This window comes from Eumetopias jubatus, unplaced genomic scaffold (genome assembly GCF_037043125.1).
Source record: "Eumetopias jubatus isolate StellerSeaLion01/CBP00866 unplaced genomic scaffold, mEumJub1_p1.0 scaffold_12, whole genome shotgun sequence".
Lineage (NCBI taxonomy): Eukaryota > Metazoa > Chordata > Mammalia > Carnivora > Otariidae > Eumetopias > Eumetopias jubatus.
In genome coordinates this window covers 110,929,861-111,056,257 of record NW_028274818.1, presented here as the reverse complement: position 1 = coordinate 111,056,257, position 126,397 = coordinate 110,929,861, and the positions used below count along the sequence as shown (strand labels likewise).

Here is a 126,397-nt window from a genome sequence, read left to right as displayed (position 1 = left end):
AAAGTGGGGTCTGTGTCCCTCTGCTGTCCCCAGTCAGGCCTCCCTCTTCCTCCTGGTCATGGGCTGGAACCCGCAGGACCTGGCGGGAAATCCAGTGCATGTGCTCAGGGTGCCGTATGGAGGACCCGAAGATCGGAGGGCTCCCGGGGGGCGTCCCACAGGCCCTGGGAAGAGCCCACGGTGTTGCTGTGTGTCCTCAGACACACTCTCCCTCTCTGGTCCTACAGCTCTGGGTGGCTCACCCTAGGATTCTTGGCATATTCCTCAGCCTCCCGAAGTCTGCTCAGGTGTTTCCCTGGGAGCTTGGGGCCAGAGAAGGTGTGAGAGGGTGTGCCTTCCAAGGGCACCCCCCCGCACACACGCACACAAGCTCACTTCCCACCAGCCCCATGGAAGTTAGCTTTTGGGATTTCCTGTGTTCAGGGTCACCGAAGGTCGGTGTTTAAGGAGGTGGGGGAGGCGGGAGCAGAGCCGGGGAGGAAGGTATGCAGGGCTGAGGGGCCTCTAGCCGCCACCCAGGCAGACAGACAGTGCAGGCCTGCAGCCAAAGGCTGTTTGCCAACCCCCCCCACACCCAGCATTAGGTAAACAGAGTCCTCTGCCCACGGCCCCAGCCCCATGCCTTGCGCAGAGCCCCCCCCATATCCAGGAGCTGGGGCTGCTGCCTGAGGCTCTGTCTGGGAGGGGGCAGCTCCAGTCCCCAGGGTCTCCCCAAGGTAGCTCTAACCCCAAGAAAGGTGGCTTCCAAACAGATGAAGGGGGAGGAAGGGAAAGGGGAGGGGGTGAGGAGGGAGGGAGGGGGAGGAGGTAGATGGAAAGGGGAGGAGATGGGAGGAGGAGGGAGGAGGGAGAGGGAGGGAGGAGGGAGAGGGAGGGAGAGAGGAGGGAGATGTGAAGTCCTGAAAAAACTCTCCTTAACCTGCAAGTATTCTGCAAAACACAGCCCCTGATGATCCCCAGGACAATCCTCTCAGGACACAGAGGCTGAGGCCCAGCGAGAGGAGGCCTTTCCCGGTTACACAGCCAGGCCTGGGCACCGTACCTGTGCAGCTTCCCCGGACCTCCTTTCAGCCTGGGGCTCTGCCTCCTCATGAAGGTGACACTTTATTTATTCAAACACAGAAGGCTCTTGAGGCTGTGTGCCATCACGGCTGAGGTCGGCCAGGACTGCTCCCTGCCTCTCAAGGCCAAGCAGGAGGCCATTCTAATGGCCATGCCCCCTTGGCGCCACACTCACTTGGCATCTCACCAGTGCTAGCCACACGGCCCTGGCACTTGCTTTCTGTGCAGGAGGGCTCTGTCTCCACATGTTTGTGCAGGCCACACTGCACACTGGGGTACTGCACACGGCCAGGCCAGGGCACGGATGCCCACTACAGGGGGTGGGGCAGGATGTGACAAGGGCCTCTAACTGTGCTTCCATTTCTAGAAACACTGCATGCTGAGGAACTCAGCCAGATCCCACAGGGAACAGGAGACAAGGCGGGGGGCACCTCCATGGCCCCAGAGGGACATCATCGGGTGGTGGCTAGAGCCAGGTACGCTCCTAGGGAGCCAGAAGAAATCATGGTTTTGAAGAATATTTAATAACTGGGAAGGTACTTTTCATGAGTGGAAAGAAACACGGAAGTACAAGGAGTGCTCAAGCAAAACTGGAAATGAGAACACACACACCAAAACTCGTGGTGTGCACCTAAAGCCATGCTTGGAGGGAAATCCATAACTGCAAACTCCTGTTTTGTAACAAAAGAAAGATCTCAAGTCAGTAACTTACTCTTCTATCTTAAGAAACTGGAACAGGAACAGCAAACTCAACCCAAAGCAAGCAGAGGAATGAAATAACAAAGATCAGAGGGAAACAAATGGAGATGAGAAACAATAGAGAATATTAACAAAGCCAAAAGTCGAATCTCTGAAAAGAGCATCAACACTGTCGAACCTTTAGCTTTACTCACACAGAGATAGAACTCAAATTACTAAAATCAGGAATGAAAAAAGGAAACATTACTACTAACTTTACAGAAATAAAAAGAATTATATGGGAATACTCTCAACAATTGTACGCCAAGAAATTAGATCACCTGGATGAAATGGACAGATTCCCAGAAACCTAGAAGCTATGGAAACTGACTCAAAAAGAAAGGACTCCAAGAAAAATGAAGATCCATAATGAGCAGAGAGAATGAACTCATTAAAAAAGAAAGAAAGAAAAGAAAGAAAAGAAAGAAAGAAAGAAAGAAAGAAAGAAAGAAAGAAAGAAAGAGAAAGAAAGAGAAAGAAAGAAAGAAAGAAAGAAAGAAAGAAAGAAAGAAAGAAAGAAAGAAAAAGAAAGAGAGAGAGAGAAAGAAAGAAAGAAAGAAAGAAAGAAAGAAAGAAAGAAAGAAAGAAAGAAAAAGAAAGAGAGAGAGAGAGAGAAAGAAAGAAAGAAAGAAAGAAAGAAAGAAAGAAAGAAAGAAAGAAAGAAAGAAAGAAAGAAAGAAAGAAAAAGAAAAACTTCCTACAGAGAAAAGGCCAGCTTCTTGGGTGAATTCTACCAAAAATTTAAAAAAAGAATTAACACCAAGGCTTCACAAACTCTTCCAAAAACAGACAAGGAAGGAATTCATTCTCATGGAATCATTTTTATGTGTTGATACCAAAACCAAGTTATCAGAAGAAAAGAAGACCATGGACCACTATCCTTCACATACAGACATAAAAATCTTCCAGGAAATATTAGCAGGCCAAATCCACCAACACACACAAAAAAGTGATTATACCCCATGACCAGCTGGGATTCATCCAAGGAATGCAAGGTTGGTTTAACAAATAAGAACCATATAATATATATACTATATTAAAGGAATAAGGAAAAATAACATGATCACCTCAATTGCAGAAAAAACATTTGACCACAACCTGTTTTGTGATTAAAAAAAAAAACAAAACACTCAGCAAAATAGAAACAGAAGGGAACTCGCTCACTGGATAAAGTGCATTGACACAGCAGGCACCATATTTCACAGTGAAAGACTTAAAACTTACTCCCCAAGACCAGGAGGAAGACAACACTGTGTGCTCTCCCCACCTCTACTCAATGCTGTACTGGACGTTCCTGCCAGGGCAATTAAACACACACACACACACACACACACACACACACACACACACAGGAGAAAAAACACACTAGATTGAGAAGGAAGAAGTAAGCTACTCCTGTCTGAAGATGACACGGTCTTGTACGTAGAAAATCCTAAGGAATCCAAAGACACACACAGCAGAACTGATAAACGAGTCAGGAAGGTTGCAGAATACAGGATCAATACATAAAACCAATTGTATATTGATCAGTATGTCCTAGCAATAAACAATCCGAAAATTAAATTAAGAAAACAATTCCATTTACAACAGCATTGAAAAGACTAAAATACTTGGAAATAAATTTCACCAAAGAATTGTGAGATTTGCATGTTAAAAATTACAAAAACATTGCTGAAAGAAATTGAGGACACAATATTACAGTGGCAAACTCCCCAAACTGATCCTTAGATTCAAGCCCCATCAAACTGCCCGCTGCAGTTTCTGCAGAAATTGACAAGCTGATCCTGAAATTCAAATGGAAAGAGAGTGGACCCATAATAGCCAAAACAGTGTTGACCAAGAATAAGGTTGGCAGACTCACACTTCCCGATGTCAGCCTTACTGCAACCTACAGTGATGTTGACTGTGCGGTGCTGCCACAAGGAGGGACAAATCCTTGGCACATATCGAGAGTCCAGAAATAAGCCCTTACATTCATGGTCAACTGATTTCCAAGAAGGGTGTCAAGTCAATTCAATGGGAGGAAAATAGTCTTTCAACAAATGGACAACTGGACATCCACGTGCAAAACAATAAAGTGGACCCCTGCCTCACACCATATGCAAGAATTAATTCAGAATGGGTCAAAGACCTAAATGTAAGAGCTAAAACTATAAACTCTTAGGAGAAAACATATAAAATCTTTAGCACTGCATCTCTTAAAATCAACCTATGCACACAAATTTTGGTGTACTATGGTCTTATGTCACAGGTGAGGCGACTGAGGCCCAGAGAGGGGGCAGCCCTGTGTGCAGCCCCTGACCCCCTCTAGGAACCCCCCTGGTGTGTGCCCTCTCTGAGACAAGGATGAAGGAAGGGAGGGAGGGAGGGAGGGAAGGAAGAGCTTCTGGAAACCTGGCGACACAGCCACAGACTCTGGCTGTCTAGAATTTAGGGCTTGCTGGCCCTGGAGGACGTCTGAGTGGGTGCTGTGCTGGGGGAAGAGGCAGGGGGTGTTGGCGCTGCCAGGCTGTGCTGGAGGACAGGGTGGAGGGCCCTGGACCAGCACGGGGTGGGAAAGTGGCCCCGGGGCCGGGCAGAGCTCACAGCAGGCACTGTGGTGCTGAGCCAGGGACCCGGGGTCTTGGCACCGTGCAAGAAAGAGCCTCCCGTTGCAGGTGGCAGCGGCCTCTCTGGGAGCGCAGGTCGAGCAAGTCTGCAGAGGCCTCTTTCTTGCCAAAAATGCAGCTGTAGGGAAAGGCTCACGGTCTCTCTCTGGGGACCCAAGGAGCCCTGGGGCCCCTGACGGCGGGCACCGGGGGATGGGATGGGGACAGCTGCCTGCTCTCCATGAGGCCAGTGGGGCAGAGCAGGGACCGGGAAGGACCCCAGGGGCAGCTGGACAGAAAGGCCAGGGTCCCAGCGCCTGTCCCCAGTCAGGCCCAAAGGAGGACCCCCTTGAGGCACCTGGAGAAGGTGCTGCTGCACCCTGGCATGCCCCCCACCCCCAGGCTGACAGAGGATGATGCCCACCCAGGCCCATGCTCAGTCCGAGACACCAGCAGGCATCTCAGGAGCAGCAGGAAAAGCCAGAATGGGGCGCCCCGCCCAGGCCCTCCAATAGGCACCCTCTGCAAAGGGCACAGCCAGCCCGGAGCCCAGAGCCCAGAGTGGTGACAAGCACAGGGCTGAGCCACTGGCAGGGGTTTGGGGGAACTGTTCAAGGCTAGCCGCGCTCGGTCGTGTGCTCCGGGTGCCTTGTCCTTGACAGTTAGGATGACATGTAGTCTGGGAGGTATTCCTACGAGCCTAGAGCCCCCCAGGTAAGGTGATAGGGACTCATGGCCCGTGTTCCGTGGCCAAAGGCTGGGGCCGACCCCCCTGGGGAGGGATGTAGCCCCCAGTGGAGCTGTCTGCTGGCAGCTTACCCCCCCACACAACCCCCGCCCAAACCTGAAGCCTGCAGTGGGACCCCACCTAGGGACTGTCTAGGAGAAACTCAGAGGGGAAAGAAGGATTTCTGTCTGTCTGTCTGTCTTCCCTGCACATTGGAACCACAGAGGGCCTTCTGGGCAGTATAGCACCTGGTGGAGCCCCACTGGGAGCCAGAGGGCTGCAGGGGGGGGGTTGCTTCATCCCCCAGGGTACACCAGGCAGGGGCCTCAGGCTGCCAGCCCAGCAGGGACTGGTGTCTGGTGCATGGCGGGGCAGTCCTCCCAGGAACGCTGCCCACTGATCGGCAGGCCAGGGGCCAGATAGCGAATACTCCACATTTTTTGGCGGCTCAAGGGCCTGGTTGGAAACAGTCACCGTTTTATTCTGCAGAAACCACATGCTTTGCGTCCCAGTGCCCTGCAGGGAGTGGGGGTGGAGTCCAGCTGCCCCCGCCCCTGGGGTGACAGGCCAGGTCCTGTTCACCGCTGTCACCTCCGAGGCCAGGCTGGGTGCCAGCCTCCGCCCCAGGGTGAATGCTGCTTTGGTGCCACCAGGACAATGGGAGATGAAGGACCCCAGGGGCCCCCAGGCCTCCCTTCATGAACCCAGAAAAGACCCAGACCCCCAGCCCTGCCTCTGGGAGTCCCCAGCTGGTGAGGAGACAGACTGGGACCCAGGCAGTCGCTTCAGCTGAAGGTGTAAACAGGGCGAGATGGTCCGGACTGGCAGGGGTGGGCAGACAAGCTTCCAGGCCCTCTCACCTGGAGGCCACCTGGCCCACCCTGCACCTCCTCCGCACGTTCTGTGCTCGCAGCTTGGCGAGGAAGATGGACGGGTGTGTGAGTTCGTACACTCTGCCATCCCTGTTCGAGAAGCTGCTCAGGTGGGTGGCCAGGTGGGTTTGATAGACCGTTTTGGGGTCTGCGCACCCTCCTATTCGTGCTCCCCTGGCCTGGACGGCAGCTCCTCCCCTACGGGACTCCATCCCGAGGGCCTGCTCGGGGCCAAGCCCTTTGCATACACCAGCAAAGCTGTCCAGCAATGGCTTCCGAGAGTGGGGAGGGACCTGCCAAGGTCACACGGTGAGGACACCTACAGTCACATGGCAAGGTCATCCAAGGTCATATGAGATACCCAAGGTCCCACTACCAAGTGGTCCAGGGCACAGAAGAGCCCAAGAGAGCCACATTCTCACACCCCACCCTCGGCTGCCCCCAACAAGTGGACGCAAAGGGTCCAAGAGGAACTTCTTTATAAAGACCCCTCTTCGGCCAGGATGGGCTCAGGGCTCACGCTCTGCTTCAGTTCATGGGCCCCCAGGGATGCCTGCCCATGGAGCCCCAGCCCCAGAAACACTGGCTCCTCCTCCCAGCCCACCCACTCACGCCCATGCAGGCGTTCCCCCCGCCCCCAGCAGAGGCAGCCTGACAGCGCCCTCGGGCCCCCTGCCTGCCTCCTCTGGTACCAGCAGGGACCCTGGAGAACCGAGCACTCACATGCGCACAACCGTGCACAACCGTGGTGGACAAACGTGTCCACATTCGCCGTGGTAACAGCTCCGAGAGGCATTTTGCAAGGCCCCTCGGGGTCCCATGGGACGGAGCCCAGAGGCGGGAGCGGCTGGCACCCAGGGCTCCCTGCTCCCTGCCTCATCCTTGGATCTCCTCTCCAAGGAACTATCTGCCCAGCAGCCCTTCTCAGGCTCTGCCCTGGGGAACCCGGGCTAAAGGCGTGGCCCAGCACCCAACTTCCCAGCCCGACAGCTCTGAGGTCACATGGCCGGCCACCTACCATTACCTGGGGGTGCAACTGGCCCCAAAGCCTGGCCAAGGCCCAGGGGTCCCATCAAGGCTGCCAGCCACTCAGCCACCAGGTACTGCCCGACCCTGTTCCATCTGAATTGTTAATTGAAGTAAAGAAAAATTACCTTATGTCACTGCCAAAAATGAACGATCACAGCATCAAGGCACTGCGGCTAACTGAATTTTTAATGCAACGCTCGGTTAATGCAGACCCATCCCAGCCACAGAGGGAAACGCCAAGTCTCAGTCTGTGCCTCTATAAAATGGGTCACACGGCGGGCAGGATGCAGACCCACATGCATCACCCTGCTGCCTCCCTCCCCAGAGGGCTTTGCAGGCAGGGCCTGGGGTGCCCACCACAGCCTTGCCGGGCCCTGGTCCCCGGAGCCCCAGGACGGATGTCATGTGGGAACCACCTGGGATGCAGCTGGTGGGGGCTAGACGGGGACAACAGCAGGCTTCCCAGGGGAGCTGCGGCCAGGAGCCCAAGCGGATGTGAGCGGGGAGGGGGCCAGATAAAGTCCCACCTCCAGCTGCTGCCTCGGGGGACGCCTGAGCGTCGGAGCTTCCGTCTCCTCCATCTGCACGAGGTCACAGGCCCTGGTACAGACGGCACCGTTACTGCAGTCCCCACAACCCCGACACCCGTCAGGGGCCTGGCCCCGGGACCAGGCGTCTTGGCTCCGCTCCAGGGGAAGCGAAGCAGGTGGAGGAGAGCCTTCCACCCTGGAGCTTCAGCTCGGCTGGGAGCACCTGGCGTGAAAGGTGGGCCAGCCTGTGTTGTGTGTGACGTGGTGTTGGCAGCGATGACAGGGAGGAGATAGAACTCGGTGCTGCTGGGGGTGGGGGGTGCGGGCGAAATGGGGGAAGGGGTTACAGAACAAGGAAGTCCGGGGATGAGGAGTACACAGCACAGGGAGCTCAGTCAGTGACGCTGGAGTAACAGAGAGAACAGTCCAATCCCTGTGTGGTGCACGTGGACCCCGCAGAACACTGTGTCAGCCATGCTTCACTACCAGAACCCCAGCTCAGCTCTGCAGACAGCCGCGCACGCAGGACGTGCCCAGGAAGGATCTGCTCGGGTGACCGTTCGGAGCCCAAGGGAAGGGGGAAGCTTCTTCCTCCTCTGACCTGGAGCATGCTGCCCTCCCTGGGGGCCCAGGTGGCAGCCGTTGCTGACCCGGTTCCACAGTGGCGGCTCTGGAGGCAGACCGCGTGCTGACACGGGGCACTCGCCACACCAGCCAAGGCCCCAGCACCGCGCAGTGTCTCCGGCCTGGTTAGCCTGAAGCCAGGGAGGCAGGGCGGGCCCCTGGCCCCTGGCAGAACCCTACCTGCTGCCCCCTCCCCTGGTGAGCAAAATGTGCCCCCTCCTCTGCTTCTCTGCTCAGGATCCCCCCCGAGGGTCAAGGGCACGCCAAGGGCACAGTGCCCTGTCCGTTCCCATCCCCAGAAGGTGGGAGGTGCCCACGACAGGCCTCTCCCCAGCGGCGGCTGAGCCCGGCCCAGGCTGGAGTGCAGCACATGGGACACACCAGGGACAGCCACTCCCCAGCCAGGCACACCCACTTCGCAGACCGGGACACCCAGTCTGGGTGTGGAGTGGGAGCTGCTCTGAGCAAGGTGGAGAGGCACCTAGTCCACCAGCATCTGGCGGGACCCGGCACGGGACAAGGACGGGTGTGACCAGGCGACTGGAGGTCTCCAGGCAGGTGCACCCGTGAAAGAGCCACCACCCCAGGGCTCTGTTCCTCTGCCAACACTGGGCCCAGGCACACAAAAAGGAGGGTATGCCAAGGGCGGGTGTGACGTGCTTCGGCACAGGGAGGCTGAAGACCCCGAGGTCTGTGCTGGGGTCCCTGTGAGCATCATACAGAATCCTTGCTGTATGCAGAGCCACCGTCCCCACCGTGCGGATGCACACACGGAGGTAGAGAGGCCCGTGGCTCAAGGGCACAAGGCTTTCAAGAGTGCAAGGGACCAGCCCCCAGCCGACAGTGACTTCTCGGGCGCACCCAGGTGCAGCCCAGGGTGACAGGCCGGGAGGGGCCCAGGCAGGAGCAGAAATGCCAGGAATGCAGGGCAAAGCCACAACAGAGCCTATGCGCCGCATAGGCCTGCAATCCAGAAACAATCCAGCCACAGACTGTAGGCTCCGCCGGGCGGCAGCCCCTTCCTGGCTGGGCGTGGATGCCACCCTGCCCACCCCGGCTCCACCCAGCAGCACAGGACCTGGCCAGGGCGACAGACACACGCAAGTTCCCGCCACAGCCGCCAGCCCCCGCCCCCGGGGCTCTGGGCCCTCTTCCGGCACCGTCCCCTCCCCAGAAGCGCAGGAAGGCTTCTCTGCTCCAGCGCCCTAACAGATAAACAGGTCCTCCAACAGCCAGCTCGGGGCAAAGAAAAAAAACGGGGGGCGGGGGGTACTCTCAGCATCTCAGGGAAACATAATACATAAATCACACGTTGTCCACCTACCATGAGACACGTCTCCAGGGCCCAGTGTCGTGAGCAGTGCAGCCGCGAGACGCCCAGCCCGGGGTCGGGGGGACTGGGAGGAGCCTCCACGGGTACCACCCACGGCCGAGCACGAGCCAGGGTACGTGGCCCCCTGCGCCCGCAAGCCCCTACGCCCCGCCTCCCATCGCACGAACTGCGGACCAAAAACCACACCGTGAAGATGTGCTGCTGAAGGAATGCCTTTATAAAAACTCTCCCATGAACACGCAGACAACCAGAGACGCTCGCTTTCGCTCCGGAGACCCCACAGGCACCAAGGGGATCGTGACAGTCACACGGCCTCTCCGCTCGGAGCAGGGAGAGCGGGTCACGGGCGACACAGGGCGGCCGGCCCTCACTGGCTCGGCCCGCGGATGCCGAAGTCAACTCACTTCCGGATGAAGCCCATCGTCTGCTTGGCTGCTCAGCTGGGCGCGTGGCCGCCGTCTCCAAGAGGCCACACACCTGGGCAGGATGGCGCTGTTGGCCCATCAAGTTCCGGAATCCCAAGGGCACGCCTCGCCGCACAGGCTCTCGTGACGGGGCGGCCCGGGGCACCGCCGAGCGACGGGCCCCGTGACAGGAGACAGGGTCTAGACTCAGTTACGCAGCTAGAAAAATGTGACCACAAAGCACTTTTCACGTGTATGGGTTTTGTTGGTGGGTTTTTCTTTTTCCTTTTGGTTCAAAGAAAAAACATAGCAGGCTCTCAGGTATACAAAACTGGTAATATTAGATAAAAATACAAACTTCACCTTTACAAAACAAAAACAAAAACAACACACACACATTTCTGTTGAATACATGTAAAGCGTAACATCTTACCAAAAATAAAGAATTTAGATTCTGTCCAAACACTGGCACAGGGCCACCTCGCTGTGGCGAGGACTGGGACGGACTCGATTGGTTCACGCACAGTTCTCTCGAAATGGCTTAAATTAAGAAGTAAGATAAAATGGGGCAGGGGAGAAACACGTAAAGCCAGAAACATTTAGGAAGTGATGCATAGGTGGATATACCATGTTTATTTTAATACATCTCATTTGTTTGCATCCTGCGAGGGGAAATACGGTCCCACTGTCCTGACTTACAGCAGCCTGGTGTTACCGGTGTAAATGTCATCCAAGAGATAATTAAAAAAAAAAAAAAAAAAAAAGCTAGCCAAAGAGTAAAAAGGAAAGCTTAATAATCACTTTATGGTGTAAAAAAAAAAAAAAAAAAAAAAAAAAAAAAAAAATCCACTTAAGGCTCTCGGGAAGGTTTCTGGATAGACTTAAACACTACAGCAAGGAGATGTGTTTCTAAGTCCCGTGGTGGTTCTGAGATACCCCTGCTCCCGTGTGCCCTGCGGGGCCTTCGGCCCCCGCCCGGAGTCCTCCAGAAAGCAGGCTGTGTCCCTGGCAGAAGCACCTGTGACCCTGGACAGAGATCCGGTCCGCCGAGGCACGTCGCTTCCATCCCACGGGGGTGTCCCTCCATTCCAACAACTGTTTAGGTATTTTCGTGAGTCCGTTTTGTTTGTCATGTTTTGTGGTTCTCTTTGCTCTCTCTCTCTCCCTCTCTCTTTTTGACAAGGAAGCTTCTTACTGTTTCACCGAGTGCTACAATACTTGCTTTAATGTCACATTAAACAAATGTGTACTGTCTCTTTGTTCTCCAGAGTGTGCATGGAGACGGTTTTTCACGGAGGAGAACAAAGACCGCACGCTGTCAATGAGCACCGTACATAGTAGGTTCAGGAATGTAACACGCCATGTACATCCGTGTCCCGGAAAAGGGCTGCTGGCTTATCCTCACCTCACATCTGCAAGGAGAGGGGAGAGAAACAGACACTGACGAGGGACCGAGCGTGCGCGCTGCAGCATGAACAGGGACCACAGGGAGACGCTTCACCCAGTCAGGGGACACACTCACACACACGGGGACAAATCTCAGGATTTGAGGGGTTTGTGGCATTTTTCAAATCAAATATGCCTCAGTACCCTTTCTGTAACCTCCTGACCAGAACTGGGACTAGACTCTTGGGATCTCACAGAACATTCCTTAAAACAAGCCCCATTCTCCCATTGTACAGATGAGGGAAACTGAGGCCCAGATGGATATTTTTGTCTTTTTCCTCATGTTCCTCCTCCCGCCCCCCCCCCCCCCCCGCCAGCAGAGGGCCTGATGTGATTTCCGGAGCTCTGGCAGCCATCCTGGGCCATGAGACAACCCTGAGGATGGATACCACCAGGCAGACAGGCGAGCAGATCTACACTGAGCTCTGAGCTAAGAGCAGCTCTTCCCCACCCACATTACCTGTTCACTGCTTGTCCCAACACCTGTACTACCCACAAGCTAGCAGGGAGGCCACTTGCCTCTCACTTGGTGTCTCTGTCATCGGCTGGCCCATGGAGGCCAGAGCCCAATCAATGGTGTGCAGACTGGACACACAAGCAGGCACAAAACCACCCCCAGAGCCACACGCTTGGGGAAAGCAAAAATCACAGGCAAGAAATTGTTTTGAGGCTGCTTCAGGAACCCACCCTACTGGATCCTTTCCCCCCCCAGAGGATTCTTATGAATGGACCAGACCCACCAGCCTCAACACTGCTGACCTGGCAGCTTTCTGCAGTCACTGAACCAGCACCTGCACTCTGAGACACGATCTCTGAGAATTTTTCCTACAGCCACCCGTTTGGGATGCCATGGGTTCACACATGGCCAGAGGCATGTACTAGGCTCTCCAGAGCAGACCCAGGTCAACAACAAGGAGCAGGAAGGCTGGAAACTGCCTCCGTGATGACTGTGGTTGCCCAAATCCCATTTTCCTCTGGGAAGCAGAATGCCTCTCTACAAGACTACGCTGCCCAGGTCCTCTTGCAGCTGAAGGATGGCCAGGGTATCAGAGCAGAAGTCACTGGGTGGGACTTCTCGAAGAGGGTTCTTTTGCCCGTCTCCCAACATTACTCTTCCAGCCTGGAGTGCAGATGTGATTTCTGGAGCTTCAGCAGCCATACCGAGCCATGAAGCAACTCTGAGGATAGACAGCCCCAGTCCCACATGGGAGAGGGTCCCTGATGATACCTGGAGGATGCCACACCTGCTCCTGAACGTCTACGGCACCTCAGCCCTTGCTGGTTTCGGTGTGTTACCAGAAGCCAGTTTCCAACACAGTAGCCAACAGCCCTACACGTCTATAAAACATTTTCAGATAAGATCCACGCAGTCTTCAATTCCCTTACCTATCATCCTGTAAGCCTCAGTCTTTCATCTGTCAAATGGGACGGGTAACCTGCCCAAGGTGATCCCAGCTGATAAACATCAGAGCTACCCCACTGCTGTTCAGGAACCCAAATCACTCCAGTCCTGTGACGCCGGGGCCTCCCCAATCAACGCAAGAGACCCAAGCCAGAGCGGGGACTCCGGAGCAGCAGGGGACATGAGCGAGCAGACCCACAGCCCAGCCAGACACCGGAAGCCTGCAGGCCGATCAGGGCCGATAAATCAGAACCGCGAGCTCGCCGCCACGGGAGGGATTCGCCGTGTGATCAGCCGGTGCACCTCCCACCCACAGGACCGAGGCACATCCGCACACAGCTCCTACCTGGTTGGCTGCATTAGGTGGGTTTTAACCTTTTTCTTTTCCGTTTTTTACCTGACTCCCTACGCCTTCCTGTTAACAGAAGGGCAGGGAGGGTGAGCGGGCCTAAGGGTTAGGGCTGCGGACCTGAGGCAATAAATAGCTGAGGTGTTTGTCTTTCTGGAAGAAAACTCAATTAGCTTTGGCACAGAGACACTTCCTGGTGCCCTTGAGCCAGCCAGCCCGACACAGCGGGTCACAACGCCACACTGCCTCGGGGCGAAGTCTGCCCGGGGCCAAGGGGGAGGCCGAGAGGCCCCCAGGCGCCGCCTACTCGGGGTCGGGCCTCCCTCGGCCTCACGGCTCCCGGGCACCCGATGCCCCAACCAGGGTGGGGACGTCCAGCGTCCCCCAGCAGGCCGCCTGGGCTTGCATGCTGGGCTGGTGGCAGCACCGGACCCTACCGCCCGCCAAGCCCTGCCTCGGCATGGAAGCCAGGCCCCGAGGACTCCCTGTGAAGTGAGCTGAGGGCGAGGGCGAGGAGCGGGACAGCGGCCGAGGCGGGGCTTACCCGTCTCCTCCTCCCGGTGGTCCGGGTTCAGACCGCTGGCTGTGCATGTGCATTCCAGATGCTCCTCCAGCCGCACCTGCACTTCTTTTAACTTTGGCTTCTTCCTGATGTACTCCACCTTGGCCACCTGCCCGAGACAACAGCCCCGCCGTGAACACCTCGGCCACGCCTCGCACGCGTCAGCGGGAAAGGGGTACGTGCTCGGCCCCACCCAGGCCAGGAGGGCAACGCCAGCAGGCTGACCTCTGACCTCCGACCTCTAACCTCCTCCCCGCAGAAAGGCAGGAGTGCCAGGTGGGAAAGTAACCTTCGGCATCTGTGGCTCAGCCCATGTTAACTGGAACCCGAAGGCTCGTTCGCGTGAGTGGGCAGGAGGCCTGCATGACGCGCTCGAGGTAAGAGCTCTGAGCAGGGCGGGGGACGGAAGGTGTTCGCTCCCAGGTCTTAGGGGCAGCTGGGGCAACAAAACCTCCAAACGCACGCTTGATTAGTAAAGGGACAAAAACCCACGGCCACGGAAAGGGGCTGCTGCACGTGGCCTGTGGCCCCGGCCTCAGCCTCCCTCCCGCCCATCCTGCCGAGGCCCCAGGAGGAAGGAGCGCAGCCCCAAGGGCCCACAAGAAGGCTGTCAGGGTCTGGACCTGGATTCTGGTCTGTGGACCACAGATTAGGGCCCCACAGAGATGGAGCCACCTCACGGCCTCAGCCTCAGGCTGGAGGCCTTCCTGGGGACCCTGGCTACAGCTGACCTTGGCCTAGGGAACCCCAGCCTTCTCAGAAACATGGGCAGGGACCCCAGGGTGTCGTCCCAGGAGGCCAAGGTGGGGAGAGTGTAGAACTGAGCCAGTGGTTCCTCCAACCGGGTGTCCTCCTTTGTCAGCCCAAATTACCTGGGCACAGAACCACAGCATGGCGGACCTGCCTCTGCACCTCTCCCGGGGTCTGTCGGGAGGAAACGGCCGGATCCAGCCCGTGGGCACAAGCCCAGGCAGCCTAGAAATCAAGCTCCTACGGACCCCAGCTCAGGCCTGGGGAAACCGGCTCATTGTGTCATGGGAACGCCACTCCACACATACACATCTGTGCACACAGCAGTGCACGCACACGCCCTGCCGGGGGAACACAGCTCCGTGCACACACATATACGCACCCACCTGGCATCCACGGTGGCCTCACTTCATCCCAGCTCACGAAGGACATACAGAACACTAGAAGCATGCCTCCCAGACTCTCTCTGCAGCCCCAGTGGGCTCCCCCCACAAGTGCCCAGGCCTGAGCTCAGTCCCCAGCGGGGGCGGGACCACCCTCTTCCCACTTGCCCTGGACCCCACAGCTCTGGGCACACGGCAGATGCTCCCATCTGTGCCAACACTGGGGTGCGGTCCTGGAAACGGCCCCCAGGGATATCCATTCCACCCCATTTGCCAGGGGAAACTGAGGCAGAAAGGGAGCAGGGTCCACCCAGGTCACACCCTAAGCGTGTGGCGGCATCAGGGAGTTGGCAGGGGTGAGGGGATCCCTGGTGGAGAGCAGAAGCCCCCAGCCTGGGGACAGTGGGGAGGGGACGTGGTGAGAGGGGGGAGTTCCTATGCAGAGGCCTGGACTCCAGAAGCCAGAGGACCCCAGGCGAGTGGGACCGGCCACCCCACAGGTGAGCTGGCCCCAAGGCTTGCCCAGACCCGTCCGTAGCCACTGGGCTGCAGTAAGGGTTAACCCGCAGTGCAGAGGGTGCTGGGTGCCCAGCGGCCGTGGGAAGTGGGATGCGGCCTCAGGTGTGAATGTGGACGGCCAGGTGTGAGCTCAGAGGTGGGGTGGGAGCCAGGTCCAGTTTGGGGCCAGGCCTGGGAGGTTTTCTAGGCCGATCAGGGCAGGGTCTGCTCCACAAGGCACCTACCACTCCAGGAGGCCAGCACCACAGAGAGTGAGAGAGAAAAAGAGAGAGAGAGATTGATCCTTGGGACATGGGGGCAGAGAGCCTCCACTTTCCCCTCTATAAAATGGGAACAAAGATCGCGGCCCCCCCCAGGGTTTCACATGTATGGAAGCACTCGGAACTTTGCCACTGGGCTACCTTCCGGAGCAAGCAACCCCTGGTACCAGCATGTTGAGCTTACCAAAACCAGCCCCCAGGCCCAGAGTGAACCTCCCCTCGAGGGCACTGGGTAGGGTGCACCTCAGCAGGCCTCCCAAGAGGACCCCGGCCTGAGCCTGGCCACCGTGCCAGCCCTCCACGTCGGGAGCTCCAGGCCCGCCTCAGCCCCCTCTCCCGGCCCAGGCCCAGGGTCGAAGCAGGTAGGTCAGAGGCCACGGCCCCCAGTTCTGAGCATTCATGCGCCCCCACACACGGCTTCCCTCCGCCACTGGACGCTGCTGGGGGACACAGGGAGGCTGGGGGCAGGCAGCAAGGCTCAGGTGAGCTGGCCCCTCTGCTCAGCAAGAACCTCACCTAGTTCCTTTAGGGGAGCGGGTACTAGGACCCCAGGCTCTGGGTGCAGGGGGCCAGGCTTGTTTTCCACTGAAGACAGACCAGCCACGGTGGGGAAGGCAGACACTCCAGAAACCCACCCCCGCCACGGTCCCCTTGGCAAAGCACTCCTAACACCGGCCACTCCAGTCTGGGAACCCACTTTCTCCTCAGACAGGCTGTTTTTATCAAAGAAAAACAAACAGCGATTTATGATTGCACCTGCTTCTGGGTATGTGAGGATTCCAAGCTGTTCCACCACCTCTGTCTGGCCAGGAAATAGCTGCATTTTTCCCCCAAGAACACACTGAATATTAACTTCTCAAAGCAGCCTCCACACTAACCAAGTCCCCAGAACAAGATGTTTACATCTTTGGGACCCTCATTCCCGTCACCTCAGCCCCCAGATCCATCCTGGAGCCCACCCAGGGTCCCCACACAGGGTCCCCACACCCCTCCCTTCCTCCTCCCTTTGTGCCCGGGCGTCTGAGCTGCACCCTATAAAGAGGACCTTCACCTTCCCACCGTGAGTCTGCCTGGCAGGAACCACCCCACCTGCATGCTTCCAGGGCAAAGCCACCCGAGCGTGCGATCCAGTATTGCCGTCACCCCTTCTGAACAAGAGACACCGAGCACAGAATCCCCGAGCTCCTGCTACTCATGGTGTCCGGGGCTGGGCCGGGTAGAGCAACGCCCTGCTGGGGACCTCCACCCCTCCCCAGGTCATGGCCTGACCACTGCAGAGTCGAGGGCAGGGCACCATCCACGACAAACATCAGCATTTACTGAACCCCATGTGCTGGTCACTGCAACACTCACAGCTATCCTGTGAGGGTGCAATTATGGTTCGTTTTACGGATGGGTGAACTGAGGCAGCTCAGAGGGGAGACCCACACTGCCAGAGCCACTGATTTTCCCCAAGGTCCCTGAGCTGGATCTCATACTCCATCAGGGCGCAGAGGCCCGTCCCGGGCACCCCAGCAGACACACCCAGACCCACCTTCCAGAAGCCTGGGGTCTAGCGACACACAGCCACTACCAGCCATCACGGCTGTGGCCGAGGACCTGGGTCTCTCCCTAGAGACTAAGGGACCTAACCAAGTTAACGGACTTGGCTGTAAACCCACAGGATGCCCTGAAGAAAAGGGGAGCCCCCAACTTTCAACACCACACAGCGAGAGGCAGGAGGTTTGCCCCACAGCCGCATCCAGTGCGACCCGACCAGAGTCATGGGCTCCGCTGTCTACACCACCCCTTCTGCTAGCCCTTGACCCTTGGACCTAGGGGACAGGGTCAGATGCCTGCAGGGTATGGGGTCACCGCTCACTGGGGAGAGGAGCCCATTCATCTGGGACCCCAGTCAGGGAGCACGCTTGGCCCCCCAAATGCAGATCCCAAACGCTGAGCACAGCGAGCTGATACAGGGACGTCACCCCAGCCCGGACCACGTACCCACCCCACCCCTCCCCGAGAGCTAATGGCGGCTATCCCCTGCAACCCCAGGGGGACCACCCTGAAGGCAGGTCCCAGAAGACACATGAGGGCCCAGCCCCAGAGAGTGAAGGACCCATACCTGAGACCATCAGAGTTGGAGGCACAAGACGCCCCAGGCCACCCTCCCTGGCGGTCACGGAACAGAGCTGGCCATCCACCCCAGCAAGTCCCGACAGTCAGGGCCCGGGGGGCCTTCAGCTGAGCACACCAGAAAATCCACCGTCTGGGCCTCATGGGGTGGCCGTTCCCAGCCTTCCCTTACCTTCTCCAGTAAGCGACCTTTAACTGTGACCAAAAGGCCATAATCCAGAAGACCAAGCACGTGTCAGCCCAGGGCAAGACCTCCCGCCTGCCCAGCCACCCGGGGCCCCTGCCGGCCCCCAGCACCCCTCCCAGAGGCTGGGCCGAGGACTCGGCCCCGACGGAGCGCGGACAGCCTCCTGGGAAGGCGTGGGGGCCAGGCCGGCCTCCACAACGGACCCCCTGTTCCCGCTGATCTTTAGTCCCTTCTCGGCCAAAACCCCCAGTGTCCGGGCCGGATGTTTTCCTGCCAATGCTCCGATGAGTGGGCAGGGAGAAGGGGCTGCCTTCCCTGAGGGAGAAGGGGGAAGGAGTCTGAGAAGAGCAGGGCGCCGGACATGAAACCAGGCCGCTGGGCTCCGGCCGCAGGACTCAGGCCCTCCGTCCCCTCGGGTGGACCATGACCCCATCCGAGCGGACGAAGGCCTGTGGGGGGAGGCCTGGCCCAGCGCCACCATCTGCTGAGACCTTTGGGCCTGTGCCCAAGGCAGATATGGGCCCCTCCCCCACCCACTCACGGTGGGCCAGGAAGAGGGGATCACGGCCCATCCCAGGACCAGACACGGGGAGCCCCACTTCAGCCCGGCACTGCTTTAACTCTGAGCGCCTAACTGGACACCCGCAGGACAGGCCCTATGCCCAGCGTCCACGTGTGGGACCGTCTCACCTAGAACACCACCACCCCCACGCCCAGGAAGAAAAGATCTCAGGTGTCTGGATTCTCGGGGCTCATGAGACTCTCTCACAACACACTGTAAGTGAGGACACGGGGACCTGAGGGAAGCAGGCCAGGGTCCCGCAGCAGGCTGCAGGGGAGAAGTCGCAGTGCGAGAAGGCACAGCCCCGTCCCTTCGGGCCTCTGTTTCCCCCTTTAACGAAAGGTGCAGAGCTGGGCTCCGTGCCCAGCCGGGGCCCCCGGCAGCATGGAGTCGGGAGGCCTCAGTCAGGCCCGAAGGCCCGGCCAAGACAAGAGCCAGCGCCCCAGGGAAGTGCACCAGGGCGCTGGGAGCCTGGGCGTCAGGGGAGTGTCCGCCGTGGAGAGCACAGAGCAGCAAGCCATGGAATTTGCTTACTCAATGCCCCAAGTGCTCGAGGACCAAGTCCCCGGAGGTCAGGGGGAGCCCCAGGTACAGGCCTAACATGCCTTCTCACGTGACAAGCAAGTGTCCCAGCCAGCTACACGGCCTGTAAGTGAGAAAGTCTCCCCTGCACTTCACTCTGGGGCCAGGGGCCAACATCCAGGGGCCCTGAAGAAGGGCACACGGGATCTGAAAGAATCTCCAGTCGAGGAATGGCTTCTGACACACCCCCAGAATCTTCATTCCAGGAAAAACGGACGCACTTGCTGCTAGAGGCTCAGCTGAGGGGGCAGCCCATCTCCACTCGAGAGGTGTCCCGCTGCCCAAATCCACAGTCCAGGGTTACGTGGGACCATAACCCGCCCAGAGGCAGCTTCCAGGGAGGGCAGCCCCCTGCCCTAGACCGGGAGCACCCAGGACGCTCCAGCCTAGCCACACTTCAGAGAAGCCAAGACACTCTGGATGCCTCCCCTCCCACTCTATCCTTTTGGAAGCAGGAAGACGGCACCCAGACAGGGGCTGAGCGCAGAGAAGCAGAACAGCTCCCCTCCACAAAGGGGCCCGGCTGCCCTGGGACCCACTTGGGACCTGCACAGCCCTAGACACCAAGTCACTGTGTTTCAGACCCATTTCACAGATGGGACACATGAGGCCAGAGGACAGCAGACCCGTGCCCTAGGAACTCCTCCAGCCGCTGGGCCAAAACACCAACATTTGGCCAAGACCCCAGTGTGGCAGCCCAGAATGACCCAAAGCAGCAGATTTTCCCCAAGGACTAAGGTGGGAAGAACAAGGAGCCCCCACACGTGTAATCTGAACACGACCTTCCTATGCCCCCAGCACTGCCCTGGAAGTCACCAGGGCCAGCGCCCTGCCCCGGAGAGGGCTTTGGGGCAAGCGCTGGCTCCCAGGGAATGCAGGAGCACGGCAAAGACAGCCAAGCCGGCACCGATCCTGAGGGTCTCCAAGCGGAGCGTGGCTTCCCAGGACCAAGGCACCGCCAGGAGGGCCCTCCGGAGGGGAGTCCCTGGACACACAGCCCACAGCAGAACGGGGTGCCCTCCCTGACTTATAGACAAGGGACGGAGGCCCAACATGGCAGGCCCTGCGCCCACACCAGCTCTCCTGGCCTGTTTCCCATGTGCTTCTGGGGAGAGGCTCTGAGAGGGACCCCTGACCCCTCTTGCCATGCACCACAGCTCCGCTCAAGTGCCTGCAAAAACTCTCTGGGGCTTGGGGGAGACAGCGGGCAGCACGCACACAACCCGTGAGAGCCTTCTGCGTTGTCGCTTCGTGGGGGAGGCTGCTTGCAGTGGCGGCGGGGGGACCAGAAGCCCACCCCCCAGCAGCCGGTCCAGCCCCACGTCCCAGCTCTACCACCAGCCTGCTCTGCACCCGGGGCCTCGTGTGTTGTCGGCCACATCAGCCTCGGGGCACCCCAGGGTGGGGCCCAGGGCTCACCTTGACGCTGCGGTGATGAACGCGGGAAGGCTGACACTTGACGCTGCTGGTGTTGCAACAGCCCGCACAGCGCTTCACCTCCACGCACGGGGGCCAAATCAGGAAGTTGGCAGACGTGGGGTCGACCTGGCTCCGAGGTATCTCGTAAATGACCGTCCTGGTCTTGCAGACTGCAGGGATGGCTTCCTCTGCAGAGCAAGAGCCAAGGTGAACGCACGGGCCGTCCCGGCAGCACCCAGGCCCACCCTGTGGCCTCAAGCCCTAAAGGGGGCGTGTCCCCCCACGGCTGCCGCTTCGTCCCTGTGGCACATCACACCACCCCAGCGCCCAGCAGAGATGGAGAGACACCCAGGGCCCCGACTCGGTGCATTTGGCCTGGCCCAAGGAGGAGCAGAAGTGAGGGCCAGGCAGGGAGGCCCCAAGGCAGGAGGGCAACAGGCCCCACAGCCAGTGGACACATCAGGGCCCAGCGCCACCAACTGCCACAGCTCCCAGGCCAGGCCCAGGAAGGGAAGACACCCGAGACGGGCAGCGGATGCAGGATGCGGGACGCAGGACTCAGGCCTGCCTCCCCAGCCCACCGGCCGCAGACCTGCTCACTAAAGGCCACCAAGAGAGCACCCCGCCAGCTGGGAGGCCGACCTCCCAGGAGGGACTGGCTCTACCTTCCAGTCTGTGCTCCTCAGCACAGGCCGATCCATCCGACCCGAAGCCCCGAAATGCAGTGGATGCCAGGGCACCACTGCCCGATGAGAAATCCACCTGGGGACCCCAGCACACGCACCTTCCTCCCCACATGCTGCCTTACTAATCCACGCCGGCCCCTAGGCCCACTGGGCCTTGAGTAATGCGGGGCCGGGCAGGCAGGCCCCCAGAGCCCAGAACTGGAGGGAGCCACTCCTGGCCGCAGAGGGGCTGGCACGACCCCCGTGGCCAGCACCAGGCAGGGCCCCGTCCTCTGCAGACAAGCAGAAGAGCCTGAAATGCAATCAAAGGACAACAGAGGCCTTGCCCCAGCACCAGGGAGGGGTGCCAACCTCTCTCTTGTCCGTCCCCCCACAGGGGCCAGAAGACCTGACTGAGAGCCCTGGGAGACTGGGGGTACTTGCATCCTCCCCGGTGGCCTGGGAGCACCTGGAGAGGGGGCGCACGGGGTCTCCCAGAGCAGGCCTGCCAACAAGGAAGGCCAGGTGCTGGAGATCTGGCCACTCCAGTGCAGGAAAGGGCTCTGCTCACGGCAAGCAGCCCAGGGCCCACTGGCTGTGAGGGGCCTGGGGACCCTGGCCAGGCGGGGCCGAGGGTGGAGCCAGAGAGACAGTCCAGGGCTCCCCATCTGGAACAGGACAGGCCTGCTGAAGCGCCCTCACCTCTGACACTGGGCTGGAGAACAGGAAATCTACAGTTCTACAATAAACGTCGTCTGGGTGGGCCCACCTGCCTTCAGGAGGACTCCTCACCCACACACCATGCTGAGGCAAGAAGCTACGAAATCTACCTTCTGGGAGGAATTTAAAGCTCAGAGGGGGTAGTCACTGCCCAAGGGCACGCAGCAGGGAAGAGCAGTGTGGGGGGCGCACACCCAGGCAGTTAGGAAAAGCAGGAGGAACCTCCAGGGTGGCACAGGACTCGGGGGATCATACCCCCAGAGCCCCGCTCCCAGGGCAGGAAAGTGCAGGCCAAGATCTCTCTCAGAGCTGAGCCAGAGCCCCGGAAACCCCTTGCAGCCTCAAGGGGCCAGACAGATATGGGGGTACTCTGCTAGAGAACAGGATGCAAACACCCCGCAAACCCACGCCCGGTGAGTGGGGTGGGGGCCATGGGCAGGGGCGTCTGCTGGAGGCCCATTCCGTGGCTGCCAGCCAGGCCACCACACTACAGACTGGAAAGGAAACACGACCACGTTTGCAGCGAGGCCTCCTCCAGAACAGGCCCCAACAAGACCGGGCACTTAAGGAATTTATGATGGCTCTCCTCTCCTGGAAACTCTTGGCCCAGGCCAGGCTGCAGCAAGCAGCAGACGGGCCGGGGCAGGGAGGCGCCCCCGGCAGAGGAGGGAGGCCTCCGGAGAGACGGCGGGCGGCTGGGGCTGAAGCCGCTGGGGCCCCTGGGCCTTTGTTTTACGGAGGGGCGAAGGGATGACTCCCCTGAAGGCCCAGTGGGCGAGAGCCCCCCAGCGCCCCCTCCCCACCCGGCAGACCCAGGGCTCACCAATGCTTCTTTTCCTCCGGATGGGCACGGGCGGCTCCTCAGGTGCATGCTTGGTGGCATGGCCCCCGTGGGCTCTCAGACTCGCTTCCAAAGCATCCTCGGCCCCTACAGATAGAAAGAGGAAATGGTGACCAGCCGGTCCACATCTGTGGGGCACCCCGGGGCCTGTCCAGCGGCGCTTCCTACCTGCCTCCCCCAGACAGACAGGGTCCCCGGGGGGACACGCCACTCCCACGTATGCAGAGGATGAAAGACTCGCAACTGCCAAAAATCACCCGCCGACCTCTGGGAAGCCTACACGGAGGTCCCCCAAATGTGGCACCCCTGCTGCGCTCTGCAGCAGAGCTACGGACCTGTGCAATCGGTGCGGAAGGGGCGGGTGATCTCCCCAGGTGAGGGCTGGCCTTCCTCCGCCGTAATACCCAGAACTACCAGGCCGGCTGCTCCCAGGCAGGCCCATCTCCTCGGAAGGGCCCCGGGGACAGGGCCCCTCCGACGGCACTGAAGGAGAAGCGCATGCGCTGCCATGACCTCCCTGCTGAGCGCGCGTGTCTTTCTCTCCCTCTTCTTACTAAACCAGCTCTGGGCCGACAGCTGAATTCCGCTTGCTCCTGAAGTTAGTCCGCTCGGAGGCCACAGGAAATGCAAGTGGGGAAAGTAAAGGGGCAGGAACCCTGGTGCCCGGCAGAGGGGGCGGGCTGGCAGAAGCAAAGCGTGCTGCCCCTCAGACGCGGACCCACCGTCCCAGGGTTAAAATCAGAACTGGACCCTAATCCCCCAGGCCTGCAACGGCACCTGGTACACACACCATCACCCTCGCCCGCCCCAGTGCCCCTGGGCAGCCTAGGGGAGTCCCAGGTCTCTCAGATTCCTAGAAGGGAAATGTGGGGTGGGAGGGACACAGAGTCCTGCCACCTGCCACTGGACCCGGCCTGCCCCGGTGACACTGCCTGCACCTGGATGAGGTGGGTCACCCCTGGCCTGCCCGCCTTGGCCCGCAGACCCAGCTGGGGGAGGTCTCTTTCTACTTCCCCCTCCGTCCCTGGCTCCCCAGTGGATGAGCAAGGGCACCAGGTCCTGAGAAGCATGCCCCCACAGCTGTGCAGACCTCCCCCGTGTGCTGCTGTCCCTTCCCTGACAAGCTCAAGCGGCGTCCTGGCCAGCAGCCCGGACCACAGGCCCCCTCCTGCGTGCCTGGCCCACCGGGGCCTCAGCGACTGTCCACAAACCAACAAATCCAAAACCACTGCTCACTTAAAATGAAAACCGACAACCAGGCAAAAGGTACAAACAGCAAAAGATGCGCCCTTTCCGAAAACTAGAGTCTGGGAAGAACCCAGCTTCTCACTTAAAATGACTCAATGTTCCACTGCCACTAATTTTTTTGAGACCCAAAATAAGATCAGAACACGACTATTCATGCAATAAGAATTTCCCATCAACCAACTGTTACAAGAAGCATTTTTTCACGAAAAAGTGACATCTATGAGTCACGTCCTGGTGGAAGCCATCTTGCCACCCTCAAACCAAAGACCTGCTGGCCCATCCTCGGCCTCCAGGAGAAAACGCCCCATCGGCCACCATCTTCCCAGCCTCCCGAAAGCCAGGCACGAACCGCTCCGCGGATGCCTCAATCCCAACGCGTCTGCAGGACCTGACGCGGATGACGAGCAAGGATGTGCCTGCAGGAGCTGCCGGGAGCCCCGTCCTGGCCGCTCGCCTGGATGGACAGAGAAGACCACAGCCCGGCCAGCTGATGGCCAGCGCTGAAATCTGAACCGGCGGGCGGACTGCTTTCAAGATGAGAGCCCTCCTCTGCCCCCTGATCAAGATGGGTGGTCGCCGTTCCACGCTGATGGGGGGCGGCCTGCAGCCTGACACTGCTTGAGAAATGACCCAGCAGTGACTTAGGAGAGAAGGCCCCGCCTGAATGAGGTCCTAAAGCTGCTCTCAGGACAGCTCATCAAGGGGGTTTCCCTTTTGTCTTGCATGCACAAATGCCCAAGTGACAGCTCAGGATGGGGACAAGTCCTCCGGCCTTCAGTCCTGGTGGAGCATTAATGGCCCAAGCAAGATGGGGACATTCATGCATCTGTTACTGAGTGACCCCACCGCCCGGGCACCAGACCAGGCTGCTTGGAGAACAAAGCTCCCCCCTGGCCGCCTCACCGCTGAATGGCTGGTTTCTCATCACACTCGACGCACAGGTCCCAAACTCCAGCCACTGGTCATTCAAAGACCACACGCTGGTCTCTGCACCCGAAAGCCCCACGTGGAAAGTCAGCTACCCCTGAGCTCCACGCACACCCTGGGGATTCTCAGACTCAGTGCCGTCCTCACTGCTGCTGTCCTCACCACCTCCGGCTTCATCTGTAAAATGGGGACGCAGCCGCCCACTGTCCCAACCAGGGTCCCATCCAGAGTCCATCACAAAGCCCTGCCAGGGAGGAGAGGGCCTGTAAGAAAAAGCCTTTTCTGCTTCCCGGGCCTGATTAGCTCTACACCCAAAACACCAACCTGAAGGGGCCGGTTCACCCTTGGAGTTACAAAGAGGGATTTAGGACTACCAAATGGGTTTCTCCACACCCCAGCTCCTTCCTCAGGGATCCCAGGCAGGCCTCCAACTGGACCTCACGGGGGTCCAGGGCCTGGAGAGCAGCTTAGTCCTCAGATAATTGGCCCCTCAGCTGTTTACGACCTTCCACAGTTGCAAGATCTGTTTCAACTCTTCACTTTGGGCGGGAACAGGTGTTGGGGGAAAGAGGGCAACGTGAGCTCTAGGAGCCTCCAGTGGCAGCTTCTGTGCTCAAGAGACCAGCACTGCCCTGGCTCGCAACTTCCCCCTGTGAGAGGGCACCAGGCCGGGACGGAGACCCCACTTTGGGATCGGTGTCACACAGGGCCTCCTAGGGGGAGAGCTAGTGAGCAAAGAAGATCCTAGAAAACCCCTCTTCTCACTCCAGTTTCCCAGGCAGGAATTCTACCCCAGAATCCTAGTCAGACCCCAAACCATGTGGCAGAAGGTGGAAGGCAGGGGCGGGGAGGTGGGGTGGGGGGGTGGGCAGGAGGTGTACGAGCACCCAGGGCTTTTTATAAGGGAGCAATTTGAAACCAGCCAGGGAACTAGCGGGTGCATCCTTTTTCGGTTTGGACCCTCCCAGAGAGGCTCTGGGCCCAAAAGTCCCCAGGGTCAGGAATGCCATCAGCATAACCCACCACGCTGCAATGCAAAAAGTGTTAATGGGTGGGGGGCGGGGGGCGGGGGGGGCGGGGCTGCAGAGACCAGAATAAGAATGGTCCCAACAGAAAGTGAATGGCCCATTTCCCGGTGGCATCCCAAAGCTGTCCCACAGGGAGGCCCAGCCCTGCACCAAACCTAGCTCCACCAAGCCAAAAAAAAAAAAAAAAAAAAAGGCCCTGAATCTTCTCAGGGAGGCGGCCTCCCCACTTTCACAGATCTGCCAGGGACCAGCAGAATGTAGGCGAGTGTTTTCCTCAGCTAACCAAAGCCAAACCCTTCTCCCCAGGGTTACACATCAAGGAACCAGACCAAAATCCCCCCTGGCCCAACTCTGATCTCCAAGTGAAATTCTACCCCCTTCCTGATAAGGATCAGCCAAAGGATTTCCTGGGTCACGAAACTACAGAAACCATCGGCCTTGCTAGCAAATGGTCTTGGCATGAAATGAAAATAGTTCAGGCCTCTCCACCACCATAATTAGGTACAAATTTCCAAATGACTAGACCATGTGATTTTACTTAATTCTCCCCCCGCCCCCCCCCTTTGAGGGTAGTCTGCAGCGAGAGTGAAATCTTCACTGAAAATTGTTCCAACCAACCTCTTCCACCTTCAGCCTTCTGTCTGACAAGCCCCTTTTGGGCCTCTTTTTTAACCAGACGTTAATAAGACGTATTTCTGTAACTAACCCTCGCATGGGTGTTCCCCCACCGAGTATTAATTTGGAGCAGGATACCACGAAGATGTGGGCCAGAATCCCTGCCCTCTAGGAAAAGGCTCCCTCCGGTCACACCGCAGCCACCAAAACCACCAGCTCCCACCCCACCAGGGACAACCTGGGTCCCTGGCAACCTTTCCCCACCAGTCCCCTCCAACTCCAAAACCCACACCAACCAGCTTCAAAACTCGGCATTTACAAATAAACTATTTTCTAAAGTGCCTAGGCTCCACAGCCCGAGGGTGAGCCCCCAAACAGTCCCCAGACACCAGATGTGTCCAAGATGTGCCTTTTTATTGGCCTGTGAAAAGAGAAAGGCACGGGTCTCCAGCAACCACAAAGGCTGGGCCGCCGCAGGAGCGGGGCACCGGCTCGCGGCGATGACAAAGCGGCCCGGCCCGGGGGGCGGCTCCTCCCTCGCGCCTGCCCGCGGGGCGTGAGGCCAGGGCTCTGCGCCCAGGCCCCGGCCCGCTCCGCTCCGCCGCTCCTCCCGGCCCCACAGGGCAGGCCCGGGGCCCGCACACCTGGCCCCAGCGCCGGCGCCCTCTACGCCGCTGAACTTTGTGTGACACGCGCGCGGCATTTTCCTTAAATGCAAAAACAATCCCCGGGCGAGCGAGCAGCTCGCGGCCGCCGCCGAGAGAGAAAGTGGGGATTGGAAGAGAAACTCCTGACTCATCCGCCTGGGCTTTTATGGCCCGGGATTGGATTCTGACCTTTCGGTGCGCTCCTGCGCGGCGCCCGGCCCGGCCCGAGCGCGGGAGGCGGCGCGGGGCGCACACCCCGCACACCCGCCCCGCGCGCCGAGGGAAGGGGCGCGATTTACCTACGGAGTCTATCTCCAGGAGTCGCTGGAGGTCCCGGATGCTGTGGATCTGACTGTGTGCCAGCCTCTCAATCACCTCGCGGGGGATCTCGGCTTCCTGCAAACAGAGCCACACGGTCAGCGCCCGCCGCCCGGCCAGCTCGCGTCCCGCGTCCCGCGCCCCCCGCCCCCGAGAGCGGCCCGGTCCCCCAGCCGAGGTTGCCCGGCCCCGAGTCCCAGGCCCTCGCAGCTCGCGGGCCGCCCGGCCCCCGCCCGGGACCCTGGAGTCAGACGCCGAAGGGGGGGGGAGGGGGACTGGGTGCGACCCCAAATTCTCGGCCCCCATCCAGGTCCGCCTTTGCAGAAGGCAACCCCTCCCACCTTTAAATTTTCAAACAAAAGCCCGGCACCGCGGCCCCTCCGCCCCGGGTGTCAGTTACAGGAGGTCTAGGGGCAGCGAGGGGCCCGAGGAGTTTGATTTAATAGTGAAATCGACATGCAGAAAGATCAAGTTGAAATGCGTCACGGATCGGCGACGAAAGTCACGGCAGCCTTAACACTTTAATCTATAGCCAGGGGCTTAAATTTCACACCCCGGAATCCCGGGCCGAACCTGCGGGGTCAAGGGTCTCCGTCGCAAAAACACGCGCGCGCGCGCATTCACTCGTTCACACGCGCGCCCCACCCGCTCCGGCCCGGCCGCGGCCCTAGCACCGCCCAAGACGCTCCAAATCCAGCGGGCGGCTGGGAGAGGCTGCCCGGCAATGGGAGGGTTAAATCTCCACCTCTCGCAGCTCTCGATCCCTGCCCAGACCACCCCCACCTCGCGGGCTCCCCCCCACTCCCTCCAGATTTTTAAAGGGAGTCGGGGGTCGCTGGGTGGGTGTGGGTGTGGGAGGGAGGGGTCTCAAGCACTAAGTTCCCACGACGGGGGCTGCAGAAAAGTCATTCATCACAGCAGAGCTCCCGGGGATTCGGGATTCGACATGGGGGGCGGGGGGGGGGGACGCCGGCGGTGGGAGGACGCGGGCGCCTGGCCCGGCCCCGGCTCGTCTCGCTCAGCCACCTGTAAGCAGGCCCTGGGCGGGCGGGACTGCGCCGGCCGAGCCGCCCGGCCAGGCTCAGAGACAGGGACCGGGGGGGAGGGGGGGGCTGCGGCCCCGCACCGCCCACCCTGCCTGCCGGGGGCTTCCGCCGCAGCCGCCCCTGTTTATCCGCCGCTCTTCTCCCCTCCCTGGTTCCGCCAGGTCACACACACCCCCTTCCGCGCTCCCCCCACCCCGATACTGCATTGTCCGCCGCGCCCCTGGCTCCCCTCCCTGGAGAGGAGCCCGCGCCCCCCGAAGTTTCTCCCCACTCGTCCACCCCGCGCCACTCCGTCCCTCCAAGGCAGAGCGACGCAACACGCTGGAAACTCACCAGACACACTTCAGTATGGCAGAAAATAAAACCCAGTTGGAAAAATCAAAAAATCGACCACCCTAGCAGAAATCTGCAGATCCCCAGAGCCCGAGGCGCCCCGGCCCGCGGGTGGTTGCAGGAGGCGTGCGCCGGGGGAGTCGGAGAGGGGACGGGGCGCGGGGGTGGCACCCACCTCGGCCAGGGCATGGGCGAGGTATCCGCAGCCGAGGAGTAGCAGGCAAGCCCAGGTCCTCATCGCGTCCCGAGGCGCTGGCGGCTCGGCGGGGAGGCGAGGCCGCGGGGCGGGCGCTCCAGCCGGGCTCCTGTGGCGGCGAAATTCAGTACCATCCCTCAGGGAGCGCGGCCCGGAGGAGGGTGGCGCGGAGAGCAGGGAGCCGGCGGAGCGCGCCCGGCGCGAGCAGCGAGTGCGGAGAGGCAGGCAGCGCCAGCGAGGAGGAGGAGCAGGGAGTGCGCGCTCGCCGCGCCCGCCGCGCCGGGAGCCTCCTGGGCCGCCGGGTAGGGGGTGGGGACGGAAGGGGCGGAGGGCGGGGGCTGGGCCTCTTCCTTGGTGCGTTCCCGGTGCTGGCCGCCGCCGTGCTCGCTCCCCGGCGCTGGCTTTAGGAGCGACCCGGCCGGTAATTCTGCATATTTGCGGGCGTCAGCCCCGAGAGGGACCCCGGAGCGAGGCTGGAGCCGCCGCCGCCGCACCACCCATCACCTGTCTGGACGCCCGGCCGGGCCCCGCCGCGGGCTCGCGCTCTCCCTGCGGGCTGCGGGCGACCCTGCGCGCCCACCGCCGGCCCCGCGCTCGCCTCCGGCCTCCTCTCGCAGCCGCCGCCCGGCCGGGCACGGCGCGGCCCAGCACGGCGCGGCCCGGCGGCCTGCGTGCGCCCCTCCGCGGCGTGCCCTCGGCTCTGGCGCCGCGCTCCGCCCTCCGCCGGCCCGAGCCGGGCAGCGCCCGGGGCCGCGCCGCCTGGCAGCCTCCGCCCGCCCGGGGCCTCGCCGCTCCGGCCTGAGGGCGGGCGCAGGGCCGACCCGGAGCCGCCGCCGCCGCCGCCGCCGCCGCCGGGGAGAGGAGGAGGAGGCGCGGACAGGCCCGGCTCGCCGGAGTTGTGCGGGCTCCGCAGGGCGCGCGTGTGGAGCCGGCCGGCGGCGAGGAGGGGGTTATAGCGCCGCCGCCGCCGCGCCCCTCCCCCGCCCCCTCCCCCTCGCCTCCCCCGGATTCCGGGCCCCGGACCCGCACCTCGGAAGCGCGCGGGGGCCGCACGGGCCGGGCAGGGCCCGGCCGCCGCCGCCGCCGCCGCAGTGAGCACACACTGGCGTTCACGCAGGCAGTAAAATCCATCAAAGCCCCGCGCCTGGCTCCGAGCAACAGCCGCCGGGCTCCGCTCGCCCGGCGGGGCTCCCCGCGCGCCCCTCCCTCGAGCTTGCCCACCCTCCAGTGCCAGCTGCAATCCTGCGGCACCGGACGGGGAGGGGAGGAGGCCGCCACAGAAGAGCCGCCGTCGCCGCCTCGCCTCCCTCGGGCCCCAGCGGCGGCCGAGGGCAGCGCCCGGAGCTGCTACGCCAAAAAGGGCAAAAGCGAACCGGCTCCCGCCTCCGGCCCCCCGCCCCGGCGCTCGGGCCTCTTTCCACCGTTAGGATCCAGGGCTCCTGCCTCCCCGTCTCCATAAAAGGAGGGGGAGTGAGTTTCTGGTGAGAGGTGGGGCGGGTTTAGGGGCGCGTCTGGGGCACTCACCTGGCGGCTGCCACGCGCCGCCGCCCAGAATCCGATGCCTGGGGCGTCTGAATGAGGAACCTCCACCCGCATTCCGAGATGGGAGAGCGCCCAGGTCGGAGGAGGGGGTTGCAGTGTGTCTGGTCCCCACCCTGGGACCCCGCGTCCCCACTCCCTCGTGGAAGCCTAGGCTGCGGCCTGAGCCGGGGACTCGAGGGGGCGGAAGGGAAGGAAGAGAAAGGAGCCGCTCGCGAGGAACCCCCGGAGTCTGAGCCTCCCACGCCGGGATCCGCTGGGCGCACAGAGCGCCACCTCCGGCCGAGGCGCGGCACAGAGCGCGATGCGGGGGAGCAGCGCGCTCGAGGCCGAGGCCTGAGCCGGCTGCACCGCTCCCCTGCCACGCAAGGGCAGGTGCACCCGAGCTGGGCAGATTACGCCCGCCTAGAGCAGGTGGGATCGGACCCCGGCGGGTCCCTCGAGGGGACAGCCGAGCCTGGAACCAGGGTTAGGAGGAAAGACGGGCCTTGCGACCCCAAAGCTAGACGGCAAGGCCCCAGAAGGCTAGGAGACTCCCTGACCAGTGGGAGGGTGGGCGGCCGGCCGGGAATTCCGCCCGCCCCAGGCCTCCGCCCCCTTCGGCCCCATCCTGTGGATTAGGCCCGTGCCCCGCCACGGCCGCCCTCCCGCCAGACAAAGGCAGTAAAGGCGTAGCCCCGCGGGCGGTCTTTCATCCTCGGCTGGGCGGGCTCCGGCATTTCAAAGGCCAAGTCGGGAGGGCGATTTGGGGGCGCTCGCCTTCCCCCTAATACCTGGGGAGGGGGGAGGCGGGACTTCTCCTGCCCTTTCCAGAGGGCCCTGGTCTACTAGCGCCCTTCCACATGCTTTCACACCCCTGCAGCCTCCCAATGCCCCTGCCCTCTCCAGGCGGCAGCCCCCCCCACCACCCACCGCCAAGCCCGCTGTCCAGGTGTTGCGGGTGAGGAGGGTCAAGGAGGACCGAGGCAGAACCAGGGAAAGCTTGGAAACATTTAGAAGCACAGGAGGGCCAGTCCTTGTCCGTCCAGGTCAGAGGGGCACCACTGGCCGGTTTGGGGAAGGCAGCCCAACATGCACCACCAGGACTCAGGCTGGACCCCGTCTGAGCCATGCCTCTGCATCCTGACTGGGCTGCATCACCTCCGTTTGAGCCCCGGATTCCTCTCGGGCAGAGGGACCGGAGGACACGCCTTCGGGGTTAAAGGCCTGGGTTCAACAGTGGGTACAGGAATGAAGGAGGGGAGGCCGCCTTGTATTTCGGCGCGGGGCTCTTCCAGCTCCAACCCCGCCACACCTGAGCCCCTTCTCCATGCGGCACTTCAGGGGTGCCCAGCTGGAGTTTGCGGCCAGCAGGGGAGTTAAGGGGGTGTCTTCAATGGCAGTCAAGCCAGGTCCAGGGCGGAAAGTAAGGGCGAGGCCTGAGTGCATCCCAGCCCAGACTGGAGAGTGGGGGGGGGGGGTAGGGAGAGGAGCAGCGCCGGCGTCCCTCTAATCGCCGGCGGCTATTAAAACCTCCACGAGTCGTCATAGCGACCAGACAACAGCGACTCTGGGAGGGTGGTAAACGCACCACAGGCACCTCTGGGGGCGGAGAGGACTTAGGACACGGTGCGGGCTCCAGCTGGGGTTGGGCAAGGACCCCCAGCCCCACGCGCCCCACCCTCCCCGGATCCCCAGAAGAAACCGGCAGAATTAGGCCCAGGAGCCCAGTTTCCAAGAATTGGACATGGAGACAGGAGAACTGACTTGACCAAGAGGTCACCAACTTAGATGAGAACCCACACGGATAGGCTCCGTCCCCCGGCCCTGGTTCCTCCTGACACCCTGCCCAGCCCATTCAGGTTCCGAGCACCCTTTTAGCCCTTGGAAAAGAGGGGCTGGGTGAGGAGGTGGGCCGCGGATGCCCACGCCAGAGAGGGGACCGTAAGTCCGGAGGCCAGGCGCATGGGGGCTACTGCACCTGCCCAGCGCTCCTGTCCTGACCCTTGCTGGTCAGGCGTGGTCACGTGCTCTTTCTGCCTGGGATCAAGTTTCACTTCCAGCCGCTATTAGGCGGTTCACACGGTTCATTGCAAATATTTGATAATGAGGCTAAATATACATCGGAATTGGAGGAGGCGTGGGCGGCCGTGCCCAACGCGTGGGAGCAGCGTTACCGGCTCTGCGGGCATCCCCGACTGGCACCCAGCTGTGTGCGGGAGGCAGACCCGCCCTGCGCGCACTGCCCCTGGGCCATTCTGACCCCAAGCCCGGGCACAGTCCCTGGAGGCCACCCAGAGGGCCCCTTGCGGAAGGAGGGGCTGCCACGGGGGTCTCCAGAGTGTGGGAAGGTGCTGGTGGGAGGTGAAGGTGCACCTGGCTGATGGTCGGGATGTCCGGTCGCCCCCAGAGCCGGTGCTTCCGGGCTATCTCGGGCGTCTCCGGCGCGCCCCGACATGCCTGAAGGCCCATAATTAAAGTGAGTCAGGTGCTCCAAATAGGCGGAGAGAGGGGCCGCCATGCAGCTGGGGTGACTGGTTGGGCGTCCGCCCCTCCCTGGTTGCCTGCCGGCACTGCCCATGACCCAGAAGCCAGGGAGCAGTGGGAAGGGCCTTGGCTATTCCTCAGAGCAAAGTAGGGGGCCTGTGGGAGGGGCATCTGCCTTTATTAAGCACCTTCTGTGGTGTGCAACCTGCATGTCCCCCTAAACCCACCTCACTGCCTATGTGCCAGTGCCTACCTGGGGCCTGGCTCCAGGTGATGCTCCCTTATTGCTACGATGTTATTTCCCCGTGGGAGTCATGACTGACACCCACTGAGCACCTCAGGCCCTGCATGATTTCATTTCACTCACATAGACACCGAGGAGCAGTGATCTAACCCACCTCTCCCCATTTTACAGATGGGAACACTTAGAGGCCAGGAAGCCGGGCCATTTGCCCACAGGACCAGGGCCAAGACGTGGCCCGGCCCCCGGGGAGCAACTCTGATGGCACGGACTCCTCTGCACAGACCCTGTTAATTCACCGAAGCAGAATTCCTCAGGTGGCGTTTGTCCCAAGGCTCACAGACAGGAGTGTGAAGGATGCTGGGTCCCCCAGCAGCATAAGCTCTGGGACTGGAGCCCATCCCACTTGGTCCCCAGTCCCAACGTGCACAGGGCAAGAGGGGCACACCCAAGTCCTGGCTGCCCTCTGTCCCTTGGCCTTGGCCTTGTTGTGTGTTTGTCCTTAGACTGCCTTATCTCAGGTCTCTCTGGAAAACGGGGGTCAACCACCCTTACCACGGCCAGTGAACCTCCCTCCCACCCAGGAAAAGCAGCCTGTGCGCGTGTGCACGCACGTGCGCACCCACACGTGCGCACACACACATACACGCGCGTGCATGCGAGGCTGCGGGGCCGTGGCGCCCAGGGTGGGTCACAGGGGAGGGGGCCAGCCAGGCATCCAGACACAGGCCACTGCCCAGAGCCAGAGTGGATTTCAGAACAATTTGTAATGATGAAACACCACATTTCCCTTTATCTCTGGGCAAGGCTTTCTTGGTTCAGGGCAGTTAATCCAGGAGCAGCCTCAGCCGAGTGGGCATGGCTCCTTGAAGATCAAGAGTGCCCGTGAGGGCGTTAATTAGGGTATTACCGCAGGCCGCCCCAGGCCCCAGTGGCTACGGATCGGGCCTTTCCAGTTCAGGCTCCCCAGAAGGGGTGAGAAACCTGGCAACAGGCTGGGAACACATTCTCAGTGTTGTTTTTTACTCCCTATTAAATATTTTTATTTTCCTTTTTAAATACACAAACAGAAACAGAGTGTAAGACAGCTGTGTGCCCACAATCATCTTGTGACTATTTTGTGCGGGAAGACCTAGGCTAAGGGACACTTGGTGGCTTGAAGGCTGAGGCCGTGGGGCATGGGAAACGTGTGAACAAGCACGGTGACTGCCGTAGGCATAAGGCACACGCAGCCGAGAGGGCTTCGTGTGAAAGTAGAGTGCGAAATTTCTCATTACTAATTTTTATGTTAATTACATGTTGAAATGATAGCATTTTTGAGGTACTGAGTTAAACAAACTACAATACTATGATTAATTTCACCTGTTTTCCCTTTGTTTAACATGGGTCCTAGAACATTTGAAATGTCCTGTGTGGCTAAAAGGGTATTTCTATTGCGTGAAGCCAGTGTAGACACACACAGTTCATACCTGCCCTGTAGAGCCAACCAGGTGCGTGGGGGCGGGCCTCCCCCAGCCTAGAAGCCAGCAGAGCTCTGGAATCTCAGCGACCCTGAGACCAGGGGTGGAGCCAGGGCTCAGTTACACCCCACCAGCCTCACCGGCTCTGTGACCTTGAGCAAACTGTGTGGCATCTTGGAGGCTCAACCTCCTCCTCCGGCCAGCTCAGAGGGTTGCTTTAAAGAATGCTCGCTCACATATTCAACAAGATACTCGTGTGCCAGGCACTACATGGGGCACTAGGGATACAAAGCTGAAACAAAGCTCCCCTGGAGCTCAGTGTCTCCCAATAAGCAAGTAACAGATATGCATATGCTATTTCAAGGAACATATTTTGGGGGTGGTCAGTAAGGCCTATTTGAGAGGGAGCCAGCTAGCCAGCTAGAAAGTCTAGATCCAGCATTCTAGGCAAAGACAGACACGGCATGTACAAAGGCCCTGAGGCAGGAACTGGCTTGGGTGGTTCAAGGAACAACAAGGGGCAGGGGGTGGTGGGTGAAGGTGAGCTGGGAGAGGTCGGCAGTGGGGCAGGTCACACACACTGTGAGACCAAAGTAAGGCATCTGGATTTTATTCGAGGGGCATGGAAGGCATTGAAGGGCTGGGGCAGAGAACCCAAACTGTGGCAGCACAGATGGGAAGCTTAGCTGCAGTCCCCTCTTCCCCTCCCCTGCCTCCTGGGGTCTTCGGGACTCATGGCCAAGTTCCTGTGTGGTGGGTGTGAATTCCAAGGCTGGGACTGGTCACCCAGTTTGAACCCAGAGCCACCCCCACACCTCTTACCCCGGATTCCTCTCAAGTCCATGACCGCGGATGGGGTGGGAAGGGCCTGCAGTGCTCCTTGGCCATCAGACAACGACGGGACTCAGCCCGGCCCAGACAGAGGTCGGAGTGTGGGGCTGGGCCCTGTGCCTGTGGGGACATGCGGGCAGGCCTACCACTCCTCCCTCAGACAAGACAGTGAGGTCATGCCCTCCAGAGACATAGGGCTGGCAGATGGAAGAGCCTCCCTATGTCCGAGGGGCTCGCACCTCCCTCCATGGAAGCACAAATCAGACCAAAGCCGTGGGGTCAACTCAGGGGTGGGGGCCTCACTCACCAGGGGAGAGGGGAAATACAAGGTGGCCTGTAGCGGCCAGGGCCGAGGGGCTGAAGGTGTGCGCAGGAAGCACAGAGACTTATAGAAGGAAGAAGAGCGTGGGTGCGTATGAGGAAGAAGGCGTCCTAGAGCCACAATAATCAGAACAGCGTGGCTCTCGTGTAACAAACGGATCGGAACCTCGAGCCTGTTTATTCAGTAAGACAGTTTAGAAAAACGACCTGATTTAAACCCTCACTTTACCCCCAATACTAAATCCACTTCAGGTCAAGAAATGGTTAAACGTTCAGGAACGAGCATGGAGCGTGTGGGTCTTGGTACAGGGAGAAGCTCCCACTGCCACCTGTCACGCTCTTGCCACTGTGTCTTGTCTCGATCAGCCTCGAGGAAGCAAGGGGACATATCGGCACAGAGAGGCATTCCACAGACACCCACTCCGACCTTCCGAACATCACTGTCACAGAGAAGCGTCAGAATCAGAGGGGGGCTGTTCCGGGGACAGTGGACGGACGAAAGCATCTCCACCCAAACCACCATGATGTCCAGGGCGGATCCTGGTGACGCTGCTGTGGGGGTGCAGGCGGACTCCCGGCTCCTCCGGAGATGCCCGGGTACCTGCGTGAAATGGCGTGAGGTCTGCGGCTTATTTTCAATGGTTGGGGTGGGGGTTGGGGACTGTGGATGACGGAGAGACAGATGACAAGTAGATGGGCTGATCGAGAGACTGATGATGGACAGAAGGCGGAGGACCACAGATGGGGGAGTGTGCGCAGAAGGGACGCGGGAGCCTGGGCAACCGAGGGGAAGGGCTCACAGCTCTTCACTGTACCACTCTTACGACTTCTCTGTAAGGCTGAAAGTTTTCAAAATATAAAATCATGAAAAAAAAAAGCCAATTCCCAGTCCCTAATTTTCCCATAGTTTACCAAACTTCTAGAAGGCGGAGAACTTTCACAGCTCCAGAAGACAAACCAAATCACTAATCAAAGACGAGCAGAAGTGTTACATCTCACACTTTTTAAGTTAAAAAAAAAAAAAATCCAATTTGACAGGATAGAAATTTAAAACATAGAGTAAAAATCTAAAGACCTGAACCAACGGAATCCTTCCATTGTGGGTTCGGATGGTGTTCCTGGCTCCCCTGTGTACTTTCTATCTGCGTAGAACAAGTGTATTAGCCAAAATTTAAAAGACATTTATCTGCCGGGTCTCTGCCCCCGGTTCTCTCCTCGGAAAACCACGGACTGACGCAGACAGGAGGGATGACAACGCGGATGAGCCCACGCTCGAGGGCACTTGGCTGCACGGCCAGGGGACGTGTCCAGTGGGGGTGGGGCAGTGCCGGGCAGGAGGGGGGCTGCTGCCATGCTGACAGCCACTTGGCACCCGGAGCCGTGGACGTGGCTGTGACCCGACCCTGCAGTCCCTTGTCTGGGCACCTGGCCTAAGAAAATGGCCTGACGACAGAGCGGCCTCGTGCAGGCTCTAGGAGGCACGACTGATACCACAAACATTGGAAACACCCTAAAATCCCAGGTGTGAGCCGGCCTTGTTTTCCTGGCCCTCTGGTTGGAAACGGTGTCCATTCCCGGGGGGGCGGCGGCGGCGGCGGCGAAGACAGTTTCCCGTGGTGTGCAAACGGACAGAGACGGGACACTGTCCACGGCGGGGTCAGAGTGTGGGGCTGCCGGTCTGGCTACCTTCCACCCAACATCCAGGTGGTCTGACTTGTCTGAGCAATTCGTCTACACCTCTGTGGTAGAGGAGACACCCGGGCATCCGAAGCGGGCAGTGCTGCCCCTGCCCCGGGCTCCCCTCGTGCACACTCCAGGGGAGGGCAGCTCTCAGAGCTGCCGGGCTGCATCTCACCGGCCAGTCGGGGACACAATGCTCCAATGGGCCTTGCTGTGCCCAAGGTCCCAGCGTCCCCCCTCACCCTGCCCCAGGCCTGCCTGCGACGGCTGCTCTGGCCTGGCCTGGCAACCTGACCCCTGCCAGGTGGGGCATCCGGGAGGGGGCCCTGGAGCTCCGGGCGCACACCTCTGCTCTGAGTGACCCTGGCAGTGTCCTTCCTCCCTGTGGGGACGAGGGCTGTGGGCCCAGCAGAGGGGGGCCTGACAGCCCCTCCCTGTCTGTGACTGCTGGAGAAGCTATTTTCATCTGTGGCTGTTTTTCTCAACAGGAGAGAGCAAAGTACGTCAGATAATCTTAACCTTGTCCTGCTGTGACCCTCATGAGATGGGGGGGCTGGCAGCCTCTGTAGCCCAAGCTTCCCCCTGGTGAGCAGCATACGGGTCCTCCGGCTTCCCGAGTTCCTACTACGTGCCTGCCCACGGGGGTGTCAGAGGGGCAGGAAAGAGCCCAGGCCCAAGGCCCAGGGGGGGAGGTAGCCCGCATCTGAGGATGGCTCCACCACTGGCTGGCTGTGCAACCTGTGGCGAGTGGCTTCACCTCTCTGAGCCCCTGTGGCCTCACACATGCCTGGGAAGTGCTCAGCACGGCGCCAGAGTGCAGCTGAAATGCTGCCCTGATTCATTACCAGGTCTGGAGAGCGCTGCATGCGGTGATGTGTGCATAGACACTGCCCGGCATGCAGCAGGCACTCAATACAGAGTGACTGCACCTGCAGCCCAGAGCCCCCCCCGCCTGGGCCACAGGAGTCCTGGGTGAGGCCAGGCTGCCCAAGGCTCATCATGGGGCCACCCCTCAGGGTCCCTCTGGGCCACACGCCACCAGCCCTCATTTACCTGGGACAGTGTTGAGCTCAGCCCTTCAAACCTCCGTGTCCAGCTACGACATGACGAAGCCCTGCATCCAGAGAATCCAAAATAAAGCCACCAGCCCCTGAAACCCAAACTTGGGTATACACGAGGGATTATTTCTGGGTCCCGCTTTGACAACACGCTAAGACACATTCATTCAACAACAGACATTTATCATGACCTCATAGGAGCAACATCTCTCTCTCGAGACCTCGCCATGGGTAACACCACCCCTGCCCTCGTGGAGCCGACCTACCAGAAGGTGGAGTTGGATGGCAAACATAGAAACAAGGGGCTTACCTGCCTGGTGATGGTCCTTGGCTGGATGCTTTCAGCTCCAGGGAAGGAAACTCAACACAACCTGGCTTATACAGTGAGAGATCTTACTGGGAAGCGCAGAGGTCATGCTTCAGCAGAGGTCTGATCAAGGATCCAGCTCTGTGTGTTAATGGTCCTCTCCCCTTGACATCTTCCTTCAGCAGATCTCTTCATGGTGACAAGACGGCTGCCAGAAGCAGCCTGGGCTTCCTCGTTCACACTGAGCAAGAAAGAGCAAGAATGTTGTGCCGCTGGTTTCTCTCAAGACTGAGGTAGCTCCTTCTCAGAACGCTCTCCTTGGCCAGAAATGGTGGGATGCCATTCCTGTGTCCCTTTCTCCCCTCCCCTCATCGTCAAGATCTCAAACCCAGAACTCCCTCTTGAGCCCCAGACTCCACTCAGCACCTCTGCCTGGGTGTCCCACAGACAAGCCAACTTTAACACGACCAAGACAGACCCCCCGACCTACTGCAAGCTCTGACCCTGGGGACCCCGTCCTCCTGGCTGCTCAGACCATAGCCTGGGAGTCAACCCTGAAGCCCTCTGAGCAGATGTCCCATGTGCCAGGAAACACTGGTGACTCAGCCCTCAAAGTGTCTCGGAAAACTGACCAGTGCCCACCCAATGTCGCCTCCTGGCCCTAGCCCCCACCTTCCCCCAGGAAAACTGTCCCATCGTCCTGGGCACCACACCCCCACCTGCCAGTCCATCTCAACTCTGCAGCTAGACTGAGCCCCTCAGATGGATCAGCCCGTCCTTCTCTGCTCCAGGGACAGGAAAAGCCACCGGATCTCGGGGGAAATTAAGTGTGCAGTCGGACTCTGGTGTGAACGCACTCAATGGCCCCCGATGCTGGCGTCCATGGCTCCTGCCAGCACCCCCATCGGCAAGTCTTGGGCCCTCCCTTGAACTACAGAGCATTGTCCTGGCAGATAACAGGTTATAAATAATCCTTTCCTCCCTGTCCAGGCTCCCGCCCGCAAAGCTGAGGTGGGCAGGAAGCAGCTACTCGGGGGTCTCACCCAGGCCGGGACCCAGGGCCTGCCCAGCACTTTCCCGTGAGATCTGGGAGTTGAGACCACCACCTGGCTCTTGCCTGTCTAAGCGGCTGGTGTGGCCAGGGTGAGAGGCCCTCCAGGTGTCCCTCAGTGTCTATCAAGGACCCCAGAACTCAAGTAGCTGTGGGGTCCGGGTGAGGAGAGCTCAGTACCCAGGAAACCCAGGTCCAAATCTGTGCTGTCTCCTTCTAGCATGTTCCACGGGGAAGTCATGGAGCCACCTGGGCCTCGGCTTCTGAGGAATCATAACAAACCACTCCCAAACTGGGAGGTTAATCCACCACAAAGAGCGTTTACCTCACCGTGTCCGAAGGTCGGCTGGGCGGTCCTAGGCACCGTTTCTCTGCTCAGGCTGCTTGTGCGTCCTCACGACCTGGTGCCTGGCTTCCCCAGAGCAGGTGACCCCCAGACTAAGGCATCCTCAAGGCCCTGTCCTCCAGCACTTCCATAGTATCCTCCTGGTAACAGACCTCCAACTCCACCTGAGTGGGGAGCACCCAAGGGCGTGAAGCCCAGCAGCGGCTACCCCTGACTTAAGGGGGGTTTCAAGGATTAAGTGACCTCACACGGGGAAGCACCGGCACGTGGTGGAGACTTGGCACTGGGCACCTCCAAGAATGGGCCCCTGCCTCTCCAGACTCAGCAGGAAGCGGTGACCCAGGCCCAGCCAGGCAGGCCGGCGCAGGGCCTTGTCTAGCAAAAGGGCTGCACCCCTTCTGGCGGTGCACATGCCTGGTGGCACGGCTTATCATTTTCCCGAAGGGTCCCCCAAAACCCCGTCCAGCTCCCACCATCTCCCTGGCCCTCCTGAACCCTGCCCCAGAGTTCCTGGACTAGCCCCCGTCTGACGGGAGGCTGAACGAAGCCAGGCTCCCCAAGGGCGCCCCTTGGTCCAGAGGGCAGAAAAGGAATCTGAGAAGGCTTCAAGGAGGTGGTAGCACCTGAGTCAAGTCTGGAAGGATGGCAGCCAGCAGCTGGGCTCCCCCAGGCCAGGAATTTTCCTTCCAGCCGGGCCCGCCCATCTTATCTCCCTCCCCAGGGAGCGGATCCCAGGGACCTTCCCGAGAGGGCGGGCGGCCCAGCCAGCTCCCCTCCCGCCGGCGGCAGCGCTGACTCATCAGTCTGGAATGCACGTTCAATTCCTCCGCCACCCCTCCCCCTCCCCTGCTGTCCCCCCAGGGCCCACCCACCCCTTCCTGACCCAGGCGCGAGGTTCCGGCCGCCCGACGATGGAGGATGGGTCAGGGACTCCCCAGGACTCCCCGCCACCCAGGAGGCCAGGGCAGGAAGGAGGAGGTGCCTTCCCAGCCAGGGGAGGGCTTTCCTCAGGGACCCGCCCCCAAGCTGGCTGGCCAGATGGGGAAGTGCAGGCTCTCGGCATCCCTCTCAGCCGGCCCCAACGGAGGTCGGGCCGAACCCAGAACCTCCTGCCCCATCTCCTCTGCACCTCAAGTGCTCACTCTTCACAGGGCTCTGGCTTCTGGAAGCAGCTGAACAGGGGCCTCATGCTTTCCTGGTGGCCTCCCTGGAGGAGGGGGCACCTGGAGGACCACAAGCTCCCTGCCTCTCTCTGTGCTGCCAGTTTGCGGACTCTGCCAGGGCAGCGTCCGGTGGTTCTGCGCGTCCTTACACCGTCTCGGCCCCTCTGAGCCTGTGGCTTGACCCATCTTCCTTGGGCTCACTTTCCCGGGCCGTGGCCCCACAGGCATTGAGAGGACAGAATCCCTGCCCTGCCCGCCGCCAGCCTCCTGAGGCAACCCCCCTCCTTTGCCACGTCCTTACCTGCTTCAGTTCACCTGCCGACCCAGGGAGCTGCACAGGAAGGCTTCAACACCCACAGGCAGGCGGCATTCCATTCCGGAAGGTTCCCACACTCCCCCTGGGTCCCCACGAAGCCCAGCGGGGAGGGCGAGGCTGGGTGCCTCCAGGCCCCCACAGAAGCTGAAACCCCTCACCCCGGCCGGTTGGTGGTCTGGACTTGGGCCGCGCCCCGAAGCCTGAGACTCCCCCCCGCCTCAGATATCTAGGGACCGGCCACTGGGTGCCAGGCCTGGGCAGAGTGGGCAGTAGGGCAGACAGGGCCTCCGAGATCGGAGGTGGGGTGCAGGGGAAGTTCGGGGACAAGCACTGAGAAGGGGGCGTGGATGCAGGGATGGTGAGGATCGGGGCTGCCCGGATCTGGGGATGGGAATATACCAGGAAAGGAAGGGGTACAGTGGGAAGGGCTGGTCTGTGCTCGTCTCTGCCCGCAGGCTCCCCGGGGCCCATCTGGGACTGGACTGTAAGAAGGTAAGCGGGGAGCTGCAGGAGGCTGGTGACGGATGACCAGGGGCCCGGACCGGGGGTGGCCGTAGAGGTGGAGAGGGAGCCCAGAGGCAGCCAGCCCTGGCCTAGAATGTGTGGGGGTCCCGGGCATGGAGGGCTGGGGGGCAGCCTGGATTGGGCGAGGCTCCACTGCCCCCCAGCCCCACCTCTCAACTGGCCGTCAGGCCAGTGTTCTGGCCCCTGGGACCAAGGCCTCATGGTCCTAAAGCACCCAAAACCCAGTCCCCAGAGTGTGGCCCCATTCTCAGGCCGGGAGCACCCTGGAGTCCACCCCTGCCCCCTCCCCCAGGCCAGGGATCGCTGAGATTGTCCCTGGCCACCCTCACCCCCCGACACCACAGACACTGTCTAATTTGGAGAGTTCACACTGGAACTGTCTAAATTTGTAAAGTTTTTCCAGGCAACCTATTTAGTCTGTAGAAAAACGAAGTGTGGGGGTTCCTAGGAGTCTCCAGGTATGACCAGGTCACTTTTCTCTGGAAGCACATACAATTTGCTGGAGTGCGTTTGGAAACAGTGATGATCCAACCAAAAGCAAAGTAACACACGTTTTCTTCTGACTCGGTAGCTTAGAGGAGTTATGTGGGGGCCTGGAGCCCAGAGGTAGGGGGGTTCCAGCCCTGGCTCCAGCATCTAGTGGGACCTGGCAAAGTCCCCTCTGTCTTTGGCTCAGCCTCCCTGCCCCATCTAAGGTTCCTGAGGGTCCTTGATTCAGCGGTTCAATTCATTCTGATCCAAGCACTCCCTACAAGGCCTTTTGTGTAGGTTTAGTCAATCATGCATTCATTCAACAAACTTGTGTGTGGGGCTGGAGGAGTGGGCAGACAGCTGTGGACCAGACCAAGAGGGCCCTTGTGTGGGGAGACACACAGCCTGGTGCAGACTGATGAGCTGTCCACCCAAGCCTGCAGGAGGGCCCCCTCCCAAGGACCTGGAGAGACACAAGGCCTGAGTCCTAAGGAAACCTCTGGCCAGGCGGCTTACCCTGGGTGGCCAGCAGAGTCGCTCCCGGGGCCTCCAGTGCCCACGCAGGGAGGCTGGCTGCTGAGGCTGCCTGGCTGTGCAGAGGCCCACACCATCGGAGGGGCGTCCGGGCCCAGCAGAGCATCCAGGACAAGGCAGGAGGAACACCCCCACTGCTATCCCCCCAGGTCCTTAGTTCCCAAGACCCCCACATCGGGGAGCAGAGACAAGCCACACATGCAGGGCCCCGTCCCACGTTTGAACCTCAGAATCGTGGTGGCTGTTTATGTCGCAAGGCTTCAGAGGGACGCTACACGGTGACCGCAAACCACACCCAGGGGATGTGGTGGGTACCGGGGACACGTCTGTCACCTCCACAAAGCCGGGTTCCCGAGCAGCAGCTGGGCGTGCTCGGGAGCCAGCCCCTGGGCGACGGGGGCTCCGCATGCGGGGGGAGCTGTGCAGCTGCCCAGCATTCCAGGCCCAGTGCCGCTACGGGGTCACCCTGCAGCCCGGAGGCCGGCCCCGTCTGAGCCCGTGGGTCTGAACACACAGGATCTGGGATCCACATGTTTTGCCTCAGATGTGGGCGCTCTGGTTAGACAGCTTCTGTTCCAGTAGCTCCGAATCTGCACGTCCACTCTGCAGCAGCCCCTGCGTCACGGGCACATCGAGCCGCACTCACTTGGTAGACGAGACAGTCAAGGCCCTTAGAAGAGGGTCCTGGCCGCAAACAGCAGCGGGACTCGGGGCAGATTAGATGGCACCCTAAGGGTTCTGTGCGTTGGCAAGCGCAACGTATGCCGACCTGGAACCGTCACGGTGTGGTAGGTCAGGGACTGCCGGGTTCATTGCCCAGCACATTCCTGAAACACACCAGCCTGATTTCTCCAGCTGTGAAAGTAAAAGGAACGGTGGACTGGGGAGGCTAAAAGGGAGGTCTCCAGGGGAATGACCCGGGGCTCTGTGCAAGCTAGAGCAGACCCCCCACCACTGGGGGCAGCGGAAAACCCAATGACCTTCCACGTGGCTGAGTAAAAGTTCTGCACGTGGATTTTAAAATCGATGCGGGATCAGCCTTTGTGAAGCAACTCCCACAGAAAGGTCCTGAGGGCCTTGGGGGCCCCCGAGCATGCCACGGTCTTAGGTTTCTAGGCCTAGATTGAGAGACTAATTGAAGGTTTCCCCGCCCTTGGAGCTTAAGTTAGAAGCAGACTAGCTGACCCCCACAAGAGAAGGGATGCTCTGCCCAACTGGAGGTGAGGCTGGGGCAGAGAAGTGAGTCACCAGCTTCCTAATTTGGTCACATCCCAGAAGGCAAGAGCGGTCCGAGAGGGGAGAGCGAGGTCGGCGCGGTCCACGGCTTCCTGGAAGGGGATGGGGTTGAGCCGCATTCTGGCGAGGCCAGGGCAGACCCCAGGGACACCGTCTGGATCTGAGTCTCAGGAACCGGAGCCCCCACGGCCTGCAGCCGCCACAGGAGCCTTTGAACTGCAGGGCCCAGGACCCCCAAGTCAGCCCAGACGGACAGGCCGCCGCTGAGGGCGAGGACCTCCCAGACAAGGAGTCAGCCTCCTCTGGGCGCAGCCTGGCAACTGTGGGCCTGGGAGGGAAGTGCCAGACCTCAAAGTGAGTCACTGCCCGTCTGATTCAGCCACTGAACCAGGCGAGGGGAGGCTGGGGCGGTTGGTAGCCATGGGTGTCTCTCCCTAGCAGGGTGCGTGGGGAGGCCAGGGTCTGCGAGCTTCTTCCTGCCAGTTAGGGTCTCATTCCATGCAGGGCTGCGGGGGTCACTACCCAAAATTTACAGACGGGAAAGCTGAGGCTCAGAGGCTCACGCTCACAAGACCCATGGCAGGCAGCGAGGGACGGAGAACCCAGGGCACCACGCAGAAAAGCCGCCGCACGGGGACTCGTATGCAGCAAGAGGGGCTGCTGGGCCCAGCGCTGGTCTGTCCTCTGAATGCCCAGGCTGGCCGGCCAAAAAGGATCTCTCTGGGGGAGCCAAACCACCTCCATGGCCAGGAACAGTGTCAAAGGGGCACGGTGACCGGACAAGGGCTGACGAAATGAATGAACTAATGAATAAGGCCGGGTGTCCACGGCAGGGCAGGCCTCTAACTCTGGGGCCCCAGCGCCCAGCACCCACCCATGAGCCCCCCGCAGGTCAGGGAAGGGATTCTGGACCACTGTGTTCCCTTCCAGGTACAGTGGGGGCGGTGATCCTGGGCTGTTTTAGAGTGGGGAGGGTAATTCCCAGAGATGTCCAGGGACTTGCTCAAGGCCACACAGCAAAGCGGCAGAATGGCTCCGGGGGCCTCTGGGTATGTGGGGAAAGGGGCCAGGGCCAGGCCGGGCGGTGCCGCCTACGTGTGAGGTGTGAAGACTCGGCTTGTTGACCCCACCTGCAGCACCTCCTCTGCTCCTGCCCTGGCCGAGGCCTCCCCCGCCATGCTGTCCTCCCTGCTCTCCTCCGCAGTCAGGCCCAAGGACCTTCTCTGACGTACACCAGACTCCTGGCTCCTGGGCTCCCCACTCCGCAGGGTGTGGAGGGATGTCCGCTCCCATCCCCGGTGCCACCTGCCTCACCTGCCTCCGGCCTTCTGCACACTGCCCCTGAAACACCCAGCCTCTCTCTTCCCCTTGGAATCAGAACGCAGGGACCCGGGCTGCCCATCACCCGGTGTCCTCCAGCGCCCACATCTTGCAAAGCTCGCGTGCGGCACCACAAGCAGGATCTCCGTGTGGATCCAGCCAACGTGTGGGTTACCCCACCGGTGCGAGGGGTGCTGTGTGCGCGCCGCTCCCTCCCCGCACCCCACCGAAGTCCGGCTGCCCTTCCACATGTCGTCATTTCAAGGAGGGCGGGCATGTGGCACGTGGAACCACAGAGCCCATGACCCTTGTGCCGGCTCTTCTGCTCAGAGCGACTCTCTGGAGATGGACCGGGGCTGCTGCCGTATTGCTGGATGGGTCCTCTCCGTGGCCAAGCCACATCCCGTGGCAGCTCGGGGACAGCCCGCTGAAGGACGTCTCGGTTGCTTCCAGCCTGGGGCCGTGTGAATAAGGCTGCCGCAAGCCTTCCCGTGCGGTGCTGCGTTTTTCTGGGGCAAGTGCCCAAGAGCGCAGTAGCTGGGTCATATGGTAGTTTCATGTTGGGTTTGGGTTTTTATCAGTGTTTCTTAAAGGTTTATTTATTAGAGAGAGCGCAAGTGCGTGAGCACACGTGAGTGGGTGATGCCGCGGCCCTGGGGTTGTCACTACTTTTCCCTGCAGCCGCCCGGACGGGCGTGGGGTGTGGTCCCTGCGGTCTCCTCGGCCCTTCGCAGCCCTCATCCATCTGAACGTCTGTGCCCGTATTTGCCACCTGCATGGGGTGTGACGCCTGCTCACGCCCTAGCTGAGTGTCCAGAGCTCTTCCCTTCGTGGGACATATGGTTTGAAAACCTCTTCTCATCTGTGGCTTGACTTTTCAGAGGCTGTTGCAGGACAAATGGTTTTAATTTTCAGGAATTCCAAGTAATCCAATTTCCCTTTTACGGACTGTGCGTTGGGCGTCTAGTCTCAGAGCAGTTTCCTAGCCGGCTCGAGATCGAGGATCTCCTGTTTGTGCTAAGTTTTATACTTCTGTGTTTACGTGTAAGCTGTGAGCTGTTCTGAGCTCGTTTTTGTAGGTGTGAGACCTTGGTCAGAGTTTCCCTTTTTTTGGACCTGTGGAAGCCAGAGGCTGAATTTCCCAACATTTCCCTCCTTCAACCAGAAGTTTGCTTTTATGTATTTATTCAAATGTTTATCGGGGCCAACTGAGTGCCCAGCCCTGTGAGGCCCCGGGCACCTGCGCTCATGGGGTTCACCCTGCAGGCCTGCCCGATCACGCCCTGACCGCTTCTGGAAGCCGCCTCAGGACTGTGGTGTCCACGTCAGCCCCCAGGGCAGCCGAGAGGCACGGGGCCACCAGGGACAGAGGCAGGCATGGCCCCGGCGGCTGGGGGTCCGGGGGTGCATGGCTCAGTCTACGTGGCCACAATCCGCAGGCCCCTCCAGCGCGGACCCCTTCCCGGCAGTTATTCCATACTGCGCCCCTGGCACCGCCCTGGGGGCCGCGATGGGGCAGGAACAATCACCCGGCTTGTTGTCTCAGGCACACAAAAGTACGCTTTCACAAGCCCTACAAGACCGGGTCTGTGCCCGCCTGGCGCCAGAGGGAACAGGCCCAGGGCCCAGCTGGGGAAGATGCTACTCTGGCCCATGGCCCCACAGTGGGCAGCAGGGACCAGAGCCCACCCTCTGAGGCCCGGGACTTCCTGGGAGAGGGCCTGAGTTCGAAGCAGCACGGCTGGTGGTGGACCCCAGCCTCCAAGACGGGCACAGAGCTCGGCTCCAATCCCAGCTAGGCCTCTGTATGAGCGGCCTCCAGCCGCTGTAACAAAATGCCAGACCTGGGGCTCAACGCATCTGCCTTCCTTCTGTGGCTCCATGTGGCCCCACACCCACGCCGGGACCCAGTCTCTGAGGACGGTGGGAGGATGCTGGGCGGCACTGCCGGCCAGGCCCAGCCTTGCAGACCAGGGTAGGGGAGGGCTGGTGGGCAGAGGGGCCACCGTCTTCAGCCTCCAGCTTCTCATCTGTAAAACGGGACCTCAGAGTGCAACGTGGCCTCTCTGCCTGTGGTGGTCTGGACACCGACCGTGCCATGGCGTCAGAGGTGCCCAGGGCTCACTTCTCATGTGGCATCTGGCCACCAACAGCCCTGGCGGTGGCCAGGGTGACCCATCGGTGAGAGCCCTGACCTCGGGGCCACCCACAGGTCCTGTGACATCCTGCTTCCCTGCAGGTGTGACCGTTTCTAGTGAACAGCTGTGGTTCAAAGTGACTTCCAGGATGAGGTCCTAAGAGGCACTGCCCCCTCGGGCCACTTGCTGGGGGAAGCCAGACGCCATGTCACCACACGGTGGGGAAGCCGAGGCGGCACCAGGAGCTGTCCCGTGTCAGAACCGAGGCCTCCTGCCCACGGCGGGACTGCCCTGGAAGGCGGCCCCAGGGGACGCAGACCCAGCCCCCTGGCCTCTACCCTGCAAAGGGACCCAGGCCAGAACCGCCCCGCTAAGCTGATCCCCACGCCTGCCCCACACGCAGACATGGCCACACGGTAGGCGCGTGATGGTTGGGGTTGCCAAATTTGAGGAATTTGTTATGTGGCGAGAGGTAACAGAGAGGCTCCAGGCCCCAATCCCAGTTCTGACTCCCTAAAGTGGGTCCCTCGACACCCACCTCCGCTCTGCCCAGAGTCTTCCCCCTAGTCTTTCTCCCTGTGCTTCCCAAGCCCAGCCCAACAGGCCAGGTTCCCACCGGTGTCGGGCACCTGGGCCCCCTTTCCTCCGGGGCGCTCAGGCCTCAAACCAGGACCTTCACGTGCTAAGGCCTCAAACCAGGACCTTCACCTGCTAAGCCACAGGATGCTGAAGTGAAGAATGTTGGCATATCTCTAATGGATTCAGAAGGATAACTGTTATTTACACGTACGTCCCCTACGGGCTCAAGTGTAACTTTAACAGAAGCAATTGAGGAGGATGCTGAGGCCTCTCTGACAAAGACAGAGCATGTCCAGGGCTGCAGATGAAGGCCGCACACAAGCAGCTGATTCCCACACTTGCTTTGTTCTCACCAGCTCAGGGGAATCCATGCTCACACAGATCGGATCCGAGGGCCCAGGAGGAGGCTGCCCCCAGGTCTGCAAAAACCCGTGGTCCAAGAGCGCAGCAGCACGTCATGCGGAGCTGCGCTGTCCAGAGGGGCAGCCGCCAGCAACATGTAGCCATCGTTGGGCGCAGGAAAACTGCCCGCGGACAAGTGCTACATGAGTGTGTGCGCCAACGCCAAAGACGCAGTTTCCAGAAAACAGGGTCTCTTATCTGCTGTTTTCTATACCGGTAATATGCTCAAAGGGCAAATGACAGTGTTTTCGATATACTGAGTCAAACAAAATATATTATTGATACTATTATTTTTAAGTAGGCTCCAAGCCCAGCGTGGAGCCCGGGGGGCGGGGGACTGGAACCCACGACCCTGAGACGAAGACCTGAGCTGAAATCTAGAGCTGGATGCTTAAGCGACTGAGCCCCCAGGTGCCCCTAAATAAACTATATCATTAAAATAAACTTCTCTACAGAGACAGAAAGCAGATGCGGGGCTAGGGGAGCAGGTGGGTGTCAGTGTGCCACGGGGACACTGAGGGGGGGATGGAACGTTCTGGAGACGGACAGTGATGGTGGTTACAATTGCGCTTAATACCACTGGACCGTACATTCAAAAATGGTTAAAATGCTAGACTCTATGTTATGTCTATTTTAGCACAAAAACCTGAATCTCACCTGCTTCTTTCACTCCTATTTTTGAAGTGGTACTAGAATGCTTAAAATGACGTACTTGGCTCACGTTACATTTCCATCATGCAGTGCTTTGAACTGTGAGGGTTTTTTACTGTTCAAATACATATTTTAATAAGAAATTTGAGCAAAGACTACTGGGTATTTACCCCAAAGATACAAATGTAGGGACCCGAAGGGGTACGTGCACCCCAATGTTTATAACAGCAATGTCCACAATAGCCAAACTGTGGAAAGAGCCAAGTTGTCCATCGACAGATGAATGGATAAAGAAGAAGTGGTATATATACACAATGGAATATTATGCAGCCATCAAAAGGAATGAGATCTTGCCATTTGCAACGACGTGGATGGAACTGGAGGGTGTTATGCTGAGTGAAATAAGTCAATCGGAGAAAGACATGTATCATATGACCTCACTGATATGAGGAATTCGTAATCTCAGGAAACAAACTGAGGGTTGCTGGAGTGGTCGGGGGTTGGAGGGATGGGGTGGCTGGGTGATGGACATTGGGGAGGGTATGTGCTACGGTGAGCGCTGTGAATTGTGTAAGACTGTTGAATCACAGATCTGTACTTCTGAAACAAGTAACGCAACATATTTTAAGAAAAAAGAAAAAGAAGAAGATAGCAGGAGAGGAAGAATGAAGGGGAGTAAGTCAGAGGGGGAGACGAACCAGGAGAGATGATGGACTCTGAGAAACAAACTGAGGTTTCTAGAGGGGAGGGGGTGGGGGGATGGGTTAGCCTGGTGATGGGTATGAAAGAGGGCACATTCTGCATGGAGCACTGGGTGTTATGAACAAACAATGAATCATGGAACACTACACCAAAACAAATTATGTAATATATGGTGATTAACATAACAATAAAAAATTTAAAAAAAAGAAATTTGAGCAAAGTATGTGTTGAATTCCTAACACGTGGCAGAGAAACAGTTTGAAGACTGCTGCCAGTCCCAGGCCCCCACCCCTCCCAGCGATGCCACGCGGCTTCCTGCATCCCGTTCTGGGCATCCAGGACCACACGACCTAGGCAGCTGGTAGCCAGGTGGCCTCGTGGCCCCGGGTCCATGGGAGGAGCCCAGAAACCTCCGGTGGCCAGCACTTATGGTCCTTCAGAAAGCTCCTGGGGGTGGTGGGACTCGAGAGCAGGCCAACCAGCCCAGCACGGGGGTCCAAGGGAGCCTCCCAGGAAAGACCACGTGCTCTAGCGTGGCGAACCACCACCCGGTGAGCCCTCCTGGGTACGCTCCTCAGAACCTCACCTCCAGCCCGACCTCGGGCAGACAGGGGTCTCACTACAACGCACCCCCAGAGGGATCTCGGCTCAGGGCTGAGAGCTGCACCCCTCACCCACATCCTCTGTGCATGGAGACCCTTCCCCACCCACCACCTCTTACCAGCCCAAGGGACAACTTCAGGGAAGGTTCAGGCAAGGTTCTCCCCATCCCGGACCCACCAACTGCTGCCCAGCTCAGCAGCAATGACCTTCCTTGGGTCATTCCTTGGTCTGGAATTCCCACATGGCCAGAGCAGGGCAGACTGACCTGCACGGGGGCTGGCGTCCCTGTTCCTCGCTTGGTGGTGGCTTTCCCAAGGAGCGTGGCCCCTGTCCAGCCATGAGAAAAGGAGCTTGGCTGGCGGTCCCCCCACCCCTGCTCCCATGGGCCCTTCCCAGCCCCACAGCAAGGCTGGAGCCCGGACCCACCGCCGGCAGTCCCGAACAACAGGGCTGCATGTGCGCCCCCGTTTTGCTGTGGGGCTGAAGCCTGCCTGTTGGCCTGGGAGAGGCCAGGGGAGGCCTGCAGCAGGGGGTTAGGCTCTGCCCAGAATCGCGGCTTCCAAAGTCTGGACATGAGGACTGAGTCCTCTGGGCTCCCTGTCATCACCCCTGTCCCATTGGCTTAGAAACTCAGGCCCATCCAAAGCACCTGAGGTGGGCAAGGGGCCCGTTTCCTTCCCCACAGCACCCAGCGCTGCTGCATCCCCACGACACCATAATGAGTTCTTGATAACGGGACAGAGGACGGAAACGCCCAAGCTGATGGAAGGGAGAGTCCCCCGTCTGCGGTTGGGTGGGCAAATAAACACGACCTGGTCCATACAGTGGACATCACTCAGCTGTTAAAAGGAATGGAGCCCTGCCCCCTGCCCCCACGGGGACGAGCCCCGAAGACACCAGCCAGACACGGAAGGACACGCAAAGGGACCCCACTCCCACGAGGTCCCGGAGTCGTCACACTCACGGTCACAGAGGGCAGACGGCGGGGCCGGGGCTGGGGGGCACGGGTCGGGCTCCGTGCATCACGAGGACAGGGTCCCCGAGTGCGGGATGGAACATTCTGGAACCAGACGGGGGGACGGCTGCCCAGCAGCATGGACGTGCTCGGTGCCCCTCAACTGCACCCTGAGAAATGGTTAAAGTGGTCAATTTTACGTTACGTGTATTTCACCACAGTAAAAACAAGAGAAAAACCCTCCTCTGTGAAGGATTTCAGACTAAAAGCGCAAGTCGGGAGGAGATACTTCATTGCACATTTAATACTACATGCAGCATTCAGAACGTCGCGATAAATAGGGCAGGCTTACACATCACAGAAAATCCACGGGCAAAGGCAGGGCTGGCCGGGGGCCACCTGGGACCGGCAGCCGCCCGGACGTGCACAGGAAGAGCAAAATTGGGGTAACTGCACCATCTCATTTGTGACACCAGGAGCCACCACGAGGCTCTGCATGGCCCACAGGCCTCTTCGCTCGCGGGGTGCTTGGACGGAAAATACATCTACAGGGGCACTCAATGGATCATGGACTTGAGAGTGTGGGGCCTGGAGCTGTTTGCTACTTTTCCTGCTTCAGGAGGGTGGGGTCTTGGTCCACACTTATCTCCCAGGGCAAGGGCACATGTCCAGTGGGCATCGCTGGACAACTCAGAAGACGACCCTGGTTCTCACAACTTTATCCAGAATGTGTCTAGAAAACCCCTCCCCTCCCTCCGAAAGTCTCCAAGAAGCTGCTTTGCAAACAAGTTGAAGAGCAGACATCATCCAGGCCCCACCCCACTCCGGGAGAACAATGCTCCCCAGATGGTGGTGCATCCCCAGCTCCAGGGAAGGCAAGGGCAGGCCACTCGACCCCGTCCCTCCTCTAAGGGTACCTGGGAGCTTGGGTCCAGGGGCAGGGGAAGGTCACCAGAAGCTCTCATGCCTGGCATCTCTGGCAGGACCCTCAGGAGCTGGGGCCTTCTCTTCCTTACACTGACTTCCCCTGGAAGCTGCGGTCCCTCTGGGACACCCCCCCTGGAGGTCAGCAAGCCACAGTGGGGACTGCAGCCCTCATCACATGACATTCAAGGCCCCAGGGCACGGTGGCACCTGCATGGCCTGACCCAGCCGACCCAGCCCACCTGGGCCAGCCTGGACTCATGGCTGGCCCCTCGGCCACTGGGGGCAGGCTGGCTCGTGTGCCCCCAGAAGCTCAGGTCCGAGAAGATGAGCCCACCAGCTGCAGAGGGGGAGGGATGTGGGGAGGGGCCGCCAGCATCTCCTCGGCCTGGGGGTCTTGGGGGACCTTTGTTTTTGCAATGCACAGGGTGACTGTTTTATTCCAAACGTGAGTCCAGGGGGAGGGGCAGCCCCGTGTGGCCGGGGCGCCCACCCCCAACGGCCGCAGATACAGACGAGCACGCCACCACACGGAAGCGGGGCCGCGGGGCTGTAGGGCTCAGACAGTGAGGGAGATGAAGCTGTTGTAACGCTGGATGTTCCTCTTGAGGATCTCGGAGCAGGGGCCCAGCACACGCTCAAAGCGGGGCCGGTCCAGCTTGACGCACTTGAGGGGCCCCCGGGCCACTACGGTGGCTGCCCGGGGCCGGTTCAGCAGCAGCGCGATCTCCCCTGGGGGGCGAGAGGGTGGTCAGGGGCCCGGCCCCCAGGGCTGCCCACACCGCTCAGTTCCACTGGATTCCAACAAATACGCGTTTAGTGTAAGCATGTCCCATGGAGTGTTGGGGTACCAACACATGGCTCCCCATCAATCTGCCACAACCCCACGTGGTCTGCAGCCCGGGCCCCTGCCGGAACTTGCGTGGCTAGGGGCTCAAGGTTATGACCTCCCGGGGGACGGCCATGTCCGGGACACATCCGTCGATGGTGCCCAGGCCTGCACCCCGCACGACCCCTGCAGCTCTCCACCTCAGGGCCCTTCCAGGGACCCCCCAATGAGACACGCACCCTGTGAGGGCGGGGACTCCAGACTCACCGAAGTAGTCAGAGGGCCCCAGGCGCCCCACCTCCACGTACTCCTCGTTGGGGGACCGGCGCTGGAGGACGGAGGCCGTGCCCTGCAGACGCCAAGGGGACACGTGAGGGTCAGCGGCTGGATAGGGCATAGGCAGGGGAGGGGGGCATGGCCTGAGGTCACCCAGCAGGGGAGTCACAGGTGAGGGGGTCACACCCAGCAGGGGGTTCACAGAAATCAGAGGTGAGGAGTCAACAGTGAGGAGGTCACAAGGAGAGGCCACAGGTGAGAGATCACCCAGCAAGGGGGCACGCCCAAATCCCCTTCCTGCCAGCTTCCATTCATGCGCCCCCCCCTTCTAAGCTGAATTCAGGGTTCTCCTCAGGGACAGAAGGGTGTGGAGTCAGAACCTCGCTGGGGTCTGGCCAAGGGCGTGAGGCTGCCATAGGCCATACAGTGGGGAGAATCTTGGAGCTGACCTTGGGCTAGCTCTCAAGGACACGGCGCTCCAGCGGGATGGGTGTGGCCTCAGGTCATTCACCCAGTGAGCAGTGTGGCTCCCTCCCGACCCCCAAACGGGGGTGTCTCCAGACGCTGCCGGCTCAATGATTAACGCAGGCCTTAGAGACGAGCACAGGGCACACTGAGCACATTTCAGCCGAAGTCTCCCGCTCCAGGGGGACCTGCAGCCTCACACCCGGGCAGGAACGGGCTGAAGCTCTGGCACTGAGTGGGTTCTGACCCTCGGGTCCCCTTGCCTGCCAAGCCACTTGGGCTGGTCCCTCGTTTGGGGGAACCAGACACCAGCTGCGTCCATACCTTCCTATTCTACACCTGTCGGCGGGCTGGTGCCGCTATGCAGACTAAAAGGGAGGCTTTATAAACTGCCGGGAGCACCCAGGTGGTGCTCAACACTGACCCTGCAAAGCGGGTGTCGATGAACGGCGTCCCTCCCGCAACCAAGCCCCATGTGGCTGGGCTCAACGGCCTCCCAAATAACGGAGCCACTGGGAGGGGCCACCAGCTTCTTCGTGGCTGCCAAGCGGACTGAGGCCCGGGAGGACGCGGGCCCCTGCACCCCCCACTGCCCTCAGCCGTTAGGGCGCGCCCGCAGCTCTGCAGCCCAGCACCCCGATGCCCTTGCAGCACGAACAAACGTGCTCTTGTTCCAAGGTGGGCTCAGTTCACCGGCTCACCATCTCTGGCTGGGCCACGTGCGGGTTACTGAGTAACTCCCACCTCACCTGTCATAAGACCCTGCTGGTGCTGCAGTGCCTGGAATCTCTGGGCACCAACTGGCAGCCCCTCCGGCTGGATTCCCCCCGCTCGCCCCTGATCCGGCCGTGGGGCCACTCGGCTCATGGGCCTCTGGGGTGTTTATGAAGCTGGCTGATGGATGGCGCCAGACGTCTAAACAGCCAAGCGACGCCACCACCACCCAAGAGTTGCGGCTGGTGGGGGGCCTGGAGAACACGTGTTCCCTCCCCGAGCCCCTGGGAGGAATGGAGTCCTGGCCCCCACGGCCCGCACTGGGTCTTCCCCGCAGCGAGACGTGGGGCAGGTCACCCAAACGCCACATGCGGTTGCTGCCGCCATGAGAGCCTGGGTCCCCTGTGCCCAGGGCCGCCATGACAGGCATTATTTTTCTTGACACCCCGTTGTGCCGACCTAATTCTCTTTCACATCTATGTCTTTTACCTTGTGATGCACGTAATCTACATGCCTTTCATTCCCATTTTAGACAATTTTCCACTTTACAATGGGATCATTTTCTCCTTCCAAAACCCCAGGCATGGAACTGGAGGCCTTTGGTTTGCAGAATTACTCGGCGACACTCCAGGCCTACAGTGTCCCTTCAGATGCTTTGAACCCCCAACATCGGCAAACCCAAGCGGAGTGGGCTGAGGGTTACTGGGATTCCGCTGCGCAGATGTGGGTCAGCGACCTGGGCTCATTCCCACCTCCTGCTCTGGCGACCTCAGTCCCTCCTGGTGGCTCAGTGGCTGCCGTGGTTCTGGGAGTCACCAAATGTCTCCCCACGCCATCAGCAGGAAGAGAACCCACTTCTTCCTCCTGCAGCTCTATTAGCAGGAAAACCTTCTAGAAGCTTCTGGCAACCTTTCCTCTGCTGCATTGACCCAAGCAGGTCAGACGTTCATGGAGCCACTGCTGAGAGGGTGGGCACTAACGGGGAGGGGCTGGGGATCCGGGTTGTGTTCACAAGAAGGAGCAGGGTTGGGCTCGGGGGTGGGGGGGCCAGCACGGGTCGGCCACATGGACAGTCACCTGAGACCACCATCCCCCGTGCGACTGGTACCATATCCTTTCTGGTGGCACACAGAGCAACGGCCACATGAGACGAGACCACTGACACGGGGGAGCACACATGCCCTGCCCACACACCCTCAGAGGATGTGTGCACTCCGGCACGTGGGTGCATCACCATCCCAGCCAGACGGCAGCGAGGTAGGTGCCTACAAGGAGAGCCCTCAGCAAACGCAGGGTAGGGAACAGCGCCGTCTGTCGTGGGCCGCAGCCCCAGGCCTCCTTCGTGGGTAGATGTGACCACGTGGCCACGTTCTCACAGACAGACTCCCTTTGCGTGACTGTGACGCTGACCGCGGGCAGCAAGGCGCAGTGGGGGCACCAGGTGGAAGGGCCACGTGGGACAGCCTCCCAGCCCAGGACACATGCTCACAAGAAGACACTTCGTTCTTCCAGGTGCGCTGTTTCAGGGCCTCTGTGCCAGCAGCGCCGACTCCCCCACCCACACACCATCCCCCAGCGCCCAGCGCGGGACCGTCAAGGACCGCTCTGTCTGCCCAGTGCCGGCCCGAGCCTGGAGGGCGCAGACCTCCAACCAGCAGAGCGTGGTTCCCACGACACGACACGCCCCGGTCCTGGAAATAATCCTCCCATCCAAGCCCTGCTTCCCAGACCGCCGTAAGGGCAGCACAGACACCCTCGCGGGACTGAGAGTTGGAATGTTCTGGGCTGGAAAAACACACTTGCCAAAACTCCAGATCATATTCCCCAAATTTCTCACTTAGTGATTCTAACCCTGGTCTGAAAATAAATCAGGTCACACGGAGCACGGCTGCGAGAACGCAGGAGAAAAGCCTTAGCACAGGCGTCAGGGGGTGGGGATTAAAAATGATCCCTTTCCTTCAGCATTTTATTTATTTTTCAAAAGTTTCCTATGAAATCGAAAACCAAAATAAACGTTCTGGTTTCCGACAACGGGCAGGTACAACTTCCATGAGAAAGACCCAGTGAGGTGGCGGCAGAGAACAGCCGGGTGGGGCGGGCACTCGGGGAGCACGCCTGGCCCCAAGCCTGTGCTCCAGACCCGCACTGCGTGTGCAGCAGGTACCCTCATTCCAGCCATTCTCTCGGGCGTGCCTTCCCACACCCAGTGCACAGAGCAACCCCTGCACCCGCCCGCCGTCTTGGAGCCCCACCCTGATGGGATGGCAGGCGTGATCGAGTCGGTTGGAGCTGTGAGCTGGTGGCGGTCACCCCAGTGCCCGCTGGACCCTGATGGCACCCAGTGAAGGGGGAGGGACGAGGCTCAGGAGGGGTGGGTGTCCATCAGACGCTGACATGCCGGTGAACAACTGAGCACCAGCTCTGTGGCTCCTTCTGCCTAGACCAGTGCTGTACGGACAGTATTGGGGTTTCTGAAAGAGCCATCATTGCGGCAGACAATAGCCTGTCCCAGCGTCAGACCCATCGAGCCCCTCCTCTGTCCATTCTAAAGTTCTGGAGCCTTGTCTCTGCCCAAGTGCGGGTCCACCTCCCTGTGGCGTGGCGGAAAGACTCGGTGCAAGGGTGTCACACGCTTGGGGGCAAACTGCTGAGGCACACACACTGGCCTGTGTTCGTGCTGGCGTTCAGTGGATGCTCCATGAGGCCGGGGTGAAGGGAGAACAGCAGAGCCACGTGGGCCCCAGAGCTCCAAGAAGGGGGCAGGGAGCACCAGAGTGTGGGGCGCCACAGGCCCTGCTTGGGGAGGGCTCCTTCTCCAAACCCAGTGATTGTCTCATTCCCCCTGAAGCCAGCTGGCGCCCATGAGGAGCTCAGGAAAGTGGCTGGCGACCCATGCTCCAGCGGGCAGCGTCTGGGAGACATGCAGGCGGCCGCACCATGTGTCCTTGAGTGGAACGACAGAGGGGCATGCAGGTCACAGGCCACGGCTCTGTTCCTCTGGGCTCTGCTCCCAATGCTCGGTTCTTCCCTGCCACCTGAGCACCCATGGCTTCCGCAGGCTCAGGGCACCCAGGGCTCACAAGCCCGAGGTGTCGTAGGCACACACACCCTGCCATGAGCCAAGGTAGGAGAGAGATGCCAGCACCCAGGGCTCCTTCCAGGTGGGGGTGGCTGGCAGCCTGCTGTCGGCTACTCTGGGGTCGAAGTGGTTCTGGAGCTGCCCCCCAGCACCCCACCGAGGACCCCAGGGGCTTCCAGCTCAGCAGAGCCCGAGCCCAGCAGCCACCTGCCCTATCCCCAGGCACCAGGGTCTGCAATCTCCCTGCGCAGGCTGACAGCCTGCACTGCGGGTACCAGAGCCACTGGGTGGGTTCTGGCCTCAACACCTCCCCAGGGGGCGGGTCAGCAAGACCAGACCACCCATCTGTCCATCCTCCATACCACGGCTTCTGTTCCTCCCTCCACGTCACAGCCAAAGCCTCAGGCCCCAGGCTCCCCCCTACGTGCTCCATCACTGTCGCCGTGTGTGCGCCGTCCCTCTACAAGGCTCTCCACCCATTCTAGTGGCACCCCATGGCACACCAGTCTCTTTGAAGATGGGGCCTGGCCCCTGGCCTGCACATACACAGGCCTTCCCAGGTGATGCCACCTTGTGCAATGTCACCTCCTGCTGCGTCTCCCTCATTCTGTGTGGAGCTCCTTCCCCGCACGCTAATCCCTGGGGGAGATGCCACTGGCCCTCTGCCTGGACTTGGGCTCTCCCATCCCTGCACGGTCGGGGTCACACTCCGGGCCCCCCACATGGCCCCCCGTCCAACTCCACACTCCCCCACCCTCTGTCTCAAGCGGCTCGCGGGCCAGGGGGCCTTGTGCTCATCACAAGCATGACGCACCCTGGGAAGCTGCCCCACGGCTATGGACCAGCACACAGCCGCCACATCAGAGGGACACGCTGGGGACACTCGTCTTGCGGCCCACTGCTGGCATCCAGACTTCCGGGGGTCGGGGTCTGCAAGTCCTGAGTCCCCGGGGGGCCCTGGCTCCAAGATGGGGGTCTCGACACCCCCAAAACCTGACTCGTCCAGAATGGCGCATCTGTTAGGATTTATCCGTCTTCGGGGCAGTGATGCGCGTGCTGCTCAGCCCTCCTCCCGTGGGGCCAGGAACCGGGCGGGATCATGCAGGACCTCACGGCCAGCACACACACTGCACGCTGCCTCATCTGGGAGCACCTGCAGGCCTGTGGGCACACGCGTGAGCAACAGACAAGGTCTGGCAACGCAGGCCGCCGGGGCACCTCTGGCCTTGGGGGGGTGCGTTCTCCATCTGGGTAAACAGCCCCCAGACTCCCGGAATTTCTTATGCTGAGAGCAAACCCAGGAAGAACCGGTCAAGGAGAAGGCGCTTGTCAGGAATGCTCACAAGCTGCCATGGGGATGGATGGAGGTGGGGGGGGCGGGGTGGACGATGCTTTCCTGACTCTTCCGTGTCACTTCCAGCAAGTAACACTGTCATTGCACAATTTTTAAATTTTTGTGGGGTTTTTTGTTTGTTTTTTTCAGAAAAGGCTCTCATCTGAGCTCCAGCCTTGACGACCAGCAAGCCGACTTGTACGGCCTGTGATTCTTCGTCCACAGAATGGTCTGGGGGCAGCCGGTGCCAAGGCCCCGGGTCACACGGACATGCACTTAATCCGTCCTCAAGCCCGTGTGCCAACGTCATTCCAGAGCCCAGAGCACCTGGCCTGCCCGGGTCCCGCCCGAGGGGTCGGAGGGGTGTGCAGGCATGCCTAGTGGGGAGGCCATTGGGTGACAAGGTAGAGACACGTCAGAGCCCAGGAGGGGCCGTCGGAGCTACTCCAGACGGAGCCCCTGCTGGGGTCACAGCAGCACAAATGGTCACCCCAGGGGACATCCAGGCACCAAGTCGGCGCTGGTGTGGGTAGAAGCAGATCTCTCAGATGTAGCCATCACACTCCCTGGTATTTACCCGAAGGGCCAGGATGAATACTTAACATCTGCACGAAACCCGCGCAGGCATGTTTACGCACTTTATCCGCGACAAGCGAGATGCCCCTGAGCAGGTGAGTGGCTTCCCCGTGTTCCATGCAGACAGCGGGCTGTGATTCCGCACACTAACAGAGAGACCCACCTGAACGTCCCACCATGGGACCCCGACGCCCGGACGCCCTGGCGAAGCAGAGCTGTGCACACAGCACAGGGGGGCCGGCTGCCAGGGGTTCAGGGCAGAGGGATGAACAGGTGGGACGCAGGGGACCTTCAGGGCCAGGAACACTGTGGGACACGTGGCGGTGGATACCAGCTGTCACCGTCCAGACCCACAGAATGTGCGCCCACCCAGAGGGACCCTCGCACCGACTGTGGTCTCTGGGTGACGACATGTCCGCGTGGGATCACCGATCGTGACAAACGCCCCGTCTGGGGGACACTGATCATGGGGCAGCCTGTCCTGGTGGGGGGGAAGCAGGGGGCTATGGGAAATCTCGGCTCCTTCCACTCAATTCTGCCGTGAACCTCAAACTGCCCCAAAAAATGAAGTCTTAAAAGTCAGGGAGCAAGAACTTCTCTGAAAACCCTGTTGGCTCTCATTCTGGGGACCTGGGCCAACAGGCCAGTAAACACCTGTGACCTCGGGTCGCCCCCACCAGGCAGCAGGACAAAGGTCTGGGCGCTAAGGAGGGCGCCAACCCAGGACCCGGGCACTCTGGAAACGGGCTTCTTCCAGTTCGGCCCAAAAGGGAAGTTGCTAGAGAAGTCTGGGACAGTCGGCCATCCTTCATCACCGACCTGCAGACTCTGCCTGGACACACACCTTTTGTCCATCTCCTCCGTCTGGACCCCAAAGCCCAGCCCCAACCTGCCCACCACACCTTTCCTGTCGGTGGGCGAGTCCCTGCTACCCTCAGGCCCACCCACTACCACCGCGGGTCACCGCGCCACCGCCAGGGACCCCTGCATTGGCCTGGGACCCAAGGTGAGTCTGTGCCAGGTCAGTGGGGCTACTCCCCTCCTCCCCAAATAAATATCTAATGACCAGCTGCTGCTGCCCACCCCCCAGCTGTGCACACAGTGAAGGCGCTGCACGGGCCGAGTCACGAATGACCCCAGGGAAAGAAGAACACCCCCAGCGGGGCGTGTGACGACCCCCTTCCTGCTCCCCGAGACCCTGGTGAATTTGCACCCACCGACGGGGTCCACGCGTCTGAGCGGCAAGCAGGGCGAGTCCCTGGCCAGAAGGCGACCTGGGAAGAAGTGCGGTGCCATTGCTTCAGCACCGTGGACGTCCACAAAATTAATTTGCTAAGAGAGCAGATAAACCACATCTGGAGTTTCCATGGCAATGCCTCCCTGGCTGCCACCTGGTGCAGGACAGCGCGGGAAGCTCTGCGTTGGAATTTTATGGGAACCAGCTGCCCTCAACACCCACCCCAGCCCCGGCCTCAGCAGGGTCCTCGTGGGCGTGCAAAGTGGGGCCATGTGGCCAAGCATCGAGACCCGCCCACAGCCTTGTCCATTTTCCTGGAGCGCGGGAACCAGGAGGTAGACCCTGACTCTCTCTGTCCCGATGCCCTCTGCCTGGGGAGGCCACGGCCGGTCCCACCCCATAGGCTGCGGCAGGTCCGGCCCTGGGAAGACCCGAGTACTTTCTCCGTGTCTGTCGGTGGGGTTTATGTGGCAAGGATCCCACTCAACGGCTGAGAACGTTTTCCGAGAGCTCTGGGGATCCAGAGTCGGGGGGATTCAGACACAGCTGATGTCTGCAGAGCTGGGAGACAGGGAGACCACCTTACCCGGGAGGGGCCCTGCTCCGGCAGAGACCCCCCCAGGCTCAGCTGAGGCCGGGGATCCTGCAGTCCCACTCGGCCATCCAGGCTGGGCTCCCACCAGCCGGCAGGTGTTCATGACTCACGGAGTGTCTGTGGGGGCCGCTGCCCACACCCGTGCAGGGCAAGGGGTCTCTGCCAGGCTCAGCCACACCTGGGGGACCCGCGGGGAGGACATGCACGAGGAAGCAAATTCGATGACCATCTGCCAAAACAGAGCAGAGACATTCAGCCAGACAGCGGCATGAGGAGACAGGGGTCCGGTCCCACTTGTTGCTCTGAGGAAAATAGGAAGCCCAGCACCAAGCCAGCCAGCCACGCAGAAACCTCAGCCAGTGCTCCTCACAGGAGGCACATCAGCAGGCGCCTGGCACCCAGACCTGGGCCTCAGGGCCCTAGGCACCCACCTGCACGGGAGGCCGGACTGTTCTGGAAAAGCCAAGAAGCAGGTGCATCAGTCAGGGTTCTGAGGAGAAACCATCAATGGGATGTGTGTGGACAGAGAGGTTCACGTCTCTGAATTTGCTTGCACAACAATGGGGACTGCAAATCTAAAATCCACAGGGCCAGCAGCTGGCAGGGGGTGTCTCTTCTCGGAGACCGCTGTCTTTTTTCTCTTAAGAAAGCCTTCAACTGATCAGATGAGGCCCACCCACACCACAGAAGATCCTCCCCTTCACGCAACATCAGCTGATGTCAATGTTAATCCCATCAGAAAAATACCTCCTTGGAAACATCTGGTGTTGAGCAAACATCTGACATCTGGGGACCATGGCTTGGTCAAGTTGACCCATAAAATTAACCCTCACAGAAGGGACCCGCAGGGCCTGGCCCCTTTCCCGCCGTCTCCACAGGGCAGGGGGTCACCCTGCACAGTGGAATCCACAGGCGTCCCAAGAACTGGGGGTTAATGCGTTACAACGTGTGCATGTGCCATCAGCTGACTGAGGAGAGGACAATTCAAACCAGAGAGGTCACGCGCCTGGACACCTCCTGCAAAGTCTTCTAGAAGAACACAGGCCATTCTCACTTCACTTCCCCCATGTGAGGCGTGGGGGGGGGTCTCTGCTCCTACAGAAACATCAGCCACCGAATAGTCACCGAGTCTCCAGGACTATCTAACCCAGGGGACAACATCCATGGGGAAAGTGCTCACTTTACAAAACCCAAAACAGCACTAACTTCTGCTTTGTTCTATGACATTCTGGGTCGACTCCCGGGCGCCTGATGTGCCACCCAAACCAGGGACCACCCAGGTGGCCTCCTGAGCCACCGGCAACACCCCGAAGGGACAGGTGTCCTCCAGCCCCACCTGCGGCGCCCCCAGGCAGCTCACTGGGTGCCAAGGGGAAGCAGGGCTGGCAGGCAAGACCCGTGTGTCTGGCAGGTGTGGCCAGGGGGCCTCTTCTGGTCACGCAGCAAACAACAGGGAGCCTCTGATGCCTGCAAACCCTGGGGTCCCGTGTGACCCGCCCGACCTGGCTGATCACAGAAGAAAAGGGGAAAAAATCCAAGTTGCCAAGGAGACCACTTCAAATACATTTCCGGGAGTGTAGGGTTACATTCCAGAGCCTGCACACCCGCCCTGATGTGTGTGAGCCCCCACCCCCATCAACGGGGAGGCCCCAGCCCCTAGACAGAGCCGTGGCAGTCACCGTCACCCCACCGCCCTCCCCCCTGCACCATCCCCTGGCTTGCCCCCGGCACACCCTCAGAGCCTGTCCCAAGAAAAGACACCGACAGCCGCTAAGGGATGAGCAGCAGGGACGCCCCCCAGAGCCAGCACGACACCGGGAAGGCCCCTCCCCGGCGTCACCTGAAGGCAGCAGAGAAGAAATAAACGTGTAAGACGAAGGGAGCAGCACTCACTCCATTTCTCGGGCCCCAGACGAGAACGCGGTGTGCTTGGAGCCTCTGCTGCACCCATGCACACACGAGCGTGCGCACACGCACACGTGCACACGCGCGCACACACGCACACACGTGCACACGCGCACGAAGCAAATGCCTGCCCGGCACTCGGGAGCAAGGAGCAGGACCCCGGCCAGTGGGGTGCGAGGCGGACACTGGTGGGCTGTGCGGCCTTGGCTGGCTGTGTCCCCCCCCACCCCCACTAGGAAGGGATGCTGAGCACTGACCAGACGTCCCTGGCGGGGGCCTGGGAACTCACACAACACATCCTGGGCTTGGAAAGCGCCCGCTCACGTCATCAGGATGAACACACTCGGTAGCGGCTCCCTTCCCTGGCGTCCTGTGAGGGCCCCTTGCCAATCTGCACCTCTCACACGCATTTTACGCTCTTTCTGCCTGTGGCCTTGGACCTGGCTGGGAGGCAGCCTTGGTCACAGCGAATAATGGACAATTGTTTGGGCTGGCCAGAGTTACTCCCTTGGCTTTGAGACCACAAGCACTGAGGCCACCAACCCCAAAGCCTGCAAGGGCCTGCCAAGCAGGCTCTAGGGCTGGATGGGGACTGAGGCTAAAAGGGCCCTTTCCCACCCCAAGGGGCCGCCCCTCAGGTCTGCTGGTTGTGGCCAGATAGGATGCAGGTCCAAGGTGGTCAGATAGCAGATTTTTAAAGGGAAGAGATCCGGACTGTTATGGGAAATATCTTGATTTTTAAATACTGACAATTCAAATATTTTTTTAAAAATACCACACAGGCCAATACAAACGTGTCTCTGGGCCAAATTGGCCCTGTGAACACCAGCTTCTTGTTCATGAATTTAAACCTAGAGCAGGAAAAGATCTGTGCTTTTAAGCTGGCATCACGCCCTCCCCTTGGTCCCCGGTCATCAGAGCCACCCGAGGGTGGCTCCACACAGGCATCACTCGTGGTGACAACTGAGGAGGACAGACAGGCAGCTCCAGGGCTCAGTGATTCCTCTCATGGGGCCTGGCCAGCCTGGCCGGGTGCTCTCACTTGGGGGTCTCTGCGGACACAGGCGGGTGGCCGATCTTGTGGAGATGCAGCGGGCTGAACATCCAAGGGGGGGCGTCAACTGGCCACTGAACTCGGAGCTCCAGGCCCCACTGATAAGCCGAGCCCTCTGGGCATCTCGGCATGGCCGCTGGCGCCAGGATGAAGGGCCCCAAGGGTTAGAGGGTCTGAGAGCCCCCCACGACCAGCCTGAGTGCCCCATGCCAGGGCTGCCACATCCCAGGGGTCTGGCGAGTCGCCTAGGCCCTCCCACGAATCAGACTCCACCTGCCCAGGAGTGCAGCGAGGACTCGGTCTCATCTAATGCAGATTAGGGGAATGGGGTGGCTGAAGGAACCTCCTCCACCTCCAAATGAGTCTCATATTCTTAACCACGAAATGCTAGGCCCACACAAACCCAGACAGGGTGTCATATCCAAGGCCACAAGAGAGAAGTCAGACAGTCTGGGGCGCGGGGGCACAGGGGTCGGCCACATGCCACCGAAGAGGGGACGGCACCCCACCTGCCCCTTCGTCCGATGGTTATGGTTGCTTTGGAGACAGGACGAGCTTTCTGCAGAGGCCCTGGCTTTCCTCCTAGACGCACAGGAGGACCACACAGGATAAAAACGGGGCCTCCCCACCAAACTCCGCAGCAGAAGTCTCAGGAACATGGCCTCCGGGAGCGAAGATGAGCCTGGCCAGCCTTCCGCCCTGACGACTGGCTCCGTCCGCATCACGGTGGGATGCAGATTCAGCATGTGTCCTGCCTGGGATTTATTCATTCCTCCTTCCTTCCTTTTCCCTTTTCAAGGAAATGTGTTGAGTGGGCCTCCTGCCCTAATGACCTCGAGCCACACCACTGTGAGCGCTTCCCCGCGCTGGGGACGCCTTCAGAAATATTTACGCGGCTTTCAAGGAGCTCAGGCTGGAGGCAGCCTCCTTTGCCCACACACATGCATGGGCTGCCTGCCTGCCACCTGCAAGCAGGGTTTGTCCCGGGCATGGTGCTGGGACGGGGCGGAAAAGTGACCAGGTCCCCATGAGCATGCTCGCGGTATGACCCAGAACCTCCCGGTGCCTCGGATGCCCCCGCAGACCCGCGTCTCCCCTCCTGCTGAACTCCACGGCCTCTGACGATTTCCTGCTGGAAGGGGTGGAAGGGGCAGGCTGGCGGCAGAGAGGAGGGGCCCCAACATGGTGTCTCAGGAAGGGCTCTGCAGGAGCCCAAAGCCGCGAACCAATTTGTGTTTCTGTCCGCGGGACCTTATCTGTGCTGCTTGTGCTTTATGGGCTGCACATCACTGAGGTGGGCGAGCGCCGGCAGAGGGGCTCCAAACCTCACCACCCGCATCGACAACCCGGCAAGTTCTCCTTCTCTCAATTTAACCCAAGAAAGTGGCTCACAAGTGCCGAGCTCTGTGTCCGAGACCCAGCAGGGATGGCCGACTGCCACGCCAGGCCCCCACGCTGCCACGCGAAGGGCTCCCTTTGTCCGGTGGCAAAATGCACAGCTGAAGAATGTGCTCTAATGAGCATGAACGTGAAATCTTTCCGCCCCTGAGCGCCGGAGGAGGAGGAAGCGAGCCCAACAGACGGCAGCATACCTCTGGCCCTGCGTCATCAGGGCTGCCCACACCGCGAGGCGGGCCCCCCATTCATTCCGGGCAGCGCCTGGGCGGGGGCTCACTCTGGGGGTCTCAGCCCAGCCCAGCCCCAGGACAGGCGGCCACAGCAGCTGCTTGCCCCTGTCAGTGACAGGCTTGAGCGTGGCCGCCACGGATTACAGCCCCAGACCAGCTGTCGCGGGGCCTCGTCAAAGGGACTCATGCATGTCCAGGCTGAGAACGTGGAACCATTTTTAAAAACTAAACTTTTAGTTTGAGATCATTGTAGATTTGCACGTAGTTTTAAGAAACAGTGTGGAAAGATCCCACGTGCCCTAAGTTTACGCATTTCCCCCAACGATAACACACCACAAAACTCTAGGTTCCGGCGTGGATTCATATTCCCCACCTTCACTGAGCCCACACGTGTTCAGTCCTATGTAGTCACCACACATGTGGGCCTGGGCACACGGCGCCATTTTCTAAGAAGAGACCCTTCTGATTCTCAAGGGCAAGAAGACGGGTCAGTGCGGGCCAGAGACTGCTATCGAGACAGAAGGCAGGAGGGTGGAGGGCTGGGGTGGTGCATGCAGGAGTAGCAAGGGCGGGACGCCTCATCCCCTGCACCCCAACCGGGCAGCACTCACCTCCGTGATGATGAAGAAGTCATCCCCAGGCTCCCCCTGGACCACGATCTTCTCTCCGTCCTCAAACTGCACGGGCTCCAGGGCATCCGCCACGGTCAGGCGCTCCCATTTCTCCAGGGACTCTAGAGCAGGTGACAAGGAGACCGTTACCACGGCGTGCACCCCTGCTCTGCACCCCAACGCTTTGTCAGGAAGCGCCGTGGGTCAGCCTTTGCTAAGACAGCAGTGAGTGAGACGGGGAGCGCGTTTCCATGCTGGGAAGGCCTGGGCGTTCCACCAGTGAGTTGGGTGGGATGTACTGGGCTAGCGCTCCATCCCCGGCAGGGGGACAGGGTCTTGGATAGGGCACTGTGCTCACACGCATCGCGGTTTAGCTTAGGCGATGGGTGCTGGAAGTGAGGCCTGTGAACCCAGCATGAAAATAGACATCTTCAGACGTAGGCTGCCCGTGTTCCTGCAAAAACACAATCACGGCTAAGCACTGGGGCTACTACGCGGTTTAAAATATTTCAGCGGTTGAAGCAATTACCCATCCAGAAAAAACACCATTCATCACGGTTCAACTGCAAATGCACTTACGTTGCAGGGCTGGGCAGAGCACACCTTCCATTATTTTAGGTCAAAACACTGAATTCCAATGCCACGCTCTAAACCTTTACAGCTCACGAATTCTAGATACCTTTCTGCCTCTCCCTGCACCTTCCCTTCCCCGTCATTGTCCATCCCTAGCCCTCAGGAAGGAAAAGGAAAAAAACCCAATACGCTCCTTTGGAAGAAAATAACTTTTGCCTGATTAACTATTTCTTTTTTGGCAGAAAAACCTTCCCTGGCCTATACTTATCAGATGCTACTTAAGTAGGTCAGCGGCTAAAAATACAAAGCAAAGCATTTATTTTAGAACTAGGTTAGGAGCGAGATTTCTCTGCTTTAAGACGCCTGCCAATGCTGTGCATTGGAAAGGACGAGCTTCTGCGGAGCCGCCGGCACACGCGCCCCGCCGGCCCATCCGGAAAGGTCTGCACAGCCGGGGCTGCTCAGGAACCCAAGGCCGGTGGCGTTCCCACACGGAATGAGTCCGTGCTCGGGGGGAATTCAGCATGCAGGCCGGCCCGAGGGCCACGCGGCACGTAACTCTGCGAGTCACATAACCAGGGGGAAGCCGTTCCCACTGTCCCATCGGCAAGTTTCTCTGTTCCATCTGAAACGTGCCATATTCTGGGGTCCGAAAGTCAAGACACGCAAAGCTGTGTCCCCCAGCAGCAGGAATCTCAGGAGACACTGGGGGGATGGCAGTTTGTTGCCCTGGGTTTTGAACCGTACCCAGTCTTTGAGGTGACACAGGACACACAAGCCCTGGGTGCGTTTTCATGGCGTTCGGGGTCCTGAGTCTCAGGGTTCTGGGGGCTGACCGTCACAGGCCCTTTTCCTGAGTGGGATTTCAACTCTGCACCTGGACTGCGAATACAGACAGGCAGGCGTCCCGCCGGCAGCCACAGCCCAAGACCATGTGAGGCACCAGACGTGGAGACCCAGGGTGGCTTCCCCCAAGCCTGTCTGGTTCTGTGCCCGTCACAGACCGACCCCAGTGTCCATGCACAGGACCCTCCAGGCCCTGAGTGCACTCTGCCACCTCCATGTTCCTTCCTGCCAATGGAGGAATGGAGCTGAGGGCAGGCCGGTAGAGGGCAAGGCCTCCCAACGCCAGCCGCAGACATCTCTCCTGAGGATTCTCTGCAGCCAGGGTGACTGAGGGCGAAGATTAGTCTCAGGGTTGCTCTGCCCAATGGCCATGAAGAAGCACTGGCTGGTACCAAGCTTGTGGACGGGGACTGACCCGAGCGTGTAAGAGCGCCTGGCGCCAATAAAGGGAGATGGAAGGTGACCGTGGGCCCCAGGGTCCTGGGTTCGGGGATTTCTCATGGGGCTAAAATACCCCTCATGCAGCCCCTATGAAACCGTGGGAACCAGCTCATGAGGCGGCCAATTTTCGCTTCTCTGAGTACAACACTGGCCACACAGACCAGCATCCCTTCCTAGGACATGTCCAGACCAGACGCACCTGCAGAGACATGGGAGTGCCTCACATCACCTCCACTGGGGGTGACCAGAAAGTTCTGGAACCAAGGAGTGGTGACGGGGGCAGACGCCCTCAAGAAATGGCTGACACGGTGCATGCTGTGTGATGTGCTTTCACCACCAGAGGAAGAGAGGAACCAGAACCTTGCCTCAACATCTCACAGGGTCTCTGCGAGGACGTGGGGTCAGAGGACCCGCGGTGCCCTCCCTGCTGGACCTACTTTACTGTTTTGTGTTAAATTACTCACATTCACTACAAAGAACTCAAGAGATACAGCAAACTGTAAAGAATGTGAAAAACTGCCAAGTGCCGCCCAGAAATAGCTACGGCGACATCACAACCTGGCCGTGTCTCCAGTCACAAACCCAGACAGAAGGACGGACAGACAGACAAGCAGAAATACTCTTATAGACGTGACCCACCAGCTGTGTCACCTTTTTCAACGTAAACTCTTAACTCTATTTTGCTTGAATTTAACACAAGAAAAAGAAGCCAAAAGTAACCAGGTATTTTTTTCAATGTAAGATATATTCTTTTCTAAAAGATTCCCCTAATAAAGATCATTAAAAAAAAAAAAAAAACGGTCCTCAGATTGAACCATAAGGAATGCCCACCTTTTAGGTCAAAAGGGGTAGAAAACGGGCCATTTCAGGTGGCTAGACTCGGCAGTGGCGCTGGCTCCACGTTAGGACAAGCTGGCCTCTCCTGGCCTCCCTATGGGTTTGGGGTTCTGCTCCCTGGTATGGCCTGTGAAGGAGCAAATGCACCGCAGGCCACCCACCCTGACCGGGGTCTTCTGAAACCCGCCTTGGGGGCACTGGCCCTCCGCGGGCACTGCGGGCACCTCGGGCCTGGCCAGGGGCGCCCTGTGCACTGTCTCTGGGTGGCTCGTCCTTCCACATCCCCTGGCGCCCTCCCTGGGTCCGGTGGCGAGTCCTCCACGGGGGTCCTGCCCCACCACTGCTCCATAGCTGCCTCATGCCGTTCCAGCGCATCACCGACTGACCCCATGCTCAATCTCGTCCACTTTTCTTCATTTGGAGAAAAAAATCAATCAAAAAAGTAGCGTGAACAACATAACTGTCTGTCCTGAATAAAATCATATGACTATTTTGTCGTAATAGCTTCAGATCTATTTGTTCGGGTTTTTTAAATTTTTTAATCTTTTATTATCGAAGCACAGTTGACCTTCAGGTCTGTTTTTTAGAGATGCCCTGACATCACGCTCGAGCTGACTTCTCTCCCTTCCCCGAGGCCGTGGCCTCGTGCTTTCCTGTAAGACAGCCTCACAGATGCTACGGAGGGCTGCTTGCACCACCCACGCATGCTGCGTTCTGCTTCTGAGATCTGCGTTGACCCCGGAGCTCTGGTGCACTCGTGTGACTGCAGTCCATCCACACGACGTGGCTGACTTCACCTTGTTTCCCCTTCCTAGTCCTCGTGGAAGCTGCTGCAGTGAATGTCCGCGGCCGTGTCTCTGTGGCCTTGCGAGAAACACCCAACGGCAAAGCTGTAGGGCTGGGGGCACGCGGCACCGGCTCCACTCCAGGACCCCAGTCGACCTCCGAGGCTCTGGCCAGGATGCGTCTCCCACCTCTTCCCTCCACTGCTTGCTCACTGGATTTGTGTTCTTGAGAAAGGCTACTACCCTGGATCTGTCTGCTCTTTCTGTGGAATGCTTTCTTCCTAAGTGGGTTCTTGTCTGTGTGTCGCTTGCTCTGAGCTTTTCTCTGTAGTTCCGGCTCCTGCGGCTGGTCTGTGCGGCTGCTGTGGCTTTTCCCTCCACTTGTCCAAGCTTGCTATGAGCTGGTGCGGCGTCCTCCACTAGAAGGGCAGGCAGCGAGCCCTCTCCTCGTCTCTGTGGTCCGGACAGCAGGGACCGGGCAGGGGGAGAGCCCAGCTGGGAGCCAGGGCTGCTCCAGGGCTTAGGGCAAGCCCAGTGTCCCCACCAGCTCATACCATGCAGGCAGGGGAGCAGCCGTGGGACTGACCTGCTGCCCAATCCTACACCCTCATCCATGAGCGTCAGCCCTTTGCTTCTTTCCCTTCCTCACTCCATTACGTTCTTGTAAGACAAGGATACCCTTTAATCAGCATCTTTACCCAGCAGCCTGGCCTGGGGGTGCTGCTGGATGGTGGTTTCCAGTGGTTCCTGGAGACTCAGCACTCAGCTGTCCCTCACCTTCCCAAGCACGGCCCCTCCCGTGGGCTAGAGCCTCCTTGTCCAAAGTGCAAGTCGCCAGCCACATGTCAGAGGCTGGACACAGATAAGGAACATCAGCTCCATTGCTGAAAGTTCTGCCAGAAAGGGCTGGGCTGCATCAGCATGTGATCATCACGCACGGTACAGCAACTTCAAAACACTTAAAAACTCTTGTTGATGAAAATTTTGTTGACACTTCTGAAAATCAACAGAAATGGAGCCATTGTGTTTATCAGACCCCAGAAGAAGGAAGGGCAGAAATGCAGCAGGAGAAACCACACTTAGGAAAACACCAAAACAGGTCATGGGAAGAAGCTGAGCACAGTGGGCTGCCTTTACTACAACATGAATTGGGCTTGCAGCTCAGAACCGATGGACATGGAGGAAGGGCTGGAGGTGACTCTGGTGGTGGAGGGACAGACAAGAGGAGCTGACAGGATGAGGCACAGACACTCAAGGAAAGGAGAATGGTGCCTTGGGGACTAGACACAGAGCTCTTGGTGTATGCACGTACACGTGGGATCGTGCCTGTGTGTGCATGTGTGTGAACACGCCTGTGTGGGGGCATGTGTGCATGCATGCGGGTGAGTGTGCCTGTGTGTGCATGTATGTGTGAGCATGCCTGTGTGTGCATACACGTATGTTTGCATGTGTGCGATCATGCTTGTGTGGGTGCATATGTGTGCATGCATGCATGTGAGCATGCCTGTGGGGGGGCATGTGTGCATGCATGCGGTTGAGTGTGCATGTGTGTGCATGCGGGTGAGCACGCCTGTGTGGGGGCATGTGTGCATGCATGCGGGTGATTGTGCATGTGTGTGCGTGTGAGCACGCCTTGTGGGGGCATGTGTGCATGCGTGCGGGTGATCGTGCATGTGTGTGCATGCGTGTGAGCACGCCTGTGTGAGGGCATGTGTGCATGCATGTGGGTGAGTGTTCCTGTGTGTGCGTGTGTGTGAGCACGCCTGTGTGGGGGCATGTGTGCATGCATGCGGGTGATCGTGCTTGTGTGGGTGCATATGTGTGCATGCATGCAGGTGAGCACGCCTGTGTGGGGGCATGTATGCATGCATGCGGGTGAGTGTGCCTGTGTGTGCATGCGTGTGAGCACACCTGTGTGGGGGCATGTGTGCATGCATGCGGGTGAGCACGCCTGTGTGGGTGCGTACACATGCGTGTCCCAAGCTTGCACATCACCAAGGGCACTGAACCTGCCAGGCATGCAGGGAACATGGAAATGGCTGGGGCCAGCAGGCAGGACTCAGACGAGACTGGAGGAGGCCACGCGGCACAGAGCGTTGTACACTGGGCCAGGGCCACTGACCCAGGATGGAGACCTTGCTGAGAAACTCCTCATACATCTTGCGCTTTCTCAGGGTGCTGCCCTGTTTAGGAGAAAGAAGACAGAGAAGGTAGGTCTTCATGCCTGAATCGTTTCAACATCTCCAAATTTCCCCAAATGACTCTGAATCCTTTGAGGATTCCATGTCTCAGAAGCCCCTCAGAGACTCCACCCCGCACCTCCCCCATCCTCCAGGCAGCTGCCCCTCGCCTGGCTAGCCTCAGCAACCTCATCAACCTCATCCAGGCTGGGCCGGTGATGGGTCCACACAATGAGCACTCAACCAACCAGTCCTGAGCTCGGCTTTCCATGGGCTGAGGGCAGGTGTGCCCAAGGTAGGATGGTGAGGGGCGCTGTCTGGGCAGCCTCACCGCCTCCCCACACCACCCCCGGACACACACGCTGGGGCCAGCAACAGAACCACATGGGTGATGCGTTAGAGAGGGGCAGCCAGCATCAGTGAAGTCTCTGGACCAGACATGCCTGAAACTGGTACTTGGGGAAAAAAGCGAATGAGTTGCTTCTTTCCCAACCAAAAGTTGGCTGAATAAGACAAAACCCGCAAACAGGGTCCCATCAGCCTTTAAGTGAACTAGAAATGAAAATCCACTCCAAAAATTAGAATCTGAATGTGAATTAGACAAAGGCGGGTGCCTGGGTGGCTCAGATGGTTAAGCGTCTGCCTTGGGCTCAGGTCATGATCCCAGGTTCCTGGGATCGAGTCCCGCATCGGGCTCCCTGCTCCTTGGGAGCCTGCTTCTCCCTCTGCCTCTCTCTCTCTGTCTCTTTCTCTCATGAATAAGTAAATAAAATCTTTAAAAAAAAAAAAGGACAAGGCACCCCCTTCTTCAAGTGTGCATCCCAGTGAGCTGGTGGCCTAAGCAAATAAGGAAGCCCAGGCCTCCCAGTGGCCAGCACCAGCTTGGCAGGTAGAGAGCAGCCTGGACTTCAGCCCCTCACCCTGCTGCCCAGGGCCTTTGGACAGTGTACACACTCCACAACTATACATGGTAGCCCTGCCAATGAGTACTGGTAAGTATGGCACATTGAGAAAACAGGGACATGCAGTCCACAAGCAGCCTTATCCATCAATGGGAGCTGGAAGTTCACCTGTGAAGTGAAAAGGATGGAGAGTCCAGTGACCACAGACTAGACACCTGACGTGGAAAGAGGTGGGAGGAAAGATGGTAACAATAAAAAAGTGCTTAGGCCAGGGCAACGGTGGGTCCTCCAGACACTTGGGATGATTACCCTCAACCCAGAGGAAGAGGCAGGCTCAGAGGGGCAAGTGACCCCCTAGACTGTGATCAAAGGAGCAAGAACGAACCCAGACTGGGCTCTACAAGTCCCAAAGCTTGGTGATGATGGTGATGGTGATGATGGTGATGATGGTGATGGTGATGATGGTGATGGTGATGATGGTGATGATGGTGATGGTGATGATGATGATGGTGATGGTGATGATGGTGATGATGGTGATGATGGTGATGGTGATGGTGATGATGGTGATGATGGTGATGGTGATGATGGTGATGGTGATGATGGTGATGTTGGTGATGGTGATGATGGTGATGATGATGATGGTGATGATGGTGATGGTGATGATGGTGATGGTGATGATGGTGATGATGGTGATGGTGATGATGGTGATGATGGTGATGGTGATGATGGTGATGGTGATGATGGTGATGGTGATGATGGTGATGTTGGTGATGGTGATGATAGTGATGATGGTGATGGTGATGATGGTGATGGTGATGTTGGTGATGGTGATGATGGTGATGATGATGATGGTGATGATGGTGATGATGGTGATGTTGGTGATGGTGATGATGGTGATGATGATGATGGTGATGATGATGATGGTGATGATGGTGATGGTGATGGTGGTGATGGTGATGATGGTGATGATGGTGATGATGGTGATGAAGGTGATGATGGTGGCGATGGTGATGATGGTGATGATGATGATGGTGATGATGGTGATGATGGTGATGATGGTGATGAAGGTGATGATGGTGGCGATGGTGATGTTGGTGATGGTGATGATGGTGATGATGATGATGGTGATGATGATGATGGTGATGATGGTGATGGTGATGATGGTGATGATGAAGGTGATGATGGTGATGATGGTGATGAAGGTGATGATGGTGGCGATGGTGGCGATGGTGATGATGGTGATGATGATGATGGTGATGATGATAATGATGGTGATGATGGTAATGATGGTGATGATGGTGATGACGATGATGGTGATGAAGGTGATGATGGTGATGAAGGTGATGGTGATGATGATGTTGGTGATGAAGGTGATGATGGTGATGATGGTGATGGTGGTGATGATGGTGCTGATGGTGATGGTGGTGATAGTGATGATGGTGATGATGATGATGGTGATGAAGGTGATGATGGTAATGATGGTGATGAAGGTGATGAAGGTGATGATGATGGTGGTGATGGTGGTGGTGGTGATGACGGTGAGGATGGTGATGGTGGTAATGAAGGCGATGATGATGATGGTGGTAGTGATGGTGGTGATAGTTTTAGTGATGATGATGATAGTGAGGATGGTGATGAAGGTGATGATGGTGATGATGGTGATGAAAGTGATGATGGTGATGGTGATGATGATGATGATGCTGGCAATGGTGATGATGGTAATGGTGATGATGATGGTGATGGTGATGATGGTGATGATGGTGATGAAGGTGATGATGATGTTGGTGATGATGATGATGACGGTGGTGATGGTGGTGATGAAGAAATGGTGATGATGGTGGTGATGGCGCTGATGGTGGGGTGATGGTGATAGCAGGGATGAGCCTTCCTGAGCACAGTGGAGGAGGGCTGACAGGGAGGATCAGCACACGCCCATTCCAACTCGAGATCACCCATACCCCCCCACTCTTAGCCCAGAGTCACCCCCTCTGGGCCTCAGTTTCCCCATCAGAAGAATGGACAGACAGCACTATGTTCTCTGTGTCTTTGACCTGGGCTCCTCCCCACCTTCCTCCAGACTTCCCACCTCAGCCCAGCAGGCTCCTTGTCTGCTTCCCACTGAGACACAGAGGGAGGGCTACCAGCCTCTGGATGGTGCACGAACATTGGGAGTCCATTCATGCGCCAAGAGGGAGGCACCCCTTGGGTGCTCTGTCCCAGAGAGGCTGGCACTTGACTCCTGCTTCACGGGTACAGGGCGGCCTGAGGAGCTTTTCCATTCTTCACACACGGAGTGGGAACCCCACACCAGACCTAGGAGGGACCGACGGGGCGGGCACAGGCAGTGCTTCCTGACCCCCCTCATTGCAGATGGGGACATGGAGTGTGGCCCTGCTCAGTGGGGGTCCTATGCCACACGGAGCAGCAGAGGCAAGAAAAGGGATGTTTGAGGGAAGCTTCTGGATCAGATGTCCTGGGATCCCTATCGCCTGAACACATAGGGAGGGGCCTCCTCCCTGGAGACACCCCTGGCGGTTCCCCGTCACCCCCATCTCCCCCTTGGCAAGTCCCAGTTTAGTGCCAAGTGAATGCATGGTGGGTCCACTTTGCATGACGGATGCATCCAAATCCGCCCAAACCCAGGACTGATGCAAACACGGGGACTGTCCTGCAGGACACTCCCTTCCGGGTCGGCCAGCACTATCATTTTCTTTCCCAAGACACAGAAGCTATGCAACTCCCAGCACAGCCATGGCTATTCTTAGCACACAGGGATCCAGAATTAAGACAGAGGAAGTGCCAGCAGCCTCGGTGTTTTGGGAACTTCCCTGAATACAAGGTTCCAGCCACAAAAATCCCACAGCCAAGAAGGACTGAGCACTGGGGATGGTGAGAAACAATAGCTTATGCAACATGGGGCCAGGTGCGTGCGGAGGGCACTGCGGGCGGACAGAGGCTGCTGGGCCCTAGCCCAAACCTGCCCCTGCCCGTCGGAAGGAGGGGGTAAGGTGCCTCAGGGCGCCCCACCCACGAGGCACCCAACCTCTCCTGGAGAAAACAGGAGTTAGCAAGTTGAAGATGAAGAAGAGAGAGAGCATGGCTCCGGAGGCAGGGACATTCAGCTGCTCTCGCCTGATGTGTCCACGGCTCTAGAAGAGCCCCTGGCACACAGCAGGCACTCAGTCAGTGCTTACTGAGTGCACGGATGACAGGTTCCTCATGCGCATGGAGCATCGCCCCCAGGACTGCACTGAATTCTCCCTGTGTTGTGAAAACTGGGGTGTTGTGGTGGGACCAGGGTGGGCGAGGGACGCTGACGTTCCCGAGAGGGGCAGCCTGAGCAGGACTCCATATCCAGGCTCCCACCTGACTGAGCCCTGAGGCTATTTTAAACTACTTGCAGACTGTCCCCAGGCCTCCCCCAAAGCACCCCTGCATCACAGCCCCTCCCTGGAAGCTGCACTGTCCAGACCAATCTCGGGGGGACAGTCAAGTCCCAGAGAGCATGTGGGGGAAGCCAAGGTCTCCCGGCAAGGAGCTAACCCTGGTCACCTCCCTCTGGACCTGTCGGGACCCCTCCTGGGGTCCAGGCCCTCTGGGATGCTGGGTCTAGCAGATACCATCCCTGACCCACCCGGAAAAGCACCTGTCCCAGCCGTCACCACCAGGCGAGCCTAGGTGGCTGAGGAGTGAGACTTCCAAAGGCCAGGCGCTCAGCTCCGGTGGCCTCTGCCCAGGGATGGGGAGGGACGGAGACCCTCGGCCACTCTGGGATGTCCTCGGACCAGTGTGGCCGGCCCAGAGCCTTCTGGCTTCCTTGCTGCTCCCGGAGTAGGATGGTTTCCACCCTCCCCGGGACAGCCCCGTCAGCTGCAGAAGCTCCTCTGTTCAAACCCCTGCAGGGCTCCTCCCACACACTCAGGTGGGAGTTGAGGGCTCTGTGTTAGCCGTACCCCCCACAGGACCCCTGTATCCCCATCCACGGTGGTCTGCCCACTGCTCCACGAGCATCCAAGCTCATGCTGCAGGGTCTTTGCCCAGACACTCTTCTCCTGGATATGCTGGTTCCTTGCTCAGAGGCCTCGGCTCCAAAGCTGCCCTATCCCAGGAGGAGTTCTTCTGGGCCTTTCTATAACACAGCACCCCCCCCCCCTTCTCTGCTGTAATTTTCTCCAAGGAATTGTCGCTACCTGAGGTACGTGTTTGTTCTCTGACTCCTGCACTAACATGCTGGCTTCCAAAGGGCAGGCTCTGCCCCTGTGATGATGCTCCCTGATCTCAGCACCAAGAACGGTGCCTGGGCAGGTGGTGTGTGTGGGATGAGCACTGAGTGGGCACACGAAAAGCCTGCCTCCTCTCCCCAGGGAGGGCCTCTCCGTTCACAGCTCACCATGCCCCCGACCGCCACATAGGGGCCTGCGCCCACCCTGCACCAGCGAAGAGTGGATGTGGCTGCACAGGAGAGAAAACCTAAAATGACAGGGGCAAAAACACCCAGGGGCTGACCCCCACATGAGGACATCTGGGGCCAAGCAGTCTGGCCCCGCTGTGCTGGGGCTACCAGAGAGCCAGGCTCCTGGCATCTCTTTGCTCCACCACCTTGATGAACGGTTTCCATCCTCAGAGTCACCTCATGGTCCAGAATGGCAGCTGGAGCTCCAGCCATCACGACCCCATTCCAGACAGCTGAAAGGAGACAGGAAGGGCAAAGGGGCCTTCCTAGCTGCCTGCTTACCTTTTAAGAAGTTTCCAGAATCCTTCCCACACTTTTCACCCATCCCATCAGCCCTTTTCTATCACCCCCACTTGGACAAAGCCAGGGTTCCTGCGAGATGATTGGCTGTGTGCCAGACCACCCCCCCCCAGCCCTGCTGAACTCCTGTGCCAGGGAGCCACTCACCATGAGGATGCGCCGATAGCTGTCCCGGTCGATGCCCCAGAGCTTGAGGTCCGTCTTGGCTTTCACGGTCGCCGCCCTGGGGGTGCCATAGATGAGCGCCAGCTCCCCAAAGCTGCCCCCTTCGCTGATGCTGGTCACCCACTCTCCGTTCACATACACCTTCAGGGGACAGAATAAAAAACGTCAGAAAGGTCACGGGGGATGTGTGGCGTCACAGTGGCCTGTCCTGTACCGGGGGACCTCCTCCATGCCTGCCGGAGGGGGCTTGGCAGGAAGGGGACATACGGCCACAGCCCCCAGACTCCCTTGCCCACAGGCACAACTTCCCACCACCCTGCCCAGGCCCGTCCTGGAGCTCTGCCAGCCATGCTGCCTGCCTCACCCCCAGCCCTGCGCAGAGTCGCACGTGGCTGGACCATCGTCCCTGCGCAGAGTCGCACGTGGCTGGACCAGCACGATGGCACCCTCTGAGTCTCCGCCCTCCACAGGCAGTGACACGGGCCTGCATGGGAAGCGGATGTACCATCCAGCGCTCCTGGTCTGCGCAGAAGGCCTGCCTGCCTCCCTCCCAGCCTTCAATTCAAGTCCTCTTCTGCCTTAGAAGGGTCTCGGGGCTGGTCTCCCCAGCTGCACACGGTGGGTCAGACTCGGTGCTTCCTCAGGCACCCCTGCTGACACCTTCCCGGGTTCTGCCCCCAGCCCACCCTCATGGAGCCATGCTGACGGGGGCCTCCCAGCCTGGGGCCGTAGCACCCAGCTCCCGGGGCCTGGGGTCGGTGGAGTCGCTGCCGGGGCGCCGATGAGGCCCAGCTGAGAGGGGCCCTTTCAGCGTGCGTGGGTGACCCAGCACAGTGCTGCCACTATGCATTGACCCTGCACGTTCCGTATCGCGCAAGAATAGTACAGATTGTTTATTATGCGGTGCCTATGCAGATTCCGTTACTATAAATTGACACAACGCAGCTTTATTCCCCCAGTGTGTCAATGAGCTTGAAGAATAGTGCCCATTGCCAAAATGGGTGTGCATCGGGAAAGAACGGATTGCCGTGAGTCATGGACGCCATTCTTACTGAAATCAATGACTCATTATCTGGGCAATAACTGAGGCACAGAATCGTGTATCCGCAAGAAAACACCATGCATGTGGTAACTCCGTAACGTGAGTGAGTGAGGGTCCCGGGGGACCCGGCCGACCATGAAGCCACATGGGAAGGAGACCACAGCTGCAGAGAAGAAGCCGCCCCACAGGGGCCTGTGTGCGTGTCCCCGCCAGCCTCCGCCAGCCTGGCCGAGCGCAGGGCGCCTGCTCCTGGGCCTGTGTTCTCGTGCTCCCGCAGGGAGATCGGGCCCCTAGGTCCCCAGGGCAGGAGTCGCCAGCTTCCACACAACGAGGCTCTCCCCAGGGACAGGAGGACAATGTCCTGTCCTTCCCACGAGGCAGGGATGCATGGTCCAGGAGTTTTAGGGACCACAGACGACATCCTCCAGAAGCTGCTCTCCTGGTCTTCTCAAAGGGGACCGAGAGACTGTGGGGAGGGGGGCGGTGACAACTTCTCAAGGGTCCCGGCAACCCGGCCCCCCGCCGGCCCTCCCCATACTGTGCTTCGCTGTGAAATCCTGCCCACGGAAATCTGACTCACAAACACCCATGTGCCTGGATCCCAGCTCTACAGCTCGGTGACGTCGGCACTGCTCCCCCGGGACCCCTCAGGTGACAGGTCCCCTCCAGCGACCATGGCTCCACGAAAAGGAATCACAGGGTGCATCCTTCTGTTGCTCTGCATGTGAGCTGTTGGGTTTAGTGGGTGCCCGTCCTGTGGGGGGACGCACGTTTCCTGCAACTTCTCCAGGGTGAGTGCCGGGCACTCCTGTGTGCACAGATGTTGCTAAACACTGTTCCCCAACAGTTGAACCAAATGGCCCCCCTGACCAGTGCACACTGCACGTCTTCCCGGGGGCCTCTTCAAGTTGGGGCAGTGAAGGGAGCTTGGGAACGTGAGTCAGTGGTTGGGAGACTCTGCCTGACATGGTAGTCTGGGGGGGTTGGGGGACCTCCCCCTCACACCTGAGGGTCACAGAAGCCACCCACCTCGAACAGCTGCTGACAGGGGCAGGACACCCAAGAGCACAGGCACTCAGGGGACAGACAAAGGAGCTCAGCAGAGGAAGCAGGGCAGGACCCAGGGGAACTGGGGGACCTGGGGCCCGGAGTGCATCATCACCAGGGGCCGCCGGGGACCCCCTTCCTGCCCAGAAGCCCAGGCCTCGGAGAACTCCGAGAGGCGTCAGAGAAAACCATTGTGCAGAGCCCCAGACGGGCCCAGGAACACACTGCAGGCCGCCCCACAGAGCACAAAGGGGCCATCCTTCTCGGGACACTGGCCTCTGTCACCGCGGCCAGTGCAGCACTGGGCCCCACCCCAGCTGGCACGCAAAGGGGCTACTTCTTGCTTTGTTTCATTTTTTGTTTCTTCTTCTTTTAGAAGAAAAATGGTGGGAGGCCCCACTGGGCTACACTTACGGTCCCACCATTGACAGTGACTTCTCCGGCTAAGCCCAGAGCTCCCACCCAGCTGTTCTGCATTCGTGCATTCATCCATCCATCTGTCCATCACCGCCAGTGTGAACTGAGCGCCCCTCTGTGCCCTGCACGTTCTAACTGCTGGCAGTCACCAGGGGAAGGCAGGCGGGTTCCTGTCCACGGGGACTCCAGCCAGGAGAAAGACGGCAGGCACAAAATCATACAAACACACATTCATCATGAAGTGTGCTCCGGGCATGAAGAGAGCAGGAGGCAGTGTTCAGAAGGACCAGGGCAGTGACTGTGCGAGGAGGGCTCTCCATGAAGGAGAACTTGAGCCAGGCCCCGTGCGTCCAGGGCCAGCGTGCAAAGATGTGGGAGAAGGGTGACTGAGGCAGAGGACAGGGTGTGCAAAGGCCCTGGGGCCACAGTGAAATGGAGGGCACTGGATGCCACGTGACCCAGCAGGAAGAGAAGCCCAGGGGGCAGGAGCCAGGGTGGGGGAGGGAAGGGCTGGGATGTTATTCTAGAAGCAAAAGGAAGCCACAGAAGGTTCTGGCACTTCATCGGGTTTGCGCTGTGACGCTCCCTCTGGTGGGGCCGCCGGAGGGGGAAAGGAGCGGGGAAGTCACTCAACAGGCAGCTGTGGGCAGCGGGCTCAGCAATCCCAGCGGCTGGGTCAGAGCCCGGGAGCCGAGGCCCAGTGACCAGCGTGGCAGCAGGTGGCTATGACGTGGTCCACACTGGACAGGCTGCTTCCGCTCCACGCAGAAGGAGGTGGAGATGGTGATCGGACCAAAGGCACAGGATCCTGCTCAATCAGATCCCGAGTTGGGGCCCCAGCATCTGGAGCCTCAGATGCAGACCAGGGCTGAGAGAGCATCGTCCACATGGCGTGCTCGCCACCTCACTCCGCCACCTGCCCTCCCTGACCTGGGCATCTTGGGGCAGGGCTCTGCTCCACAGGAAACAAAGACGGGCCGGCAGAAACCATCTGGGCAGCGGAGACAGAACACCAGGGCCCAGAGTTATCCGTGTAATCTAAGCAGGTGGGGGGGTGGGGCAGACGGGAGTGGCCAGGTTTCTCACACCGCCTGGAGTTGACCTGGCACTCCGGCGTGCCCCCGGCTGTTCTGCCTTCACAGATGGTGAGGAAAAGTTAATGGCCCGTCTCCTGCTGCCTCCCCAGGCTCCCAGCATAAGCAGCGGGCGCAGCCCTACCGCGAGCGGGCACCTGTGTCCCGGGCCCTCGGCGGGGCTGCCCACAGGCACCCTGAAGGGAGCAGAAGCCCGCCTGTGAGCTGCTCTTCCCGCCAGGCTCCAGCACCTCGAGCCCCAAATGCCAAATGCCCAGAGGGTATTTGGTTGGTTGCTGCTCACAAAGCAAGCCCCCCCGCACAGGTGTCCCTCCTGAAGTTCCCATCTGCAGAACCTGGGCCACGCGGGCTCCACTTCCATTCAGGTCCCCTCCAGAGGAACCCCGAATCTGTCCTGGCGCATGGCCCTCCCCGACGTCAACCACACTCAGGTGCTCATAGGGTAGGATTTTGCAGGGACCCTGAGCTCCCCTCCTGAAAATGGAGCAGGTGTGTGGTTTGTATAAAGGCCACCACCACATGGGGTGGCTCTGAGTTCCCTGTCCCCCAGGTCCCGAGGACAGTCCTTACCAGCTGACCACACCCAGGCTGCCAGGGCCTCAGCAGAGAATGAAAAGGGCGTGCTGGGGTCCCCAGATGCGCTCTACGGTGAAACAGGGGTTGGAAGGCCCCAAGATACTGCAGAAAAGCTTCACAGCCGGCTCCGGGTGAACCAGTCAGTGATTGAGTAACAGAAACATCCTGATAGCATGGGCAGGAGCAGATGCTCGTACCCATAGCAGCGAGATGCATGATGGCCAAGGGGTGGGAGCGACGCAGGTGTCCGCTGATGTGAACATAGGAACACAGTGTGGTCCATCCACATGACAGCCTTAGAGGGAACCTGCCCCCATGGGGACAAGCCCCGAGGATGGGAGGTGGAGGGACACCAACCAGGAAACAGAAGGACACGCACGGGTACCCCACTCCCACGAGGTCCCGGAGCTGTCAGACTCACAGACACAGAGGGTAGACGGCGGGGCCGGGGCTGGGGGAGCGGGTGGGGGTCTGTGCGTCACGGGGACAGGGTCTCTGTGTGTGGGATGGAACGTTCTGGAGCCAGATGGGGGGATGGTGCCCCTGAACCAGACGCAGAGAAATGGTTAAGATGGCAAATTTTATGTTACTTGTATTTTACCAATTAAAAAAAACAAAAAAGCAAAAAACCAGAGCTCCAGGGAAACGCTGAATAACTGACCGCGACCCACGGAGCCAGACGGCCATGCCCTGGGGTGCCCTGTCCCAGGGACGCAGCTCAGAGGCCTCATGCCCACCTCAGAGGCTAGAAACTGGAGGGAAGCGGGTGGGGCTGGAGCCGGAGGGCGGGAGGGTCCCAGCACAAAGGAGGGTCCCAAAATAGTGAAGGCCTCGCAGGATTAGGGAGGAGCCAGGCCTCAGACAGAACTATGTTCCTGAGCCCTAAAATCGGCAGCTGAGTATCCTTTTAAGTAGAAATGCTATGTTCCATGAATAAAACAAATTGGAAGATATTTTTATACTTAGAAAAATGGATTATAGCTCTTGGCAACACACACACTGCGGTGTCTCTCTGGAAAACCATAATTTAAACTGAACCTGGTGCTTCTGGCATTGGTCACCTGGCCAGTCCCCTAGGGCGCTGCTGGTCAGAGGGCAGCGTCCACCCTGCAGAAGAAGAGGGCATGCGCAGGGTGCCCACCCCCGAGCGCAGCCAGGCAGAGGGCCAGGCTGGGGTCCCGGGGGAACGTGCCTCCTATGGGGCTTCGGCACTTGGTGAGCCCCTCACCCCCATGAGACCAGCATCGCTGGAGCCTAAGAGCCAGGGTCAGCAGGCCCAACATTGTCCTAGGCACGACCCTGGGCCAGGTCAGCCAGGTCGCTCCCCTGCATCCTGGAAGGCAGTTTACAGAAAAGAGCACACAAACGCAGCGCTCGGGCCTCAGAGCATCTGCGAGCAGTAATAACAGTAATTATTATAATACACATCCCATAACTCACCCCAGCTAGCCCACATGCCACTTTTTCATCCCAGATTCCTGACTGAGCTCTTTTGATTCCCTTAAATGTGGCCTTCACCCACAGTGCTGCACTGCCCGGTGCGTCCCACATCACAGGAGGGCTCCCCGCCCGCCCTGCCCACTGGGAACCCGAACAGGCTGGTGGGGGACCCCGACGGGCATCGTGGGGCGGCCCCACAAGTCACTGCCTGTCCCTTCAAGGGCTGGCTGGCCCAAATTTGAGACTATAGCTGGACTCAGACATCCACCCACGGGCCCGGACATCCTGGCTCAGGCAAGCCAGGGTCCAGTGAGCGCCTTAAAGCTGCCTTTGTACCTGAGCCTCTGAGGCCGGGGCTGGGGGGCTAGATCTGCCAAGACAACATATTTGGAGAATTCTGGCTACAAGAAGGTGACCTCACTTTTCCCACTCCCCAAACTGCCTCCATGGGTCCCTGGCCTCAAGAAAAGCCAGCTATGGCCCCTGGCACGGCGTAAGGTGGCAAGCACAGGGAGCCTGGGGAGAGCCCGGAGACCCCTACCCCATCCCGAGGGGGCTCTGGGGCTGGGCTCTGGGACCTCCCTTGAGGGGGTGGGCAGGGGGTCCCATCAGGATGAGCAGGCCAAGCCAGCCACTTCCTCCCCGTCAGTCACATCCTACCTCTGAAGCGTGCTGGGGACAGTGGGGCAAGACGGCAGAACTTTACAGTTTGCAAAGAGACACCATCTTGTTGGACCTGAGTGCACTTAAATGAATGTAGGTGGGTGTGACGAGGCGAACGGCCCACACTAAGCAGCTGAGTGGCAGGGGTCGGCCCAGAGCTGCACACCCCAGCACCGCTGTCGGGCACAGCAGGGCCCACAAGCTGCTTCCCTGACCTGGCCGTGGACACAGGCGCTGTTTTCCAGACCAGGTAAGAGATACTCACATCTACTTCTCCTTGGTCGATCACATAGAAGTTATCTCCTTCGTCCCCTGGAACGAAAGAAAGCAGAGACTGTGGACAATGCGGAGGGTACCACGTGGGGTGCCTCTAGCCTCCCTGTATGCAGTACCTGCAGCCTCACTTCACGGAGGCCAAGCAACTCTGGGTCCCACCCATTTTTCCCTTAATTTTTTTAAAAATAAAACTTGTACAAACACCATGATGGTCTGACACACATGGACACAGTGACGTGGCCAGCACATGCTCCCGGCGCGATCACCTATGTCTCGCGTGTGGTGGGGCACCTGCAGTCCACACTTGGCCCATCCCAGGGTTCGACTCCGTTAACGAGAGTGCAGAGCGACGTGCTCTGGTCTCATTAGTGACTTTCCTTGAGGGTGGACAACGGGTTTTGTGTTCACACCCTGGGCATGCCCACGGCCCACAGCCCCCGCGCTCTGGCTCAGAGAAGCAGGGAACGTACCTTGCTGTATGACGGTCTCCCCGGCGATGTGCGTGACAGGGAACATGGCGTCGAAGATGTCACTGGAAGAGAAAAACGTACCACGTGTCAGAGCTGAAGTGATGCAGGGCACGGGCACCCCAACGCATCACCTCACATGGAGCAACCAGCTCGGTTCCCCCGGGGAAAATGGGAAAAGGAAATCAGGGTCTTTCGTAAGCCTGCTGTCCAGGCACCAGCTCACCACCTGGGGATGCTTCTGTGCGGGTACAGACGGGATGGAATCACACTGTACACATTGCTTTGGACAAAAAAAACAAAGTAACAACATAATGCAAACAAAGTAACAACATACCCCAAGAACGGTTCTCACATCTATAAACATAATCCTACCAGAACACTGCTTTCTGCATGCTTCTGGAGGAGAGACGCTTCTCCTCGAGGGGCGTCCTGAGACCCCAGACGCAGAACAACGCACAGAACAATGCGTTAGACATGCAGAAGCCTGTGAGCCTGACTCTGGCTGTGCCAACAGGCAGTCTGGCCATTTAATTTCCTAAATGTGGCAGTGGAATGGACCAAACAGGCAGGACATGGACAGCGGGGAGGTGGAGTGTGCCCACTGGGGACCCCTCACCTCTGCTGACTGCAACCAGGACGCAGTGTCAGAGGTCAGCCTCATGCTCCCATAATGCAATGGCCACCTTCAGGAGACAGCACCACCCACGGGTCCCCGACGGAGAAGTGGGCAGCCGGGGCCCCGCAGTGGGAAATGCACACTGCAGAGCTCTGAGCGGCCTGCCTCCCCTCGCCTGGCTGCTGAAACAAGAGTCTTGGAAACCTTCGCCCGACTGCTCGGGCTGAACCAACCTCAGAGGTGCTCACAGGTGCTGGACGCAGGCTGAGTGCCGAGCCTCCAGGAGCAAACGCAGAATGAGAGACACAAACCACCCTGTGCCCTGCGATTCCCAGGCTCCAGAAAACATTAACAAGTCCTTCTTAAAGCAGTAGCTGTTTTCACCTCAGGGGTGGGGGTACTGGTGCGTGGCAGGGGCCCCTCCCCGCCTCCTCTTCCCCCCCGGCGCGGACCTAGCATCTGTCCCCTGGCCTGGGCTGCACTTCTCAGCCACACCTTCCCTGGGGGAGCATCTGCAGATGGGTCTGGTCTGTTTTCCAAACTGCATTTCTTCAAAACCACAGCATCAGGGATCTCAAAATGAGCAGATCTTTAAGAAACGATTTTTCAACTCCTACCTCATTCTTTAAAAACTTTAAGTAGTAATGGTAAAATATTTCCACAAATGCCATTAGCAGTGACGCTAACCCCAGGACCCACCACCATGCAGCCTGGGCAGGTGTCTCAGGCAGTAGTCAAGCCACACAGTAGGGCCCCAGCCCACTGCCCTCCACACACATGGCCGGTACGTCTGCTGCACATGGACGAACCCGTGAAAAGGCCTATGCTTATCATTCACATGAAGGTCCTGGTTGCAATTCTTACATTTTGTCCTGTGTTTCTTGATGCGTGTGTACATGGAGACACGCAGACCTGGTGAATCCCCTAGGGGCTGCCCTGCCTGGGCCTGGCCCAGCACCCCACTGCCCACACAGGCTTCCCCCCTGGGGTATAGAAGGAGCAGCCCAATCTGTGAACAGCAAGGCCAGAGAGCCCAGCCCCACTTACCAAAAAGGCCTGCTAGCCCCATTTCCTTTGGAAGAAGCTAACGTCCCCAGTGCCCCCCCAGCTCATCACCAAGGCTTGGACACAGGTGGTATGCGGGACAGACAATGCACTCCCACCGGCTCAGCCCATCCCCCGCTAAGAGCCCCCCCCCCTTCCCCAACTTCTGTGTCTTCTCAAAACCCAATCCTTCCTGCTTCTTAGTACTTAATGGCATTAAAAGGCCCTGCCTGCCTCTGCCACAAAAAGAAAACCGGTTTTCTATTCTAATCTGGAAGTGACCTCTGGAAGGCTTTACTGAAGCTGCCACCCGCATCTCAGAGAGTCTGACACGTGGGTCCTGTCGCCCCCACCAGGATCACCAAGGACACTGGGCTTGGCACTCAGGCATCCGGGACTGTGCCAGGCCCAGGGACACAGTGCCCGGGGCTGCTGAGACACAGAAATGTGAAGACATTACTGTCCTCACTCCATGAGGCCCCAAGGACGGGACCAGAGCAAGCCAAGCACCCTTCATCTGTCCGCTTGCTCTGAGGTCAGACCTGCGGCTGTCTCGTCCAGACTAGGAAACCAGAGATGCTAAGTACCTCTGCCAAGGCCCGCAGCTGGGAAGAGGTGAGGCCGGGCCGCACTCCCGCCTTCCCGTGCAGGGCTCTGTGGGGTGCTGGGGGCTAAGCAAGGCCTCCTAGCATGGAAGGGGAGGCGTGTTGGGGGGCACAGGGCCTTCCATGTCTCAGAGAGCAGGTGATGGAGGGCCCTGATGCCAACCCCGGGGAAGCCACTGGCCAGGGAGGGGCGCTGGTCATTGCCAGGGGGCAGGGCCCTCCAGTCCCAGAGGCAGCCCTGTCAGACAGGCTGCACCCTGCCCTCTGCTCTCAGCCTGACGTGGGGTCCTCGGGCTCCTGAGTGGCCCCCAGGCCAGAGCAGGTGTTGCTCCCTCAGTTGCGGGGAGCAGCCGAAAAAGGGGTGCCCGCTTGCCTTATCCCAGTGTCCCTGTGGCCCTGTGGGTGCTTTTCACCAGGACACCCCCACACACAGATCCGAGGCAGCCCAAGCACCAAAGGGACCGTCAGGGTTGGACCAGGAGTGATGGGGGCAGAGGCATCATCTGTTAATTTTGCTTTAATTATAATTACTTATTGGTACTGTTGGTTTTTGTCACTCTAGGTCAGGGGCTGGGTCTCAGCCCTGCTGTCCCGTGGACATCTCTGGCTTCCGGTTCTGCCCAGGCACCCCTTCCAGAATAAGGTTTTACCTGCATAAAATGGAATAAATAGAAAAACCAGCAAAATCAACAATATGGAAACACAATGGTTAAAATGTTTAAAGAACCAGCCTGCAGCATCGTAGCCCGGGGTTTGTCCTCCTGCGTCACATAGCCAGGGTGGGGCATGCCCAGCGACCACCCCAACGGTGAGGGAGCCACGAGCACAAGCCTCATTTTCAGACAATCTGCAAGAGCCAGGATGGGATGCGGAAGTGCCCACACTGCCTTCAGGTGACAAGATCATAGGCACCGCTCAGGCCTCAGCAGCCTGCTCACGACAGAGGGAAATGCCATCCACGTTCACGGACTCCTTCACAGACCTCCTCCCTCCCTCTGGGCCGGCAGGCCTCTGTGCTGGGGGCCAGGACCCAGAGCAGAGCATCACCAGCAGGGAGCTGCGTCAGGATGGTGGCCAGGGAATGGGCACTCCTGGACCCCAGCCGCACCCGGACCTTGACCCAGGCGGAGCCAGCGTGACACTTGGGCCTGCAACGTGCTGGGTCCCCCAGACGACCCACGGCTCAGAGACCACAGCCCTTTGGAAGCTCCCACCTGAGTCATTCCTCTTCCTGGTGCCCCTCCTTCCCTGGGCTCCTTCGCTCTTGCTCTCCAACGCCTGTAGCTGATGGTGTCCTGACTTCCTACTCCCCAGCTTACTGTGAGTTCTGAGAACGAAGACCATGTCTTCACTGCGGCCTGACACACAGTGCCTAGCGCGCGTCTGACTCACAGCAGGTCCTCGGTACAATACGGACGAAGGATAGAGATTGGATGGGTGGATGGATGGTGAATGGGGGGGCGGATGGATGGATGGAGAGATGGGTGGGTGGGTGGATGGAAGGAAGGGTGGATGGATGGTGAATGGGGGGGTGGGTGGGGGGGGTGGATGGTAAATGGGGGGGGCGGATGGGTGGTGGATCGGGGGCTGGATGGATGGGTAGATGGGTGGGTAGAGGGTGGATGGAAGGAATGGTGGATGGATGGTGAATGGGGAGGTAGATGGATGGATAGATGGGTGGGTGGATGGGTAGATGGATGGTGAACGGGGAGGGTGGGTAGATGGGTGGGTGGAGGGTGGATGGGGGGGCGGATGGATGGATGGAGAGATGGGTGGAGGGTGGGTGGATGGAAGGATGGTGAATGGGTGGGTAGATGGGTGGGTGGTGGGTAGAGGGTATATGGGTGGGGGGTGGATGGAAGGAGCAGTGGATGGAGGATGAGCTCTCTGTTAAGGCAGCTCCACAAGAGTAGATCAGCTAGAACAAGGTATGCGTCTCCTGACAGAAGTCCCTGCTTCCTGCAGCTATTCACTATGAAAACGGTGGCAGTTGATCTTGAATCCTCAGGCTGACCCCAGTACTCTCCACCCAAGAAGAAGCCTCATTAACATTCTTTCATTTAAACCTCAAAACCATAGAAAGACTTTGACCCCCATCATTGCCCCCATGTAGGCACAGGAATATCAAGGTTCAGAAAGGTTAAGTGACTTGCCCATGGTCACACAGCTGGTTTTGGGTGCAGTAAGGCTGACCACCCCCTCAAGGTGCCATTCATTCATGCCACAGAAGGTGCACAACAGAACACACCAGGGCGGTGGGGGGGGGGGGTCTCTGCTCTCCCTGGCCATGCATCCAGGACCCAACTCATGGGGTGGGTCTACACTGAGGTCTGGCCTCTGCAAAGGAGGCAGCCCCTGGCTCTTGCTAGCAGGACCAGACTCCTGGAGATGCTCTCAGGGTGGGAAGGCTAGATGCCGCCTACACTTGCCAGATGACTTTGCATCAACCGCAGAGGGTCCCTCCCCTGGCCCATGGTCACACCTCCACTTCCGGGCTCACCTGGCTGACACCAGAGCCCCGCTGGCTGACTGGTCCCCTTGGTCCTCTGTGACCAGGTGGGAAAACCTGATGTGATCTGGTGGTCTTCCCAGAGAAAGCTGTATCCTGCCGGCTGGGGGTCTCATCCTGAGCGCTGCACTCTCCCTGGTTCCAGCAACGAGGGCATCACCTTCAAAGCCTAGACCCTTCCCCTTCATGCCTGACTCCCTTGTGGGGAGGCTTCCCAACTGTTCACTTGAGAGTCATGTTTTCAATGACACATCCAAAATGAGGTCTCACCCTTGAGGTCAGAACACCACCAATGAATCCCAGCTTTCTATATTTCCAGGAGAAAAATTGCAAGTGTTCTCTTCGGTCTTGGGGAGCTCATCCCCACTAAATAAGGGCAGTTTGAATCCCCACCACACAGAAAAGTTTGGGGGTTTGTTTGTTTTCAATCTAAACCCCACAGACAGTCCAAATGCAAGTAAATGTTTGGAACATGACCTGCTGGTAAGTTACTCATCTCAACCTTGAAAATAAGACTTTATAAGCTAATACCAAGCCAGCTGGCTGAAGCCCACCGCACACTTCACTTGACCATTCAGGAGGTAAGAGCAGGTTAAACTGCCTCCGAGCTGGAAAACAAAGTCTAGGGCAAGAAGGAAAGGCACTGTCGGGCGGGGGCCTGGGCGGGCCTCCCTCCACCTTCCGGGGCAGCCCCCACTCCCTGGGACGCCAGCACCAGGCAAGCTCCACCAGACCCTTCTGTCGCCTTGGGCCAGCCCCCATCTCCTCCTCTGTCCCTGCAGAAGCCAAACCCTGGGCTCCTGAGCCCTAGGCGGTACCAACAGGATGTCTCTGAATGCCCTCAGTCCCTCCCAGAAGGGAGAGGGCATCTTGTTGTCTCAAGGTCAGAAGAGCCCACTCCCGGGGTGAAATCTCAATACGACTTCATGGCATTTGTCACCATCATCCCCATTGTCCTCATTTCCAGGCGAGAGGAGGTCTGAGGCTCAGAGAGGGTAAGGAACTCACTCAGGGTCACACAGCCAGGAGGTGCGAACGCAAGACTCCAAACTAGGTGATCCGGCATGTAAGCCAAGTTCCCTAATAGCAGGATGCGTGCTCGGCAATGGGTTCGTGCAAACTTTACTAAATTAAAACACTTCCCCTCTAGGCTTAGTTTGCTAAGAATTTTTATATTGCTAAGCTTTATCAAATTCTTTTTCAGCATCTACATGAGATACCGCACAGATGTTTTTTCCTGTGGTCCATTAATGTGGAGAGTGTTCTGAACTCGAACCATCCTTAAAACCCTACTTGGTCTCGATGGGTGGTTTTCAAAAGGCAAGTTGGATCTGTTTGGCCATTGAGGATTTTTGCATCCAAATTCACAGACTACATACTACGCCTTATAGCTCTTACACGGCTTGTCGTTTGTTCTCTTGAGTTGTCCAGACCACGGGTTAGCAGCTGGGCAGCCTTCCCTGGGTTCTGTTTTCTGGAGCCACTTGTGACAAGAGAACGCACGGTCTGCTGACATTTGATGGGACTCGCCCACAAAGCCGTGGGGACCTGGCCTCCCAAGGGAAGGCCTTTGGCTACCATTTAATTTTTTAGGGTTATTGATCGCTCCGCATTTTCTATTTCTTCATGTGCCAACATTGGCACCATTTTCAAAGTTAGCTCCCAACATTTAAAAGTTGACAAAGTTAGAAAAATCCAAATTTTTGGCTTTTCTTTTGAAAAATAAAAGGAAGCTCTAGCAACACGGGTCCTGCATTCTCGCAAAGCAAGACCTCAGCCCAGTCGCATCCTGGTCAGAGCACATGCTCTCGAGTCTGCCACAATCCACAGAAGGGCACGGATTCCTGGCCCTCGGCTGCGTGTATGTGCCAGCCTGCCCATGCGGCTCACTCTCTGGGTGTGGCAGGTGCACACGTGGGACCTCGTCACAAGGTGGGGGCTGTCCTGATGGCTGCCACTCCTAAACTTGCCTGGAGAGACCCAAGGGTCTGAATCTCCAAGGACTTCACCCATCTGTCTGTAGAATGGGCATGGTAGCCTGCCCGCCCTCCTAGAGCTCTGGGAGCCTAACCCAAATACTGATGTTTGTGAAGCACATAGCACAATGAGCTCTCATAGTCAGGAGCTTCTGTAAGTATTTCTGCGGGTTCCAAATCCCATGCACACAGCAGCCCTTTCTCCCAGCCCTGCTACGATGCTCACACACATCTCAGGATCCCTTGGGAATGAAGCCAGAGGTCTTGGCCTGTCTCTGTATGTCTTCTGTACCCCTTTTTAATGGCTTACAATTCTGATATACTTGGAGCTGCAGCCGGAGGTGGCCTGCCCTCAACCCTGCAGAGCAGCCTGCAGAAGCAAACAGGCTGGGCCAGTTCTCAGAGCGGGGCCACCCTGAATGGGACAGGCCTGGGATACAGCAGGGCGGAAGTGACAGGGTCCCACACCACGACACTCACCACCGATCACCTCCAGTAACACACAAAGCAAAAGATATCTAACTTTTGGAAGCATGGGGGACACGGGTGTCAGAGCAGGATGCATGTCCCACTCACCGCTGGTGACGTCAGGCGAGCAGAAAGCGACACGGCACATAGGTGCCAACCGCAGGTCTGCACAAAAACGCACGTGTGTGTTGACAAGGAACAGAAGGGGATCGTGAGCAACGAGAACAGCACACTGAAACACAGACCACCCAGACTGCAGGAAACATGTCTGAGTGAACACTTGCGTATTTTCCTGACTCCAAAATGACGCCATAGATGGGAAAAGTGCCACTGACGTCCAGTCCATCCTCTTTAGAAGTGGTTCTGAAAGACCCAAACCTGCTGCCGTGGCCTTGGGAGAATTTCTCTCTCTGGCTGTTGGGCTCACGGGTCAATGTCTCCTGAGGGAAGGAAGCACCCCAGACCTGCGGGCAAAGCTCTGGGGCACTGAGCACCATGGCAACACCCTGTTTGACGCTGTGGGTCACTGCGCGAGTGACAGAGCTGGGCACTCCAGACACAGCGGCCCCAGGTTGTGTTTAGGCTTCTCCACTGTTTGGGTGAAAGCTCACTGTGTTTCTCTATGGACTGCAAGTTTCCAAATAATTCTCTCTAAACAGTGATAACTCAGGCATCGCTGCGTACTGTGGTGAGACACGAGGTCCTGCCTGCTCCTGCTGGAGCACCAGGAACATGATGTTTGTAAACCCCAGGAGCCTCGGCCTCAGGGCACCCTGGTGCCACCTCATCCGCAGTGGTTTCTCAGTCACGCGTGCCCGGCCGAGGACTCCAGGTGGGGAGGGTGTCCACTCTACCCTGTGCCTCTAAGGGAGGGGATGATGGAGGGCCAGGATCCCCAACCCAGAATCACCAGTGCACACCTCTGGCCCTGATGTTCACCGTGTCCCCAGATGCCCAGGACAACCCGAGCTGCCAAGTAAGAAGGCACCTTGGATGGAGACCAGCACTGGCAGGTATAGGCTGGGGAGGGTGAGCTTTTCTCTTAGGGATGTGCCCTTTGAGGGGAGCCTGGGTGGCTCAGTCATTTAGCCTCTGCCTTCGGCTCAGGTCATGATCTGGGGGAGGGTCCTGGGATCGAGCCCCACATCGGGCTCCCTGCTCCTCGGGAAGCCTGCTTCTCCCTCTCCCAGTCCCCCTGTTTGTGTTCCCTCTCTCGCTGTGTCTCTCTCTGTCAAACAAATAAATAAAATCTTTTTAAAAAAAAGAAGAAGAAGAATGTGCCCTTTGAACCAGTAAGCCTGCTTAGGGTTCCATTCCCCTCCCATATTCACCGTGGAGACATGATTACACACATACAAGAGGAGGCTACCGGGCTGCCTGGGACAGTGCTATTTGTAGTCATGGAAATTTGTAACACCTAACGGCTGGGGACTGGCTAATTAAATAACACAATGGAATACAAGACGACGCTGCAGAGGCACATCCATGGAGAATAATGATGTTCACTACAGGTCTACTAAATAAAAAATGGGTTGTAAAACAAAGTCTGATAGATTTGCAAGGAGAAACAGACAAATCCAAATTATAGTTGAGGATTTCAACACCCGTCTTTGAGTTACTGGCAGATCCATAGGCAGAAAATGAGTAAGGAAGAGCACCATCACTTAACTAGATGTAGTTGACATTTATAGGATATTCCATCAAACAACAGCAGAACACACATTCTTCTCAAGTCTGCACAAAACATTTACCAAGACAGACCACATCCCGGACCATAAAATACACCTGAACAAATTTAAAAGAATATGAGTCACATAGTGTCTGCTCTCAGACCACAAGGGGTTAAACTAGAAATCAGTAACAAAAAGATAGCTTGAAAGTCCTAATATTTGAAGGTTAAGCAACAGACTGAATAACAAAACGTGGGTCAAGAAGAAGGCTCAAGAGAAACTGAAAACATTTTTAACTAAACAAAGATAAAATGCAGCTTATTAAAATTTATGGGATGCAGCGAAAGCAGTGCTTAGAGGGAAATTATAGCACTGAATGCACATATTTTAAAAGGGAAAATATCGAAAATCAGTAATCTAAGCTTCTACCTTAGGAAACTAGAAAAGAACAATAAGCCCAAAGCAAGCCAAAGAAAATAATAAAAACTAGAGCAGAAATCAGTGGAATTTAAAATAGGAAATGAATGGAGAAAATCAACAAAACCAAAGGTGGTTCTTTGAAAAGATCTATAAAAACCTATAATCCTCCAAGGAGGCTAACTGAGAGAGAGAGAGGAACACACAAAAATCGGTGTCAGAGTGAGAGAAGACGGTATCACTGCAGAGCCCATGGACGTTAAAAGGTCAATAAAGGAATATTATCAACAACTCTATGTCCACAAATTTGAAAACCTAGATGAAAGGGACCAAGTTTTTGAAAGACATTATCTACCAAAACACACACAAGAATAAAGAGATAATAAAATCTATTGAAGAAATTGATCCAATAATTATTAACTTTGCAAAACAGAACGCAGCAGGCCCAGATAGGTTCACTGGTAAATTCCGACAAATATTTAAAGAAGAAATTATACCAATTCTCAACAACCTGTCCCAGAGAACAGAAGCAGAGGAGACACTTTCTCTTCGAGGATAATATTACTCTAATATCAAAACCAGACAAAGGCATTACAAGAAAGGAAAATTACAGACCAATATCTCATGAACATAAATGTAAAAAATCCTCAACAAAATATTAGCACATCGACTCCAACAATGTATTAAAAAAATTATACACCACAACCAAGTGGGGTTCATTCCAGATGAAGGTTGATTCAACATTCAAAAAACAATCTAATCCATCGCATCAAAAGACTAAAAAGGAAAATCACATGACCATAACAATAGATGCAGATAAGGCATTTGACAAAACTCAACACTCATACATGATAAAAAACTCTCAGAAAAATAATGCAGGAGAATTTTCTCAACTTGATAAAGAACATGTCCAAAACACCTGCAGTTAACATCACCCCTAAGGATGAGAAGCTAGATACTTCCCTGTGAGACTGAGACCAAACCAAAACACTCCTTTACCACCACTCTTTTTCAACATTATACTGGAAGCCCTACCTAATGCAATAAGATAAGGAAAGGAAAAAGGGAATGGAAAGGAAGAAATAAAACCGGTTTTGTTTGCAGATGACACTGACTGTCTATGCAGAAAATGCCAAAAAATCAACAACAATAACAAAACCTACTGGAACTTGTAAGCGATTATAGCAAGGTTGTGGGATATAAGCTTAATACACAAAAGCGAGTCACTTTCCTACATACCAGCAATGAAAAAGGGGAATGTGAAATTAAAATCACGATGCCACTTACAGTAGCACCCCCAAAAATGAAATACTTAGGTATAAACCTAACAAAACATACACAAGATCTATCTGAGGAAAACTACAAAACTCTGATGAACAATTAAAAAAAAAATACAAATAAATGCAGAGACATTCCATGTTCATGGATAGGAAGACTCGATTTTGTCAAATTGATCCCAACTTGATCTACAGATTCAATTCAACCAAAATTCCAACAAGTCATTTTGTGGATGTCAACAAACTGACCCTATGGTTTATGCAGAGAAGCAAAAGACCCAGAAGAGCTAACACAATATTGAAGTCTGAGGACTGACTACAAGCTGCAATCATCCAGACAGTGTGGTATCAGCCACAGAGCAGGCAAACAGATCCATGGAACAGAACAGAGAGCCCGAAACAGACCCCCATGAATACAGTCAACTGACCTTCGACAAAGGGGCAAAGGCAACATGACAGAGCAAACAGAGTCCCCCCAACACTGGTGCTGAAACAACTGGACATCCACACGCAAAAACCGAATCTAGACACAGATTTTACTTCCTTCACGAGTTAACTCAAAATGGAACATTGATCTAGTAATAAAACTCAATAACGACACTTCTGGAAGATAACAGAGAAGACAACTAGGGGACCCTGGGTTTGACGACTTTGCAGATACAACACCAACAGCCCCCCAGATGGAAGCCTGGCTCCACCACAGAGGATGCTTCTAGTTGCCCCTCTTAGGAGGGCACCAGCACCCCCCAGGGTACAGCGGAGGCTCCAGGGGCCACTCTACTGAGAGCTCCATCATCCCTGGCTCCCACCCACCCACTGGGCATCACTGGGTGAGAATGAGCAGCCACAGGGGGGTCAAGCACCAACCATCAGTTGCGGCCACACTCAACTCTGACTCAGCCACTGGGAGACCATGGAGAACAAGGTGCGTGTAGTCCCTGCCTCGAGAGGGACCAGCAAAACAGGGGCAGACACGAAACAGATGGGGCCTTCTCGCTGTCATTCATTCATTCAACAAACATACAGAGGACCAGTGCTGGGTCAGCCCCCTTCCTGCCTCAGCCCGTGGTGAGAGCACAGGTGAGAAAGACAACCCCCTCCTTGCCACCCGGCAAAGACTCTATGAGAGGCATCAATGCCCCTGAGTGCACAGCCGTTGGCAGTGCCAGGGCCTCCTCCTCCACCAAGGGGGCCCAGCAGTCAGGACGCCCCAGAAGCAGCTAATGGTTTTTATAGCAGATCAGCTAGAGAGACAGGATGGGCACCAAAGGCTCTGGGTCAGGCCCGCATCCCACACTGTAACCAAGCTTGGGGCTGGAAACCTCATCACCACTTCTGCACAACAGGCTCAGAAACAGTGTGTGGGAGCCAAGGGGAAAGGGAGTCACCTCCAAGGGCCTGTCTCCTGAGACTCAGATTCTGGATCTTTCTTCAAGGATTTCATGCTGGCAGCCAGGGCCGGGCATCCGGCTCCGGGTCAGGCTGGGGGGCGAGCTGTGGCAGCTGGGCTATGGCCGGGGGACTATGGCCGGGGTGCTGAGAAAGCTAGCCAGCAGCAATTCATCAGAGGTTCAGCAAGGGTCGGCGTGGCCGCCCAGCAGGCCAGCCAGAGACAATGGGCAGGCACATCCACCCTCTGGCCCTGACTCCTCAGGTGTAACACCTGAGGCTCACAGAGCTCCACAACCTCATCCGTCTCCCACCCCAACAACCCTGTCTTCACCTCATCCAAGAAATCCCCTGGGACGCCCCCTTCACACAAGTCAGGGCTCCTTGGTTCCCATGCTCGTTTGGAAAGCAGTTGGTTTGAGCCCCTTAGGAACAGGGGTTAAGATTCACTGTCCTGCAGCCCACAGCCAGGGCTAACCCTGGAGGGACACAGGTCTTGGAAGGCCCCCTGGAGGGACACAGGTCTTGGAAGGCCTCCGTGCCATCCCCACAGCGCAGGGGAGCCCCCTTCCCAGCTGCCCCTCTGAAGGCCACGTCCGAGGCCAGGAGTGAGAAACAGGAGCCCCTGCCACCCTCCTCCCACCTCATCACTTCTCAGGATAGGGATGTTCTTCAGGGTTACAGGCATCTTGATTATTTGTTATTATTGATTATCAGGCCTACAGACCGATCACAGATCCAGGCGGCCGGTGCTATTGTCACCACAGACCCTGCTCCATGTATGTCGGAGGGGAGAGCGCAGCGGCATGTCTGCAGAATCACCGGAAACACCCCCCCCCATCCAGGGTGCTGTGGGCTGAGGACACGTGTGTTTTCTTTCCACAGCTGCTAAACCAATCACCTGCCCCAGGGCTATTTCCAAGGGCCCAGCGCAGACGCACCCACCTGAGCCTAGGTCACATCAGAGGCTGGGGGTGGGGGGCCAGGGCATGATCGGGGCCCATCAGGGTAGGGTGGTCCAGGCTCCCAGTGGCTCCACTGGGAAGTGACGGCGTTCTACAGGGGGGTCTCAGGCAGGGGGTCCTCGTGGGAAAAGCTGGGGCTGCCCAGTCAAGAAACAAACTGCCCCGGGCTGTGGGAGTGCTCCAACAACCTGCCCAAGGGGTCCTGGCAGCATGCACCTGAGGCCCATGGACCCCTCGTGGGTGGTCTCTACTGATGCCACTGGGGTCCTGTCGCTCTGGTACAGGAAGGAAACGTGGCCCACTCAGAACCATTTGATTTTGCTATTATTGCTCTTAACTTACTCTGAACCAGAGTGAAAACACTCTTAAAAGGCAGGCCCTAGTAGAGTCAGAGCCTCCTCCCTCCTTCGCTGCCACGCTTTACGTTAGAGGCACTGGGGGCACGCCACAGGCCAGCGTGCCCTCAGAGCCTGAGGTGCCGGTGGGACACAGACGGGGCTTGGACCTCAAGTCCAATGAGCCTCGCGCCAGGCACGGGGTGCAAACCCCTGTGCACGATGCCAACCCCAGCCACTCCCACTTGTTACCCCCTCATCGCCGTGTTCTCCCAGCTGAGGTCCCCGCCCCCGCCGGGCCCTGTCTGAGCTCCCCGCCTGCAAGCCCATGAACATGACAAGTAGCCGTTGCTGACGGCACGAAGTCTGGAGGGGCTGCCAAATGGCACGCGGTCTAAGCCTTGGTGTGCATCACGGGATGAGCGGGGAGGCAGCCGTGCCTCCACTCATCTGCAGTAAAGCGGGCTGCCGTGCAGACACTTAACCTCACTGAGAGCGAGCTAACGGAACAGCTCTTGTCCAAGCATCCCGAAAGGTCAACAAAGCTCTTAAAATTCTGTTCCAATCCCCCACTTCTGGGCACCCGGCACCGCGGGGATCCCGGAAACGGGATTCACTCCTCGTGTGCACACACCACCTTTGCTGGGGCCAGAGGGTCCCCACGTGGAGGGCTGCCTGGATGTCCAGGCAGTCCTGGACAAGTCAGAGCCGTGACCCCGTGAGAGTGAGTGAGGACAGGCCTCTTCCACACACTGAGCCTGTCCCTCGGCCTCCACAAACAAGGTCCTGTCACCCGTGACTCACCAGAGGTCCTGAATTTAGAGACACAGACGAGAAAGAGGGAGACGTCTCTCAGGAGCCCCTCCAAGCCCACATCGTCCCTACAGGTCTTGGAGGGCAGAGAAGGGCGGCGCCTGCCCAAGGTCGCTCAGCCCAAGGTCACTCAGCCCCAAGGTCACTCAGTGTCCCCAGACCCACTGCAGAGATCACCTGGAGGAAGGGAGTGCAGGTGAAAATCGGGTGCTGATTCTCAGCCAGACTGAAGTCCACATGTGTCTTTAGGGTCTCACCTGCGCAGAACTCTTGAAAGAAACCTCAGTTGAATCTCCCGCAATATCATATCGGAGTTCCCCAGCTCATCCCAGGAAATGCAACACTGTTACTTCCAATCAGGCCTCCTTCGGGCCAAAGGAACCAGGGCAGGGCTGCGCCTTCCATTTCGAGTCTGGCTCATTGTAACTGACCACAGTAGTAAACTCAGGGGTGCCTGAGAGCAACACAATGGAAAGCCCTGTAACGACCCGAAGGCTGGAAAATGCAGTCACGGCTTCTGCACATGGAGGGCACCACTCACACGTCACATGGACATGTGGATGAACATCAGGGCGCCATGTGCATTTACATACACCGTCTCCTTCATAACCCACGGCAAGCCCCGTGATGTGGCCACACGGCCCCCAGAAGGCAGACGGGGATGCGGGTCTGGTACATCAATTGCCCACAGACACGCATCTGGGCAAGTCCAGACGCAGGGCAGCAATGGCCAAGTTCACACTGGACCCAGCAAGGCCTGCGCCCCTGGCTCTCAGGAGCTGCAACACCCCCCAAATTCTCAACCTCATGCTACCTTTCTAAGAGAAGAGTTTCTGTGTTTCTGGATGGGTGGTGCACAAATTCCCAAACTGGGGAAGTCTGATATTCGTGAACTTTCCCGGCTCTGCAAATCCAAGTGCTGAGCGGTACCATGGCAGGCAGAGAGGACACAAGAACACCGTTACTTCCTTCCTAGACTCTAACACCAGCTATAAAATTACTGAAAAGAACAGCAAAACACTCCCCAAATAGAGCTGCTTGCAGAATCATCATTATTTCCACACAATTAAACCTTGTTCTCCACGAAAGCATCACTTGGAATGATCCTGTTCCTGGCCTGGACCCCTGAACTCACGAGCCACATAAAATTGATTACGAGTTAATTGCTCCGTGAGATGCTTAGCTTTGAACTACGGGCTGTCGCAGTCCAGGTAATTAAGAACAAGCCATGTTAAACAAACTGAATTAAAACCAAGACTTAAACGCTTAAATTGGCCACCCGCCCGACTGTAAGAGGAAGGGGGTTCGAATCCAGAAGGTCCATTAGCTAAAGCTCACGGTCACCTAGTCTGTCCCCTGTCCCCCTGCAGTCTGGCCTCTCTGCATCTGAGGCCCCCGGCCCTATTGCACACACACTGGATCCCCAGCCCCTCACTTCAGACCCGTGACCTACATCTGGGGTTCTCTAGTGCCAGTACAGGCCACCTAAAGGAGTGTCCTTAAACCACATACCCTCCAGATGTTTCTAAGTTAACATCTAAAATGTTTCATTGTATGTTCACAAAGTTGCACACTGAGTTAAATCTGGCCTGCTGCAGACATCACCTGCCCTGTTCCTCTTTAAATACAGCCAGTAAGTATAAACCCATAGTGCAATGGATATGTGTCCACCGACCAGGACACAGCATGCCCAGATGTTTTCCAGATGGCTGGCGCAACGTTCTTTCTGGTTCCGTCTGTGGGGGTGTTTCTGGAGGAGATGAGCACCTGAACCAGAGGGCTGAATGGAGATGCCCTCCCCGAGGCGGGTGGGCACCGTCCCATCCATTGAGGGCCTACCGGGGACAAAAAGGGGGGAGCAAGGGAGTTGGCTCTCTGTGTGAGCTGGGATGTCGCCTCCTCCTGACCCCGGACAGCCAGGCTCCTGGGTCTCAGGCCCTCGGACTCCACTGGACCACATGGCCAGCCCTGCTGGGTCTCAGCCTCCTCAACCACATGAACTGACTCCTGTAATAGACACCTCATGTATATCTGCATCCCACTGGCCCCATCTCTCTGGAGAACCAATACACCACGATGGCCGGCTACTCACCAGCTACTGAAAACAAGACATTACTGAGCATAAAACGTTTTTTTTAATATTGGCTGACTAAACATAAATACGTTAACATTTTTATAAACTATTAAATTGAAAGATTATGATTGTTTTGGAAATACACCATTTAGAGGTTTTTTAGAAAAGATTTATTTCTTTATTTTAGAGAAAGCAGGTGCACGAGCAGGGGGAGGGGCAGAGGAAGAGGGAGAGAGAGGAGCAGACTCCCCGCTGAGCACAGAGCCTGATGATGCAGGGCACTATCTCACGACCCTGAGATCATAACCTGAGCCAAAATCAAGAGTCAGATGCTTAACTGACTGAACCACCCAGGCACCCCTCACTTAAAATTTCTACACTTATGCTGATTTATAGTGCTTTATCTGAAAACAGAGTCTCATTGTCCCAATGTTTGGTGGCCTAAGACTTCTGCATTGGGGCAACCTACCCAGGTAAGACCCCTCTCACACAGGAGGTCAATTTTAAGAGTAAAGTCTGGGAAAGGTGACTGCAACTGCAAACACGTCTCCGGTCACTCTGTCCCAAATGTGAATCTGAAAGCTGAAACCAAGGACTCTGACCCTGTGTGAGTGGCCCCTGGAGGGCCTGCACACCGGGGTCTGCATGTCCTGCTGGAAGACCACAGCCCACAGAAAGGCAGGATCTGGGTCCCCCTCTCCTCCCTCACACCTGGTCACCTCCAACCACCCAGGCTGTCCCTCCAACCAGAAGCGAGCCTCCTGATCCTCACACTTTGCAGGTCTTGGGTCAAAACATTCCCTGGGCCCCCAAGAGGCCCTCCCTAGCTGCTGTGTCCAGCAAAGACCCTCACTTGTCCACTTCTGGTGCATTTCCCACAAAGCCTCCCCCTACCCTAGAGCAACGCAGAATCACATGCTGAGGAGCAAGTGTGTGGGGAGCAAGCTCCTGCTTTAGGGAGCATTCCTGAAGCTCAAAGAGGCTATGTCATTTGCCAAGGTCACACAGCCAGCAAACAGCAAGGCCTGCCCAAACCCAAGGTCATCCCGAGAGGCTCTCCCTGTACACCTCTGGCTCCCCTGCCTGACCCAGGCCCCTCTTACTAGCAAAACAGTCTCTAGCACTGCCACATCTCAGAGGGTATTCAAGCCCTCCACCTTCTGGAAGCTTCCCTGGGCTCCTCCCCTTTTGGTGCTGAAACTCTCCCAGGCCTGGAATTTAGGGGCTTCTCAAGGGCAAGAGCCAAATCTCCACTGCCCTGCTCCTGACCTCCCACAGCACCCTGCCCAGGACAGAGCACATAGCCAAGCTTAGCGAGGCTGGCAGCCCTGAAGTCTACTCCCAAAGTAGAGAAGAGCCACCTGGGCCAGGATGGATGCTGGCCTGGCCTCTCCAGGACCCCATACAAACCACCTCACCTGTGAACTCCATTTCCTCACCCATCAACCAGACAAAGACTACGATGAACCATCTAGGGTCATGGTGAGAGATTCATGAAATCACGCATGTCAAGTACTCACCAGGTACACAACGTGGATGGAGCCCTGGTCAACACTGACTAATGGGAGCCACTGGGCAAAATCAACACCTGAAATGGTGATACCTTCCCAAGCCCGAGAACTAGTCTTTAGAAAACTGCCTATTCTAAAAGTTTGGGGAGTGGCGCCTGGGTGGCTCAGTCGTGAAGCGTCTGCCTTTGGCTCAGGTCATGATCCCAGGGTCCTGGGATTGAGCCCCTCATCGGGCTCCCTGCTCCATGCGGAGCCTGCTTCTCCCTCTCCCTCTGCTGCTCCACTCCCCTAGTGTGCGCACGCGCATGCCCTCTCTTTCAAATAAATAAATAAAATTTAAAAAATAATAAAAGGTCAGGAAAGATCAGGGAAAACCAGGGGAACCTGGATGGATAAGGAATGAATGAAGGAGGAATGAGTGATTGAGGAATAAGTGATTGAGGAATAACTGAAGGAGCAACAGCTCATCCTGGCCTCCCCTCCCTCAACGACCGGGGTCTAGCCTCCACCATGAGAGGGCTTTGTGCCAGCAGTCTGGAGGCCAGGGGCCTCCTCTAGCCCCGGAACACAGTAGGGGCGCAGGCAGGGGCACCGAAGGGTTAAAGGCCATGCTGCGGGCGGGTCTGGAAACGGGGTTGAGCAGCTGATGGGAAGGTACGTGGTGAGTCGTCCCCACAGCTGCTCCTGGAGTCAAAGCACATCTTTGTTTGCTGACTCCCAGCACCGGCTGCTCTTCCCGAAGGATGAAGCGGGCCAGCTGTCTCACCACAGGACACAGCCTGGGGAGGCCGGACCTTCAGAAGTGACATGGACAGCAACAGAACCCTGCCATCTGGGTCCCGGGGGGTCCTGGTTCCCTTCCCCTTCTGGTGGGCTCACACACTCGGGGCGCCATCCCCAGGCGCCCTGGACAGCACTGGCCCCACAGGGGGACCGCCCACGAGGCTGGATCCAACGCGGGAAGGAGCGTACCCCATTCCAGAAATGCAAGGCGCACGCAGCAGCTCCGGGCATGACCCGCAAGCAGAACCACGCCACCCGGAACGCGCGTACCAAATGTGGAGCGATCACGAGGACAGGCACGGATGAAACCTTAGCATCTCGCACTGAAATATTTACGGCCAGACCGTCTGACGGCTGAGGCCCGCTTCAGGAATCCAGGGTCGGAGAGTGGGAGGGAGGACGGAGCTGCGCCGAGCGGGAGCTGGGAACGTGGAGGCCGCGAGCTTCATCACACTGTTCCCTCCCCCGCTGCACACGCCTGCGATTCCCCCACCATACAAGAACTTTTAAAAATAGTACCTTGCAGTCATTTCTACTAACAAAGAGTCACCAAAACGACTTGCATGACACTAGCAGAGTAAGAAGTTCTCTGGTAGTAAAGGACACACACACCTCACATGCCCACACACGCAAACACACACACACACCACATGCACGTGCAACATGCCCCAGACACACCACACATTCAAACACACACCACAGGACACAGCACATGAACAAATACACAGCACACACATGTGCACACACCATGCACCCTGGGACATCCGTGTGCGCCCCATCTCAGCAGGGCCAACCGGAACCCCCCACGCATGCACTCCCTCCACCTCCAGTGTGTTCCCACAACAGACACCTGAGAGCTCCTTCCTGGATGCCCCTGCATCCTAGGGCACCCCACAGCCCCCCAGCAGCGGCTGAGTCCTGGGCCGACCCCCTCGGAAGCTCCCGGCACCCCCACCCGGACTCCAGGCCAGCAGCGGCTCCCCCCAGAGAGAGGCCGCCGCCCCCTGGGGTCTCCAGGCCCTCAGAGAGGCCTTCAGAAAACACGGCCCCGGCTGTTCAGAGAGCGGACAGCATCCTGACGCAGACCCCCACATGTGCGGCAGTTCGGAGGAGCAGGCAAAGAGCCGGCTCCGTGCGGTGAGCAGGGTCCACACGCATCGCTGTCTGGGAAGACTCAGCTGCATTTATGCCCTTAAACCAAAATAAAATCCCTGGTGAGTCAAGCGTTCAATCACTGAAAGAAAAACAAGCAACCAACAAATTGAGAAGGTTCTAGAAAAGATCACAGCATGTTTGTTTACGGTCCTGACGTCTGGAAGGCGTTCTGAAGAATGCCAGAGGACGCATGACACAACAGTGGAATACAACACTTCAGCCTTAAAGACAGAGGGAACCGGACCCCTGCCCCCACGGGGACGAGTCCCGAGGACACGAGCCAGACACGGAAGGACACGCACGGGGTCCCCGCTCCCACGAGGTCCCGGAGTCGTCAGACTCACGGTCACGGAGGGCAGACGGCGGGGCCGGGGCTGGGGGAGCGGGTGGGGGCCCGTGCGTCGCGGGAACAGGGTCTCGCTGTGCGGGATGGAACGTTCTGGAACCGGACGGGGGGACGGCTGCACAGCAGCGTGGATGTGCTCGGTGCCCCTGAGCTGGACCCTTTGAAGTGGTTAAAGTGGTAAATGTCTGTGTTGTACCTGTTTTGCCACAATAACATAATTACGGGAAAAAATTTTTAAACTTGCACGCGAAGAAAGAATTTCATAGACAAACAGAAAAGTCCAATCACAAATTAGGAAACATACGCACTACACATCCAATCATCAAAGGCCTGATTTTGTCAGTTTACCAATAATTCAGGCAAGCCAATCGAGAAAACAATGAGCACAGGATAAATCGGGCAATTTGCAGAGAACTCAACACAGAAACCAAGTAACCGGTGGACAGAAGCACAAATCCTTCATCCTGAAGTATGCCCTGCTCAGGGGCCACATGGGGCCCCTGGTGCAAAGACTCTCGATTTCAGGACGGCAGAGCGTGAAAGGGCAGGCCAGGACCTCCCCAGCCCGGGGTCCACACCTGGAAACGACCCTGACCCCGAGCTGCCACTTCCCAGCAGACAGCCTGGGTGAGCGGGAAGGGCAGGCGCCGCACACAGCTTGGGGCCAGTGGAAGGTGGGACCGCCTCTCCCAACGCACTTTCCAAAATGCGAAGGTGGGACCCTTTAACCCCAGGGCACTGACGCCTGAAAGGAATAGGCACGGCTGTGGGAGCCAACATGACACCACTTGCGGGAAGAACGCCCCCAGAAGTGTACACACGGGGAACGACCACACGGGCCCGCCTGGGTTCTCGTCTGTACCTCTCGGCACTTAAGAAAACAACGGCTTCCCACTGAGCCTGTGGCCCCCGCCCAAATTCAGCATCTGCCACGGCACGTCCTTCCTTCACCCACACTGTTCCCACCACTCCAATGCCCTCCCAACTCTCTTCTGCCCGTCCTTGAAGGGCTGGTTCAAAGGTCGCTGGTTCTGGTAAGCAAGCACCCCAAAAGAACGGGGAGAATGGGGTCCGTTCCTCCTCTGTGACCCCACGTGTATACAAATGGCCATGGGACAGCCACATCCCAGAGAAGGACTGTTCACTCTTTACGTATCCGTCGCCACTGGGAGGAGCTCTCGACGGGAGGAGGACACAGCTGTGTCTTGGGGTCCCGACACCCACACGGACATGCACCACACAGGGCCTCACCAGCGCTTACTAGCTTTTGGTTTGGTCACTAGCTGTGGGACCCTGGGCAAGTAACTTGGCCCCCACCTCATCACTTACTCCCACAGGGTGGCTGTGCAGGTCGGGAGGGACCCAGAGCTGCCAGCCGAGTGCTGGGCTCTGATGCAGAGCACAGTATTACCTACAATTACGCCACAGATGCCCTTGGTTTTCTCACTCTTCGGGAACCTGGGGCCCGTGCAGGGTTCTATCACAGGAAGACTGGCCTGCCCCAAGGAACCCATGTGACCTTGGGCCAGTCAATTTTCCTGCCTGACAAACGGGAGCAGGGATGCTGGCCAGGCCCCCCTGGAGTCCCCATGGAGATGGGGACAAATGTGGGTAATCACAATCCTCCTCCCAGGCCACCTGCCCTTCACCCTGGCCTCTTCCTACAACCCCCCAACCCCAGCCAGGTGGCAGGAAAATCACCTAACTTTAGTGACCATGGCTCAAGAATGGGGCAGAGCCAGGACCCGAGGCACCCACCAGATCTGAAAGCCATTGGGGCTGTGTCACCACCTCGGGGTTGCGCGTAGAGGTAAAGTGGGCCAGCTCACCGCCAGGGGGCATCCTTCAGCGCATCCTCCCAGGACTCGGGTCTGAATGAATACCCTCACTCCCTGCCCCTGAGCAACAGGGCAGCCGGCCGTCCCACGCCCTCCCTGGGCCCCGTGCCCCTGCCCATATAATGGGAACTGGAAGCATGAGGACTTTGGGCGGCCCAAATCTACTGCCTACAGGAGCCTGTAGGGTGGCACCAACAGGTGAGGGGATTAGGTGTAGGAAAATGGGGAATGGTTGGGTCTGCAGCATCCTGGAGACAGCACACCTCCAAGTTCTCGAAGTTTTAAAGCATTATGGCACCAAACCACCAAGACCACAGACAGGCAAAATCCACGGCAAGCTGCTAGATGTTCACACCAGACAACAGAGCCCTGAGGTTCTCCTCCCGATCCCATAATCCGATGGGCCGAGCTCTGCAACCCGGGCCCCCAGTAGCACAAGCCCTGGCCGCCCTTCCTAGCTTAAGTATCCACAGAGAACCGAAACTGTGCCTTATTTGACTTCCAGGACCACGTGACTTTTCATCAGCTGGACTGATTCTGGGCACTCTTGAAAAGACTGTCCCCTTCCCTGGGAGCTGGGTGGCGTCATCATGCAGGAGGCAGGTCAGCCCGATACAGCCCTGTGCTCACTTCTCCCGGTCCTCACTGGGGGGCTTTAAGCAGCCTGCTTACCCTCTCTGCGCCTCCATGCCTCATATCAGCCCAATGTCATCAGCAACAAAGCCAGTCAGCCTTGTTCTAACAAGACAGTGCCCATGAGGCCTGAGGTCCAGGGACCAGCTCAGAACACATCATGTGATGCAAGCTCCAAATTCCAGCTTCCCATGGAATACAGTGCCCGTGGCCTGAAAGTTGTTATCCTCAAGGTCTCTGCCCAGAGCAGGTGGCTCTGTGCAAGATGAAAACTAAATTCGTTGCCTGTGTGAGCCATCAAGCTCCTACTAAGACAAGGCCCTGCGTTCTCCAGTTGCTAATTTTGTGTTTTCGTGTTGCCTGAAAGAGAAGCAGCAACCCTGAAGCCAGAGCCAGGTGGGAGGGAAGGGGCCAAAGCCGCTGGAGAAGCAAAAGCTGCATGTGAATCCAGCAGACGGCGTGTTTTTCCCATCACCTGGGGACCCCAGCCAATCTGTGGAAAAACAGGCTGCTGGGGATGCGCGGGCGGGAGGCAGAGACAGTGGCAGATAACAGGAGACAGCTGCTCGGCCGGCGGTGCGGCCCTCCAGCCAGAGGCCCATTTTAATTAGAGCTGCAGAGAGCGGGGCCGCTGCCAGGAAGACCGCCCCAGGGTGAGATGCTCTCGCCCGCCCGTCTGGCGGCTCCAATAATGAGGCCCCAGCCGAGGGCCCAAAGCACAGAGCTGCCTGGACTGCCCGTACCGCATGCACATGGTGCCTCATTACCGCGCTTCTGGACTCCCAGGGGCACGGCGATGCTCGTCCCCGGGCACCCTAATCAGAGCAAGCCAAGAAGAGACCTGACTGAACCCAGGGGGCTCCTCCCTCCCTCCTTCAGTCTGGGATGCATCCTTGGGGCAAGGCCAGGATTCTTGGCATAGCCCAGGGCTCTGGAGCACCCTGCGGGCTACCTTCTGAGGCTCTTTGGGTCCCTGAGCAGAGAGTAACTGCCCCCAACATCCCCAGGAAGGACAGAAGATGTGCATTTGCTCACAGTAGCTGACACCAAGCAAGGAGTCTATACCCGCCACTTGGACCCTCACCTGGAGTAACTCAACACAGCAGAGGGGCTATGGAGGGGCATGAAGACACCTGCTCCAGCCCCAGCTAGGACACCTGCTGCATGGCCCAGAGCAAGTGGCAAGGGGCCAGCCCAGGGCATGAGGAGCTCCAGTCCCAGCCAGGACTCCTACTGTGACCTGGAGCAAGGGACAGTGGGGAAGGCCTTCCCCTCACTGGGCCTTGAAACCCTCCCCTCTGTACACTGATGTTGGGGCATGAGCTGGCGTCCCACACTCCTTCTTCCTGCTGTGTCCTGAGGCCCAGAGCAGCCAGCTGACCTACCTCAGGCTCAGGATGGAGCAGAGAATGACCTTGTGGAGTGGCCTCAGACTAAACACTGAGAAGGAGTGAGGTCTGGCTGTGGGGTTCATGTGCATGTCTGGGCCAGCATCAGAGGGGCAAAGCAGTGTCCAGGGAGAAGCCCACTGACTCAGCCTGCCCTCCACACCACAAAAGGGTTACCAGAAAGGGAGGATGATGATGACTATGATGGTGAGGAGGGGAAGGAGGGTGGTGGTGGTGATGGGGATGATGAAGGTGATGATGGTGATGGTGATGGTGTTCATGATGGTGGTGGTGATGATGGTGTTCATGATGATGGTGGTGATGATGGGGATGATGATGGTGTTAATGAGGATGGTGATGATGGTGATGGTGATAGTGATGGTGATGATGGTGTTCATGATGATGGTGGTGATGATAGGGATGCTGATGGTTTTGATGAGGATGGGGATGGTGATGGTGGTGGTGATGAGGATGATGATGGTGGTGGTGATGATGGGGATGGTGATAATGAAGGTGATGATGGTAATGGTGATGATGGTGTTCATGATGATGGTGGTGATGATGGGGATGATGATGGTGTTAATGAGGATGGTGATGATTTTGATGAGGATGGGGATGGTGATGGTGGTGGTGATGGGGATGATGATGTTCATGATGGTGGTGATGATGGGGATGATGATGGTGTTAATGAGGATGGTGATGATGGTGATGGTGATAATGAAGGTGATGATGGTGATGGTGATGATGGCGTTCATGATGATGGTGGTGATGATGGGGATGATGATGATGGTGGTAGTGATGATGGGGATGCTGATGGTGATGGTGGTGATGATGGAGATGAGGATGGTGTTAATGAGGATGGTGATGATGGTGATGGTGATAATGAAGGTGATGATGGTGATGGTGATGATGGCGTTCATGATGATGGTGGTGATGATGGGGATGATGATGGTTTTGATGAGGATGGGGATGAGGATGGTGGTGATGATGGGGATGATGATGACGATGGTGGTGATGATGGAGATGATGATGGTTTTGATGAGGATGGTGATGGTGGTGATGAGGATGGTGATGATGGGGATGCTGATGGTTTTGATGAGGATGGGGATGATGGGGATGATGGGGATGGTGGTGATGGTGATGGTGATGATGATGTGGATGGGGATAATGATACACCCATAAACATCACTACATTTCACCTTCCCTGCGACCCTCTAAGTAGGTTTTATTACTCTCATTTGACACTTGAGGAAACTGAGTCCCAAAGAATGTCATTATGCAACTTAATGACATGATTCAACAGTCTCCTTCCAAAAATATTTTAATACACATTCAATTCTGTAGCATGCGTGTGTGTGAGTATGCATTTGTGTGTACAAGCAAGTGCGTGTGAGAATGTGTGCACACGTATGCACTGTGTATACGTATGTGTGTGTGTGTGTCTATATGTGGATGAGTACACATACGCGTGTGTGTGCACATGCATTAGTGTGTGTGTGTCAGTTTGGACATGTATGTGTTTGTATGTTTAACGCATCTCTGGCCTGACACAAAGGGTTCAGGGGTCTCCTGGTCCTCCCTGCTGCTCCCCAGACCCAGCAAGCCAGAGTCCACTCCCTGCAGTCTCAGTTCATCCCAGGACACCTGGGGCCCCCCCGACGACCCAGTCTGGATCACCCCCTCTCCCATGTTCCTTCCTCCTGTAGGTGCGTGTGACCTGTTGTTACAGGAGTGGGGGAGGCAGAGCACAAGCTTTGGAGCCTCAGGGACTCCTGTTAGAACCGTGTCTCTGCTTTGACATGGGGTATGGCCTCAGGCAGAAGACAGACCCTTGTTACATACAGAGGGGGAAACAGAGGCCAGAAAAGCCTCCAGTAACCACCAGCTGGGAGTGCCGCGGTCCTAGGAGACAGAACACTGCAGTGTGGCCGGTGAGCGGCCCTCCCCCACAGCTACGTTGCACTACCTTCTCCTGAACAAAGGAGCTTAAACAAAGCCCTCACCTCTTGACTCACCGAAGCACCGCCACACAAACCTTCTGAAGGAGAGGGACCGTCTTAATCTGACAAGGGCAAGACCACCCCGCCTGCGACCACAGGGTCACCTGTCTCACATCTGAGTTTAACAGGAGGGGCTTTGAGCACAAAGGCACTCACCCCACAAGTGGATTTGCTTGCAGAGGAGTGTTGTTTCCTCCACCCACGCGGGAGGCAGCTCTGAGTTGGGGCGTGCCAGGCGCTCTGCGAACCTGGAAAGAATGTGCCCCAAACCACAGCTCGGGCTGTTGGGCCCAGCTTCTAATAAATTGGAAAAAGCAAAGAATTTGGATACCGTGCAGGGGGACATCAAGTGAAAGGTCAAGAGACGTTGTCTCAGGCCCGCTCCCTCCGGAGCCCACTTCCTGAACCCAAACAGGCCGTAGCCAGAAAAAGGATCCCCTCAGGGTTTCAATATGGAAAGTGAGTTTTCCCTGCAGCAGAACCCCCCACGTGAAAGCCCTCTTCCCAAGCCAGCCTCGCCAAGAGGAATTTTCAATCCGACCATCTGCTTCCTGCACTTCTGGTCCCCCTGGCTCCTGGATCCAGAGAAGTCCGAGGCAGTGGGAACCATGTGATTCTGGAAAGTCGGGGCCAAGAGCACAAACACTTCCTGGACACATGCAGCTGGGACGGCCGGAGATAGTGCTCAGATCAACTGGCCCTCAGGCGACACCAGCCCTACAGCAGCCCGGGCCTGGGAGCCGGGGAGGGGCCAGGAAAGGATGTGAAGGACGTGGCTCAAACACGGCTGCCACAGAGGGGCCACGTGGGCCCCACAGAAGGGGAAGCTCGAAGCTCAGTCGGGCTGGAGGGGAAGCAGTCTGGTGGCTCCTCAGGAAGTCACGTGCGGAGGGACGATTGCCCCGAAAGCCACTCCTAGGTGTGCACCCCAAAGGCTCCAACACCCATGTTCACAGGAACGTGTGGCACAACCACCAAAAGGCGGGAGCAGCCCAAGTGTCCCTTGACGAGTAGGTGGATAAACGCGTGGTGGCGCACCCCACCCTCAAACAGGAGGGCGGTCCTGTCACAACATGGGGGCACACTGAGGGCGCCGCACGCAGGCCCGTAAGCTGCACACGGGAGGACGGGTGGGTGCTGTTGACGAGGCAGAACCTCAACCTCGCGGGAGCCCGTTCCCAGTCTCCCTGTGGCTGGGCCAGGCCAGAGGTTCTGGCCCGCACACATCTGAGGCAGCGACATAGGACGACGGCTCCAGACCACGGCCGGAGGAGCCTCTCACTCGCTCGGCTGACCTTGACCACGTCCATCAGAACTCAGGCTCTGAAGAAGGGCGCGGCTGCTGAGCCTGATGATGCCGGGGTTACGACGCTTGGTTAGCCTCCCCTGTGGCTCCGGCAACAGCAAGGGAAGCCTTGGGGATATGAGTCCTGGGAGCGTCTGCGCCCTGTAACGCCAGCAAGACACGGTGTCTGGAGCAGGCTGGTGCTGCGCTTGCATCTGGGAGTACGTGAGCAAGAAGAAGTTCACAGGGACCATCGCCATAAATAATAATGAGCCCACATGCTCACGTCGAGTTCTGCTCCCGTGGCCGTCCCTGGAAGAGCTTAAGGCAGACCAGACCAGGCGACGGAGACCCAGAGAACAAAACTCATCTTCCAAGTGAGTAGCCAACTTTTGGGAGACTGAGGCCCAAATCACTGTGCCCCAGAACTCTCTCCCTGCACTCAAGGTTGGGCCTGACCCAGGTGAGCAACCCACCTGCCGGCCAGCAGGAACAAAACCAGGATCTGCTACGTACAGATACATATTCCACGCTGGCTCCGAGATCAAAGTCCACCCTGCGCTGCCCAGGTGGCCATGTGCTCTTGTCTACCCGGAGGGGCACCTCCTCCCCCAAGCAGGCACCAAAGTGCAAGTTAGCAGGACCCAATGGACCCAGGCACAGTCCGCAGCCATCCGTCCCTGACGATCGAAACCCGGTGAAGAACGGACAGAGGTCTGTGTGGCCACTGCGGGGAATATCTGACCTCCTGCCTGAGAGTGGGGAGTCTGTCCGCAGAAAGGGAACTGCAGAGGGACCCAGGGACAAGCCAGGGTCCTGGGGCCACCTCCATATAGCTCACCTTTCACTCTGGACCCCTGGCACCTTTTGACTTTCGATCCATGTGAATGCACCATCTACTCAAAAACCAGTTCTAAATTTGGACTGAGTTTTTGATGTTTACATTCAAGTTAATAAAGATACAACTCCTGAGTCATCTGGGCCCACCTGGTGACAGAGACCATAACTGCCAGGTGGACACCTCCATTAGGAGAGCTGAGAACACTGGAAGCGTGTGGTCTCCCAGTTCAGGAGCCCAGAAGACCAGAATCAGCACCAGCAGGTGAAAATCGAGGTGCAGGAGGGCCCCATGCCCTCAGAGGCTCCAGGGAAGGACCCCTCCAGCCACTCTCGCATCTAGGAGTGGCTGGTGGCCTCTGGCCCGAGGTCACCTTGCTCCATCTCTACCTCTGGTCACAGGGCTTCTCCTCTTTTGAGCAACCTTCCTGTGCCCCCCTCCTGCAAGGACCCAAGACTGCATTTAGGGCCTCCTGAGGGTGAATCCTGAGCGTCTTTGCATGGCAAGACCCTCCTGGGGTGCAGGCACTGCAGCGGGGCCCACACAGAGAACTGGCCTCCCCTCCCTGCCTGTCGTGCCCCCGTGTGCTTCCACGGGGTGGGCATCCCCTGGAACACGGCTCCAGCTGCCCTCCACCACGGAGACTCCAGAAGTGCCCCAGCAGTGTGAGGCCCCAGAGCACCAGGCCTCTGGACGCGCCTGCAGCCTTCCCAGGGGACCCACACGTGCGATGTCGCCAGCGGCCCTTGGAAAGGCATCACATCTGTTGAGACCTCCTGCCGCGTCTCTCTGGCGCACCTACTCCGTAGCTGGGGCCCATCCTGCATAGACGCTGCACCGTCCAGGAGCCGTAAGCCTCCCGGCAACGCTGGCAAAGCGAGGGGCGGACAGACACGGAGCCACCGCACGGGGCAGCACTCTGCACACACACACCTTCCTGGGACGCTCAGGTGAAAGGGCCCACCAGTGTCACAGAATGAGGCTGCAGGGGGGACTTTCTCTTCTTGTTTCATAGATTTGCGTGTCGTTTGGGTTCTGTAGAGCACAGTCATCAAAACATGCCTGGTTATCTAGCCAGGAAACATAACTCGCCAAAAATGAGAAAAAAGAGAGAAAAACTAAAATCCTACACACCCTTTCATCCACATCAAGGAACTGAACTTGAAGGAAGAAACAAACAAGTACCAAAGGTGAGTGCACAGGACAGCCACGGTCACTGAGAAAACACGAGCAGCCCTGGGAGGGAAGTAAGGGTCTTACAGCAACTCTATGGAATCAGATGCTAGAGACCCTTCCTGACAGAGGGACGTTCACGACCTCGTGAGTGGGGCAAACCGTGGAGGACGTGAGCCCACGTTGTGACGTGGAATTAGCGCACACGCATGAATCCACAAGCGCCGCAGAACGGTCCCAGGGATTTTCTCCAGGAGTCCAATTTCCCTAATTATTTGTAGGCTCTCCATTCCCAACACATGGCCCCCGAGGCCCTCACCGATGTTGGGTGGCCCCCCGGAAAGACCCCACCCTGCAGTCATTCCTAGTGCCCGCCGGGGCCACATGACTCGGCATCGAGGCCCATGGGTGTCTGTGGATGACAAGGGCACATGGAAGCCTCAGATCCTGACCTGGGCACACGCACGTCCCCTGCGGCTGGCGGCCAGCAAGGCTGGGGAGGGGTGTCGATCCCGGCCCCATCCCCTCCCAGGTTCCTACCTTCTCTCGTTGTCATCCAGGTGGGCAAACAGCACATTTTTGGAGATGGCTTTAGCCAAAGCCGTCATGGTCTTGTAGTCCTTTGGGATGACCTGCAGGGGAAGCCAGTCAAAGTCAGACTTGTGAGCGTCCCCGAGGGCCCTGCAGACAGACGGGGTACAACGGCTCAGCGGCAGGAGTGCGCTCGACGCCCCTGAACCCTGCACGGCAACACAAAGTGGTGCATGGGCAGACTGTCCCCAAAACCCTACCCCCCAGCGTGTGGCGTCTGCAGGCGGGCCCTGGCGGGATCAGCACCCCAGAGGAGCAGACCCCCAAGAGCCCGCTCTCCTGCTCTCCTTGACACCAGAGGACATGGGGGGCGGCGGGACTCCCACCAGGAACCAGGCCACCGGCACCTGCTCTCAGACGCCCGGCCTCCAGACCGCGAGAGATTGAGCATCCCAGCCACCTGGGCTCACACACATGGGAAACCATAGGCTACCCATTTTGTGCCTAATTAACTTTTTTAAGAGATCAAAAACTAAAAATACCAAGAAAAAAAGTAAAAGTGAGGGTATAAGAATATAAACCCACAAGATGGAAATGACAGGCCCCCGTCCAAGGGCAGGCAGGAGGCCGGGCCGCACACCGATGTGCATGGGGACACCGTGTGTGCACTCACCCTCCAGAGCACACCACGACGAAGGCGCACCTGCTCGGGCCTGGCAGCGGCAGGCTGGGCGCCCAACCCGAGGGCGGGACACCGAGGAACAGCAACGCGGCGGAGGGAATTCCCACTGGGCGGCTCTGAGGCCAGGCTCTAGTCTCCAGGAGGATGGGAGCCATAGGACCTCCTCTCCCACAGCCTGCGAGCCCGCGGGCAGTGACTGTGACGACGACGTTCCCACCACCACGGCCCCTCTCAGAGCAGAAGGGAGAGCAGCCGGGAGCAGGGACCCCAGGACAGAGGGCCGGGGCGGGGGGGGCCCACCTTCCTCACGTAGGACACGGCATCCTCCTCCGTGTACACCTCGGCACTCACGCCCCCTCGGCGGCGGCGGGCTTTCACCACGGGGTTCGGTGGGGTCGGGGAGACCTCCTCATCATGGGAGTCTGACTTCTGCTGTGTCAGAATCTGTCTGTTTTCTTCCTGTGGGAGAAGACAGAGGGAGGTCTGAGAACAGCAGCCGGCGCGGTCTGTCCACCTGCGGGTGCAGCCGAGGGGCCCTGTGCAACCCTCCTCCCTCCGTGCCCGGCAGACCGCCGGCTCCAAGGGCACCCCCAAGTCCATGTCTTCCCACCCAGCCCCACAGAGCTCCTGCTCGGAGGGTTTCTGCCCACCCTCACCGCGAGCACAGGCAAGGTGTCGGCCATGGAAAACATCAGACACATTTGAAGGCCCCGATGGCCTCCAGTCTTGGCATGACACGCATCCCCTCGAGGGTGCCATGGTCACAACCTGCCTGCACGTGTCCCCAAGCTGGCACGGGCTCCTCCCAGCCCAGAACGCGCTTTCCACGTCTCAGGACTCGCCCCAACCCCGCAAATGCCACAGTGGGTGCAGAGTCCCCTCCCCTCGAGGCTCCCTCCCCTCGCCCCTCCTCGGCTCCCGTCCTTGCTCGCCCAGAACCGCACGGTTTGCTGAACTGCCTGCCAAGCCGTTTCCCACAGCAGCTGTGCCCGAACGTGCCCCACATCCTTGCCGTTTTCCCAGGTTTGAGCTGTTTTTCATGTGGTTGATGTGTGCTGGGTTTGGACACACTGACTTTGAGAAAACAATGAGACCCGGACTGGGGAATGGCCCACACAGCACTGGGGTCTCAGGGCGGACACACAGATGCTCAGCTCCAGGGATCCCAGACAAACCCCCAGAGGCAAGTACCCAACCTGCAGCCAGAGCTACTGGCCAAGGGAGAGCAGAAAGAGGGACACAGGGCTTCCTCCACCTTACTGCCCACCCCCAAGCGGTGTCCCTGGTGAACACGTTGGTGCCACCTCCAGCAAGAAGCCTTCCATCCACCATTCGTCTCTAAGTCCCGGAGTTCTCCCCACACTGCTTCAACACGACGGGCTGCCAGAACCCACTACACGCTCAGCCGGGACCCTCCCCACTCACAAGACGTGGCACCTCAGGCACCGGCTGGAAAGGAAGGGTGAATGAACAGAGTCAGGAGAGGGTTTGAGCCCCATGTCCTTGAGTTACATATGCTGTCGTGACCACAATGCTCAGAGGCTGGGGGCTGATGTTGGGCCCCGGCCCGCGACACGCCCTCCAGAGCCCAGGCTTGGGGGTGCCATCTCACTCAGCAGCCCCCTTGGGAGGCTTGGGTGCAGCAAGAGGGTTTCCAGCAGGAAGGGCAGGGTTACGGGACGCCCACCCGGGAGGGTCAGAGCAGAGGAACGAGACCTGCCAGGAAGCCCCATCGTGTCCGGGTCGGCCCCGGGGCCACTGGAAGAGGTGCCCAGGTGAAGACCTGCGCAGTGGCTGTGTTACACACAGAGGGAAGGGAAGAGTGCTGGGCGCCTCACTTTCTTGGTACCGTGGGCATCACTGTCCTGCCACGGGCCATTTTCCATGCTTGCCAGCAAAGGGCCTAACTGGGCAGGATCCAGGAGATCTGAGGCCACTTGGGGAGGCGTTGGGCGGAAACGGGATGGCATCCCCTCCCCTCCCCCTTGGGATTCCAGGAAAACCTCTAATTTTCCGGAGCCCCCTTCCTGTCTCCTGTTCTCACGCTGATGAGCTGTCTGGGCTGCAGGATGGTCAAGGGCACGGGGTCAGAGAAGTCCTCACAACAGCAGTGTGGGAACAGCATTTCCAGAAACCTCCGCGGCCAGAATCTGCACCAGAAACGCCTAACGCAGCTCCAGGGACTGTCCCTGTTCTGCCCCCGGGGCCAAGTGCTCCCTGGATCGTAAATGACGGTCACGATCTACTTCTGACCACGTTTTTCTGGCACGAGGGGTGAAAGGCAGGCTTGTGGCCTGAGAAGAGAAAATTCTTGGCCAGGGAGGGGTGGGATGAGGGGAGATTCTCTGGACCTGAGTTTCTGCTCCTGAGAGAAGCCCGCATGCCTGGGACCCGGGACAGGCAGAATCCCTCCCTCCACGCCCCACCCCCAGGCGTGCTGGCTGAGGCCACAGCTGGGGCGGTTAGCCATGTCAGCCTGACCCCGCGCACAGGCCCTGAACACCCCAGAGGAGGGGAGGCCGTGTCCCAGCGGGGACTGGACTCCCAGTGGCTGTGCACAGTCAGCATTTCTAGGGCTCCCCCCAGGGAGACAGTCCCTCAGCCCCTGTCCCCTCCGACCGAGTGGGCGCCGTGGTATCGGAGATCTGTGGTGTCCAGGGCAGGGGTCGATGGTGCCGGCCCCGGACCGCCCACAAGCCCCTCTCTCGGGGCTACAGCCTCTCAGAGCAGAAGGCGGGCCCAGGGCCGTCATTCCCGTCTACAAAGCCAGGAGAGGGCAAGGGCCACGTCCAGGGGCACTCGTCCTTCAGTGGCAGGGTGAGGAGAGAAATGTGCCGTTTCAATCACTTGTTGAGTACCTCACCAGAGACTGCTACAGAGAAAAACGCACAGTTCTGTCATGAAGATTTCCGTCTAACAGGAGAGACAGGTGAAAAGTCAGGGCAAGATAACAGCACGAGCCCCAGAGGACTAGGCACAGGGCTGGGCGGGCGGAGGGGAAGAGTCAGGGAGGGCTTCCTGGAGGAGAGGCCTTCTGAGCCTGCCCAGATAAGCCGAGTGGAACCAGGGACACCCGCGGGCCCCTGTGAGCTCAGCCTCCGCACCTCCCCAGGCACCCTGTTCAGAAAGCGCCCTCTCCCCAACCTGTGCACCAGCTCGCACCATCTCTTTGCGAGGCCGCCTTCCCAGATGCCTACTTTATTCATCTCTGCGTTTATCATCTGCTACCACCTCTGATCTCTTTGTTTCATTACCTTCTGCCAGATCTTTATTATTCTCTGCATGCCTTTGCTTAGTCTGGCTCTGTCACTCGATTTCCGACTTCCCAGGCCATACACACAGTGGGTTCAATAGGCCCCCTCCCGAGGGTGGCTCTATTTGGAAATGGGACCTTTGCAGATGCTGTCAGGTCAAAATGAGTTCTGGACACATGGCTCGCAGGGCAGACCTCGCCGTGAAGGCAGAGGCAAAGGCTGGGTGATGTGTCTGCAAGTGAAGGACTGGAGGCGACAGGCTGGGACGCAGGAGGAAGCGCCCCACTGAAGTCTAGGCCTCGTGCTCCGGGCTCCGAGCTGTGGGGCAATCAGTTCCTGCTGCCTGCAGCCGCCCAATCCGTGGTGATGTGCTCTGCTCAGGAATTCCTGATCTTACTTTCTGGCGAAGCAGTAATTTTCCCTCCAAGGACCGATTCTGCTGCAACTACGGGAAGCTTTGTCACTCAGTTTAGGTATTTCATGATTTTTTGCTTTTTACATAGATTTTTACTATGACAGTCTTCTTCAATAAATTATGCAGAAGCTCGTTATTGGTTTCCAAGTGCATGGGGAGGCTGGCTGCCTCCTTTTTTCTGGTTACTTCTTTATTAATGATAATAAAGTAACTATCAGATTATAATCAAAGAATAGAGTTTTTAAGTGAGAAAATGATTTAAACTCATCTGGGGATCCTTTTAATAACATGTCCCACTGTGTATTTGATTGTGAAACCCTGACTTATACACACCTTTCCTGGATCTCGTATTTTGCCTGATCATACACTGAGAGGACCCAGAAAGAGCAGAACTCAGTAGTGACCAGAGCAGACCAGGGCCTACTGTCTCGTGCAGCTGGGCGTATGCCCAGGGGGGCAGAGCCGGAAACTCCTGTGCTCGGTATCACGACCTAGCACCTGGAAGGCAGCAGGCCTGCGGCAGGGGTTCAGTAGGTATCTGTGGAATAAACATGTGAATGAATAAACCCTTTCTGCCGCACAGCCAGCTTCACAAATCAATGTGTACATCCGAGCCCCATAATTCTCTTTCTTAAAATACATCCAAGCAAAGCAATGAGAGGTGTCAAAGAGATATCGGTGAACGTTCTCTGCAACGTTTAAAAATTTTTTAATACAAGGCACCTGGGTGGCTCAGTCGTTAAGTGTCTGCCTTTGGCTCAGGTCATGGTCCCGGGGTCCTGGGATCGAGCCCCGCATCGGGCTCCCTGCTCAGCGGGAAGCCTGCTTCTCCCTCTCCCACTCCCCCTGCTTGTGTTCCCTCTCTTGCTGTCTCTCTCTCTGTCAAATAGATAAATAAAATCTTTTAAAAATAAATAAATAATAAAATAAACAAAAAACAAAATAAAAAACCAAAAGCAGGAATCAAATTATATACAGAGAATGAAAACTCAGGCCACAGACTAGGAGAAAATATCCACAAAACACAAATACAATAAAGGACTCCTGTCCAAAATATACAAAAAAAGCCTCTCAAACTCAAGAACAGGAAAACAGACACCCAACACAGAGCATCTGCCCACAGGGAACACCCACTCGGGAAGATGCTCCACATCATGCGTCCTCGGGGACACGCAGAGGAAAACAGTGAGGAGACGCCACCGCCCCCCGTTGGAACAGCCGCGGGCCAGAACACGGTCAGCACCAGATGCTGGCGGGATGTGGAGCAGCGGGGCCCCTCGGAGCAGCAGGGAATGGCGCGGCCACGTCAGGAGGGGCCTGTGGTTTCCTACAAAACCAGCCACGCTCTTGCCATGCAGTCCAGCGGACGTGCTCCTCGGCATTTACCCCCAGGACGTGAGAACGTAGGTCCCCGTGACACCTGCGCGCGGATTTTACGGCAGCTTTATCCACAGCTGCCCAAACTGGGAAGTGACCAGGGTGCCCTGGAGTCGGGGATGGACGCACACGCCGTGGGCCGTGCAGACGGTGGACTGTGACTCGAGTTCTACAGAGGAGTGAGCTCTGAAGCCGTGGAGGAACCCGACACGTGTGTTCCCGAGCCGGCTCCGGACTGTGGGATTCCAGCCGTGGGGCACTCCCGAAAAGGCAGGACTGTGGGGGCGGTAAACGGTGGGCAGGTGCCGGGGACTGGAGAGGGGAGACAAGGTGGAGCATGGTGGATTTGTGTAATACCGTAATTGGATACATGTTGTTACACAACCGTGCAAACCCAGAGACCGTGCCGGAGGCAGGCCGTGGACTTCAGTTAGTGACAGCGAGCGCAGGGTGATGCTCATCAGCTGCAGGAGGCAGAAAGGTGCAGGAAGGTAATCACAGGGGCAGGCGGGGCATGAGGGGCAAGGACAGCCCTGCACGTTCTGCTCAATTCCTCTGTAGACCTGAACTGCTCTGGAGGAGTCGTCTATCCTTGGTAATTCCATACAGTAGGTTACAAATTTTACGACGTGTGGGAGGATCAGCCGCAGGGGAAAACACACCTCCAAGGAAACACAGCAGACGCTGAAAGTCTCCCTCAAGAGATCTGGACGAGGCATCTTTGTTTCCTTACCCTTTTCTGTGCTTTCTTAACTTCCCTAAATTTCATGGAATCAACCTTTCTTTTTATTGTTCGGCAATTTCTGAAAGCTCTAAACCTTCTTTTGGAAACTGCTTTAACCATTTGACATTCACTTGACCCAGCGGCACCACGTGACGTTCCACCAGATGGAGAAGCGGCAGCCCTTCCTTTGGCTTCGGGCTTGTGGTTCTCCTCACAGATCCTGGGTCTGCCCGTGTCCACGTGGCTGTGTTCCTGAGTGCTCCGACACACGGTGCCAGCGGCAGGCCTTCTATCCCCGGTCTGCAGAAGCATCTTCCACGTGACCACACCTGTGCTGCTTGGTGGGCAGGGAGGGCGAGGGCACCTAACTCACAAGTGCACAGAACGTGTGATGCACACAAACACGCATGAAAAAGGGGGAAAGCAGTTCACTGAGAGTTCTATCTGCAAGGAGTTTCTCTGTAAAAGTTATTTTCTATTACTAATGTTAGTTATAAAATCATTCTGGAAATAAAAAACAAATGTAAGAAAATTAAGAAATCCCCATTTTGGAAGTTTCTGATCCTCTCTGCCTGAAGAGGATAGAGATGTCCGAAGGGAAGCAGGCCCCGCCCGGAATGTCCCTGGCGGAGGACCGCAATGCTCGGAGAGCAAGAGGCTCGGAGGCGGCAGGAAGGAGAGGCTGGCTCGGTGAGTGGGTGGGTGGGTCCTACTGACAGGAGCCCCTGGTCGCAGGTTCCTAATAAGTGACTGAAGCCAGTCTGCGAAGGCTCCGTACTGTGGGATTCTGGAGAAGGCAGAACTGTGGGCCCGAGGAGTGACCCTGATGTAAACTCTGGGCCTCAGCTGACGATGGCGTCTCTCACCAGGTGTGACAAGCGCTCAGCAGGTGCAGTGTTACAAAATAGGGGAGGGGCACCTGGGTGGCTCAGTCGTTAAGCATCTGCCTTCGGCTCGGGTCATGATCCCAGGGTCCTGGGATGGAGCCCCGCGTCGGGCTCTCTGCTCAGCCGGGAGCCTGCTTCTCCCTCTCCCACTCCCCCTGCTTGGGTTCCCTCTCTCGCTGTGTCTCTTTCTCTGGCAAATAAATAAATAAAATCTTTAAACAAATAAATGATAAATAAATAAATAAATAAATAAATAAACAGGAGAGCCGTGTGCACGGGGAGGGGCTCGGGCTGCGGAGGGGGATGGGGGAACTCTGTACTTCTTGCTCAATTTTTCTGTGAACCTGAAACTGCTCTAGAAGAGCAAACCCTACCAGGGCGCCTGGGTGGCACAGTCGGCTGGTTAAGTGACTGAATCTTGGTTTCGCCTCAGGCATGATCTCAGGGTCTCAGGATCAAGCCCCTCATCGAGCCCCGCGCTCAGTGAGGAGTCGGCCTGAGATTCTTCCTCTCCCTCTGCCCCTCCCCCACTGCCTCATGTGCATTCCCTCTCAAATAAATACACAAATCTTCAAAAAACAAAAGTAAAGCCTACCAACTACAAAGAAGTACTGCTAAAAATACAATAAAAATGAAATAGGAGCAAATCAACCAAAACATATAAAGGATCTGTATATTGAAAATAAAAGTTTTTCTGTTTTTCTTAAAAATTTTATTTATTTATTTGAGAGAGATAAAGAGAGAGAGGGCATGCATGAGTGGGGGTGGGGATGCAGAGGGAGAAGGAGAAGCAGACTCCCTGTTGAGTGTGGAGCCCAACCCACAGCTCAACGTGGGGCTCGACACGGGGCTCGATCCCATGATCCTGAGACCCTTGAGACCACAGCCTGAGCTAAAGGCAGATGCTAAACAGACTGAGCCACCCAGGTGCCCCTGAAAATAAAAGTCTTTCTCTCACAGACAGGAGAAACCACAGACCTAGGTAAATGAAGAGCTACTCTGTGTTCACGAACTGGAAGATTCAAGATGAACGTTCTCCATTCTCCTCAAACTGGTTGATGTGTTCAGTGTAAGCCCACTCAACATTCCAAGAGGATTTTTTGGTCCATGTCACCGAGATCACTAAAATATACCTAGAAAGGCAAAGGAACCGGAGTAGAGAAAACAATTTTGAAGAAGAGCAACGCATGAAGACAGAGTGAGCCAGACTGTGACGTGCCCCCAGGCACGTACGGCCAGCTGATGGATGACAGAGGATCACCCAAAGTCAGCACAGAGCCCTCCCATACAAACTTCCATACAAAAGCACAATTCATTAATAAATATATGCATTGATAAACCCACCTTCAAAAGTGGAAACTTTTGCTCTGTGAAAGACACTAGCGAGCAAATGAGCAGAAGACCCTGGACAGACTGGAAGAAGGTGTTTGCAAAGCAGGGACTACACGGGACTCACATCTGCATACGTGAGGGTACAAGTTGAACACATAAAGCACTTCCGAGCCCAACAGTAAAGAAGAGCCTAGTAAGAAACACGGACAAAAGACCTCAGCAGGCACCTCATCTAGGAGATGTGCCGATGGCAAGTAAGTGCATGGGAAGATGCTCTGTGCCATCAGTCATGAGGAAATGAGGAAGAAACGCGGTGGAAGGGCCAGCAAGTACCCATCAGAATGACTCAAACTTTCGAAAGCTGACAGTATCGAGTGCTGGCAATCTCAGGGCCAAGAACCACAGCTGGTTGGAACGCAAGACAGTGTAGCTGGGCACTTTGTTACCAAGTCAAACATGTGCTTACCATACGACCCAGATACTTTCTCAAGTTAAATAAAAATCTACATTCACACAGAAATCTGCAAGACAAATACATGCCTACAGCGGCTCTGTCATTGCCAAAAACTGGAAGTGATCCAGATATCCCTCAACTGGCCAAAGGATGAGCAGACTGTGATCCACGGACTCAGCAAAACAACGCTCTTGGCCTGCACAAAACCAGCACAAGTCTCGGGTGCCCTTGGAAGTGAGAGAGGCTGGACTCAAAGGCTACATGCTGTAGGCCTCCACTGGTTCTGGAAAATGCTGAGCTGCAGACACTTCAGCAGTTGCCAGGGGCTACGGGGGCGGGGTGGTCTGGCCAGCAAGGGCAGGAGGGAGGGGAAGGCAGCTCAACAGATCTGGATCTCAGGGACGGTAGACAACTGGACACCTCTATCAGAACCCACGCAGTTGCACACCACAGAGCACACGTTTAGGGTATTAAAATTCAAAGAAGAACTTCAATGGGAGAGGGGAGTGGTCCCGGTTCTCTCTTCTCAGATGTGTCCGCTCGTTCCAAAATTGACACACAACGTAACTTTCATCTTTACTAAAGACCAAAGCCTTAGCCTGGACCCTCGTGTGGCCCCCACAGAGCCAGTGTCCAGGGAAGGTGCCAGGCCACCAGAAGGGAAGGAGCACCCAGCTCAGCAGGGTGGTGTCCATATCCACAAATTAGCACAAGAACAACTGTAGAGAAGCTGATGTTGACGCGGGTTTGGGAAAACAGCACTACTCACGCATGTTAGGAGAACCATAAACTCATTCCGTCTTTGGGAGTAAAGTGGCAATACGGCTCTAGAGCCCTGAAAACAAGCCACACTCTGACCCCAGCGCGCACACCCTGATTGCGTGCATGCTCTTCTTTCTTCAAATCATTTCCTTGGCATAAAGGTGTTTTCTGAAGAAAACAAAAAAACTGAAAACCATCAAACACAAAACAACACAAATAAAGTAAAAACTGTGACATCACATGGTTTTATGGCCACACACACCATAAAAATGCTACTGAGGAGAACACAGAATAGGGTGTGCTGGATGCCACCAAAACAGACACTTTAAAATGGCCAAAATGGTAAATTTTATGCTGTATAGATTTTACACAAAAGATACTAGGAAGGAAAATCAAACTAAAAATGCACGTATGCCACCACCACCCACATCCACATGTGTGTGCATGCTGAAGAAGGTCCCAGAGAAACGTAGCTGGGTACACGGATGAAGGGGGATGGGCACTTTCCTTACAGCCTCTAAAGGGCATCCCTACAAGGACCAACGATTCTACCGCTCCACGAGCTTCGGCAAGATCCCACCATGGAGAAGCTTCGGGCTATGCTTGGCCAGCAGATAAGGACTATTCGCCCCCTCACAACTGGACCTGAGAAAAACGACCTTCTTAAACTGCACTCACCGAGGCCTGAGGGCTGGCAGCTGGGCTTGGCCTGCCCGGACAGCACCCCGAGAGCTGGGCCATCCCCACTGGTCTGTGCCGGCCTAGTGACACCCTTCTGGGGCTTTATCGGGGGCCCCACACACACGCTTCCTGTTTGTCACACATGATGAGAAGTCTCCCTCCCCAGGCTTCCTGTCCACTCAGGCTGGCCTCGGGGGGGGGTGGGGGTGCTGCCTGGGACTCTGCCCTCCCCTGGACCACAGGCTCCTGGGGCCCAAGACCCAGGGCTCCACCACACCCCAAGCCAAAGAGCCCCCCTGCTCCCCTATTACAAACACTCTGCGGCAGCTAGCGGGACAAGCCAGCATGACGGCAGAGGGGACGCCCGTGGCTTTCAGGGACTTTATATTCTGGGGGGGCTCAGATCTGTCTGTTACAGGGATAATCCGTAGTCTGGCTGCTGGGCGCATGCTTCTATCAGTGCCCGCCATCCACTTCAGAGCACTCCTGCGCGGACAGATACTCTGCGGCTGGCGAGGCCTCTCACAAGAAC

The 126,397-nt window shown here is 57.9% G+C and overlaps 2 protein-coding genes across 3 annotated transcripts; both read right to left on the bottom strand.

Annotated features, from left to right (window-relative positions):
- Positions 1-13,114: 13,114 nt before the first annotated feature.
- On the bottom strand, positions 13,115-30,626 carry PDGFA (platelet derived growth factor subunit A). Of its 2 annotated transcripts, none has more exons than XM_088017193.1 (6): positions 30,555-30,626; positions 27,437-27,533; positions 22,655-22,759; positions 20,447-20,634; positions 13,649-13,775; positions 13,115-13,170 (listed from the first exon to the last, which is right to left on the bottom strand). In XM_088017193.1, the coding sequence occupies exons 1-6, from the start codon at positions 30,624-30,626 to the stop codon at positions 13,115-13,117; spliced, it is 645 nt and encodes a 214-aa protein (XP_087873319.1). The 2 variants fall into 2 exon arrangements, with proteins under 2 accessions (XP_087873319.1, XP_087873320.1); XM_088017194.1 differs by lacking the exon at positions 30,555-30,626 and adding an exon at positions 29,010-29,072.
- A 21,585-nt stretch (positions 30,627-52,211) lies between these two features.
- On the bottom strand, positions 52,212-125,931 carry PRKAR1B (protein kinase cAMP-dependent type I regulatory subunit beta). The gene is made up of 10 exons (XM_028091871.1): positions 125,863-125,931; positions 116,280-116,438; positions 115,307-115,398; positions 85,659-85,720; positions 85,178-85,224; positions 78,616-78,774; positions 72,756-72,816; positions 67,152-67,273; positions 53,946-54,027; positions 52,212-53,581 (listed from the first exon to the last, which is right to left on the bottom strand). The coding sequence occupies exons 1-10, from the start codon at positions 125,923-125,925 to the stop codon at positions 53,409-53,411; spliced, it is 1,020 nt and encodes a 339-aa protein (XP_027947672.1). The 5' UTR covers positions 125,926-125,931; the 3' UTR covers positions 52,212-53,408.
- Positions 125,932-126,397: the final 466 nt, after the last annotated feature.

Bases quoted from the DNA above. Each gene is read 5' to 3' on its own strand.
- PRKAR1B (XM_028091871.1), bottom strand. From the start codon at position 125,925: ATGGCCCAGCTCTCGGGGTGCTGTCCGGGCAGGCCAAGCCCAGCTGCC. The intron at 85,225-85,658 runs GTACGTTCCCTG...CTTTCGTTCCAG, and splicing joins GGAGACCGTCATACAGCAAG to GGGACGAAGGAGATAACTTC. The intron at 72,817-78,615 runs GTGAGTGGCTCC...TCTCCTAAACAG, and splicing joins GCTATCGGCGCATCCTCATG to GGCAGCACCCTGAGAAAGCG.
- PDGFA (XM_088017193.1), bottom strand. From the start codon at position 30,626: ATGCGGGTGGAGGTTCCTCATTCAGACGCCCCAGGCATCGGATTCTGG. The intron at 27,534-30,554 runs GTGAGTGCCCCA...CTCTGTTTGCAG, and splicing joins CGGCGCGTGGCAGCCGCCAG to GAAGCCGAGATCCCCCGCGA. The intron at 22,760-27,436 runs GTAAATCGCGCC...TTCTATCTGTAG, and splicing joins CCTGGAGATAGACTCCGTAG to GGGCCGAGGATGCTTTGGAA.